At 37.1% G+C, this 144,179-nt stretch overlaps 1 protein-coding gene and 1 long non-coding RNA gene across 2 annotated transcripts; one reads left to right on the top strand and one right to left on the bottom strand.

Moving 5' to 3' along the window:
• Window positions 1-42,900: 42,900 nt before the first annotated feature.
• MRPS9 (mitochondrial ribosomal protein S9) lies at window positions 42,901-126,166 on the bottom strand. The gene is made up of 11 exons (XM_077134918.1): window positions 125,971-126,166; window positions 117,113-117,292; window positions 70,214-70,276; window positions 70,098-70,128; window positions 63,385-63,464; window positions 54,494-54,579; window positions 53,003-53,078; window positions 50,434-50,602; window positions 49,400-49,508; window positions 45,116-45,285; window positions 42,901-43,175 (listed from the first exon to the last, which is right to left on the bottom strand). The coding sequence occupies exons 1-11, from the start codon at window positions 126,103-126,105 to the stop codon at window positions 43,084-43,086; spliced, it is 1,191 nt and encodes a 396-aa protein (XP_076991033.1). The 5' UTR covers window positions 126,106-126,166; the 3' UTR covers window positions 42,901-43,083.
• Window positions 55,511-69,888, top strand: LOC143661368 (uncharacterized). Its single transcript, XR_013164538.1, has 3 exons — window positions 55,511-55,884; window positions 69,076-69,175; window positions 69,571-69,888. It is a non-coding gene; the product is annotated as an uncharacterized LOC143661368 (long non-coding RNA).
• Window positions 126,167-144,179: the final 18,013 nt, after the last annotated feature.

Raw genomic sequence — 144,179 nt, 5'->3', positions numbered from 1 at the left:
AGTCCTGCCTGGATTGGGTTGTTGCAGTTTTCCATTGATTTTAATCACAGGGCATGGTAGTACTAAAAGACACTCTAGGGGATCTCCAATATTCCAAGAAAAGTCTTCTTTACCTTCATTGTGTAGGTGCATTCCTATTTCCCCCTGATTGTCAGGGTCAGTCATTCCAGCCAATAATGTAACCCCCTTATTGGCTTGTTGATCCAGGGGCATGAGTAGCCCAAAGTGACCAGGTGGCAGTCTTAGATTCCAGTTCAATGGAATCATTGTTGTTTCTCCTGGTGGAAGCACTCCCCCTTTTGGAATGAAAACCTGTTGACCAGCAGAGCTCAGGGTCACAGGGACAGGAAGCAAAAATTTTCCTAGTGGATCACTAGGGATAATAGTGAGTGGTACCATTGCCATTTCAATCCTTTGGTTTCTGGACCCATGGATCCTGGCTATGGGAGAAACAGCACCATACAGCAGACACTGATTCAGAGCATATACAGCTTACTGGAGAACATTACCCCAGCCCTTCAAGGTATTGTCACCTAGTTGGCACCGTAATTGAGTTTTCAAAACGCCATTCCACCGTTCTATCAATCCAGCTGCTTCTGGATGATGGGGAACATGGTAAGACCAGATAATTCCATGAGCATATGCCCATTCCTGCACTTCATTTGACTCCATTGATCACCTGGCCTCCATAAGCCCCCACTCTGACTGGTGGACCAGAATGATATTTTGAGCCCCATGGAATTAATGTCACTTATGAACCAGTGTCTAATAATCCCTGATATCTGATCATTTCCTTTTCCCCAATGCACTGTTACCCTGGTAAAAGGCTGTCGGTCTTCTTGGGGAAGGCTTGGAGGAAGATCAACAGTATAAACTTGTGGCAATGTAACAGGGTTCTCCCCCAAAGGGACCTGGTCTCCCTTTCATTCAAGGGGCTCTGGGTCTGTAAACTGTCTCAAGTCTGGAAATTGATTAAGCGGCCAAGACTCTTGTGTTTTTGTAATTCAGGTTAGACTTCTGTTCACTTGACCTAGAACTCTTTTGTTTATATAGCTCAAATAAGAATTTAGCAGACTGCCCTTCTATTGTATTTCTATGTCCCCCATGATTTACTAGTCAATGCCACAAATCTCTGTGAGTCATATAATTTTGACGCCTGCTTTGAATTTGCTGTCTATTGTAATAGCCATGTGTACCCTGTCTTTGGAGATTAAGCGCTGCCACCTGGCTTTTGCCAATCGGGATCCCATCATCCCCACTGTGTTTAAGGATTCCAGCTCAGTGACAGCAGTTCCTACAGTAATATCTGATCTAAAGAGAAATGCAAGTACAGAGCTCTTCAGGGATGATGGTGCTAGTCTCACAAATTTATTTCTCAGTGTTCTGGTAAAAGGTGCATCCTTCAGAAATTCTTGGGGTGTAAGAGCAAGCTTTGCATGATAAATCCACTCTAACATTCCAATTTCTCTAAGCTTCTGGATCTCCTCATCTACATTATACCAGGGCAGTTTTGGCATTTCAATCTCAGGTAATGCTGGCCACCTTTTGATCCATGTTTCAACCAACCATCCAAACAAACTGTTACCTTTTCTAACCCCTTGAGCTACAACATTGAATGCAGAATCTCTGCTTAGAGGGCCCATATCAATAAATTCAGCCTGATCCAGCCTTATATTCCTCCCACCATTATCCCACACCCTTAAAATCCATTGCCACACATATTCCCCTGATTTCTGTCTACATAAATTGGAAAACTCACACAGTTCTTTTGGAGTATAATGTGCCTCCTCATGTGTGATACTTTGTACTTCACCTTTAGGGGCCTGTTGGGACTTTAGTCTAGTTATAGGTCTAGAAGAACTGAGGGGTGGTGGGGGTGGGTCATGAAAAGAATTAGAAATCTTCCAAGCCATTTGCTTCAGGGCCTTCATTTGCAGTTCATCTGGTGAAACAGGATTAATCACTCTTGGGCTAATCCCTTCAGGAGGAGACTGGGTGGCCAACTCCTCAAGGCAGGCTGGAGGTGGGGCAGCTATGTCCTCAGGGCAGACTATTACAGGGTTATCTAGAGAAGACTCAGCATGACCTAGGGTTTCAGCCTCACCCTGACATCATTATCAATCCATATGTCAGCATCCCATTTTTCAGGATCCCATTCCTTTCAAATCAATGCCCTCACTTTAACGGGAGACACCATGCAACATTGAGATTTCAATTTACGTTGTAAAGTTGCTACTCTAACAATAAGATTCTGAGTCTGATTTTCAGAAATCTCAAGTCTACAGCTACAAGAAATAAGATTTTCCTTCAAGATACTCATAGAAACTTCTACATCTGTCAGATGATGCTTAAGCTTCTAGTTTGTAGACTTAAGCCTATCCCTTTCATTCCTTAACGTATCCAGTGTATCTAACGACAACCAGCCAACATCTCTATACCTCTTATTTCCACAAAACTCTATAAAGATGTCAAAAATATTATCCCTCAGAGCCTGGCTTTGTACAAATGAAGCATTAGGAGAATCGAATGGTGATATTTTGACTATCTCTTTTCCCAACTTACTCCATGGATTGGGAGTGTCATTCTGATTATGGAAATCAGAGTCCTTAGTGCCTTTGAGTCCAGTCAGAATAGAAAATCATTCATAAAAACCCATTTTTAAGATTCTGTTTCTTAAGAACCTCTCCTGGTACCAAGTTGTACTAGTTAGGGTTCTCTAGAAAAACAGAATCAACAGGAAACACTCGCAGATATAAAATTTATAAAAGTGTCTTATGTAACCCTGGGAACACAGAGTCCAAAATCTGCAGGGCAGGTTGTGAAGCTGACGATTTCGATGGATGGTCTGGACAAACTCCACAGGAGAGTCTTGCTGGCTGAAGCAGGAAGACAGCCTGTCCCTTCTCAATCCTAATCCTCAGTGATTAGATTAAGCATCACTCATTACAGAAGACACTCCCCTTGGCTGATTACAAATGGAATCAGCTGTGGATGCAGCTGATGTGATCATGATTTAATTCTATGAAATGTCCTCATCACAACAGACAGGCCAGCACATGCCCAACCAGACAAACAGGTGCCACCACTTGGCCAAGTTGACACATGAACCTGACCATGACAATAGGCAAAAAACATGAACAGATATTTCACTGAAGAGGATATACAGATGACAAACAAGCACATGAAAAATGTTCAACATCATGAGTCATTAGGGAAATGCAAAATAAAACCCCAATGGCATATCACTACATGACTATCAGAATGGCTAAAACAAAACAAAAACAAAAACTAGCAATAAAACCAAATGCTGCTGAGAATGCAGAGAAAATGGATCTCTCATACATCACTGAAGGGAATGTAAAATTGTACAGCCACACAGGGAAAGTTTTTGAGTTTCTTATAAAACTAAATATATTCTTACCACATGTCCCAGCAATTGCACTCTTGGACATTTATCTCAGAGGAATGAAGATTTATGTTCAAACGGTTCATACATATTTCACACAGCTGCTCATAGCAGTTTTATTCATAATAGCCCCAAACTGGAAACAACCCAACATCTTTCAATGAGTGAATTGTTAAACTGCAATACATCTATACCACGGAGTACTACTCAGCAATAACAAGAAATGAACAATTGAATCAAACAGCTGCTTAAATGTATCTGAAGGGAATTATGCTGAGTGAAAGAATTAAGCTCAAAAGCTAAATAGTGTGTGATTCTCTTTATTTAACATTCTTGAAATGACAAAATGAAGAGAAAGAGAACAGGTTAAAGGTTGCTAAATAGTTAAGGATGGGGGTGGGTGGGGAGGAAGGTGGTTTCCCTATAAAAGGGTGGCAGCAGGGATCCTTGTGGTGATGGGACTGTTCTGTTTATTGACTGTGGTGACTATTACACAAATCTACACAAGCGATAAAACTGTGTTGAACTAAACAACAAATAAGCATGTGTAAAACTGGTGACATCTAAATAAGGTCAATGTGTTGTATCAATGTCAATTTCCTGGTTGTGTTATGGTACCACTGTTTTGCAAGATGTTATCATAGGTGGAAAATTGATAATGTGTATATAAATTCTCTTTGCATAATTTCTTACAATTGCTTATGGATTTCAATGATATCAAAATACAAAATAACTTTTTAAAAAGATGAAACTCATTAAGGTCAGCATTGTTGTCTTTTGGGAAAATCTCCATCATTCCTTTATTCTAGTAACTTTTTTGAACACCAACTTTGTATCAGGAGTGTGTCAAGAATTCAGATCTGATACATTTACATTTTACTTTATTTATTTGGGGGGTATATAGGAAATCAGGATTGAATGATTATTTCTTTCAGTCTGAATAACATAAAATTAAATTCAGTGTCACTCACACTTAAGATGTGGAATGAAAAGGGAGAATGAAGACAGAGGAAAAAAGAAAGGATAAAAGGGGGAAGGAGGCAAGAGAGAAAATTGGAGTAAAATATATGTTAAGTAAGAGAAAAAATAAAATATTAGCTATATTCATCAGTACTTGCAAAAATAACACCCACCCTCTACTTAAAAAAAAAATGACTTTCATGAAATTTTTTCCTGCTTTGGAAATGATGCAAATCACGTTCATCCATAAGGTTGAGCGGAAGTTCTCCATTAGCCTGTGAGCTCCACCAACCCAAGACCTGTGTGTGCCTCTACCTATCAACATCTGGTTTAGTTGTTGGCCCAAGATATGCTTTTCCATGAATGCAGTGATTGCAGAAATGTAACATCAGGAGAACAGATCTGGAAGGCCAGAAATTTGGTCTCTTACCTTGGCTGTACCATCAGTTTGCTGTGTGTTCTCAGGCAAGTCAGTTGAATGAGAGCATTCAACTAGAACAATTTTTTATATTCCACCATTCCATGTTTTGACTTTTCCCAGTGAAACACCATGGGTGAGAAAGAAATAACTTTGGTATTGAGACTGGTATTTGGGACTATTCTTGCCCTACCTAGAAAAAGCATCACTCCTCAATCCTGTAAGTGATGAGTTTTGTATTGGAAAGCTGCAATAGGTACTGCAGACAGACAAGACTACCTGTGCTGTTGACTTTTAGAGTTTAATAAAAGAAAAATAAAAGCTAATATTTGGCTAGAGAGTCCATTCTTCGATGTAGGAGAAAGGCATTGTACAAAGTAGAAGTTACAGGAAAGCTGGAAATATATCTCCAAATTTTTATGAAAGCCCAACAGAAAACATGGGGTTCATTTAATGAAAATTGAATTTGCAGTTATGAGTCCATCATTTATTCTGTAAAACAAAGTATCCTTGCAAAAGTGGTCATCAGCTATTTTGGTTTCAGAAAGTTGGGACAAGACTACAGTGATTCTGGCACAAGCGTCTCAGTTGAGCTCTCAACTACAAATGGCTTTTACCTGAAGTTCATCCAATTTGGCTTTACAATTTCTGGTATAAAAATTTTCCTTTTAATTCTACAAGTGTCATCTCCAAGTGGCTAGAGATGGGGAAGAAAGAAATTAGCCCTCTTTCAGTTAACAGGGGTGGAATGAAGCCCAAATTCCCAGCCTTCATTCTCGGCAGTGGTTCTCCATCCTACCTACCAACCTGACTTGAGGCACACCCGTTTGTCAAAAATATTTTCTCAGTAAAATATTGTAAACAGTTGTTAGGCTCCAGAAGTAAGCTAGGTAGATAAACTAGATGACAATGTATAACCATTAGTGTTGGAATAAAAAACCGGATTTTGTACCACAAAAGAACATGGTGAAACCAGGGAACATAACTGCCCTTAGGTACAGCTCTTGCCCTGAGAAAAGATTCATCCATTCATTTCCTTATTTGCCAAAACAGTATTGATTTCCTACTCAGTATCACAGGCTATGCTGGGGCAGACTCAGAGTCTTAGAAGGGAAACGGGCACAAAAAATACACCCCGTGGAGACCGTGTGTCCAGGCGCTATTGTAATTCCAGTTTTCACTGTAAGGGTTTTGAGCAGGATACTGGTAGGATCAGATTCCTGCTTTAGAAGGAGCTCCCTGGTAGCACAGGATATGATGATGGTGATGATGACAATGACAATTACAGCAACTAACATTTGTTGACCTAAATTCTTGGCATGTATTGACTGTTTAATCCTCACAACCACCTCTGTTGATTTGAAGCTGTTATGTGCCCCCAGAAAAGCCATGTTCTGTTAATACTAATCCAATATTGTGGGGGCAGACCTGTTGCTTGGGTTGGATCTTTTGATTAGGTTGTTTCCATGGAGATGTGACCCACCCATTTGTGGGTGGGACCTTTGGATTAGATTATTTCCATGAAGACTGATTTCATCCAGTCAAGGTGGGCCTTAATTAGTTTACCGGAATCCTTTAAAGAGCTCACAGACAGAGAGAGTGCAGAACCAACACAGAGAGCAAAGAAATGAAACCAAGACTCAGACATTTGGGGATGCTAAGATAAGAGATGAAATCCAGAATTTTTCCTTGAGAAGCTAAGTGAGGGCCCAGAGACGCTTAGAGTGAAAACCACTGGAATTAGAAGCTAAAAGCAATGGAACTAGGAGCAAAGGACCAGAAGATTCCCAGCTGACACAGAAACCCCAGACCTGATTGTCTTTCTTGAGTGAAGGCATCCTCTTGTTGATGGCTTAATTTGGACATTTTTGTGACCTTAGAACTGTAAATTTGTAACTTAATAAATCCCCTTCAGAAAAAGCCAATCCGTTTCTAGTATATTGCATTCCAGCAGCTTTAACAAACCAAAACAATACCTTATCTTCACACCTACTCCTTTGAGGTAGGTGCTATTATTATTTCCATCACATATATGATCAAATGGAAGCATAGAGAAGTTAACTTGCCTGAAGTTGTACACACAGCAAAAGACAAAGCCAGGAACTGAAACCAGAAAGTCTGCCTGCAGAACCTACACACTTAATCACCATACCGCATTGCTTCTCACAATGTCCTGAGGAGAGATGGGTTAAAGAATGGAGCCATTGGCAGGACATTTGAGATAATCCAGGCAAAACCAGCAAGATCATTGTGAACTGAACTCAGGCTGCAGTAAACAGTTGGTGTAAGGGGAGAGATTTGAGAGATCATTAGGAGGCAAGAGGTATGAGCTTCCAAGGAGTGCATAATACATAGACATTAGGAGGGTAAGGGGCCTGGAAAGATAGTAAGCTTTTAAACTTGATCAGATAGATGGAAAGTGGTGCCATCCATTAAGGAAACATGTGAATGGGCAGATAGAGTGACAGGTGTAAATTAATGGTTTTGTTTGGCATCTGATGAATTTGAGATGCCTACATAGATTCATATAGAGATGTCCAATAGGCAATTAGATATGAGTCAAATGCAATAGAAAGATGTTGCAGACACAAATTTGTAAGCCATTGTATAGGGGAAGAGTTAGAATTTTGGGAATGGATGAGTTTGTCCAGGGAGTGTGTGTGTAGAATGAAAAGAAGGAGGGTGAAATCAAAAGCCAGGGAAAGGGGAGTTGCAAAGCCAGGGGTGGAACTGACATGAAATAACACAACAGCATCAAGAGAGGAGTGAGGGCCTATGGCACTGCCCCCATACATTCATCCTCATTGTGCTCCTTCTTGGGGGACATCAGTGGTTAGACACTGAATGAGCAAAGAGGAGACAGCAGACATTTAGAGGGAAGAGTTATTCATAGGAGAATGTGGAAGCCAATACTGGAGAAAGTCTCAGGAAGGAAAGTTTCTATGAGGAGACAGCTCACAGAGATCAAATGAGACTGGATTTTGTGGTTCACATCATTGGTGGGTGTTATGGATTGGACCATATCCCACACAGAGATATGCTCAAGTTCTAACCCCTGGTCCTATGGATGTGAACTCATTTGCAAATAGGATCATCAAAGATCCTACTAGTTAAGATCCTATTCCATCAGATGGAATTTGGGTGGGCCTTAGCCCAAGATTACTCAGGTCCTTATAAGCAGGGATTAGAACACAGGGAGTAGGAGGTGGAGACAGACATCCATGCGATGGAGGGAGAGATTGAGTTACAATTTGCCAGCAAATGACTCCCAGAATGCTACAGGCTCTGCCAGCACCTTGAATTTCGGCTTCTAGCCTCCAAAGCTGTGAGGCAATAAATTCTTGTTATTTTAAGCCAACCAGTTTTGGTATTTGCTATGGCAGTCATGGCAAATTTGTAAAGAACCATTCTGGTTGAAGAGGTGGAAACAGGAGCCAAACTGCAGTGGAATGAGGCATGAAGCACAGGGTGTATGGGGTACAAAAGTCTGGAGAAGTGTACCTGGGAAGAAAAGGTAAAAGGCAGCATCTTATGGGGCCCCTGGCCTGATGTAGGGCTGGTGGAGAATCTTGAGCATTTTCACAGACTGGGGGAAAGGAACAGTTAGAGCAGGATAACCAGTGCAGATATATATACAAAAAAGCAATAAATTTTAGTTATATTTTAACTAGTAGTTACAGAACAGATTTCAAAGTTTGGTATGGGTTACGGTTCCACAATTTAATTTTTTTCCTTCTAGCTGCTCTAAGACACTGGAAACTAAAAAGAAAATATCAGTATAATGATTCAGTAGTCAGACTCATTTGTTAAAACCTAACTTCTTTATTATAACTCCTCCATCTCATGTGATCCTTCTCCCAATCTTTAGGGATATTTGGGCTATACCCATTCTAACTTTTTCATGTTTGTATTAGTTAGGGTTCTCTAGAGAAACAGAATCAACAGGGAACACTTGCAAATATAAAATTTATGAAAGTGTCTCACGTGACCGAAGGAATGCAGAGTCCAAAATCCACAGGGCAGGCTGCGAAGCCGACGACTCCAATGGATGGCCTGGATGAACTCCACAGGAGAGGCTCACCAGCCAAAGCAGGAATGCAACCTGTCTCCTCTGAGTCCTCCTTAAAAGGCTTCCCATGATTGGATTTAGCATCACTAATTGCAGAAGACACTCCCCTTTGGCTGATTACAAATGGAATCAGCTGTGGATGTAGCTGACGTGATCATGACCTAATCCTATGAAATGTCCTCATTGCAACAGACAGGCCAGCACTTGCCCAATCAGATGAACAGGTACCACAACTTGGCCAAGTTGACACCTGTCCCTAACCATGACAATGTTGTAGAGGGTGTTGATGATATGGGATGGGGGATGGAACTTGCTGATATTCTTGGAGAGACTGGCACCTCTGTGTTTCAGGACTCATCTGGCCTAGGAACCATATGAAGACTTTAAGTTTCTGAGAAATAAACTTATTCTGTGAAAGTTTTCTTGAGTCTCAGATGGAGACCTGAGTTTTTTAGGGTTAACAGGAATGATGTTAACCGTGGCAATCAGCAATATCTACCTGAAGCTTACATAAGTGTAGCCTTCAGAATAGCCTCTTGACTACATTTGAACTCTTGTAGCCACTGATAACTTATTTTGTTACATTTCTTTCCCTCCTTTTTGTCTGGAGGGCATTGTTGATCCCACAGTGCCAGGGCCAGTTTCATCCCTGGGAGTCATGTACCACATTGTCAGGGAACATTTTACCCCTGAATGTCATGTCCCATGTAGTGGGGAGAGCTATGATTTTCCTTGCACAGTTGGGCTTAGAGAGAGAGGCCACATTTGAGCAACAAAAGAGGTTTCCTGCAAGTAACTTTTAAACATAATTATAAGTATTCTTACCTTCTCTGCTGTAAAAATAAGTTTTGTAAGAACAAGTCTCAAAATCAAGGGCTTGGCTTATTTTCTTGGCGGAGTACCTAATGTTTGAGAGAATACCAGGGTTTTCCCAGGTAGGAAGGTTAGTAGTTCCATATTTTTTCTCCAGTCCCTCAAGGGACTCTACGAATACTTTTTAATCATCAGCCCACCATAGTCTGGGATATATCTGGGAATTACATTAATCTATACAGGATTACAAGGCCCTGTTCCCGTTTGGGCTGCATGTGCTTGGGTTGTTTAAATGAGCTATCCAGGCAGGTTGATTTAGATTGTGTGTCACATTAAATTAAGTTCTGGACACAATAAACTTCTCTGCCTTTAGTGTGATATAATAGGTGAAACTCTAGAATACATACAATATCATCCTTTGCCTTGTATTCTGATTTACCATAGTGTCAGCCAGATTGGCTTCATTTTTATCTTTAATTGAAGCCTGATCTCTTTTTTTTGGTTACTTTAACAAATGCTGTACACAGTGATGCTGACCTTCAGAGCTGCAGAGTTCCAGCTTTGAGTCTTAGGTGTCACAGAGAGACCCAAAGTTCCAGGGAAATACCAGCTTATTCATGCATAGCACAGTATCTCAGAATCTAGAAATACACCTACAACTCCCGACTAAGTGTGACTCTTATAAGAGCTTACAATCTAGGCTCCAATTTTCTTAGAAGTATTTCTAAAAGAGACCATACCATATTTGCTCTTTTGTTTCTGGCTTATTTTGCACAACACAGTGCCCTCAAGGTTCATTCACTTCACTGTATGTTTCATGACTTCACTCCTTTTTGCAGTCACACAATGTTCCATCAGGTACACACATCACAGTCTGCCATTCTGCTTCTCAGTCATTGTACATCTCGGCCCCCTCCATCTATTGGGTATCAAGGATACTGTCCAAAATAAACAATCCATGTGTCACAGTGTCTTCATTCAGTTGTACAATCATCAGCACTCTCAATTTTAGACAATTTTCATTGGTTCAAAGTGACAAAGAACTGATAAACACATCCTCACCAAATATCAAATCTAAACCTCCCCTAATCTCTTGTCCCCTGCCCCCTCCCCTCCACTTACTTACCCCTGATATTGCTGTGGTACTGTTGCTGTCTTCCTGCTAACTATAGGCCATAGCATGCAATATTAGTTTTCTTCTTATAGCCTTCTATTATTTACTCTTTGTACAAGATCTAACCTTTAAAGTAGCTCATGCAAGAACGTATTTATAACTGCAGAGTTAATAAGTAGTATACATGACTTTATACAATCCATTTCAATTGTATTCATCTTTAATATGGCAGGATTATTTATAACCTCAATGATGAACTACCTTCACTTTCACCATTCCCGTACCTTTGAATGCAACTTCACTGGGTAACTGTTCAGTCATCTCTAGCTTCTGTGTACCTCTAGGTCTGCTATATTGTACAGGGTAAGCCCTGAGTATAACTTTACCAGAATCATAGCAGTGAAATCATACAGTATCTGTCCTTTTGTGTCTGACTTACTTCACTTAGCATTATGTCCTCAGGATTCATCCATACTGTCATATGCTGTGGGACTTCATCTTGTCTCACTGCTGCCTGACACTCCATTTTATGTATATTCCACATTTTGTTTATCCACTGGTCTGCTGATGGGCACATGGATTGTTTCCATCTTCTGGCAATTGTAAATAGTGTCACTATGAACATTAGTGTCCAAATGTCTGTTTGTGTCACTGCTTTCAGCTCTTCTGGGTATATACCAAGTATTGGTATCGCCAGGTTGTAGGGCAACTTGATATATATATATCAAATTATATATATATCTCTAATACATAAAAATATATATTTTTCTAAATATATATGCATATTTTTTCTAATACATATAATATATATATATATATTCTTCCCCCCTAAGGAACCACCAAACATTCTTCCACAGCTTCTGTACCATTCCCACCAGCAATGAATAAATGTTCCAGTTTCTCCACATTCTCTCCAACCTTCGTAATTTTCTGTTGGTTTAATAGCAGCCATTCTTATAGGTATGCGGTGATATCGCATTGCAGTCTTGATTTGCATTTCCCTTATAGCTAATGAACATGAGCATTTTTTCATGTGTTGTTGAGCCATCTGTATTTGCTCTTTGGAAAAATGTTTACTCATTAATTTTGTCCATTTTATAATTGGGCTGTTTGTTCGTTTGTTGTTAAGTTGTATAATTTCTTTCTGTACACAGGATATCAAATGTAGTCTCAATGTATTTGAAATATCAAATTGTCCAATATGTGGTCTTGAAACATTTTCTCCCATTGAGTTAGCTGCCTCTTCTCCTTTTTACAAAGTCCTTTGAGGCACAGAAGCTTTTCTTTTGAGGCGTTCCCATTTACCAATTTTTTTTCCATGCAATTTTTCCCCTTTTGATTTGTCAATGTGCTGTATTATGTTGATTGATTTTCTTGTGTCGAACCACCCTTGCATTCCTAGTATAAACCCACTTGGTTGTGGTGTATAATTCTTTTAATGTGTCATTAGATTTACTTTCCTAGTACTTTGTTGAGAATTTCATATCTGTACTTATTAGGGAGATTGGCCTATAGTTTTCTTTTCTTTTAGCATCTTTATCCAGTTTTGGTATTAGAAAGATGTTGGCTTCATAAAATATTTTAGGTAGCATTTCCTTTTCCTCAATTTTTTGTAAGACTTTGAGGAGGATTCATATTAGTTTTTTTTTTTGGAATGTTTGATAAAATTCCCCTGTGAAGCCATCTGGCCCTAGGCTTTCTATGTATGAAGATTTTTGGTGACTGATTCAGTCTCTTTACTTGTAATTGGTTTGTTGAGATCTTCTATTACTTCTCGAGTCAGGGCAGTTCATTTGTGTGTGTCTAGGAATTTGTCCATTTCATCTAGGTTGTTTAGTTTATTGACATGTATTTGCTTATAGTATCCTCATGATTTTTTAAAATTTCTTCAGAATCCATGGTAATGACCTCCCTCTCATTTCTGATTTTGTTCATCTGTGTCCCCTCCCTTTTTCTTTGTCAGCCTAGCAAGGGGTCCATCAATTTCACTAATTTTCTTTTGATTTTGTTAATTCTTTCTATTGCTCTTTTGTTCACCAGTTCACTTATTTCTGCTTTAATCTTTGTTATTTCTCTTCTATTTGCTTTAGGGTTAGTTGGCTGCTCTTTCTTTAGTTCCCCCAGGTGAACAGTTCAGTCTTTGATTTTTGTTCTTTTTTTTTTTAATATAGGCATTTAGCAAATTAAATTTCCCTTTCAGCACTGCCTTTGCTGCATCCCGTAAATTCTGATATGTTGTATTCTCATTTTCATTCATCTTCCAATATTTACCTATTTCTCTAGAAGTTTTTTCTTTGACTCAATGATCGTTTAAAATTGTGTTATTTAATCACCATGTATTTGTGAAAGTTTTGACTCTTTGGTGGGTATTAATTTCTAGCTTCATTCTGTTGTGGTCAAAGAAAGTGCTTTGAATAATTTCAATCTTATTAAATTTATAAAATCCTGTTTCGTTTCCCAGCTTATGATCTATCTGGAAAATATCCCATAAGCACTAGAGAAAAATGTACATCCCAGTGTATTAGTGTGTAGCAATCTACATATGTCTGTCAGGTCCAAGTCATTTATTATGTTGTTTAGGGTGTTCATTTCCTTGTGGATCCTCTGTCTGGTTGTTCCTACTATATAGGAGCTTGGTGTATTGAAGTCTCCCACTATTATTGTTGAACTATCTATTGCTCCTTTCATTTTTGTCAATATTTGCCTCATGTAATTCGGAGCTCCCTTGATCAAGAGTATAAACATTCTGATTATTATTTCTTCTTGGTGAATTGTTTCTTTTAATGATATGTAGTGTTCTTCCTTGTTTCTTATGATATTTTACATTTAAAGTCTATTTTATTTGATATTAGAATAGCTACTCCTGCTTCCTTTTGGTTGCAGCTTGCATAAAAGATCTTTTACCATTCTTTTGCTTTCATTCTGTTTGTATCCTTGAGTCTAAGATAAATCTCTTACAAGCAGCATATAGATGGATCATATTTTATAGTCCATTCTGCCAATCTGTATCTTTTAATTGGTTAGTTTAGCCCATTAACATGCAAAGCTATTACTATAAGAGACGTTCTTAAGTCTACCATCTTATCCTTAGTTTCTATTTGTCAGATCTCTATGTTCTTTTCCTTCTCTCTTTTTTTATTCTTAAAGTTACCCTTACTGATACTCTTCAATTCTGTGCTCTCTTCCAGACCTCCTTCTTTTGTCTTATTTTTTCAGTTAACAAAACTTCCTCAGGTATTTCCTGTAGGGCAGGCCTCTTGTGGATAAATTCTCATATTTTTGTTTGTCTGAAAAGATTTTATCTCCCTCAATTTTGATGAAGAACTTGGCAGGATAAAGAATTCTTGGATGATAGTTTTTCTCATTCAAGATCTTAAATATATCATACCTTCTCCCTTTCACGGTGCCTATTGAATAGCCCAAGCTCAGTCTTATGTGGTTTCCTTTGCATGTAGTGAATCATTTTCTCTTGCTTCAGGAGTTTTTATTTCTTTTCAACATTTGACAATCTGACTCGTATGTGTCCTGGAGTAGGCCTATTTGGAGTTATTCTATTTGGGGCCAGTAGGCTTCTTTTATTTGCATATTTATGTCTTTTATAATAGTTTGCAAGTTTTCCCCCATTATCTCCACAAGTAACCTTCCTAGCAAAGAAAAATTAGATAAATGATACTTCATCAATATGAAAAACTTTTGTGCATTCAGAGGACTTTATCATAAAAGTAATATACAATCCTCACAATGGGAGAAAATATTTGATACCACATATCTGATAACGGTTTACTATCCAGAGTATATAAAGAATTCCTACAACTCAACAACAGAAAGAAAAACACTCAATTTAAAAATCATCAAAGCACTCGAACAGATATTTCTTCAAAGAAGATGTCCAAATGGCCAAAAAGCACGTAAAAGATGTTCAGCCTCACTAGCAGCTTGTGAAATGAAAATCAAAACCACAATGAGATACCATTTGAATGGCTACTACATGAAATAGAAAATTACAAACATTGGAGAGGATATGGAGAAATAGGAACATTTATTCATTGCTGCTGAGAATGTAAAATGATGCAGCCACTGAGGAAGATAGTTTAGCGGTTCCTCAGAAAGTTAAATATAGAACTATTTTCTATATATGGGATCGGCAATCCCATTTCTAGGCATATACCCAAAATAATTGAAAACATGGACTTGAACATATATATGCAGACTTATATTCATAGCAGCATTATTTACAATTGCCAAAAGGTAGAAGCAACCCAAGCATCTATCAGTTGATGAATGCATAAACAAAATGTGGTATATATACATTCCAATAAACATAATAGAATAATGTTCCAATCACATACTGGAATATTATTCAGTTTTGAAAATGAATTAAGTTCTGATACATGCAATGTCATGTGTGAACCTTGAAGCTATCATGTTGAATGAAATAAGTCAGGTACAAAAGGAAAAATATTGCATGATCCCATTGATACATAAATAATTATAATGGGCAAATTCATAGAGTCAGAAACTAGAATATAGCTTACTAGGTATATTAGTCAGGGTTCTCTAGAGTAACAGAACCAGCAAGAGAGATCTGTAAATATGAGATTTATAAAGGTGTCTCTTACAACCATGGGAATGGAAGAGTCCAAAATCCATAGGGCAGACTGTGAAGCTGGTGGCTCTCATGAAGGGTCTGGACAAACTCCACAGGAGAAACTCGCTGGCTGCAGAAGGAGTGAAAGAGTCTCTTTTCTTCCTTAAAAGACTTCAACTGATTGTATTATCTCATTGTGGGAGACATGCCTTAGTTGATTACAGATGTAATTAACCATCAGTGCAATCACCTGAATGATGATTTAATATACCAGCCACAAAATATCCTTGATCAGACCAGTGCTTGCCTGATCAGACAACTAGGCATCATCACTTGGCCAAGTTGACACCAGAACTTAACCATCACAGCTCACCCGTTGTCAACCTGGCAGCTATACACATCATGTTGAAACATCCTTAATTTTCAGTAGAACACAGTAACAGATATATGTTTTGCCTAACAATGCTCAACTATCCTATATACAACCTTTTTCTTGACTCTACCCTCTCTATATATCAGGGCAGCACCTGGGATCTCTGCTGTCTCCAGGACACACGCTCAATCCCTCCAGAACAATGGAGTGGCAGCCAGGCCACCCCCTCCCCCCCCACTCCAGTCCCTAGCTTATGTGCTCCACCCTCTCCAAAGTCTGGGGCACAACTCTTCCTGAGCAATGAAGCAAAAGGCTAACCCTCTGCTTCCAGAGCAGACTCACCCTCTCCACATGTATGGGTCAGTCTGCTCTCCTGACCTGAGGTTTCCTGGCTCCAGACCCTGGATTCCATGGTTCTGCCTCTGAAGCCATTTTTCCTTCAATGTGTCCCTTTTCTATCCCTGTTAGTCCAGACTGGCAGTGGTTCTATTTATACAGATCCCGCAACACTCTTGTTGGTTTTCTATGCAATATGCAGGGGTCATAACCATGAGACAATAGAACTTTCTGGATAACTTAATCTCCAATCCAGGCTTTTTCTGAAATGGCTGACTACTTCCATGCCTGCATATATCCTCACCTGGGGCCCTATTCACTGGAGTCTCACTTTCTGGGGTCCTAGAATTTTCCAGAACACCAATTTTTGTTTCTTTATACCCAAGAGTTCAGTCCTCAGCTTATCTCTTTCCTCTCACATTTTACTATAAGCTGCAAGGAGAAGCCAGAGTCTATTTTCCATATTCTGATTGGAAATTTCTTCTGCCAAATACCCAAGCTGATTACTCTCACATTCTGCCTTCCATCCACAAAGAATGCCTTCCTCTCTGTTTTCTGTGACACGTTCATCATTTCTGTCTAAAGCCTCATCAGAAGTATCTTTAGAGTCCACATTTCTATGAGCAGTCTCTCCAAAGCATTGCAGGCCATCTTTTCCAAGCTCCTCACAACTCTTCCCCTTATCCATTTAAAAAGCTGTTCCAACATGTGTAGTATTTGCAAACTGCAGCAGACCCACTTCTTGAGTAACAATATCTGTATTAGTTTGTAAGCTGCTGGAATGCAATAGTGCAGAAATGGAGCAGCTTTTAAAAAGGGGAATTTAATAAGTTGCAAATTTACAGTTCTAAGTCTATAAAAATGTCCAAACTAAGGTGCTCAGAGAAAGATAGCCTTAATTCAAGGAAGGCCAATGGGTCAGGAACACCTTGGTCTGTTGGATAGTCACGTGGCTGGCATCTGCTGGTCCTTGCTCCTGGGCTCTGTTACTTTCAGTCTCTGTTTCGGTTGGGGGTTCCTCACTTTGCTTCTGCAAGGATGGCATTCATCTCTTGGCTTCCCTTGGTTCTTTCCAGGTTCTGGTTTGCTTAACATCTCACGGCAACATCTGCTGGGCTCCAAGCATCTCCAAACATCTGTGTCTCTGTTCTCCAAGTGTCAGCATCTGTGTCAGCTCTGCTCTGAAGTTTCTTTTAGCTCTCTTTCTGTCAGCTCTATCATTTTTGCTCTTCCCAAAATGTTTCCTCTTTTAAAGGACTCCAGTAAATTAATCAAGACCCACCTGGCACGGGTGGAGCCACATCTCCATCTAATCGAAGGTAACACCTGCAATTGGGCGCGTCACATCTCTGTGAAGATAATCTAATCAAAAGATTCCAGCCTACACTATTGAATCAGGATGCAAAGAAACAGTTCCTTCCACAAGATTGGATCAGGATTAAAACGTGGCTTTTCTGGGGTACATAATACTTTCAATCCAGCATGCCAGAAGTGAGGGTAAGTGTAAGAAATGGGAAGTTAATGCTTAATGATAGCGTTTCTATTCGAGATGATGGAAACATTTTGGTAGATGAATGTGATGATGGTACATTGTGAACATAATTAACATTACTGAGATATATATTTGAATGGGGTTAAAAGTGGAAATTATAGGTTGTATATATGTTACTAGAATAAAGATTTTTTAAAAATCCATACCGTATAACACAAACAGTAAACCCTAAAAGGAACCATGGATGGTAGTTAATAGTACAACTAAAAAAATGTTCTTTCATCAACTGCAACAAATGCACTTCACTAATGCAAAATGTTAATAATAGGGTGGCATATGGGAACTCTATTTTATGCATGATTTTTCTATAAGTGTAAAATTCCCTAATTAAAAAATCTGTTTAAAATTGTATATTTGGACTTCCGGAGAAGATGGCGGCTTCGTAAGAAGCGCAGATCTTAGTTTCTCCTCCAGGACAGCTACTACGGGAGTAGAAACGATACAGAACAGCTCCTAAAGCCATGACAGAGATAAAAAAGACAGCATGCCCCATCCTGGAACGGCTGGCTGGCTGAGAAAAGCCGCTCGGGTGAGATCGCCGAGGCGCGCGGGCTTCACCAGGTGGGGCGGCAAGCGGCCGGAGTCACTCCCTTCCCCCTCCCCGGGCCGGCTGGTAGACTTGGACAGGCGGTCCCCTCAAACCGCGGCGGCTGCCACCCACACCACACGCGGCCCCCCGGACCAACTGAGAGAATTGGACCGGAAATCCCCAGGCTGCGGGAGAATGGCGACGGGGGGGGGGGTGCCCTTCCAAACCCGTGACTCCCCGGGAACGTGCACTCTCCCGGGCGGGGGCGCCCTCCCGCCAAGCTTGGCGCCCCGGGCAGACTAGGAAATTCGGACAGGCGCTTTCCCGGGCTGTGGCGGCCAGTGACCCTCCCCGCGTTCAGACCCCGGGCCGGCTGGCACTCTTCCAAGCTGCTTCGGCTAGCGAACCTCCCGGACGGCGAGAGTTTTCCAAAGTTAAAGGACCCACAGCACCTTTTACTGGTGGGACCTGCAGACAAACGTGTGCCACGAGCGCCACCTACTGGGCATGATAAGAAAAACAGAACCCAGAGATTTCACAGAAAAATCTTACAACCTTGTTGGGTCCGACACCCAGGGAAATCTGACTAAATGCCCAGACGCCAGCAGCAGAAGATAACTGTACATGCTCAGAAGATTGAGAATATGGCCCAGTCAAAGGAACAAACCAATAGTTCAAATGAGATACAAGAGCTGAGACAACTAATGCTGAATATACGAACAGAAATGGAAAACCTCTTCAAAAATGAAATCGATAAATTGAGGGAGGACATGAAGAGGACATGGGCTGAACATAAAGAAGAAATAGAAAAACTGAAAAAACAAATCACAGAACTTATGGAAGCGAAGGATAAAGTAGAAAAGATGGAAAAAACAATGGATACCTACAATGATAGATTTAAAGAGACAGAAGATAGAATTAGTGATTTGGAGGATGGAACATCTGAATTCCAAAAAGAAACAGAAAATATCGGGAAAAGAATGGAAAAATTTGAACAGGGTATCAGGGAACTCAAGGACAATATGAACCGCACAAATATATGTGTTGTGGGTGTCCCAGAAGGAGAAGAGAAGGGAAAAGGAGGAGAAAAACTAATGGAAGAAATTATCACTGAAAATTTCCCAACTCTTATGAAAGACCTAAAATTACAGATCCAAGAAGTGCAGCACACCCCAAAGAGATTAGACCCAAATAGGCGTTCTCCAAGACACTTACTAGTTAGAATGTCAGAGGTCAAAGAGAAAGAGAGGATCTTGAAAGCAGCAAGAGAAAAACAATCCATCACATACAAGGGAAACCCAATAAGACTATGCGTAGATTTCTCAGCAGAAACCATGGAAGCTAGAAGACAGTGGGATGATATATTTAAATTACTAAAAGAGAAAAACTGCCAACCAAGACTCCTATATCCAGCAAAATTATCCTTCAAAAATGAGGGAGAAATTAAAACATTCTCAGACAAAAAGTCACTGAGAGAATTTGCGACCAAGAGACCAGCTCTGCAAGAAATACTAAAGGGAGCACTAGAGTCAGATACAAAAAGACAGAAGAGAGAGGTATGGAGAAGAGTGTAGAAAGAAGGAAAGTCAGATATGATATATATAATACAAAAGGCAAAATGTTAGAGGAAAATATTATCCAAATAGTAATAACACTAAATGTCAATGGACTGAATTCCCCAATCAAAAGACATAGATTGGCAGAATGGATTATAAAACAGGATCCTTCTATATGCTGTCTACAGGAAACACATCTTAGACCCAAAGATAAACATAGGTTGAAAGAGAAAGCTTGGGAAAAGATATTTCATGCAAATAACAACCAGAAAAGAGCAGGAGTGGCTACACTAATATCCAACAAATTAGACTTCAAATGTAAAGCAGTTAAAAGAGACAAAGAAGGACACTATATACTAATAAAAGGAACAATTAAACAAGAAGACATAACAATCATAAATATTTACGCACTGAACCAGAATGCCCCAAAATACGTGAGGAATACACTGCAAACACTGAAAAGGGAAATAGACTCATATACCATAATAGTTGGAGACTTCAATTCACCACTCTCATCAATGGACAGAACATCTAGACAGAGGATCAATAAAGAAATAGAGAATCTGAATACTACTATAAATGAGCTAGACTTAACAGACATTTATAGGACATTACATCCCACAACAGCAGGATACACCTTTTTCTCAAGTGCTCATGGATCTTTCTCAAAGATAGACCATATGCTGGGTCACAAAGCAAGTCTTAACAAATTTAAAAAGATTGAAATCATACACAACACTTTCTCGGATCATAAAGGAATGAAGTTGGAAATCAATAATAGGTGGAGTGCCAGAAAATTCACAAATACGTGGAGGCTCAACAGCACACTCCTAAACAACGATTGGGTCAAAGAAGAAATTGCCAGAGAAATTAGCAAATACCTTGAGGCGAATGAAAATGAAAACACAACATATCAAAACTTATGGGATGCAGCAAAGGCAGTGCTAAGAGGGAAATTTATTGCCCTAAATGCCTATATCAGAAAAGAAGAAAAGGCAAAAATTCAGGAATTAACTATCCATTTGGAAGAACTGGAGAAAGAACAGCAAACTAATCCCAAAGCAAGCAAAAGGAAAGAAATAACAAAGATTAGAGCAGAAATAAATGAAATTGAAAACATGAAAACAATAGAGAAAATCAATAAGGCCAGAAGTTGGTTCTATGAGAAAATCAATAAGATTGATGGGCCCTTAGCAAGATTGACAAAAAGAAGAAGAGAGAGGATGCAAATAAATAAGATCAGAAATGGAAGAGGAGACATAACTACTGACCTCACAGAAATAAAGGAGATAATAACAGGATACTATGAACAACTTTACACTAACAAATACAACAATTTAGAGGAAATGGATGGGTTCCTGGAAAGACATGAACAACCAACTTTGACTCAAGAAGACATAGATGACCTCAACAAACCAATCACAAGTAAAGAAATTGAATCAGTCATTCAAAAGCTTCCTAAAAAGAAAAGTCCAGGACCAGACGGCTTCACATCTGAATTCTATCAAACATTCCAGAAAGAATTAGTACCAACTCTCCTCAAACTCTTCAAAAAAATCGAAGCAGAGGGAAAACTACTTAATTCATTCTATAAAGCCAACATCACCCTCATACCAAAACCAGGCAAAGATATTACAAAAAAAGAAAACTACAGACCAATCTCTCTAATGATATAGATGCAAAAATCCTCAATAAAATTCTAGCAAATCGTATCCAACAACACATTAAAAGAATTATACATCATGACCAAGTAGGATTCATCCCAGGTATGCAAGGATGGTTCAACATAAGAAAATCAATTAATGTAATACACCACATCAACAAATCAAAGCAGAAAAATCACATGATCATCTCAATTGATGCAGAGAAGGCATTTGACAAGATTCAACATCTTTTCCTGTTGAAAACTCTTCAAAGGATAGGAATACAAGGGAACTTCCTTAAAATGATAGAGGGAATATATGAAAAACCCACAGCTAATATCATCCTCAATGGGGAAAAATTGAAAACTTTCCCCCTAAGATCAGGAACAAGACAGGGATGTCCACTATCACCACTATTATTCAACATTGTGTTGGAGGTTCTAGCCACAGCAATTAGACAAGAAAAAGAAATACAAGGCATCAAAATGGGAAAGGAAGAAGTAAAACTATCACTGTTTGCAGATGATATGATACTATACGTCGAAAACCCGGAAGGGTTCACGGCAAGACTACTAGAGCTAATAAATGAGTACAGCAAAGTAGCAGGCTACAAGATCAACATTCAAAAATCTGTAGCATTTCTATACACTAGCAATGAACAAGCTGAGGGGGAAATCAAGAAAAGAATTACATTTACAATTGCAACTAAAAGAATAAAATACTTAGGAATAAATTTAACTAAAGAGACAAAAAACCTATACAAAGAAAACTATAAAAAACTGTTGAAAGAAATCACAGAAGACCTAAATAGATGGAAGGGCATACCGTGTTCATGGATTGGAAGACTAAATATAGTTAAGATGTCAATTCTACCTAAATTGATTTACAGATTCAAAATCCCAACAACTTATTTTTCAGAAATAGAAAAACCAATAAGCAAATTTATCTGGAAGGGCAGGGTGCCCCGAATTGCTAAAAACATCTTGAGGAAAAAAAACGAAGCTGGAGGTCTTGCACTGCCTGACTTTAAGGCATATTATGAAGCCACAGTGGTCAAAACAGCATGGTATTGGCATAAAGATAGATATATTGACCAATGGAATCGAATAGAGTGCTCAGATATAGACCCTCTCATCTATGGACATTTGATCTTTGATAAGGCAGTCAAGCCAACTCACCTGGGACAGAACAGTCTCTTCAACAAATGGTGCCTAGAGAACTGGATATCCATATGCAAAAGAATGAAAGAAGACCCATATCTCACACCCTACACAAAAGTTAACTCAAAATGGATCAAAGATCTAAACATTAGGTCTAAGACCATAGAACAGTTAGAGGAAAATGTAGGGAGATATCTTATGAATCTTACAATTGGAGGCAGTTTTATGGACCTTAAACCTAAAGCAAGAGCACTGAAGAAGGAAATAAATAAATGGGAGCTCCTCAAAATTAAACACTTTTGTGCATCAAAGAACTTCATCAAGAAAGTAGAAAGACAGCCTACACAATGGGAATCAGTATTTGGAAATGACATATCAGATAAAGGTCTAGTATTCAGAATTTATAAAGAGATTGTTCAACTCAACAACAAAAAGACAGCCAACCCAATTACAAAATGGGAAAAAGACTTGAATAGACACCTTTCAGAGGAGGAAATACAAATGGCCAAAAGGCACATGAAGAGATGCTCAATGTCCCTGGCCATTAGAGAAATGCAAATCAAAACCACAATGAGATATCATCTCACACCCACCAGAATGGCCATTATCAACAAAACAGAAAATGACAAGTGCTGGGGAGGATGCGGTGAAAGAGGCACACTTATCCATTGTTGGTGGGAATATCAAATGGTGCAACCACTGTGGAAGGCAGTTTGGCGGTTCCTCAAAAAGCTGAATATAGAATTGCCATACGACCCAGCAATACCATTGCTGGGAATATACTCAAAGGAATTAAGGGCAAAAACTCAAACGGACATTTGCACACCAATGTTTATAGCAGCGCTATTTACAATTGCAAAGAGATGGAAACAGCCAAAATGTCCATCAACAGACGAGTGGCTAAACAAATTGTGGTATATACATACGATGGAATATTATGCAGCTTTAAGGCAGGATAAACTTATGAAGCATGTAATAACATGAGTGGACCTAGAGAATATTATGCTGAGTGAGTCTAGCTAAAAACTAAAAGACAAATACTGTATGGTCCCAATGATGTGAATCGACACTCGAGAATAAACTTGGAATATGTCATTGTAACAGAGTCCAGCAGGAGTTAGAAACAGGGTAAGATAATGGGTAATTGGAGCTGATGGGATACAGACTGTGCAATAGGACTAGATACAAAAACTCAAAAATGGACAGCACAATAATACCTAATTGTAAAGTAATCATGTTAAAACACTGAATGAAGCTGCATCTGAGCTATAGGTTTTTTGTTTTGTTTTGTTTTGTTTTGTTCTTACTATTATTACTTTTATTTTTTTTCTCTATATTAACATTCTATATCTTTTTCGGTTATATTGCTAGTTCTTCTATACCGATGCAAATGTACTAAGAAACGATGATCATGCATCTATGTGATGATGTTAAGAATTACTGATTGCATATGTAGAATGGTATGATTTCTAAAAAAAAAAAATGGACAGCACAATACTACCTAATTGTAATGTAATTATGTTAAAACACTGAATGAAGCTGCATCTGAGCTATAGTTGTTTTTTTCTTATATATTTTTGTATTTTTTATTTTTATTTTTATTTTTTCTCTATATTATCATTTTATTTCTTTTTCTGTTGTCTTGCTATTTCTTTTTCTAAATCGATGCATATGTACTAAGAAATGAAGATCATACATCTATGTGATGATATTAAGAATTACTGATTGCATATGTAGAATGGAATGATTTCTAAATGTTGTGTTAGTTAATTTTTTTAATTAATAAAAAAATTGTATATTTATTCTAATTGCAACTGTGTGCAATAAGCTTTCATACGAAAATACAGTACAAGAGAATTCCTAAAAATGATATCAGCTCTTGGATGGGGATAACGGTATGATTAAAAGCAATTTTTCTTTCCTTCTCTCCTTTTGCAAACTCTTTTTGAATCTTAATGCTATCTTTTTGGTTAGAACAACAACAAAAAGTAGCTGTGTATCTTATTGGTTATTACCCTGTTTAAAATAAAAACTATCTGTATATTTTTCCTATATACTCTGAAAGTACTGAGGTCTCCTAAGATGGGTTTCATGTGGTAATTTTATGTAGTGATTACATTAGAACATCCACCTGCCCAATTTTGAGATTTCGTGTTGATAGTTACAAGTGACTCCTTCCTACCTCTGCAGCTGGGACCATTCCACAGTCAACAACATAACTGGATGCTTTTGGTAGAGAGGACATTGGCTAAACTTTGAACACTCTCAGTCTAAGCATCAAACTGAAATGGGTTGTGGGTAGGAGGGAGGGAAAAAAAGGGGTGTTCTCTCCCATCCTGTATCAAGCCTGGGCTTCCATTTCACCAGGGGTAGGTCCCTGGCAGAGCACACCAGCATCCTCTAATTTGATTCCCTCGTTCTTCCACTGGTGTCACAGGATGCAATACAGTCCCAAGGCTCATTGGTTTTGAGTGTTAGACAAATGCAATAACCACAGAACGAAAACACTGACTCATTGTTTTTTGTTTGTTTGTTCGTTTGCATGGGCAGATACTGGGAAATGATTGCTCACTGGTTTTGAATTCAATATTTTAATATTTGTCTTCCTGTACTTTGAGTTAAATTCTCTCTACTTTTCTCTTGTCTCTCTCTCTCTCTTTTGCAACTTAACATTTGGAGAGCTTATTAATGGCTCAAAACGTTGATGCAAACATACATTTTGAAATGGCAACTGGAAGTAAAATGGAGCCATTCTAGATGGGGGAAGAGGGGTAAGGGCAGCTTGAGGTAGAAGTAAGGAATACAGAACCACTGTGTGCAATAGTAGTCCTTCACTGAAAAAGCTGCTACTAAGTACTACAACTTTAGTTTCTAGTCTTCTATTACAATGCACTTATTTTATTAAAAGGAATCAATTTAATAGGTGAGATAAATTCAAATGTTTGCATACGAAAAAATATAAATCAGAATTTAGAGATTATTCATCTGCTGTAGATGGATTTAAAATAAAATAAATGTGACTGATGTTTTCGAGAGGCATTAAAATGCATGAGTCAACTCAATTAAATTCGGGAACGGGGCAGGAATTCCAACCCCTGCTTCCTTTCTTCCGCTTTTAGTTGCTTATTCAGTTGTAAACTACTCCATCTTGTGGTTACACAAGGGTACTAATAGTGTAGAAATCCGGGTGTTCTTATTTCCACAGTGAAAATTACGGTATTCTCTCCCCTGTTATAAAAGTTATGACTGGGCTTTCAAAAGCCCACAAGACATATAGGAATAAAGAAGAAAATAAAAATTACCCATTACCTCCCTGTCTAGAGATATTCACTGTTAATATTTGGAAGCTGTTCTTTCAGACTCCTCTTCTAGCACAGACACACTTTAAAAGTCAAATGTAGAACACAAGCCATGCATACTCCTTTATATAAGAGAAATAGTTATCTATTTGCCTTTTATTTTCACTTCAACTGAATTACCACCGAGCCTCTTGACATGTTTAGCAGGTTGGAATGAAACTATTTTCATCTCACTGGCATAACCACGACTCCCCTGGCCCTGACTTCCCGTTGCGGGGGCGGGTGAGGTGGGCTCAGAGCTGCCCCCCGCATGGGGCCCCAGGCTTCCCAGACTCGGTGCTGCCTGTTTTCTCTGGCTGGTCCTTGCACACGGGCGTGAGGCCTGGGGAAGCCCTGGGTTTTCAACAGTAGGGTTAAGTGACCTCTAAGGTCCTGGCCACTCAAGATACCTTGCTATTTTTTTCTTACCCCAAGAACTTTTAATAAACCGGAGCAGTGGTTTTCGAAGTGTAGTTCCGGGACCAGCAGCATCAACTGAGAACTTATTAGAAACACAGATGCTCAGCTCGGGTCCAGGACCTCCTGACTGGAGACTCTGGTCTGAGTCACAGCAAGTCCTGCAGGAGGATTCGGGGAGCCTGAGGTTGAGAACCACTGATTCTGAACACCCACTAAAGTAGCTCATCCTCTCTTATTCATTTATCTTGCATCTTCTCATTATCATTTTTCAAAATTAAGCTGGTATAGTGCCATTAAATCACATTATTATATGAATTAAATTGCCATTTATTGGCACTCTTGATAAAGTAACATGATGATTTAAAGGAAGCTTTAGATAAGTCAAGAAGGACTTCCATTTGATTTTGGACTTGGCTTTCAAATAAATCCAGTATTTAAAATCCAAAGTCTGACCCTCCTCTTTACCCCTACAGCTGGCAGCCTGGTCTGAGCCGTCACCTGAATTCATACAGGAGCCTCCACCCTGGCCTCTTGCCTTCATCTGGAGCTCCTTCAGTCCCTTCTCAAGGGCTGCCAACCCCTGCTCAGAACCCTCCACCGACTTACAGAAAACGAGTGTCCTTAAATAACTTCAAGGCCCTATAGGTCTACCCCTCTCATCTCTCTGTCCTCATCTCCTACTATTCTTCTTTTTCTCTGCTCCAGCCACGTCTGCATCTTCCCTTTGCAGTTGTTGACCCCTTTTCATGTCCCAGATATAAACATTGCTCTCTCCCTCACTGCTGTCAGGTCTCTGCTCACACGCCACCTCGCCATCGGGGCCTTCCCCAATCTCTAGATTTAAATTTCAACCTCTCCTCCCCCAACGCTCCTTCTCTTCCTCCTCTATTTTTCTTCATAGAACTTCCACTACGTGAAACACTTCACTTTCTTTATTGTTTGTTTCCCCTCCTGCACTGTGAGCTCCCCAAGGGCTGGAGCTTTGTTTTTGCTCCCTGGAACATCCTTAGCATCAACTACAGTGCTGGCATATAATAAGCACTCAAGAAATATTTGCTAGATAAATGAAGGAAAAAGACCATTGTGAGGGGAGCATGTACTCTGAGAAGTGAGGAGAGCTCTGGCTAATAGGAATCCTCTTCCTACACTTTGGGTATCAGCCTCATTTTTATCACCTATAAATGGTAAGACTGCACTAGATTGAGGATAGCAAATGCTACCATAGCCCCTGGACTGCCTTGGGTGGTCACCCCTAGTCCAGCAAGACTCTTTTCTGAGAAACTGAACTTAGATCCTGAATCCTTCCCGGGCAGAGCTTCAGGCAGCTACAAGCAGTAGCCAGAGAAAGCCAGAGAGAGGCTCATAAAAGTGGGATGTGGGATCAACACTTCCATCCTGACCAAAAGGGGGAAAAATGTAATTAATCAAATATCAGTGGCAGAGAGAGTTCAAACAGAGTCACGAAGCTACTCTGGAGGTTGCTGTTATGCAAGCTTCAGTTAGACCTTTCTACCCATCATAATCTGCCAACCCCCAACCAGGACCATTCCATCCAATCCTGAAGAACACCTAGGGCAATATATAAGATTCCTCAAGTATTCCATGCACTAGAATAACTTTCCAGAAACCTACGACCTTCAGATGGGTCCCTGGTCCAGATAAGTCCTGAAACGTAGAGGGCCCAGCCCCTACAGAACATCAGATAGTTCCATCTCCCTACCCCATGTTAGTGACAGACCTTTCCAATATGAAAAATTTAGAAGGGCCATAGCCCAAACACCCCCGAAGAGAGGGATGGAAAGATCAAAGGTGATGGTGGAGTTATACAATGAAGATAAGATTTAACAAGTGAATATGAATGTTGAATCATTAAATTGATATCTTTTTTAGTTTCTGGTATCTTAGAACAGCTAGAAGTAAAATCCTAAAATTGTGTAATTGTGACCCATGTCAAGCTCTGAAATATGTTCTACAATTAATTGTGGTGCTGTGCTTTGAAATTTATTGCTTTTTGTATATATGTTATTTTTCACAAAAAAAGAAGGAAAAAATGTCAATTGTGATGATAAAAAAATTATTTAAGCCCTCTAGCCTCCTGTATTCTGGAGCACCTAGGAGGAAAAATCTGAGAGGATCGTATGGTAGCCCATGACAGACTCTGGGATCTGTCCTGTAACTACTTGTTGAAGAGGGCTTTGAAAACTATTTCTTTTCATTTGCTTTATATATATGCTATACTATACAATAAAAAAAGTTAAAAAAAAATTTTTTAATTGGGATGTGTGGGAAAAGAAACCATCTCATTTCTTTATTTCAGTTTTGCCCATCAAGGAATCTTAGTCTTGAAAATAAGTCTTTATGTAAGAGTCATCTGTGGTTGTAAAATTAACCAGACAAATTCTTCATTCAAGTCACCTAGTCACAGAAATATCCTAAGAGAAGGCTGTCTCACTGCATGTCACCTGCCAATTCAACGCATGGATCTTTTCTAGAAAGTCCTCACAGCTGTCTGACTCAGTGGTGTCTTTGTAATATCTACCCAGGCACCACTACTAGGCACCTCGAGGTTTCTGTGCCAGCTGGATCTCATTTTTTTGGAGACCTCAGCTGAAGCATGACTGCATTTTCTCTGGCACAAAAGTCACAATAATAAATGCTCTTTCAACAACTCTATTCACTTTCTCTGGCTGCTGTAAATGTAGCGGCCTCACACAACACACATTTACGATCTTACAGTTGTGTAGGTTAACAGTTCACCATGGGCCTCACTGAGCTAAAAGAAGTGTGAACAGCTGCATGCTTTCCTGCAGGCTCGCGCTGAAAGGAAAGTGAAGGAGTGTAGAGGAGGAGAATGCTTGAAAAGAAGGAACGGACAGACCTCAACGGGTCAAGGCAAGCTTTATTAGAGAGCTTGAGAGGGACAGCCCAAGAAACAGTCAAGCCTGGAAGATGGACTGAACCAAAAACCGCGCTAAATTATAGAGCAGGGCTTGTTGAAATTGAGAAAAAGGGAAAACAAAAGAACAGTGTCTTAGTGGTTACGCGTCTATGGTTAGGCGTTTGGTATACTTCAGAAATTGTTTGGAATAGGTAGACGGGGCTCTCCAGTGGGTCAGAGTAGGTAAAGTTCAACCAGCCACGAAAGATTAGGTCAGTTTCGACAGGTCAGGTCAGTTTCCTGTTTTCTCTTAGTTCCGTCACCCGCCACTTTAATATTAAGGCTAGGGATTCACTTTGCTAGTTAGGTTGAAAGTATAGAACATAAATTTTGCTCATGTTTAAAAACTTTTATTTTCACATTTGAAAAGATATAGATTTACTGAGCTGCAAGCAAGTTACTATTACTTTGCTTGGTGACTGCAGAAGTTAATCAAATAGTTTTAAGCATAGTCTTAAAGATTTTAGTACTAGAATGAGTGCAGTAATAGCCAGATACTGTCAGGGATGAAAAATTTACCCATCCATGTACTCACAAGCCACTCTTGTCTTGCCCCCCTCAAACCTCACAAGCACACATCAGGCTCCCTGTGCCATATAACACCCCATTTCTGTTCTTGTGTTTTCCATGAGTGGTTTACATTCTGTGTGTGGGGGTAGAGGTGGGGGTCAGGGGCAGATTTGTAACTTAAAAGATTTGCTTTTAATTTTACTTACTATAGCTCTCCAAACTCTCTCTCCAAATCCTCTTCCTGAGAAGATTCCTAGCCGTAAGCAAGGCTGTCTCAGGGAAGGAAGCAGAGTGCCTGGGAAAGACGCTGCTGGAAAGCTGTTCCTTCCCCCAAGGCACATGCCGTCTACCATTCAGATCATACATGCAGGAGGTGGCTGGTTTGAGATTTATGTTTGGAGGGAGATGGAAAGTGAAGGGGTGTAAAATAATCACTTTTGGACAGGGCAAGGCTGAGGTGGTTGTGGGATCCTCAGCTGAAGAAGCCTCATGGACACAGAAATACCTATCACATACAACTGATTAGATGCTCTGGGATTATATTTAGGAAAACCATGTTTGAAAATAAAATTAATCCACGATGCTTTCTAAAGTATTTTAAAGTTAGAGGCAAGAAAATCAGAAAGTAAATAAATTGTGATAAACCTTGGCCATGAGAGTTCTGAATGTCCCACCAGAGTGGCGAATAGAGTCTCAACTGGAGGTACATAAAACCCCCAGTGCACGGATGGACTTTAGGGATATTGTGGAACACACAACATTTATTGTGCAGCATTGCTTGTATGTGCTGTTGGTTCTGTTTCTCTAGAGAACCCTAATACAGTTTCCCAGGGTGAGAAATCTTTGGTTTCATTTGATTCCATTACTCCCCACAAGGATTAATGGACGTTTTACTTAGTTTATAAATTCATACCATCCTAAAGGAAAAAAAGTGCTGACATTGTGCATGATGGTCTTTAGTTTGTAGTAGATTTGTTGGCAAATGCGTCTCTGGAGAAAGCCTCCACGACCTGTGTGTTAGAGCACAGCTGATTAACCTCCTTGACGTGTTCTGAGGTCTGTCAAGGTGAAGAGAGACTTGATCCAGGAGGATACCAAATGGAGAGAACACCAATATGAATTTTAAACAAGCCAATTAAAACGAAACCAACCCACAGATGAAATAATCATGGCTTAACTCAGATGTGATGGTTTGAAAGGATTCATGTACCCTAGAAAAGCCATGTTTTAATTCTAATCAATCTTGTGGGAGCAACAGTTTCTTCTAATCCCTATTCAGTACTATAGGTTGGAAACTTGATTAGGTTATCTCCATGCAGATGTGACTCAATTGTGGGTATTAAACTTGATTAGATGGAGACATGTCTCCACCCATTCGATGTGTGTCTTCATCAGTTTACTGGAATCCTATAAAAGAGACATGTTGGAGAGAGTCCCCTTTGAGAACAAGGAGAGAACCTCAGAGCCATGACAGAATGACAAAGGCCGTGAGGAGAACCCACACAGCTAGAGACCTTTGGAGATGAAGAAGGAAAACACCCCAGGGGGTGCCTTATAAAACAAGATGAAGAAAAGGCTAGCAGACTTCGCCATGTGCCCTTCCAGCTGAGAGAGAAAGCCTAAACATCATCAGCCTTCTTGAACCAAGATATCTTTTCCTGGATACCTTAGACTAGACATTTCTATAATTGGCCTTAGAACTGTAAACTTGCAACTTATTAAATTGCCCTTTTTCTGGCATATTGCATTCTGGCAGCTAGCAAACTAGATCAGGGATCCAGTAAAATATCATATTAGAATTGCTTTCCAATCAAGTATTTTCTCAGGCAAAAAAAAAAAAAAGACCTGGGTAGAACAGAAGGGCTGATAACTGCCAGGCATATTAACGTCATTTGCCTGTCTAAATGCTGCCTTCTGGTCAGAGCTTTCTCCTTGAAACAATTTTGACTTTTACAGTCAACACTGGTGTGCCAGCTTGAAGGGATTATGTGCCCTAGAAAAGCCATGTTTTAATCCTGATCTATTTTATGGAGGCAGCCCTTTCTTTTAATCCCTATTCAGTCCTGTGGGTTGAAAGCTTGATTAATTTATCTCCATGGAGATGTGGCTCACCCAATTGCAGGTATTAACTTTTGATTAAAGTTAAACATTTGATTAAATGTTTCCTCTTTTAAAGGATTCCAGTAATTGAGACCCACCTGGAATGGGTGGAGTCACATGTGACCCATTTTTTGGAGAGAGCCTGAGAGTCACGAGAACCACAGAGCCCTCACAGCCAGAGACTTTTGGAGATGAAGAAGGAAAATGCCCCCAGGAGAGCTTCATGAAACAAGAAGCCTGGAGAGAAAGATGGCAGATGTTGCCATGTTAAGCATGTGCCTTTCCAAGTGAGGGAGAAACCCTGAATGTCATCGTCCTTCTTGAACCAAGTTATCATTTCCTGATCCCTTAGATTGGACATTTTTATAACCTTGCTTTAATTTGGACATTTTCACAGCCTTAGGCATGTATACTTGCAACTTAATAAATTCCACTTTTTAAAAGTTGTTTCAGTTTTGGTATATTGCATTCTGGCAGCTTGCAAAGCAGAATAACTGGTAATAGCTGTCAATGCCAAGGACCTGTCATGTGTCAGAAACTCTGCTACATATTTCATGTAAATTCTCTGGTCGGTGAAAAGTTGGGATGTTGTCTCCATTAGCAAGACAGGAAAGCTGAGGCTCAGCAAAGCCACTGAGAGAAGTTGCTTCCTGATCATCTATTATGCACCAGGTTGACACCAGGCATTAGAAATGCCAAGTCACAGAACTCTAGGGCCTAAGGAAAGGGAGGCCCTGAGAGATTAAGTAAAGAGCAGAAATGTGAACCGGGTGGGGCCGCCAGAATTTACACCAGGTCACGCCCTCCCCCGCCCCCCAGGAAGAGTGGCACTTAACTGGAGTGCAGAGTCAACACTTCACAGCTGAGTACTTAATTGCCTTCTAATTGTTTTCTCTGTTTGTTGTGTTTCTCTAATTAGACTCTAAGCTCTGAGGAAAAACCTCTGACTTTACTATTTTTTGTAACCTTCTTATAACTGGACCCAAAGGAGTTACCAGAAAAATATGTATTGACAGACAGAGCAATCCAGAAAGCACAGACAGGCAGGCAGGCGTCTAGGTGGTCACCTGTTACATTATCTGTACATTCTTAGGAAGACTCAGTTCTCTAACTCTTTGCTAGTATTTCCTCTATATCCATCTATGGTTCCTTTTCACATGTCCTTGTCGCTCGGTTTTGGTGAATGTGTTACAGCCTTTCTATTAAAGGCACCTGACTCCACTTTGCAAAATATATTGAACCTTCCTTATAAAAATCGGTAAGTTCCTCACAGAGAGCTACTAATATACTTCTGATGGCTTTTGAAGTGGCTGAACACAATGTCTGTGGGGTTTCCTAAATCAAGCCTGGCCTAGGTATTTTAATAGGAATACAAAAACAATGGAAACACCTAGTCTACAATATCAAATCACTCCACATTTGAATCATGTTTTTGTTTATTTCTAAGTAGTTGTCAATGAACTTAGTGCTAAAAAGGAAAAAAATGTACAAAATAACTGTCATACATTTTCGGTGAGACTGCTTGCTTATACCACTACCTCTAATTCCTTCATTCCAAACTCTCACACTGCTGTGCTCTTTTAGCTGAATGACAGTGTCACAAGACTCGTACTTACAGAGCACTTTCTGTGTGCTAAGCGCCTTACGCAGGTTTAACTTAACCCTCACAATCCCTGAAGAGGTCCTACAGTTCTCCTTATTTTGCAGATGAGCAGCCCGAGGTTTAAGGAGGTCAGCTTATCTAAGGTTGCACGTAAGCCCCAGAGCCGGTGTTATGAACCTCTCACATACTGCTTCAGGGTGGCCTTTTATAGACATTGATTATGACAGGTGCCACATAAAAAGAAAGCGGCATCACATTTGGAAGGTATAATGAAATAAGCACCCATGGACCCACCTCCCAGCCTAGAATAAAGAGATTATGACCAATAGCTGTGAAGCCCTGGTGTGTACCTCCAGCGCCTAGTCCCAGCAGTGCAGGGCCTTGTAACCAGAGCCCACCTGGCCTCCTGCTCACCAACATCTCCACCTCACCCACCGCATTTAGAGCTACACACAAAGGCCAGGCTCATTTTCTTTGGGAACAAAAAAGTGGGGGGCATGGGGCCCTCATGACAGTGGTTCTCAATATCATGGGGCTGGACCCCTATGGGAATCTTATAAGAGCAATGGACCTATCTAATCTATCCCTAGAAAAAACGCACACATACCTGAAAGTTGGGAATGCGTTTCAAGGTTTCACAGACCCCCTAAAGCTAGAGTGACCATATAATTTATCATTCAAGCCAGGGCACTTTGGAGAGTAAGGGTGGGCACTCACCACTTAATAGTTACACTGAGACTACAGTAATAAACTCGGGTATAGTCATCTTACTTTGACTCCATCCCTAGACTCTAATAGGAGTTTCCCACTACCTCACCTTGACTTTCCTCTTTGACCACTTGTCCTCATAATGACCTTTGCTCATTCCTGTCTCAACGAAGCGGTTTATGACATCACTTCCTTGAATGTAGCAAGGGCTCATTTAGTTGTAGACCACAGTGCAAATGCTCATAATCATTTACCCATACATTAGGGTTTGGTTGAAATTCTCCTTCCTCCCTAGAATTTTGACTCTACCAAACTAAATGCTCTCTCCTTATGCGGACTGTTTTACTACATACTGTTTGCACTACTTGCTTGCTGCTATCACATCTTTGCCTGTTATTATTATGTCAGTAATGGTTAAAAATTAATAATGGTTAAGAGTATAGACTATGGAGCCAGGATTCCAGGTTTAAACCAGGCTTTGCCTCTCACCTAGCTATGTGATTTTGGGCAAGTTACTTAACCTCCCTGGACACAGATTTTCTCAGTACATACCTTATAGGGTTGTGGTGAGGATTATATGAGTTCTTATTTGTAAAGTGTTTAGAACATGGTAGAAGCTATAAAAGCATTAACTCTTACTGTTATCTTGAGGCAAAAATTTTGTCTTATGCCTCTTTTAAAAAACAACTCCTATAGCTCTTTCCAACACTATGTACACAGTAGGTGTTCAGAAATTATTTCCCAATAGTAATGAGGCTGGTAAACGCTTCCTTCTGCAGTAACAACTTGTTTACAAAAAGAACCTTTGTCTACAGTCTGAACAAAGGAACAAGGAAGAGATTGAACATGATTATTTCCTCTTCTTTGGCTGCCTCATATTAATATTTCCTACAATCCAGTTCCTAACTTAAAGCTGGAATAGGGTAGATTATCAAGCGCTTTTGTATTTTATTTTTTTTAATTTAATTTATTTTGTATTATCAAACCAAAATAGAATACAAACATGAACATTCTTATCATACAAGCATTCCATGTATAGTGTACAATCAGTGGCTTACAGTATCATCACATAGTAGTATATTCATCACCATGATCATTTTTTAGAACATTTGCATCACTCCAGAAAAAGAAATAAAAAGAAAAAAGAAAAACTCACACATATCATATTCCTTATCCCTCCCTCTCATTGACTACTAGTATTTCCATCTACTCAATAGATTTTAACCTTTGTTCCCCCTATTTTTTCCCAATACCCCTTACCACTCTCCTTCCTTGTTCACTGGTATTTCAATCTACTCAATTTATTTTAACATTTGTTCCCCCTATTATTTATTTTTAATCCATATTTTTTACTCATCTGTCAATATTATAGATAAAAGGAGTATCAGACACAAGGTTTTCACAATCACATAGTCACACTGAGAAAGGTATATCATTATACATTCATCTTCAAGAAACATGGCTACTGGAAAACAGCTCTACAGTTTCAAGCACTTCCCTCTAGCCTCTCTAATACACCTTAAACCAAAAAAAGGGGATATCAATAAAATGTGTAAGAATAACCTCCAGTATAACCTCTCAACTCTGCTTAGTATCTCTCAGCCACTTGACACTTTTTCTCATCTCTCTTCCCCCTTTCTGTCGAGATTTTCTCATCCCTTGATGCTGAGTTTCAGCTCATTCTAGGATTTCTGTCCCATGTTACCAGGGAGGTTTACACCCCTGGGAGTCATGTCCCACATAGAGAAGGGGAGGGCAGTGAATTTGCTTGCTGTGTTGACTGAGAGATAGGCCACATCTGAGCAACAAAAGAGGTTCTCTGGGGGGTGATTCTTAGGCCTAATTTTAAGTAGGCTTAGACATTTGCACGTTATTTGATCTTCACAGAAAGGGAGATAGGGTTGTAGGGCAGACATGACTACCCCAATCTGACATGAGGAAACCGAGACTCAGAAGACTAAGTAAGGTAACCTAGGAAGTTTACAAAGCCAGCATTTCCTCCAAACCTGGTACTTTTTCCAAACACCATAGGAAAAGATGCATGCAACTTCTTTCTTTCCCAGTGGCCTCTTGACTGACATCTGACTTGACCACTTTTGCCTGGTTTTCCTTCTTCCTCTTATTGTCACTTCTCTTTTTGCTGGCTTTCCTTCCTTCTTCAGACTTTAGAATACAGGGTGTTTTTCTCAACTCCTGAGTCTACTTGCTGTAAATCTGTCCTTGTGGCCCATACTTCATTTAGTTGAGTATATTAACTGACAAGACTTTGGCAAGTACTCAATAAATGCCAAATGGTCCTCCCTATGTGGGACATGACATCCAGGGACGAGTCTCTCTGGCAGCATGGGAGATGACCCCAGGAATGAGCCTGGCTATGTTACTGTGGGATCAACAATGCCATCCTGACCAAAAGGGGGAAAAGAAGTGTAATAAATAAGGTATCAGTGGCTGAGAGAGTTCAAATAGAATCGAGAGGCTACACTGGAGGTTACTCTACACATTATGACGTTACCTACTATCATAACTTGCAAACCTCCAACTAAAGCCATTCCTGCCAGTCCTAAAGAATACCAAGGGCATTATATAAGATTCTACAAAGGTTCCATGCACTAGGGTAATGCTCCAAAACCTACAACCTTCAGATGGGTCCCTGAACCAAATAAGACCTGAAATGCAGAGGGGCCAACCTTTCCGGGACATCAGATATTTCCATCCCCTTATCCCATATTATCAACAGCCCCTTCCAACATGAAAAAGTTAGAATGGGAATAGCCCAAATTCCCCTAAAGAGTGGGAGAAAGATCAAAGGTGATGGTGGAGTTATATAGATGTCAGGTTTGACAAATGAGTATGAGTGATGAATAATTATACTGATACTTCTTTTAGTCTCCAGTATCTTAGAGCAGCTAGAAATAAAAACATAAAATTGTAGAATTATACCCATACCAAACTCTTGAAATCTGTTCTACAACTAAATGTTGCAATGTACTTCGAAATTTATTGCTTTTATGTATATGATATTTAAAGAGAAGGATAAATACAACAGAGAAGATAGAATTTAACAAATAAGTAAGACTGCTGAATCTTTATATTGATATTTCTGTTGGCCTTCAGAGTTTTGGAGCAGCTAGAAGGAAAAAACAAAAAAGCACTGAACTGTAATCCATACCAAACTTTAAAATCTATTCTACAACTGTTCGTTAATACTTGGAAATTTATTGTTTTTTTGTATTTATGCTATATTTCACAATAAAGAAAAGATACAAAAAACAAAAACTAATGAATTTAGTTCATCCTCCAGGGCAGCTAGTAAATAGCCTGGAACTGAATGGAACAGCTGTTGGGGGGCCATCAGTGACCAGATATACATTCTACACCGGTATAGGATGGGTGAAATGGCTGAGATCCCACACAGAACTGTAAATCTCCCAAGCAGTGGAGGCCACTGCCCCTCCCCACCATGGGCACAGCAGGCTTGTTCCTGAGGGAAAAAGAAACAGACTCTTCTAGGAGCAAGGAAGATAGCTCAACCAAGGTCCAATTGTGGAATTAACAACTTTGGACTGCTGGAAATAGGCTCTGAGCACAGATAAACCTGGAGTAAGCACTAAAGGAGCCCAGAGTTTTCCCCCTGGCAGAAAGGGGAAAGGGGCTGATTGGAAAAAAAAAAAAAAGCAAAAACCCCAAAACAGAGGCTTTTTGAGTTGGACAGCATAAAATACTGGAAAGGGGCTGAGCTCCAAGAAAAGGGGTCACATAGAGCCTGGGAACACACAGAGCTGTATACCAACTTGAGTGCTTGGTTGGCAAACCCGGAGAACTGAGGTCTGGCTCTGAAAAGGCTTTCTCTTGTTCTCTCTCTTTTTTTTTTAACTTCCTAATAGCTCATTAGACAGAACTGCCAGTGCTCTCAGGTTTCAGCACTGCCCCAGTCAAGGGCAGAATTAAGGCATGTCTGAGACAAAATAACTAGCCAGGTGAATGGGGTCCATTCCCTAAGGGGTGCATCTTCCCCAAGAAAAGGCGAGTGGGGCCCAGTTTAAGTGGCTGTTCTCCCTCAGGGAATTCAGGCCCCAATGGCTGGAAAAAAGATGCAACCTAAGCCCACCTTTAACCTCAGCTTCTGTCTCAACTACACTACTGGCAGGGAGAGGCTGCAGAGAATTAAAGGCACCTCATCACTTTATGATGGTGGGAAACTACAGGCTGACAAGCTGGGCAGGATAGGAAAAGCATTGATTTAGCGGCTTCATAGGAAAACATAACAATCTGCTGGGTCTCACCCTCAGGGAAACTTGACACTGAGATGTGGGCCTATTCCATCTGGGAAAATCTGACTGGGGTTGACCATACCTGAAAAAAAAGGTCCCATATAGGGAGGGCAAGAGCCAGATAAACAAGAGCTGAAAAATTCTGATTAAACAGAAGCTATGCTAGAGGTCTAGAATAAGTTGAACTGAATGCCAAAGAACAGAGAGAGAACAAAGCCAAATGACATGAAAACCCTAAAGAGTAAAAAAGACCTCCAGAATAAATCAATCAGGGAAATCAAATGTCTAGATGACAGCAAAAAATAAGTCACACTAGGAAAATTGAAGATATGGCTCAAATGAACAAACCAGTATTTCAAATGAGATAAAGGAATTGAAACAACTAATTCAGGATGTTCAAACAGACATTCAAAATCACATGAAAAATCAAACCGATGAGTTGAGGGCAAATACGGCCAAAGAGATGGAAGATATAAAGAAGATATCTGAAAAAAAAACAAATGGTAGAACTTATGGGAATGAAAGGCAGAATAGAAGAGATGAAAAAACAATAGAGACCTACAACATAAGGTTTGATTAGGATTAGTGAACTAGAGGAGGGGATATCTGAAATCTTACATACAAAAGTACTGATAGGGAAAATAATGGAAAAATATGAGCAGGGTTTCAGGGAATTAAATGACAACATGAAGTGCATGAATATAAGTGTTATGGGTCACCCAGAAGGAGAAGAGGAGGGAAAAGGGGCAAAAAGATTATTGGAGGGAATAATCACTGAAAATTTCCCATCTCTTATGACAGACATAAAAGTACACATCCAAGAAGTGGAGCAGACCCCAAAGAGAATAGATTCGAACGGACTTACTCCAAGACACTTACTAATCAGATTATCAAATGTCAAAGACAAAGAGAGAACAATGAAAGGAGCAAAAGAAAAGCAATCATCACATACAAGGAAGCTGGATAAGACTATGTGAGAATGTCTCAGCAGAAATCATGGAGGCAAGAAGGCAGTGGTATGATTTATCTGAGATTCTGAGAGAGAAAAACTGCCAAGAATTCTATACCCAGTAAAAATATCCTTCAAAAAAGGGGGATGGGGGTGGGGTTGGTGGGCAGGCCATGGTGGCTCAGCAGGCAAAGCTCCCGCCTGCCATACCAGAGACCCAGGTTCAATTCCCAGTGCCTGCTCAAGCAAAAAAAAGAGAAAATGAGGGGGAATTTAAAACATTTCAGACAGTCACTAGGAGAGTATGTGACTAAGAGACTAGCTCTGTAAGAAATACTAAAGGGAGTACAACAGGCAGACAGGAAAAGACAGGAGAAAGTGGTATGGAGAAGAGTGTAGAAATGAAGACTATAAGTAAAAAGAGAGAGAGAAAAAATATATGGCATACAAAATCCAAAAGACAAAATGGTAGAAGAAAGTACTGCTTGTACAGTAGTAACATTAAATGTTAATTAACTCCTCCATCAAAAGAAAGGATCCATCTATTTGCTGTCTACAAGAGACTCACTTTAGACCCAATGACAAAAACGGTTTGAAAGTCAAAGGCTGGAAAAGATATTTCATATGAACAACCAGAAAAAGCAGGGGTAGCTATACTAATACACAAAAATTAGACTTCAAATGTAAAACAATTAAGAGACAAAGAAGGACATTAATAAAAGGACAATTAATCAAGAAGATGTAACAATCATAAATATTTATGCACTGAGTCAGAGGGTCCCCAAATACATGAGGCACACAATGATAACACTAAAGGGAGACATAGATACCTCTACAATAATAGTTGGAGACTTCAATTCACCACTCTCATCAAAAGACAGAACATTTAGACAGGAGGATCAATAAGGAAAAAGATATTTTGAATAATATAGGTGAATTAGACTTAACAGACATTTACAGAACATTACATCCCACAACAGCAGGATACACGTTTCTCAAGTGCTCATGGATCACTCTCAAGGATAGACCATATACTGGGTAACAAAGCAAATCTTAAAAAACGTAAAAAGATTGAAATTATACAAAACACTTTCTCAGATCATCATGGAAGGAAGCTGGAAATGAATAACAAGCAGAGGGCCATAAAATTCACAAATATACAGAGGCTAAACAATATGCTCTTAAATAATCAGTAGGTCAAGGAAGAAATTTCAAGAGAAATCAGTAACTATCTCAGGGCAAATTAAAATGAAAACACAACATATCAAAACTTATGGGATGCAGCAAAGGCATTGCTAAGAGGGAAATTTATTGCCCTAAATGCCTATATTAAAAAAAAAGAATAAGCAAAAATTGAGGATTTAACTGCTCACCTGGGAGAACTAGAGAAAGAACAACAAACTAATTCCAAAGCAGAAATAAATGAAATCGAGAATATGAAAACAGAGAAAATCAACAAAACCAGAAGTTGGTTCTTTGAGAAAATCAATAAAAACAATGGATCCTTAGCTAGGCTGTCAAAAAAAAAAAAAGAGAGAGAGAGAGAGAAAGAGGCTGTAAATAAATAAAATCAGAAATGGGAAAGGAGACATAACCACTGACCCCAAAGAAAAAAAAGGAGGTAATGAGAGGATATCATGAGTACTATATGCTGAGAAACTAGACAATATAGATGAAATGGGCAACCGTCTAGAAAAGCATGACTAGCCAACATTGATTAGAAGAAATAAATGACCTCAACAAACCATCAAAATTAAAAACATCTGAACCAGTCATCAAGAAACTACCCAAAAAGAAAAGTCCAGGACCAGATGGCTTCACATGTGAATTCTACCAAGCATTCATGAAATAATTAGTACCACTCCTGCTCAAATTCTTCAAAAAAACTGAAGACAAGGGAATGCTACCTAACTCATTCTATGAAGCCAACATCACCTTAATACCAAAGCCAGACTATAAAGAAAAATACTACAAGATACTACAAGAAAATTACAAACCAATCTCTTTAATGATTGTAGATGCAAAAATCCTCAACAAAATACTTGCAATCAGATCTACCAGCACATTAAAAGAATTATACACCATGACCAAGTGGAATTTATTTCAGGTATGCAAGGCTGGTTCAACACAAGACAATCCACTAATGTAATACATCACATCAATAAATCAAAACAGAAATACCACATGATCATCTCGATGGATTTGCTAAAAGTCATCATCCTTTCCTGGTGAAATAAATGCATCATCTACGACATTTCAAGATATCCACAATACTAGAAGGAATCACTTTTCACTTTTTTCTTGTCCAAGTGGTAAAAAGTATTCTCCAACAGACAGAAACTAAATAAATGTTACTGACCAAACTCTGCCAGATTAATTTGACTAGGAAATGACTGCTACATAGAAAGAGCCATAGAAAATATTTTCTAATATTTCATCTAATGAGATGAAAAGGGCACTGAATGCTATAGGGTAGTATTTACACTGTCATTTTTTTTTTAATCTTATTATTGACTGTATGAGGGTGTGTGCATGTTTGAAACTGTTGTGTACTCCAGAAAAGCCATGTTCATTAATCCTCATTCAATATTGCTGGATGGGATCTTTTTTATTGTTTCCATGGAAATGTGACCCACCCAGTTGTGGGTGGTTCCTTTTGATTTGGCGGTTTCCATGCAGATGTGTCTCTATCCATTCAAGGTAGGGTTACTTACTGGAGCCCTTTAAAAGGGAATGATTTTGGAAAAAGCTGGAAATGAAGAAAGAAAACACTCTCAGGGAAGATGTTTGAAATAAGAAGCCAGAGACCCCAGCAGATGCCAACCATGTGCATCCTCAGCTGACAGAGGTGTTCTAGACCCACTGGTCTTTCTTGACCAAGGTATCTTTTACTGAACGCTTTAGCTTGGACATTTTTATAGAACTGTAAGAACAGGAAACTTGTAACTTAATAAATTCCCTTTTAAAAGCTGTTCTGTTTCTGGTATATTGCATTCTGGCAGCTTAACAAACTAAAACAGGATGCATACATACACATTTCAGAACTTAATCAAGATTTATTAAAAACATACTTATGAAGAAATCATTAGTGTCTGACTCAAGGTAAAGGGAAATTGAGAATTGGGACATTTTTACTTCATTAAAACAACTGCATTGAAGTTAAAATGCAAAAGTTTCTCAGTTTAAGGAATCTTAGGAATCCTCCAGAAAACTTCTCAATTTAACCCTTAGTGACACTCAATCTCATTTCATTCTGCTGAACAAGCAAATGCACATCTCAATTTTGAAAAATAGGCTGTAACAATTGGTATAAGGGTGAAGAAACAGCATCAGGAGAAGTGAGTTCTAGTCTAGTTCTGCAATTAAATTCACAACATGACTCTGGTAAGTCGCTAATCTTGGGGGTTGAGTCTTTTGGTCTGCAAAAAAGAGGTAACTTACCTAGATTATGTTCAATATTCCTTTCAGGTCTAATATAAAAGATTCTTTGTATACTGCTTCTCAAAACTATTTTATGTAAAAGCTTAAAAAAATAAAGCAGCAGAATACAACTAACAATATTTTTTTAAATTTTTTAAGGTAACCTTTATAAAGTAGCATTTACAAATAAATCATCTCAAAACTCAAAAGAAATTCTGATAGTATTCCTCTTGCATTGGCCAGAAAATATTTATTACATGTCTGTCACATGCCAGGTACTTATATATAGCTTTTCCTGTGGAAAAACACTCAGCGCTTCTTCCAGGTAAACTTTCTGCGGGCTCCCTCTTGGCCTGGCTTCTTCCGTTCTCTGACACGGGGATCAGCAGTAAGTAGTCCAGCTGAAGCACAACAAGAGAAACATTTATGAACCATGGAAAATGCACAATGCCTAGCAGGAAAGAAGGTGAACCACATGAATTTATAGGTACTCTTGACAGAGATACTCTGGTTGAGGAAAGTAACCAGACATACAATAATTTACCAGCCTGGTATGAATTTTATGGCAGCAGATTATTTTTACTCTTTAAGATATTTTTCCAATTTCTGAGGCAAACCCTAGCTGCATTATTTAAAAGTCTGCTTTTCTTATTCTTCGAAAACTATTACTCCTTTTTGGTTTTTAAACTTGGTCAACTCACTGCAATAGAACAAATCCTGCATACCAGCTACAGAGGCGAATTTTAATAGAGACAAAAGGTAGAGCAAGAAAACTTAACAATGTATGATGAAATATGAGGACGTTTATAAATGCCACATATTAATAGGATACATGGCTATACTACACACACGTAAAATAATATGATCACTTGTCAAACATATTTGAGAAAAGAAAGTTTATTGCTCTACTTCATGTGATAATATTCTTTGACATCTTGTTTAAGAATCTGTAAAATGAAGTTCAGAGTTGTATTCTCAGCAAAAGCAGTTCATCCTAGAAGAAAAAGGTCAGTTTAAACTGGAAACTTCCATTCTCTGAGTCATCAGGAACAATTAGGATTTCTAAGCAACTGATGAGCTATTCTTAGCACATGACCCAAATGAAAGAGCCTCAGCACTGGTTAGAGTCATAGTATATCAGTAAAGACCACAGATTCCAAGGAATATCAATGAGGAGAAAACCCTTAAATGTTTGTTATAAGTACGTAACTAGACCATAGTTTTTCATTATCCTTTTTACTCTTCTGATACTAGCAGTTATTCTCATTGTATAAAAACTTAGGTATTTTATTATAGAGCTTTAGATGGACATACCAAAGGAAAGCTTGAAATGATTATATAACCTTAGGCTCACTGCACTTGTACTCATAGAGCATGGAACCGAATAACAACACTTTGGACAAAATGCAGACAAGAGCTGTCTAAATTCTGGTTAAAGTATATAAGAAATAATGCTTTCTTACATATACACAGTAACTCAAACTAGCAAAACTGTTAAATCCTATCAATTTACTTTAATGACTAATCTGAATCATATATAATGACAAACTGTTTATATGCAAATGGATTTTTAAGAGGTTTAACTAGGTTAAACAATAGGCAGCACTTATTTACACCACAGTATTAGAACCCCAGAGGTTAGAGCTGGGAGGGACTACAAGGGTCATATAATCCATGCCCCTTATTTAAGAGGAAATGCAGACCCAGAGGTGCTAAGTGGTTAACAGCATCTCAAGTAATTTTTTCCCTTCATAAACAGTGCAAGCTAGGACCTCCTCCTTGACTTATAAATTTTAAGTCATTACACAAAATAGATTGCATATTCTTTTTCACACTGTGCAGGGAGTCTTATATTCACAACCAGGTAATAAGATCACAGGTGACAGAGTGGAGTAAAATAAAATAAAATTCAAAGTCATATCATAAAAATGGAAAAAATGAAAACCTCCAATAATTTTGGAAAGAAATACCTTAAAAGGCTTTAACATTAAATCAAATAAATATTACAAATTTCTAGGTAAAAACAATTTATCTGTTAAACACAATTTGAGCTAACACTTGTTAAACTGGACAAAACCAACTTAAGGCAAAATCAACTTTCCCAAACTATGGCGCTGAACATTTTAGCAGGGCCCTCTCTACTCCCCTTTCTTTTTTTTTCTAATTCAAGATCACTCTACAGAAATCAAAACTGAAAATTAGTGTTATTGTTCTCTGAAAAGAAAAGCCAGCAAACTGAAATATGAACTATGAAGTATTTTCTCACTAATTTCAGGTAACTTGTACAAGAATTAGATAAACCCTGGCAGACAATAAGGGATAGTCAGGCTTAGACTCATACCTTGTCTCATCCACTCAACCTCTTCCTCAGTGACAAAACCGCATAAGGCTTTTGCGGTCGCCAAGCGTATGGCTCCAGCCTGTGCTGATCTCCCGCCCCCGGAGACTGAGCAATTCACATCATGTTTTCCGAGCCGGTCAAGGAAGTGAAAAGGGAACATCAACTGTTCTCTAAAGCACATCACAAGTAAATATAGTTCAGTTTACCGTAAAGATACATGACTTTATAAACTTCATAAAATTTGGAATACTTACAAAAACCAAATTATGGAGGTCAGTGTTATTTTCACGTCTTGATCAATCCACTACACAAAATATAGAAACACTGTAATTTCTGATATTTAGAATGCTTCGCTGAGAGTCTTCAGGTTTATTCCTCCTTTTCTTGGGTAGAGCAATTCACACTTACTGTTTGTGATCCCATTTGCTTCATGAAAATAACCTTGAAAATAACCCTACTGTAGGGAAGTCTTACATTTTGGGAGCTCTGTTAATAAATGGAATCTCATCTTCTTGGTTCCAGTGATCAGATAAATAATATCAAGCCTCCACAAGCAGTTAGCAAATGCCACTTGAATTCACTAAATCAAGTATACTATAACATATTTGCACAGTTTATAATGCTCATCTCAATGTGGTAACTTTTTTTTTGTATGCTGTATGGGGGGGGTCACATTTCACTCTTATTCCGTGTGAATAGCCTATTATTGTAGCAGATATGGTTACTTTATTTATTTCTTTGGCATGGGCAGGCTCTGGGAATCGAACCCGGGTCTCCGGCATGGCAGGTGAGAATTCTGCCACTGAGCCACTGTTGCCTGCCCAAAATGGTCACTTTTTAAAGTCACTAAAATTACATCCAACTTTTTCCCCACTGAAATACATACTGCTTTTTACACATCTCTAAGTTTCAGGGTTCTCTTACATTTCTAATGCCAAGTGACACACCCCACAACCCAAGTCAAGCTTGCTTCACTGAATGGTGGGTGAGAGCCTGCATGGTTCTGGTAAGCACGACAAGGTTAGATAAGGAAACAGGTAAAACATGGCCCTGGGCCTTCTCTAGCTTATTGAGCACTTATGTGCCAGGTACAAAGCTCAGAGTCACCTTTGTCATGTACTTTGCACTGCTATTTTGCCTTAATATCTCTGTTGAATTTTTATTTACAAGTCAATTTTTATTGCATTGCTTGCTTTATCTGACACTGCAGCTTTCTAGGCCCCCAACTAAAGCTTATTTAACACAGTTAAGCTGGAAGACAGATAAGGACAGGGCATTCAAGCATTGCTCTTTGTGCTATACAGCAAAATAATCACACGCATATCGGACAGAAGACCTTCAAAGGGTGCAGCAAATTGGAATTTGTAATAATGCTATATAGGGATAAAACAACTCCCATGTAACAACAAGCAGTGGTATGAAATGGCATAAATTATACTGTTCTTCTGAACAAATGCTTCAAAGTAACGAAGTACAAAACAGCAATAGTTATTTTAAAAGCTACTATTATAAGTAGTAGCCATATTATCATAATAACTAAAGGAAATTTAGAAACTTAGAATCTAATTGCATTGTTTCATTTTTCCAGCAAGGAAGTAGAGTCAACAAGGACTCCTTCCGATTGTCACCTGGACACATCATCACAAGGGATCTATGCACTGTCCAATACACAGTTCAGTAGGTTAGTCGCACAATTGAAGTTACTAAACAGCCATTTGTTCAGGAGCTTAAAAACTTATCTTTCTTAATTTCTAAAACTTTAAGATTCTCTAACAAGTGTTTATATAAATAAACTTGGGCTAAAAAAAAAAAAAAGAATTTTACAATTTAGTCACTAAATATGTATCAAAATAATGGAGCCAGTGTGGCCAAGGTAAGAACCATGGAGAAGAGCCCAGACAGTTGGGAAACTGGTGAAGCCTTGTGGTATAATACTAAATTTATAAATGGATGAAAATATTTCCAAAGGTTAACAAAAACAGACACTGAACAGCTATCAATTTTAATTAACCTGGAAAGCAAGCTAGTTGACACAAGAAATTACTACATGGCATGAAAATATTTCACAATTCATTTTTTCTACTCCCAGGAATTCAACATGAAATCCTGGGTTAAAAGCACCAAATTAATTTTCCTCCTTGTTATATGAATCAAAATTAATTTTGAAAAAATAAAATAAAATAAACAAATGGCTTCCTAATTTATATCTTCTCTGAATTCTACTCCTACAGCATGCAATTAAATATATAATTACATACCCTCTTTTATTCTTCCCTAATTGCTTAAAATGCTTATGTCTCCTCCATTACATAGCGCTGTGCAAGGAATCTATTTTTTTTTTGTACAGATGATCAATTAACAGTTGGTCTACTGGTTGACAGACAGAGCGAAGGCCTTTCTAAATCAGAAAGGTTATAAAATCCTGTACCCCATGGGACCAGACAGATAGCAAGCAATGTTTAGTGAATATCAGTGAAAGAATAAAAAATTTCCATTGACTCTGGGAAGTAACATAGTTAGCATTCCCAAGATTTGTTTGCTGTTTGTGTAAAAGCAGCTTAAGAAAGGACTCCACGAAGATAAGTAAGCTGTTCAACTGACTGAGACAACCTAGAGAGCTAGTTCAATTCCTTTCTACCAATTACGGAAATGACTTTTAAACAACTTGCCTAAGGTCACACAGTTAAGAAACAACTAGAAGCAAGATCACTTGGTCAATGGTAACCAGTCAATGCTAACTCCACTGTTGAATTTGTAAGCTCCTGAGCTGCTCCTACAAGGGCAAAGGCCAATCCATAGCTAGCACGGCTACCTCAAAACCCTACAGCTACTTAAATTTGATGAAATCGTTTGGGTGCCTATTCCCACCAAGACCAGCCTTAGATTTCTCAACCCGATAAGAATCACATATTAAATAGCTGTGATATCTTCACAAGGCCCAGAACAAAGTCAGGCACATAGAAGGTCTTTAGTAAATATTTGGAGAATTCAAATAAAACTAAGGATATAATTTAATTGGGAGATTTTGTCATAACTGAGACTCACTATTAAATCATCAGGAGTTATATCTGAAAAATAAACTAGCAGACAAGTAATTGGTCAAGTACCATTCCTCAATGCAGTTCCCAACGCTGAATTTATGAGGCCCCATGGCAAAGGCAACAGGAAACATTTTTAAAAATCTGCAAAGCCACAAAAGAAATAAGAGCTTCCTCAATCACTTCCTGTAAGGATAACAGAATTACTTTAACTTATATTAAACGGAGTTAGTTGGCTACTTCTTGACACATTTTCTACAACTTTATTCTTCAGTTCTGCTCAGAAGCTTATGCTACATTAGAAGGGTCCTCTTTTCCTTACATAAACATTGAGATCAGAAGAGTTTTAGTCTCTTTACTTTAAATACCACAACATTTTAGGAAATTAGAGAAGGATTTGTAAAGAAAGAACTAATCAGACAGAGAATCTCTGCTATTTGTAGATAATGATAGTAACTACTGAAAAAAATATTAACTGTTTCAGGAAGAAGCCTTTATGCAGCAACTCACAAAGAGATCTAAGATGATTATATTTAGAGGATTAGGAGAACTGTAATATCGATTCATGATTAACATCTATTTCCTCACAAGATACAAAGTTTAAAAATAAGTTAGCATTAATCAACTAAGCAAAGTCTGATGATTTATTATTTTAACCCAGAAATGGCAGAGTTCTTTCCTTGCTCTCTCTCTCTCTATATATATGTATAAGGAATTTCCTCTGAAAAGGGAAAACTCCAAAGTGATAAAGCAGACTTTTTTTAGTATTTATGATCAACAATAACACCAAGCAAACAAAAACCTCAAGAAATCTACTTGTACTTTCTTTACTTAGTGACTGAAATAAATGGTAAGTGCCGAGGTTGGCTCTGTTTGTTGCTGTTACCCTGCCAAACTAAGGTATAAGAAGGTGGAAATCTACTTTGTGCTTACATTTTGGCACTCTGCATTTCAACATAAGATATGTCTAAGAATACTCAGGTTCCAGTAGGAGTTGATGAAAAGGGAAAGAAAAGGCAATTAATGAGAATTTCTAGAATTCTTTCTTAAAAATCTGGAAAACTGTATAAAAAATAGTGTCACCTTCCCTCAAGCTAGTTTGATAAACTGCATTGGTAAAGAGAAATAAACATTCTGACAAATATAATGAGAAAATCACAAGAATTCTTAATTGGCAATAATATATTATTAAGTATACTTTCTTTAAAAATAAAAACAAAAAGCAAAATCCAAAACAAGAACTAACCTGTCCTGTGTCACTGGGAAGTAAAGCAAATAATCAATTCCATTTACTTTTATTTTCCCACTTCCATGTTCATAAACAATTGCTTCTGCTTTTGCACTTTTTCTTCTACCTTTAAAAAAACAAAATTCCTAGTTAATAAAAATGTTAAAGATTGATCTTTGAGACAGGCTAATTTTTTTTTCCAGAATAAGACCCAAACAATAAGGTTCTGTAACTGTTACAAGTCAAACAAAAACAAAACAAGTAAACTACACCATAATAGATGTAATAAAGCCTATTATGGTGCAATTTTATTCTTCAGTTCCATTTTAAAGACATATAAAGGGTGATTTTAAGCTAGTTTTAACAACCAACAAAGCAATTTATACTTATTTACATTGTTTTTTAAAAAATTCACATAGAATCCTTCTTCTGTAATCTAATAATATAATTTAAAAATATGAAGAGTACAATAACATAATTGTAGAAATGAAAGGAATCCTCAGGAAAGGTCGCATTTCTGCGAAAACATTAGGTATGAATGACAAAGAAACGATGTTACATTTTCTAAGGGTTGCAGCTATATCATTAAATAGGTCAATTCTTAAAAGTTATACCATATCAAATGTCTTTGTATTTGTGTAAGGAGAATATGAGTTGATGACCTGAAAAGTTTACACATTATAGTTTTAGCATCTGACATACAGATTCATGGATTTTCATGCTATAGAAGAAATCTTTATTAAAATATTTTATTAGTCTATCAGCTGAAAACATGAAAACAAAGAGACCTAATATATATGTGTGAAACTGTGAAAATAAAATGTGTTAATATGATTATATAGGCACATATCCACACTTTTTCCTGGGACATTATAAGGTTCAGTTTAAAAACTCTTGAATAAAATCTTAAATATTAGGAAATCCAAGGTAGCCGCAGCAAAAATAAATGTAAACAAACAATCAAATGAATACCAGAGAGAAACAGCAAATAAAAATAATTGTAGTTTCTCAATCTTCACGAAATTTATTTTCTCTCCATGGAATGTCATTACCTTCACTTGTGCTGAAGGCCATTCCTTGCTCGTCATACTGCAAAGGTTCAATCAGATGTTTTTTTGATTGAATAGTTACACTTCTGCGAAACCTCTGCACAAATTCTTCTTCAGCAATACCACACTGCAATGTCAATAACCTTTCTAGCAGCTGAATGAACTTCGTATACTGCAGACAATAAAAATTCATTAGAAGATGCAAGTGTAATTGCATTTGCTAAATTTTTTCTATTTTTATATACTTGATCTTTCCAATGTTGCTTTCCTTGATGAATTTTGACAGGATGACACTTCTGCATCTTCATGCTGCTTTTAAACAGCATGCAGATGCAACACTTTCCCTGTGTATTTTTAATACTAAACCTTTTCTTTTGAGAAACAAAGGAGCTTACCATTCAGAGAAATACCAATTTCTTCGCATTATGATTATATGAAATTGAGATTTAAGTTCATTCTTGAAAAATATTTAGATGATCTTAAAGTATAATTCCCACTCTTTTATTTGAACTGTATCAAGAGAATTTTTAGAAGTAATTTCCAGTAAGTTATGTATATAAAATAGTTTGATTTTGAGAAAATGAACTCTTAAATTATATTTCATAATACATTTGGCAAATATATCTTTGGCTGTTCAAGCTGTGTTACTTTAATGTTTATGATTTCCTTTAAAACCGAACAATCAAGCTATTTAAAAATTCAAGAGATACTTGACTTAAAGGGCAACCTCTTGAAATAAATTATCCTTGCTACTCTGAACATTTTTTTTAATAGTTCTTGAACATGTGATTAGAAAGTAAACAACTTGGTATTAACCCCTTAAAATTAGAAGCCAGAATAATCATTTTAAAGTGTTTATGCAAAAGGAAACAACCAATACTTGAGATCCCTCGTTAATATGAATTGTGAAACTCAGTTTTTTATAATGTTATTTATATTTTTGCCAACCCTAAAAATCAGACTTCTTTGTCACCTCTGCCTTTGTAGTGAAAAAGCTGACATTAATTTGAAATATATGAAAATCTGATGAGTGAGATTAAAAGAATTGCTTCAAATACAATTCCTTTTGATGTTACAATGAAAGAAAAGACAATTTTCCAAGGGTGAGAAAGCTACCTATGGTACCTGGCCTGTTACAGCTCCATTCTTCCTTGCCAGCTGCAGGCTTGTCTCCTTTATCTTAGCTCCTCTCTCAATTCCATCTCCTGCTCTTGGCTACCCCTTGGGCCTACAAAGGATTAATTTAGGTATCACCCAGCCTTGCTTAAGAACTTGGCGTAAGGGTTCAGAAGTCATCCACCACTCCTATTCCCCATTTTGTTACCAGTTATAAGCCTCAATATTTTTTTCTGATCATATATTCATATGATATTTTTTCATATATTTTTGTTTTATTTTCATAATCGTACACCTGTATTGAGGTCCTTGGGATTCTTCCAAAGTTAAAAAAACAAAAAAATCCCTGTATCAAAAAAAATCAAAGCAACTAAAAAACAGGAGAAAGAATGAAATTAAATTATACTTTTATTGAAGAAGCAAACTCAGAAACTAACTTTAGTTAGTTCTAAGTGCAGCTACACTGACTTGGGAGTTAGCATGTTAGAAATTAACTCTGGATCTACCATTAACCAAATGTCTGATACCTTGACTAAGTAAACTGCGACTTTTCCAAATCATTAATTTCTTCAGTATGTTAAATAAGAAAAAAAGAAACCTAAGTACAAAACTTAAAGTCTACATTGTGGCAAGGTAAAACAATGTTAGCTAACAGGCATGGAAAAAAAAAGCTTTCTTGGAACAATTATGAAATTGTATCTATAGTCAAATCATCTAGAAGGTAATCTAAATTTAGTATATAAAAATATCTAAAACATCATATTTCCTCTGATAATGTTAGGATGGATATATTACAACATTTTACAGAGTAAGAATCCAATAAAGAATCCAATAAAGACTTAAAGCACAAACTTTTATTTAGAGGGTATAAAATTCACCTGAGGAACTTATGAAAATATAGATTTTTGGGTGTCAGAGATTCTGAGTTAGGTCTTGGTGAGGCTTAGAAACTGCATTTTGTAACCAACAACTCAAGTGATCCAGATACAGGTGGTGTGCAGATCCCAAGAGAAAAAAGAGTGACCTTCCAGATACTGCACACAAGGGAGGCCAGGAAGCAGCAAACTGCATGACGGTAACCCATGTGTTTCATCCCTTTTCTACTTAACCTTTAATAGCTCCTTACAACTATCATTAGCTTGTAAAAATAACTGAACGCTTTACTGAAGGCAATGAAAAAAGACATCTGCCACACACCCCTAAAACAACTGGCAGAAGACCCAAGGGCATTTATAAAAAGAGTATCTAGAGAATACTAGGCATGTCATTTTCCTGACCTCAGATAAGGTCCTCCCATGGCAGAAAGCACTGATAAATGTGTTAAAAAAGGAAAAAAATTTAAGGTATTCTAAGGAACACCTGCCTCTGAGGAATATTACTATTAGGATCCTAAATACACCAATTGTCTGTATTCTTATGGCATGAGTCCCTTAAATTAAAAAGATTAATTACTCACATCTTGATCTGACAGTTTTTCCACTAACATTTCTTCTAGTTCCTCCTTAATCAGCCATCTGCTGCCAATCAGGTCTCTGTTAAAATATCACATATATTCTCTTTTTAATTAACTATGCAATTATAGTGTTATCACAAAAGATCCCACATGACTCAGAAACACATTTTTATATCATATATATAAGTAGTACCATTTCATCCAAGTAACCCATTTTTGAGAAATAGTATTCCATTTCCTTAATCTACTTTAGAAAAGATAACCAGTCTAGCAAATGTTTTGTCTGAAGAGTTAAACAGGACATTGTAAAACTCCTTTGATATTAGAATTCACCAGGTTTCTTAAAAATTAAAAATGTGCCTTTTTTTTCATAATTTACTTTAAAGAAGATGGTATGAATACAAAGTTAACTTGTCAGTGAGCTAAAGTAGTAATAAAACTCCAAACAAAGGGCTAGGAGCAGTATTTACAATTTAAATGAGGTATGCTCAAAGATTTGTGTCTTTCGCACAAGAAGAAATACATGAATTACAAGGTTGAAATTTAAAACTGTATGCTCAGGATGATAAGCGTAATCTATCACTGTTTGCCAAATAGAAGCTCAAACCATAAAACACTCCCAAAAAATTAAAGCATGCAAATGTTAAGCAAATGTGCAGCCATATAGACAAAAATTCCGAGGAAATCACATTCAAATATAGTAATTAAATACCATTTAATGTATTAATCTGGAACGAAGTAATGCAAAAATAATAACTTCAGTATTTGCTTCCTCCCACACAAAAACTACCTATTTTTATTAATTAAAAAAAATTTTTTTAAAAAATACCAACAAGGGCGGGCCGCGGTGGCTCAGCGGGCAAGAGTGCTTGCCTGCCGTGCCGGAGGACCCCGGTTCGATTCCCGGCCCCAGCCCATGTAAAAAAAAACAAGCAAACAAACAAAATATAATAAAACAAGAAAATGTTTCCCTTTCTTCCTCCCTTCCTTCCTTCTCTGTCTTTCCTTCCTTTCCTCCCTCTCTCTTTAAAAAAAAAAAAAAAAAAAAATACCAAAAAACACCAAACAAACAGAAACATTCTTAATTTTTGATCATTCCGTTCTACATATATAATCAGTAATTCACAATATCATCACCTAGTTGCACATTCATCATGATCATTTCTTGGAACATTTGCATCTATTCATAAAAAGAAATAAAAAGAAAACAGAAAAAAATTCATACATACTATACCCCTTACCTCTCCCTTTCATTGATCACTAGCATTTCAATCTAAATTTATTTTAACATTTGTCCCCACTATTATTTATTTTTATTCCATATGTTTTACTCATCTGTTGATAAGACTACCTATTATTTTGAACCCTAAATTTAATTAATGCTGAAATATGAAACAAATTTAAGGCTTCAGGTGTGCTTAAAAAATACCAATGACAAATAACAGGCTTTTAGTTCTAATTTTACATATATTTTAATACAAGAAAATAACTTACTTGGTTTCAGCTTTTTTCAAAAATAGTCCTTTGGCTTGCAATTGATTTTGATGTTTTTCTACATCTAGTAGCTTTCCATATGCTTCCTATGGCAAATAAAATGTATATGCTAAAATAAGAGAGACTGTACATTATTACTTATAATATACTTCATATTTTCCTTGTGGGTATCCCTCATCCCTCAAGTCACCTACTCAAATCATCTAAGCTGCAGATCATCTAAGCTTCAATGAGGTTAGTAAAAAACAAAAACAAAAAAACCCACAAAATACTAGTTTTCCTGAGTGTTCCACAACAGGCCTGAAAATTTTCCTTAATTTAAGCAATACACACTTTGTACCCAGAGATTTAGCTAGTAAAAGCATGTATGGTGTTTACAGCTTACCCATTTACCTAATATTTAATATTGGCATATATTTAAGTTATTACCATATAATTTGCATCTTAAAAATAGTTTTCTATTATATTTTTCATTATTCCATTTCTTTTTATTAATTTACTTTCTAACATTCTTCGAATGTATGTTACCTGTTATGCATTTGCAATGCAAGTAGGGGAAAGTCTAAAGTATTGTTAGAATGTATAAAAGCAATAAACCAGTAACAAGGATTATCAATGAAATATATTTTCTAAGAACTGAGTTACCACAAGGTGAATAATGCAATGATCTCCCAATTTTTTTTATTGAGCAAATTTTTTTGAGCATTCACATAAAAATATTTGTTCATTTAGAATTTACACATACCATACAAATACCAAATGAACTTTATAAAATATTCCTCAAATAAAAATTTTTAAAAGGATTAACTAAAGATGATATAAATGGTATTTTTTCTAGCCAATCATGATAGCTTCCAATATATCATTAGCTAATGTCTGAAGATACAACCTATTACCGACAGAGATGTCAATACATATTCCAAATAGTTTTATTAATAATTTCAAGTCGGGGGGGGGGCAACTTCTTATTGGCTCTGCTTAGACTGCCATATTACATCATAATGTTGTTGATAGAGTTTGTTCTAGGAGAAGAAGTGTCCCTCTGCCACAGTCTTTGAATTTACTAGTGCCTGTATTATCTTTAAACTATCATCTTTTTTCAAGAATCCATCCCCTCATGGGGAAAAAAGAATTTCTGGATGTAAAGACTGAGTCTTTGAGTCTCAGCAACATAAATAAACGGAGATTATCCTCAATGGGCTAGGACTTCTCAGTGAGATAAGTATTTAAAAGTTCATTCCTTTTGGCTGGTGAGACTCATAAAGGAGCTTTTTTATTTTTTAACCCTAAGGATAGTAGAACTGATAGCTTCAGAAGAGACAAAGAAAAGAAGGAGAGAGAAAAAGAAGAGTAACAGCACTTAGTGAATATTAGAATCTGCAAAACTGGGGGTAAGCTACAGACTCATTACTATCTCAAGCTGAAAGAATCAATCACTTTAGTTCAGAAATTTTAAAGGTACAGTCCCTAGATCAGAAGCATCAGTACCCAAATCTAGACTTTTGTAAGACAAACTTTCGGGGATGGGACCCAGCATCTATTTTAACCATACTCCCAAGTGAAGTTCTCACTAAGTTTGAGAACTACTGAGAGTACAGTTCAATATAATAGCAAAGGAACTAGATAAGTAATTCAATCTTAGTGTCTTTATTAGTATAACTATCCCTACAAATACATCCAAAGTACAGTACATCCAAGTGTAGCAGCAGTGGAATGCATCTTACAGTTAAAAAAAAAAAAGTCCACCCTAAAGAAAGCAAAAACTAATGTGAAACATCCATCATATAATTAATTTTTTAAGCCTAAGATACTGGCTTAATACTCTATCTGGATAGTATACCAGAAAAATTTGTTTCTGAAAAGCAATTCGTTAATGTTCTGCACAGGTCAAATAAAAGAACAAAACCCCACAAGATAAATCCTCCTTCACATGTATGAAGTGGACACAGTACAAACATCTCACTGTCCACTTGGCACTGGTTTGTCAGCAGGCCAGGTCTCAGCCAGACTGCCACCCAGACTGGGTGATTTGTAAAAGGATGGGATTAGACTCTCAGTAGGCTTGGTCCAGAGAACTGAGACTCTGAGAGTGCAAAATGCACAAGGTGTTATATCTCTTTCAATTTAGCTAAGAACATATGAACCCAAGCACCCAAGAGAACACCACCACCACCACCAAGATGCCTCCCCTGCTAAAAAGGATTTGTTAATTCTTTGGAATAGCTGAGGTAACTACAATAATTCACCTGTCTCATAGGTAAATTTTGAAGTCAAAGTTTGGGGTACTAAATTCACCATCATTTTCCAATGACTGAGCAATTTTTATTTTAACTCCACATTTAAAAAAACATTATTTCACTATGCCATTACCTTCTACTGTTATATTCAGATCCATAATAATTGCAAAATGGTGCAAGTAAATCAATAATTAGGGAACAAATGTGGAATAGGAAAAAAACAATCCATAAAAGTACCTGTCAAATATCAAACATGGTAAATTCTATCCATTTAAGGAAAATGTTTAAAATTTGATGGTTGTAATCCATCAAATTTTATGATACTTATTAAGCCACCTTGTATACTTCTTTAAATAGGAATACAAAAGTAAAGTACTTAGCACAGTGCCTGACATATAGTAATGGCTGAGAAATGATAGCAGGGACAAGGTACAGAATTCAAGAGTGAGATAATCTAAACAATTTTATTGGTGCACCATTTCTATTTATTCTTTCTCTTCTACATAATAAAACTACTCCTGAGATTCTAACTTGGTTAGTTATAAACAACAGTTCTCTAGGAAGTAGATTCTATAGCTTCAGTGCTCTGAAGAGAAGTACACTCATTTACATAAAAAAATCCTTGAGGGTATAAAATATGCCAGGAACTGTCAACATCACATATTATCATGGGTAGCTTCTCATATATTGTTAAGTTTCCACTTAATTTTTAAGGGACGCTGGAGAATTAGTATGACCCCACCTACACTGTTTATATACTGTATTTAATAGCATAATTTTCAAATATGACAGGAATAACCCAGATGTGAAATGCTGAATCATTAATCACAGCTATGATTAATATTTCATAAAATCAAAGCAAGCCTATCCACCCCTTGTGTCATCAGATTTCCATAATGTATGAGTCAAATTTAGAAGGTGCCTAATTTGAAAATACCAGATGCTCAGGTTGCAGAAAAGAAATGCTTAAACGAAACCTTTTCAACAGCATGAGCGATATGATTTTTAGTATCTTTCTAAAATATTTTGGTTGTATTAATCATGAGGAAATTCCAATTTTAGGAAGGGTAAACAAATAACATTTCATGGGGGGTAGGATATAAGAAAAGTCAAATGTATTTTGATAAACAAAATAAATAATAACAAACTAATAATAATTATCTCTGATACTGTACATTAAAGAAATCACAGAAACTCAACTTCAAAGAGTTACCATGAAAAACAATGTTCTCTATTTTCTGGCTACTGGCATAGGCAGAACCAAATGAAACAAAAATAAATATAATTCATTTTTCATTAACTAAGAGGTTTCTTAATATATACAAAATTCCGAGAGACATTTTTCTATTGTAGACCTCTACTATTACTTTGGGAATAAATATGCTATATAATTTACATATTGTGAAATCCTTTTCAACATAAAAAAGGAAAATTGCTTTATATAGAGAGAATGTGAAAAAGTACTCCAGAGAAGTATATACCTAGGAGGAATTACACTAAAATGCTTGCTTGTAATTCAAGTACTGTGTAATTTTTACTACTCAAATTAAAGCCCCATCATATATTAAAATAACATTTATGCCACTACAAAAGAAGTAATCTGATTAAGATCAAAACAGAGGTAATTCTAATAGGTTGGCTCATTTTTTTAAAAATTAATTTTCCTAATTATTATAGTTGGAACATACAAGATACACAATGGTAATTATTCATATGTGAGGAAAATGTACATTAAAAAAACTGTTCTAGAACAGTAATTTCTGTTGCTGAATTAATTACTGAATTAACTCCTGCTGTCAAGAAAAGTCTTAAAACAGCATGCAGATATATTTCAACACTAGTCCACAGCTTTTTAAAAATAAGCACTTTATACAGTTGTAGTTATTTCATAATACTTCACTTTGAGCAGGTTCACTATTTTAATTCCATTTTTAAAGATAAGAGCTTTATGCCCAAGAGTTAAATATTCACTACTTGGTCACAAAGAGGATCTCAAAACATCTAAACTACATAAAAAATGCTTTAATACTCAATTCCCAGGACTTTTACTTATTGATTCTGGAATCTTCATGTAATGAAGAAAAACTCTTTCCCTGGGACTGGTGTTCTCTTACTTTATGAACATGAAGGCTACTTAAGTCATTTAAAATAAACTGGAAAATTTCTAAGCAGGCCACAAACTTTGTTCAAAAGGAAAATGAATACTGTTTATGCAAAAATTCTAAAGATTAGAATTACTTGGCTTTCTTTTATGTTTAAAATTTTTTTTTTCAATTTAGCAGAATAGCTTAAGTATCTAACAATTTCCCAAGTCCTTCATTTTATACATTTTGGGGGGTATAAATTTCATCTGTGGCCATGTAATTCTTCAATTTAAAGAAATACTTTGAAAATATTCCATTCATACTATAAAACTAGTCCTAAAATAAGTTTCTATAAGATGCAAATTCTCACTAGTTTTTAGAGATGCATACATTTTATATTTTAAAATTCTCACTTACTTTAAAAACTGGGGAGGAGGGAGCTTATGTAAAATTTCAACAAACGCTTAAGATTTTTTGGCTGATATCAATAGTAAAAATGAGGTAACTTTTAACCCCTCTTTTGAGAAAAAGTGTTTACTTGAGATGAATAATGCTTAGAACTACAACTTGCAGAGTATTTTTAATAGTCTTTACTGTCTTTCGTAAGTACTAGTTTCATGGGATATGGAAAGCTGTTCTGTGTAGAAAGAGTTCCATGATCCAAAAAGCTTTAAAAGCAGTAAGTTAAAGCAACAGGTTTCTTAACTGAAGAATTTCACACAGCTTTTATCATACTAAGTATCTCTCTATCAGAATTTCCCAGTACACATCTGTAGTATTCCCAAACTAACTTCAGAGTCCCTTTCCTTATAACCTGTGTTCCTCAGAAAGCGTTTTGGGAAAAACTGCTTTATAGAAATGCCTTGATTTAACGGATCATATTTTACAAAAGTATTCATACTTTAGAGTCAAATAATAATTTCTCAATGAATTTAAAATTATTTTCAACTCACTTTGAGTGAATTTAAAATTTTTCAGAAATATATTGATTGGTAATATGAGGAAACCTGTATTAACATTTTCTTAAAATTAAAGGACATGCATGAACTGATGTGACACTCCCAGGGTTACAAATGTCTTGCTCATGAATACAAGCCATTCTTCCCCTCAGCACCAGCTTGGATGTCCTAGGTAGGATCACGTGCTGCAGGCAACAGTGCCATCTGGTAAGCCACTCTTGTGGCCTGTCCCTGTCTTTTCCTCCGCAGTAGTGCACACAGTGGTTTCTCTTGGACATACATCCTCTTTAAAAACTCTTCTCTTTCCTTTACACTTTTACTCAGTTGTTTCAGGAAACTTCATTTAGTCCTTCTCTAGTCTTCATTCTGCTTCTGAAACCCTAAATCATGTCTAAAAAGTCTACAAGTTCTACAAGTTACATAGCTATTAAGGAAATGGAAACCATCCATCCACTTTAATATGAAAAAAGACATGAGCCAAAGCCATTAAGCATGGAGTACTCAAAGATTCTTTGAAAAACCTCGTAAGTCTCTCATTTCTTCTTCCTAAAATTACATTTTATTGTTATGAAGTTACATTTGCACTATTTTGTACTTTATCATTATATATATATACACTGTATTAGCTATATTGTAAAATAGATGGGTTTTACTGGCTTCTCTAGGAACCTAAAGCTATGTTTATCATTGTATCCACAGAGAAACTGGAGTTCCAGCTAACCTAGTAACAGACCCATAGAATGTACCGCATTTACTAAGTGTGAGGACTCCATGAATTGGCACATTGCCCTTTCCCTTATACTTCTCTATCACACTACATTTCTGGCCTGGAAGAACGCATGCTTCTTCTCATTCTCATCTGTCCACAAAAACCTCCCCACTTTCCCACAAAAATTGGATGGACTAAATATAGGTAAGGTAGAATAGTACTTACTAGAGCACTACATGTCATCTTTAGCTTTAGCTGTAAGCTACACATCAGGACATTTTATTAATTGCTATAATATAATAGGTAAGCTTAAAATATGTACACACCAAATGCTAATGAAAAAAATTGGCATCAATAGAGACGATAAGAAAGGCTAATCAATACCAGGAAGAATCTCCTTGCAGAACTGTACATATGCTCTAGATGTGCTGTCAAAATGCCTGGCCAATGACAGCCACGCCTCACACAATTACTTTTGGTCAACGAAATGGGAAAAACAGTTTGGCTTTTGTGTCTTTTACCGTCGTGTAGGGAAAAAAACTACATCCACTATAAGAAATGGCAAAACCAATTCATTTCCAAGTATTTAAGTCATTTCCAAGTATTGAAAGTCTGTCACAGTCTTCAGGGGGCTAATTCTCTCGCTGAGCGGTGGGCTGGAGGAATGGTGATCACACTCACACACAAAACACAAACCCCAGCACCTCCAGCAGCACCACCAAGACAAGGCCAGATGAGGGAGAGCACACACACACGATGCAGTTTCCTGTTTTACAGCATTACTTTACAGGCAATACCTGATAACTAAAAAAAACAATTTTGCAAGTTGAACAGTAAATACTGAGTTGCTATAATTAACAAAATTTGTCATACATACTGCAGAAGAGATTGACATGTATTTAGGAAAACATTTATCCTTTTTCTCCATATATATAATTCCTTTAAAGTTCTATATGAAAGCATTTTTGTAAAGACAAGGTTTTACTAATTATCTGCATTAAAAAATTAAAATCAAGTTAAACTAAGGTATCAATTATTAAACCTTAGTCAAACTAAGGTATGTCAATTATTTAAGCAGATGCTAAACCCATACTGTCTGGGGAATCAAAACCCCTAACAAAATAGTTTTAACTAAAACATAAATGCCTGGGGAAATCTTCTGTAAGTAACAAAATCTATATTATACAAAAAGAATATTTATTAATTGCATATAAATGGATATTTTAGTCAAAGGGTATGGTTGTATTTTATTCTTGGAGGAACTGATCGGTTTCTTGAGGAATACCTTTTAAAACACATAAGCAAACTAAATATAAAGTTAGGCCTCTTCTAGGATGTGTAATTTCTTCATTATGATGGAATGCAACAAAATACCTTGCCCTTGGGTTGCTCAGTTTCAGACAAAACAAATGCAAATGGCTTGTCAGATGACAGCTGTTTGATAAGGCTCCTCTACAAGACCTGCATGCTTTACTTTTCTCCGTGAAACTTGGGATGAAAGGCAGAAGGCAGGAAGAGAATTAATGTAGCATACAGTCTAAAGGCAATGCTACAACCGTGATTAAGTAGAAAAGTTAAAAGGCACAGATTTTCCACAGCTTCGCTGCGTGCAACCCATCCGTGTAACAAGTTGACAGGCCTAGCGCGTCAGCTCCATCATCCTCTTCGACAGCTAAAACGCAGCATTGCATCCCTTTTCAGAGAAAATTTGTGTCTGCACCATGAAGCGTTGTACATTATTTCTTAGCACTGCAGGGGGCTCAAGTCCATATGGAACCTTCACAAATATTACCACAGATCAAACCAGCGGCATTTGGAGGCAGATTTGACATACCTATTTAAACGAACAGCAGGGGTCCTCGGGCAGCCTCAGGCTGTGCAGGAGAAAACCTCAGTGGAAAGCCTGAGCCGCAGCTCCATTACTCAGCAAAGACACACTCTACATTTATCATTCATTTCATTTCTGCCAGGGCAAGAAGCTCATTTGCCCAAGGTCAACAGAAAGCGAAAAAAAGGTTTTCTTTTTTTTTATCCCAAGAAATAAATGTACCTGACAAGTGGGGATTTTGTCCTTTGGGTCTGTGGAGTACAAACAAACACCAGATAATTCTAAAAAGCCCAGTACATATGTGTACAGAATTTAAAATCTGACTGAAGATGGAGGGAGCCCAATAAAATTTTTGTAACTTTTAAAAATCATGTAATGAATGAAATAGAACCTGCGACCATGTTCTACAAATAAAACGATTTCTGCTGTTAATAATTAGATATCAACATCCAGCCTCTTACTTTTTTTTTATTATCCCACAGGGACCTCTCCCAAATTTTCATACTGTCAAACACAGCTCTGAAAACAAAACAAAAAAGCTGCTCGTAGCACACACAGTTGGGAGTCAAAGCACAATAAAATAATTTTTTTGATCATTTGGGGGGCCCAAATTTCATACACTAACCTACAAAAAGCAAAAATTGTATATAAACAAGAAAACAAAGTACAGTAACTATTTGACTCTCAAAAGAAATGCCTTATAATACCCAATAGCATTAGATACTTTGATCCCTCTTTTGCATTATACACTTTGATTCCTCTTTCCTTTATCATTTCTTACCTTAAAAGCACATACATGCACTATTATTGAGTTGAACATCTATCTAACATGACTCAATATGTAAGTAAAAGCATTTTATGGACAACCATTCTGACATAAATTCTATAAAGTTTATCTTTAGCAAAAATAAGTATGAATTAATAAAATATGGAGATTTTCAACATACTGTCTCATCTTTACAAGTTACCTCCATCTGAAAGTATTAGGTAAATTCTGAAGCTTCTGAGAAAAACCTCTGGTATAACTATTTAGCTTATAGTTTATATTATTTATCATGAATGCAATATACTTACATGCATTAATGAATAATATGATTGTTTGCCCGTATAAAAGAGAAAATGAAATGGACGGCCATCTTCTCCCCACTGGATTGCTAATGAAAAGTCAGATTAAAAAAAGTTATACAAATAGAGAGCTTTATTATACTGCAATTATAAATCACATTTAAAATTCTGAGAAACATTTATAACAACAAAAATGAAATACAAATATTTAGTTTAGCATATTTAATATGTAAATATTTAGAATTTTAAATATTTTGTGCCCATCAACATAAACTATATTTAATATAATATTCCTAAATATTTCAACATGAGAAGTCCTGTAATTTATTTTAAATAAAAACATGTAATAGCCAAAATCAACTTAGGACAAAAGATTTTAGGCATATTCTTAAATAGGAGAACTGATAAAGTCAATAACATCACATTCAGAGAATTAGAAATAGGCATAATATGATAAAGAAAAAATTAAAATTGTGAATTTCTATGTCACATTATTTATTTCAACCACCTGGAGAAGCGTCAGCTCATCCTATCTTTTAAATGTCTAAGTCAGAAGGACCCCCCCAAAGGTGCGAAATGTAAATACTTCTGAAATACAGATGTTCATTTACCCCAATAGCCACCAAAGAACTTGAGAAATTAAGCTACCATAATAAACTAAACGTTAAGTCCATGACCTGTGCCCATACTTCGAGCTGTTTTTCTGTTAACCATTTATAGGAACTCTTGTATGTTAAAAATAATACTCCCTTGTCCATTAAATAAACTGTAAAATATTTTCTCCAAGTCTATCACTAGTCTTTTAATTTTGCTTATGGTATCTTCAGACATCAAAAAGTTTAAAATATTTATATATCTCAATTTATCACTTTTCCTCTATGGTAGTGCTTTCCAATCGTTTTTGTTTTTTGTCTTTTTTCTTTTTCTCTCCATTACTGTCCCCACTATAGAGTCATTTTAAACTTTTTTGCCCTCACTGCCTGCCTCTCATGGAATTTTAATACCACAGATATACCACATATCTATCTGTTATTGTACTGTGGTTCTTTGGAGGGCCACAGACCATTTTTCACACTCTTGGGGATGATACCTCCTCCACTGAGAATGCATCCTCTAGGTTCTGGGCTTTCTAAAACTATTTCCCTATATTTTCTTCTGGAATTTTTATTTGCTTTCATGTTCAGATGTTTAATCTATCTGGAATTTACGTTTATGAGGCAGATATCCAAGTATTATTTTGTCCAGCAAAGAGTTATTACCATACTACAGTTATTTTGAATAGTACAACCTTTCCCTACTGAAATGCCACCTGCTATCAATGTAGGGTGCATTTCTTCTCTGAGGATAACTGGTATTGGACATAGGCCACTAAAGTGAATACACTTAAAAATCTGAGGAGTGGGATAGGAATCTCCTGAGTTAAACTCACATATATAAACACTCAATTTCATCAAATCTAGGAAGTCACAGATTTAAGACGCCCCATCATGTATTTTATATACCAAAAAGCAAGCAAAAAAAAAAAAGCTGTCGAACTATGGCAGTCATCATAGTTCATATTAATTGCGAGATGCATCCTCTTGTGAGAGATGGTAAAATTTGAAAAAATGCTTGTCTTATAATTCATTCAAACATACACCAATGAGTACTCTATTTTATTTCACTGGTCTATCTGTGTATTTTGCACCACTACCAATATTTTAATTACCAGGGCTCTGTGCTGCATTTTGGTAAGTGGAAGGGTAAGTAACCTCCATTATTCCTTACTCTTTTTAAAATTTTCTCAGTTTCTTCACATTTAATCCTTCAAATACACTTGACAAGTCCCTCCCCTTCCAAATCCCACCAGAACTTTGAAATTCTACTAAATTTACTAATAATTATGAAAATAGCAATTTTGTAATACTGAGTCTTCCCTTACAAGAACATGGAATCTTTTCTCAACTATTCACAATTTTGCCCAAGATTTTATAATTTTTTATATAAATCCTAGATATTTTTTCCAAGTTATATTTGTGTATTTAGTTTTTGTTGCTCTGGATACTAGGCCCCTCCACTTCCCACTCAGGTATCTGTGCTTTTAATAAAAATCTGTCATAATACATCTAGATCTAACTCACTCTTTTTTCCTTTGATATTATTTCATAATATGACACACAGGTTGTTTCTAATTTTTTGCTGATATTGAATATTTATAATTGCCAATCTGATGGGTGATAATGGTCCATTATTTCTCATCTGATATCTGTATGTTTACTGCTACTTTCATTTTCTTCATTTATGACTTCCCTATTTTTCTTTGTCCATTTCTCTAATAAGCCATTTTCTTGTTTATCATATGAGTAATTTAATCTAAATATTAGGCCTCCATTTGTCATGCTTCAAATTTTCTCCTGCTTATTGCTTGTCTTTTAAATTTGTAGTGTTTCTACATCAAAGGGAAGTTTTACATTTTAAAATAGACAATTTCTCAATCTGCATCCTTTGTTTATTATGACTTAAGGACATTCATACTATCTATTATATAAAAAATGATAGTGTATGTTTATCCTTCAGCTGGCCATTTCTTATTTACTTCTGTTTTAGAGCCTGAATTTCTTAATTCCAAAAACATATAATGATTTTTAAAGTTTTGACTCAACTCTGCCATCTTCTGTATACAGCCTATTTTTTTTTAATTCCATTTAATAGATTGTTTGTGTATATATGTATACATTTCTACAGTTGGAATTCAATGTTTTAAAATTGTTCTTGCCTGCCAAAATATGTAAAGGCAGAGAAAGATCAAATTCATTTGTTACCAATGAGACCATCATGTTAGTACACCCATTTCACGCTGTTTTTATTGTGTGACTGTGGCTATACTTGATGTCATTAACTGGAAGGATGCTCACATCATCTCCACATATTGACATGTAATATTTCATCCTTGAGCTATACTGTGGGTGTCTGTATAAAAGGGTATCATTAAAAAAATTCTTCTAAGACAATTCATAATTTGAATACTTCTAGTATTCAGATTCAAATAATGATATTCTATTGAAATTTTAAGAAAGACTGTATTTTATAAGCAGGTGATCATAACAAAACTGTGAATATTTATTTCTAATTTCTTTGTCTTATTTTTAACCACACTTTTAAATCATACTCAAGACTTCCAAAAAACAAAATTGAATAACAATCACTGACATACTGTTTTATATACAAGAAGTATGTGAAGAAATCTGATCTTTTTTTTTTTGAAAGGAAGTATCAAACTGTATTTATTTGCAGATGGCATTGACTGTATTGAATCTATAAAAAGACAACTAGAATTAACAAATAAGTTTAACAGGTAACAGGATACGAGATCAAGACACTAAAATCTGATATATTTCTATATTGCAGCAATGAAAACAAATGATGTCTTTTTAAATTGGATGTTTTTATTTCATATGATGGCCTTTCTCAAATAAAGGGAGTTTCTATTTTATTAAATGTTGTCAAAAAATGAGGAATTTTATTAAATCACCTTTTTTTCTGCATCTATGAAAATAAAATTATGTATTTGTTCTCAGCTCAACCCAGAGAATTACTTTAATAAATTTCTTAATGTTAAACCATTCTTATATTCCTGGGGGGAAAAGGTCCCCTGGTATATAGTATAATGTTTTATTTGGCTTGCTGGCATTTTATTTAGTGTTCTGGCTTGGCTGCTTTATAGTCACACATCCTTGTGTTTAATTCCCATATATATACAATGGGGAAAATAATAGCACCTACTTAATAAAATTGTTTTAATAAACACTAGCTATTGTATTATCTAGGAGATTTTTCAAATTAATGGAATTAAGTTACCATAACAACTTACACTTATAAAATATCCCCTGGATATTATTATTTAAAATTCTTAATAGCGTTCTGATGATTTCTCCCTTTTTTCCCTTGATCAGATTTGCCAGAAGTTGACCGATTTCATTGGCTTTTTCAAATAACTACTTGTTGGTTTTATTTATCATATCCTTTTTGAAATTTTTCACTTTTTAAATTAATTTAGTCTTTTCTGGCTTCTTGGATTGAATTCTGAGTTGAATTACTTTCAATATTTCTTAATTTATAATAAATATATATTTGCCTCTGCATGACACATTGTCCATATCCTGTAGATTCTGATATCCAGTGTTCTCTCTTGTCACATGCTTCTAAATATCTGTAATCTCAACTCTGACTTCCTCTTTAACCCATAGTTATACGGTTTTACTGATTTAAGTTAGAACATCTAATTTCTATGGTTTCTACTTTTTGGAATTTATGAGGTTTTCTTTGGGACCTAATACATCATTTTCTATTATTATTCCATAGATACCTGAAAAGAAAATGTTTTCTATATATATGTGTCTGTACCCTTAGTTGACAGCTTTTATTCTCAAGATTTCAATGCTAAATGGTTGGTGTAAAAGGGTTCATGATCATCAAATCCACTTATGAGCATTAGGTTTTATTCATATAAATTAACATTCTTGGTCTCACTGTATCTTCTCCCCGTACCCCTTGAATTTCATTTTGTCCAATATTAGGTGCTACTCCTGGCTTCTATCATCAAGCCGGTATAGATCTTTGTTTTTGTGAGTATTTTCCTCACTTTTCTTTCAACAGCATGGAGTAGGATTTTTATGTTAATCCAATCTAGAAGACTTCATTTTTTAATAAGGGAAGTGGTAGTACATTATAGTTGCCTTAATCTATCCAAAATTGAATTCACTGATTTTTTTTACTTAAAAATCAGTTTGTTTTTTATTTACAAAGTACAACAAAACTGAGAGGTAGATAAAACACACACACATTATGCTAATTCTAAAGCATTTAAATATGATATATTGTAAGATGATCTACCAACACTGATATATTTCCAAAATAAGACATGAGCATTTTACAGAGACTGAGAAAATTCACTTGCTATATTTCAGCTGATAGTAATAATAAATTTGTTACTTAGAAGCCAATATAATTTGAAAGAAAGAACCAGTCTCAGAGGAGGCAGATGTAAAAGAAATGTAATTAGTAGAGGCACACAGAACAAAGAGAGGGAGAGACCTAGATGGTTAGACTGAGAGGTTCGAAACTAGAAGAGCCAGGAAAAAAGAAGGACAAACAAAAAAACAAAAACCATAGCCATAACAAACATTTATAGAAAAGCTACACTAGTTACTGTGACTTGTGCATATACTCTTACTTGTATAAAACTGAGTTTCATCTTTAAAACTGATACACTAAAATTTCTAATGTGGTCTTCATTATTTCCTCAAGTCTACTATTAAATTGATGGTATACTTGAAAATCAACCATGTTTAAGAACTGTGGAAATATGAAATAACATAGTCATAAAAAGATTCAAAATATTTATTATTCTAACTAAAAAGTCACTTTATAGAATATAGTGGGGCAGTAAAAGGATAGAATGCCTGGTTTTGAACACAAGCAGGACTAGTAGAAGCATCAATAAAAAAGAAATAACTTTTTCAATGTAAATTTTAAATATCTGCTCTCTTACCAGACTTAATCATCTCTCTAAAACCTAATGTTATCAGCATCCTGAGCACTTACGGTTTCAGACTAGTCAATATACTCACACATTTTTGCTACTGAGTTAAATGCTTATTAAGAATCAATTGTGTTTACTCCCAAACCACTTATTACAGTTCTACTTATTTGTAATTACAGGAATTAAGTATTTCATAAACAGATGAACTATGAGTGCAAACAGAGATGACAGTTGCTGCTTCTACGAAAACTAAGCTTAATGCCTTGGAAAAACTCAAAGGTAAGTTGCAAAAAAGTTGCATTAACTTCAGTGTGGATGAGGGGGAAATTTCATAGAAATCTAGAAATATTCTGCACTCAAATTTCTTAGGAAGTTTCCTTAAGTTCTTTGCTTCACTGTAAGGAAATTAAAACTGAAAAACTCAATGTTGCATTAAGGGACACGATTTATACAAAAGAAATGAGGAGGAATAAACATAGTAAAGAGGAAAATCTATAAGGTATATCAAAAGATTGATTAATAAGTATAAGTTAAAAAAATTATTTCTGGCTTTGACAGAAATTTTCAATTAACTGACAACTACCACTACCTACACTAGATAGGGGCTCTAGTTTTTAGGAAATACATTATTCAATTTCCTGGCAACCTTGAATTGTATCGTGTTTTTACTTCAGGATTTTTAAAATTTACACATCTAAAAGACAAATAGAAAATCTTAGAAGAAGCCAGAGATACAGGCGACACATAAGAATGATGGCTAATTGCTCATCAGAAACAATGCAAGGCAAGTGACAATGGAATGACATCATTTAAATGCTGAAAGACTAAAAATGAAAGAAGAATTATATTCAGAGAAAACATCCTTCAAAAATGTAAGAAAAACAAAAAATTTTCATATAAACAAACACTGAATTTATTAACAGCTAACCTGTATCAAACTCTCTCAAAAATGCTTTTTAGAATGCAAATAAATTAAGGTGACATTAGTATAAGCATGAACTATAACCCAACCTCATTCTAATTTTATTTAATTGAAAAGAAAGTCTCTAAACTGTCATTTAGTAGTAGTTACAGAATATTTTTTATTTACATCATGACTGTCATGACATATGAGTGACTCTAACAATACGAGGGGACTGCTGATTTATAATATAACACTGTTGAAAAGAAAAACAATGTTTTCATTTTCGAATAAACCTACCTCTTTGTTTTGGAAAAACGTGTTCAGGATGCTGTAAAATAAATTAAAAGTGCATTATATAATTACTATAAAATATAAAACCAAACAAAAATTTTTTAAAAATATAAAATAACTACCTTCATTAGTGGCCTGGCTCGCTTCTCAAACAAACCACTTGGAAATAGGTAAGCAATAGCTCTCTGAAAATATATTCAAAGGTTAATTAGGAATTGTTATAAAAGCATGTTAATGTTCTAACTACTGTTCATTGGCTGCATACTATGTGCCAGACTCTGAACTAAGATTTTCATATGCATTACCTCATTTTATAATTTTTATTACTTTTTTAAATTGGAGAATTTGCAGCTTTACAGAAAAATCATGAGGAAAATACAGAGTTCCTATATACTACCCTATGATCAATACCTTGTATTAGTATGGTACATTTATTACAATTCATGAAGAATATAATTTTAATAGTACTAATAATTAGAGTCCATGGTTTACATTAGGGTTCACTGTTCGTATTGTACAGACTTATTTTTTTTAAATTTTTATTCTAGTAACATATATACAACCTAAAACATCCCCTTTTAAGGACATTTCAAGTATATACTTCAGTGCTGTTAATTGCATTCACAGTGTTGCACTGTTAATTATGTTCACAATGTTGTGCTACCATCACCACCATCCATTACCAAAATTTTCCCATCATTCCAAACAGAAACTCTGTACAATTTAAGCATTAATTTCTCCCTTCCCTACCCTCACCTCAGCCTCTGGTAACCTATATTCTAGTTTCTGACTCTATGAATTTGCTTATTCTAATTATTTCATATCATCGAGATCATACGATATTCGTCCTTTTGTGCCTGGCTTATTTCACTCAACATAATGTCTTCAAGGTCCATCTCTGTTACTGAATGTATTAGAATTTCATTCCTTTTCACAACAGAATAATATTCCACTGTATGCATAAACCACATTTTGCTTATCCAGTCGCCTGCTGATGAACACTTGGGTTGCTTCCATTTTGGGGTCATTATGAATAATACTGCTATGAACACTGGTGTGCAAACACCTGCTCATTTCGTGATTTTTTAAATGGCAAAATAAAACTACTACCCCTACCTTTCCAAAAGAAAAAAATTTATAACTATTAAATTGTTTTCTGACCATTTTCAAATGTTGGTTTAAAACATGTCAATCCTTGAATGTGATACCCTAAATTTCTTCTCTTTTTTTAATGGAAAACTAGAGATGCCTCTATTCAACTTATCTGACAATATGCTCAAAGGCAATTCTAACTTACATAAGATGTTGCAAGTGACACAGATAGAAGAGTGAGAAGAACAGGCTCTTAAGTCTCATCCTCCATGACCCCTCTCAGATTTTTATAGCCTCTGAGCTTTTCCCAGAACTTGTGAGAGACTTTTTAAACTACATTCTTTCTAAACAGGTTCCCTCAAGTGTGTGTTTCTCAAGAGGGATGCTATTTGCATTTTGGGTATGGCAACTCTGTTACAGTAACTTTCTCCTATACTGCAAATCATTTAAGATTCCTGGCCATCTTCCAATATACGGCAACAATATTCCTAATCCGAGACAAATTCCATCCCCATATATTTCCAAATGTCTCCCATCTCCCAGGGAGTAGTACTGCTTCCCATCTGAACACAACTGCTTATACCATTTCAGTACCTTTTCCAATTATCCTCCTTGCCATTAAAAAAAAGTACATTTTCATGTATTAAAGGAGCGTCAAGTGAAAAGTCTGTGGTCTTGGATCTTAGGACCCTATCTGAACTCTAAATAAACTGGTAGACCATTAAATCACATACTTTTAGTATGCCTATTCTCAAGACAGCCTTTTCTGCCCATCCATATGGTAAATGTGCTAGACCAGTTTCTGTCCCTGATAGAAGGGGCCTATAGTTCTGGGGTATAAAATGCAAGTACATGAGGGAACTCAGTTGTGGCTTTGGGTCAAGTTGCATTCTCTCACTCAGCCATTTGGCAATAAATAAAACTAAAAAAAAAAAAAAAATTAGACCAAACATCAGAGTGCTAGTTTAAATAAACCAGAGACCTCTCTTCCTTCCCTCCCTTCAGGAGAAAAGATTGATGAGATAACTGCATTACCATTTAGAAATTGGACCAAACCTGACACCAATACACAACAATAAACTCCAAAATAATCAGAGATCAAAATGTTGAAAATGAAACCAAACAAGTATTAGAACACAACATGAGTGAATTTCTTTATAACCCAGGAATGGGGAAAATTTTTCTGACTCAAAACTCAGAAGCAAAAAGAGAAAAGACTGGCAGGCCAAAGCGGTTCAGCAGGTAGAGTTCTTGCCTGCCATGCCAGAGACCTGTGTTGGCTTCCCGGTGCCTGCCCATGCAAAAAATAAAATAAAATAAAATAAAAGACTGACCAATTAAAGTACATAAAAAACAAAAACAGGGCAGGCCGCAGTGACTCAGCAGCAGAATTCTCACCTTCCATGCAGAAGACCTGGGTTCGATTCCTGGACCATGCATTCAAAAAAATGAAAAAAACAGAGGGAGGGGCGGGTAATGGTGGCTCAGTGGCAGAGTTCTCGCCTGCTATGTCAGAGACCCAGGTTCAATTCCCAGAGCCTGCCCGTGCCAAAACAGAAATAAAACAACAGAGGGAGAACTCTATGTGGGGCATGACATTCAGGGGTAAAAGTCTTCCTAGTGGCATGGAGTTGACTCCCAGGAATGAGCCTGGCCCTGGCACCATGGGATCAATAATGCTATCCTGACCAAAAGGGGGAAAAGAAGTGTAACAAACAAGGTATCAGTGGCTGAGAGAGTTCAAATAAAGTTGAGGGGCTACTCTGGAGGTCACTCTTATACAAGCTTCAGTTAGACATTGACAGCTATCATAACATGCCAAACCCCAATCAAGACCATTCCTGCCAATCCTAAAGAATATCCAGGATAACTTCTAAGATTCTACAAAGGTTCCATGCACTAGGGTAATTTTCCAGAAACCTATAACCTCTAGATGGGTCCCTGGACCAGATAAGCCCTGAAATGCAAAGAGACCAGCCATTTCAAAACATCAACTGCTGCCATCCCCCTATTTCATATTATCGACAGCCCCTTCCAATATGAAAAAGTTAGAATGGGCAATGCTCAAATATCCGTAAAGAGTGGGAGAAAGATCAGTGATGACAGTGGAGTTATATAGAGAAGGGACGATTTAACAAATGAGTTTGACTGTGGAATCATTACTTTGATATTTCATGTAACTGTAACCCATACCAAACTTTAAAATCTGTTCTATAACTGCTTGTTAAAATATACTTAGAAATCTACTGCTTTTTTGTATATATGTTATATTTCACAATTAAAAAAAGCTAAAAAAAAAACACAACAGATGGAGAGAAGACAGATCAAAACCCAACAGATAAAACGAATAAGACATTAACAGAGTTTATAAAAAAATGATTTATGAATGGCTCTTAAACATCTGAAAATATGGCTCAAAGGTACTTACAATAAGAAAACTGCAATGAAAACTACTGAGATATCATTTTTCATCTAACAGGACTCGCAAAAATTCAAAAGCTTGACAGCCCAGTGTTGGTAAAGCTATATACACTCTTGACACATTGCTGGTGGGAGGCAAAATGGTTTAACTCCAAAGTTGGAAATCTGTCACTATCTAACAAAACTACATATACGTTTACCCAGCAATCACACTTCTATAAAGTTACCCTGAAAAATATACTCTCACAAATAGAGAACAACATAAGCACAAGTTATTCATTGATTTATAAGAGCAAAGTATCAGAAAAAAACAAATGTCCACTCGTAAGTGGTTGACTGAGTAAATGATACAGGAATATAGAAAAGTATATTGGATTCTTTGGGCAAACACAACACGGGACAGATAAAGTGATCTATTAAGGGGTGGGTGGGTATAGGGATCAGAGAGCAAGATTTCTCTGGGTTTTTACCTTTTTATACAGTTGAATTCTGAACCATGTAAATGTTTTATATATCCAAGAAAGTCTAAAGCAAACAGAAACAAACCTAAAGACAACAAATCACCTATACTTGGCAGATTTACTGTTAATAGAAATACTGATATTATAATTCTGAAATATTTTGTGCATATTGCAGGATTAAGCAAATAAGTAAATAAATTAACTGAATAGGTATCAAGATTTTATTATAGCAGAAAAGAGATGCAAATATAAAAGAAGAAAAAGTAATCCATAATCTTAAATTTGAATTATGTACATCAATATAAGCTCATGACTGAAAAATATATATTATTTCCTAACTCTGTCCCCTGAAAGAGCATACAAGCCATGGAAACTCAGGAGCAATGACTGACCCCCTAGCACCCAGATCTTGTTTTCTAAATATCAATATAGGGAACATGGTTCCTTGGAGTAAAGGTTGATTGTAGGGCTAGGGTAGGGAAAGTACGTGATGAGCCTGGGACCCCGGTGCTAGAAAACAAGAAAGCATACAGGAGACAGCTTTTACAGGGCTCCCACTGGCCAAACTTGGGACAATTTGAACATCAAAAACAATGATAATGCCTTATGAGGTGATGTAATGGTCAGGCTCATGTGCCAACTTGGCGAGGTAGTGGTGCCTGGTTGTCTGGTTGGGCAAGCGCTGGCCTGTCTGTTGCTGTGAGGACATTTTATGGACTTAAATCATGACCACACTGGCTCATCCAATGTGTCCTCTGTAATGAGTGACGCTTACTCAGAAGAGACAATCACTTTTCCTGCCTCAGGAAACTCCTGAGACCTTCATTGGAGCTGTCAGCTAGTGGCCTGCCCTACAGATCTTGAACTCTTAAATCCCCATGGTTGAGTGAGACACTTTTTTTTTTTTTTTAACTTTTTAAATTGTATAATATAACACATATACCAAGCAAAGAAAGAAAAAAGCAATAGTTTCAAAGCACTCTTCAACAAGTAGTTACAGGACAGATACCATCATTTCAGATTTTTCCTTCTAGCTGCTGCAGGACATTGGAGGCTAGAAGGAATAAATATTTTTTTTATCATTACAACTGACTTTTTTGTGTGTGTGCATGAAAAAACATATATACAAGAAAGCAATAAATTTCAAAGCACAGCACAACAATTAATTGTAGAACAGATTTCAGAGTTTGGTATGGGTTACAATTCCACCATTTTAGGTTTTTACTTCTAGCTGCTCTAAGGTACTGGAGACTAAAAGAAATATCAATACAATGATTTAGCAATCATACTCGTTTGTTAAACCCTAACTTCTCTGTATAACTCCACCATTACCTTTGATCTTTCTCCCACTCTACGGGTATTTGGGCTATGCCCATTTTATGTAGGAAGAGCTGTTAATAATGAGGAGTAGGGAGATAGAACTAGCTGATATTCTGGAAAGGCTGGCCCCTCTAGGTTTCAGGACTGATCTGGTCCTGAATAAATTTTATATTAACAGATATCTCCTGCTGATTCCGTTTCTCTAAAGAACCCCAGATAATACAGGTGGTTTGGAGTTATATACCCTAGAAAAACATATCCTTAAACTTAATCCATTCCTGTGGGTGTGAACTCTTGTAAATAAGACCTTTTCATGAGGTTATTTCAGTTCAATCAGGATGGGTCTTAATCTTATTCCTGCGGGACTTATAAGGAAGATCAAAGAGAGAGAAAGCCACACAGGGAGCAGCCAGAAGCTGTAGGTCAATGGAACCAAGAAGCCAGGAGAGGCTGCCATGTGCACTGCCATGTGACACAGAAGCCAAGGACCAAGAATTGCCAGCATTATGTCTGATGCTCCTTTTATCTACCTTATTGACAGACGAGTAAAACATATGGATTAAAAATAAATGAATAATAGGGGGAACAAATGTCAAATTTAGTAGATTGAAATGCTAGTGGATCAATGAAAGGGAGTTGGGTAAGGGATATGATATATATGAATTTTTTTGTTTTCTTTTTCTTTTTTTTCTGAATTGATACAAATGTTCTAAGAAATGATCATGATGATGAATTAACAACAACAAAAAAAGAATTGCCAGCAGCCAGCCCCAGAAGTCTACAGTGTTCTGGGAAAAAGCATTCTCTTGAGGATGCCTTGATTTTAAACTTCTTCTAGCCTCAAAACTGGAGCCAATAAATCTCTATTACTTAAGCCAACCCATAGCATGGTATTTGCTTTGGCAGCAAGGAAACTAAAGCACCTTATAAGACACTTAGTGTGTGTATGTGTGTGTGTTTAAGAGTGCATACATACATTCAAGGTGGGAGGGCAAGAAGAGAAGGAAAGCTCTTCTTCATAGAATACTAGTTTATAAAAGTAAAAGGAATGACAGAAAATCATCATTTTACAATTTCCAATGTAATTATCAATTCAGGCAAGGATTCATCAATGGTTGTTAAAGCCACTGGCTGAAAGGCTATTATGGAATAGAGCATTCACATGGACTCAAAGTATCACCCTACACATTTACAACAAAGAGGCCTGGTGGTCAGACATATCATCATCACCAGTGGGACAAACTGAGGTTACCTCCTAGTGTGATGCCGTGAGAAGTAAACAATATCATCAAAGTAGTATTCTTATTATATTTTGAATCTAATCACAAAGAAGCAATCAGAAAGCCAGAATGTAGGATAATTATATAAGAGAAGTGGCCTGGATTTTGCAAAACAATTGGCCAATCATAAAGACATTTTGGGGACAGTTAGGGAAATTTTAATATAGATTATATATTATATGACATTAAAATTATAATAGATGTAATAATGGTACTGTAGGAGATGTTGGTACGAAAGAAATGCACACTGATGTATTTAGATTAAGGTATTACAATGTCTAAAATTTTCAGTGCTTTAGCCAAAGTATATATATATATAGACAGAGCTATAAGAAATATGGCAAAATTTTAACAACTGGCAAATCTATATGAAGGGAGTGTGTACTGTGGATGTCTGCGTGCATTCACTATTAAATTTTTCTGGAAATTCAAAAAATTACAAAATAAAAAGGCAGAGAAAAAATTTTTAAATAATAATAAATAAGATCTTCCCAAACTCAACTTGTCTGAGTAGGGCCACTACTGGCCTGCAGTATCTGGGGGCCTACTAGATTTTAGCCCTCATTCTCACAGTCATAACATGGCAGCTCTGTGTAAAACTTGGGTTAGAAGATTAGACAATGTTCCCGGGAAGACTAAGTTCAACCCTTCAATTTAAGGTGGCCTCATCATAAGTACAAGGGAGAAAATGCAACTATTCAAAGGTCACTGGCATCATTTCAAATATGAAAATTACCAATAAGCTAGATCACCACTGAACACAGTCCTAGAAGGAAATGAAAATGTGAAGAATTTTATTCCAACCTTGGATTTTTCATGAAAACTAAGGTGTAGAAAATTTATGAAGTTAATTGGTAGAACCTGGAATAAACCATCTATATCACTAAGGATGTCTAGGAAGAAAGAAAAGAAGCTAACAAAGAAAGAATTCAACTGAAAGGGTCAGGGAAATGGCTTTTGCCTTAAAGAAAAATCTTGATTAAAGTAAATTTAATGACCATATTGCAAAATTTATAATCCCTCATTATATATGAGGTATTATACCACATAATGTGGAGAAGGTTTATAGAGCAAAAGACATCGTGTCAGATAAAAAGCAATATCACAAATTCAGCAAAAACAATGAAAAAAAAGGATGGAAGGAAAAAAAAATGGGACTAGTAAATGAAATATAGCCACCGCTTTTAACAGAAATATACAAGATAGAAAAGGAATATTTCCAGCTTGCTATCATCTGTTTAGTATGCATAGAATGCTATTTACATGACCCTAACCTATTACTTCTCTCCTATGGGCATTCCACACAGATTTTTTACAAATTCAGAATCAAACAAAAGACTACCTTGAAAAAATGATGAAAATATAATTTTGTTGCTTTTTACGTCTGCTTAACTCCCAGTATACACAGTTGATAAATCAAATAGGTAAATACCCTTTTGAAATAATGAATATTTATAAAAACAAGGGAATTTTGAATGTAATTTTGAATGTTAGTATGAAGTAAAGCAGCCTACAGATATGTTTCAGTCAGATCATTATATATGAAGTAAAATAATTCCTTTTTTCACTCTATTTTGGAAATCAGAAAGGGAGTGGTGAACATGAATATATAGGATGAAAGGGTAAATAATAATTATTTTTGTGTCTTATTCTAACCATAAGATATTTTTCAAGTATCACTACTCTCAGTGATTTTGAATTGTAAGGATACCAACTTTTATCCTGTTGTTGTGAGAATTAAATAAGATATTTGTAAATGCATAATACGCAGCAAGCACTCAATAAATGTTAACCATTCACATAACCACTATGTGAAGCACTATCACATGTTATTTTCAGACTTGTAGAACAGTTCTTGCTTGATTAGCTCTATTTTACAGATGACGAAGCAGTTAAGTAGCCAGTCCAAGATCATACTGAAATAAAAGGCCAAGTTAGAATCTGAATTTATTGAAATTTAATTTCAAAGTGTTCTTCTTTGCCTATCCTTAGTAACCATTCTAGTTTTCTCAGAAAATAAATTTTCCTCTTCACTATTTCAAGGATATCCAGCTATTTAGGGGCAAAATTGGGGGTTGGGGGGAGGGACTAACTTTCCTAAAGGAAAAGAGATCAACTATTCATCCTCATAAATGTTATTCAACAAATATTTATCCTACTGACTTCGTCATGTACTCTGCTAATTCAGAAAAATGAATAAGATACAGCTTCCAGCCTCAGTCAGTTTGTTCTAAGTAGTAGAGACAGATGAATAAATAATCTCAAATATAGGGGCTGTTGTAATAGTATACAGGGAGTAATACTGTATAATAAAATAAAGAAAGGACCTATGAGAGAAATATATATAGAGATTACACTGAAAGTAAAAAGGAGGGTTGGTCTGCTACATTTTTGCCAGTGATACTTTTCATGCAACCTTTCTTAATAGTCATTTTTTCCTTTCTAAACAGTGCCTTTACATATTGGTGTCTCTGCCTGGAATATCATTGTTCGGATTCCTTATTTAACACAATCTCTGTCTTTGAAGACTTAGATCAAATGCAACCTCTCATGTGAAGCCTTCTCTGAATTCCCTGGGCACTTAGCTATTTCTCTTCTCTGTTGATACCTCAATAATAGTACTTTCCCTGCTGTACTACTGCTTTCCCATCTCATTTAAACAAAAGAGAACAATAGTCCTTCAAGGCCCATATACCCACTATTCCAATCTTTCCCCAAGCTTGTCAATGTCTCCAAGTTTCATATTACTCCCCAGCAATCACAAACGGCTGACATTTACTTTGTTTTCCTTTTCATACCAACTGCTGCCATATTTGTGAACAACTTCAAAGTTCATGTGGATGAACCATCTAGTATTAGATCCCTGAGTGTCATCTAGGCCAATAAATAAACCTCAATTTCCCTTTACATTCCTGCCTTTAGAAGCACCCACTCATCTTCTGAAATACCCCATTCTTTCTTCCATTGATTTCAACCTGGCTTCCATCATAATTCTTATCTTGCAATTCATTTTTCAGGGATCACTAAGGCCCCTTTTCAAATCCCAAGATCTATTTTCAGTTCTCTTCCATAAAGGTTACTGTCTTACTTCACTGTCTCAATATTCTTCCTCCTTCCATAAAGCCATGTTCCCCTCTTACTTCACTCAAAGTTTCTCCTTCATCTTTTCTAAATACATCTTTGTTCTTCCCTTAAATGTTGCCTTCCCTCGGAGTTTCATTTTAGATCCTCTTCCTTTCATGCAGATGTATGTATAGAGAAACCAAATCCATTCTTCCAAGTCCCCAAAATTTCCAACATCAACTGCCTTCAAGATTTTTCAATGTAAGTGTCTCAATAGCACACCCAAAACTGTTTATCGAATCACGTATTTTGCTTTCTACCAGTTCTTAGGTCTTGATTTTATTTTGATTGTGCTAGAGATCTATTCTCAAGGGCAAAGCATCTTTTCTTAGACATCGATTTCCCACCCCAAATCTAGAACATAGCACACTCAAAAGATAAAAGTCTTAAAAAAAAAAAAAAAGATAAATGTCTTAACAAAATACATTGCAGGGACAACTGCAGAGTGAACTAACTATAAAAGAGATTTTATAGACAAAAGGGGAAATTTGACTTCTAAGAAGGTATCAGGCAGTAACAGAGAACTCAAATTAATTTTGTTAGATATGTTAATGATATTGTGGTTATAAACACTATCAATTTGTGGAGATGTACACTCAAGTACTTGGGGTGAGAGATCATGTTCGCAATTTACTTTGTATTTTACTTTAAAATAGTTCAGCCAAAAAAATGGAGCAAGTATGGCAAAATGTTAATAGTTGTTTAATCTGGGTAGTGATCATGAGTATGGACTGTACTATCATTTCTTTTCTGTACAACAATATTTACTGCTATTGTTTTAGTCTTGAATGTTTTGATGTTTTTAAATTCTTGTTCCTACCCATTAACATACATTCATACATATATTTACGTCTGTGTGTATTAAGATATGTATTAAATGATTCATATGACTTACACACAAGTCATATGAATCTTTTGCCCTTCCATAATTTGAAAGTGTTTCAATAAATCTTTGTTATTTCATTTGGAGCAACACAACCAATTACTGCATTTCGAAATTTCTATGTATTCTTTTGTAAAATTTTCATACTGTTTTCAAAACCAATTCTTTACACATTTAGAACTGTTTCAATAAAAGACAACATAAAAGTGAAACTGCAGAATGGTATTATTTATAGTCCCAATGTATTCTCTTTTTTAAAATAACGCAAAGTAAAAAATACAATATCTTATTTAGGGGGAAAAGAAGAAGTGATCCTCTAGCCAGCATTATATAATAGAACTTCCTGAGATGAAGAAAACATAATCTGTTCTGTCTGATAAGAAAAGCCAGTAGCCCAGGGACTACTGTGAACTTGATATATGGCTAGTACAACCAAGGAACTGAACTTTTAATTGTATTTAATTTTAATTAAAACAACTATACATAGCTAGTGGCAACTAGACAGTTCGAGCCTGTTGTAACTGAAGCCTTTACGCAGTATAGCCCTATAGTTACTGTGCTGCATTTCAGCAAGGTTTTTAAACTCCATTCAACTTTTATAAAGCTCATAATTTAATTTTATTGGTCTAACTTGACAAATATCCAGTCAGAAGAGAGAATTTTAACAACCAAATAGTCTCTGAATAGAAGATCACTATGATGAAGATTGCTGTGATGGTCATTCCGCATTTTCTCTTCTATAAAGTGAGAGGGTTAGACAATATCACTTGAATACTTGAGATATATGATTTAATTCCTTGGACTTGAATGGTTAATTCAATATTATGAAAACAATATGGAAAGTAGCATTTCTTAAAATGTCTCTTGGCATTAGTGAGGTCTTTTGCCACTAATCAGAATGGCCTTAAATGACTCCGTATAAGGCAAGATAATTTGGCTTAAGTTATGCACCCCATTTCAGTCTGGATTTTTTTGCTGGCGACAGGGGTGGGAACATTTATAAAAATAGGAAGTGGGAGGAAATTTTAAGTGAGTATGTATACACGCACACACATACACACGTTTTGGGGTGAAAATTACAGTAATATAACAAGACTCGATACCTAATTAGTCTTCCTGTAGATTTTGTAAGTTTAAGGATCTTTGTTGGTGCAGCTCTGTTTCTCCCTCTATTGTTCTTCTCTGTAATTAAACTTAACATGTTATTGGAAAGAAAAAGACATATCAAGTTGTTACAAATACTGGACACTCTTTCTGTTTGCTTTTCTATCTCCTTCCTCCTAGCAACAAAGCATTAAGAAAAAAAAAATCCACAAGACATAATAGAAACATGCATTGGTGGTGGGAACTTAGGGGATATGTACTTTCTTCTCATGTCCCAGGAAGGTTCACCTGAAAGAAGAATCTCCTCCTTCCAGAGTCCATGAGGACAGTGCCTTGTTTGCAGTGTGCCCTTTCAGGGAGCATCTCCTCCAGGTGTTCAGTGTAAGTCCTCCTAACCGGCAGTAAGGCTTTCACTCCAGTGCCAGGGGAATGCTTCACCACCTCCATTCTAAAAACAAGAATGGTGGGGGAAGGGAGGGAGTGTTACCATCTTTTTCTCTACAACCTGGTGTTGGCAGTGATGCCATCGGACAATTCTGCATATCTGCAAAGCATTAAAAAATATCTGTTGCAGCCTGCTGTTCTACCACCAGTCAGCAACCTCACCAGCACTGTCTTGCTGTAATTTCTGGACCAGGCTTACATGCTAATTCAATGTCTAGCCAGCAGAAACTAGATCAGTGGCAGGCACATCCTACTGCTAAACTGAACTATTAGGGACACAGTGACTTGATGTTTATTTTAGTAGCAAGAAATTTCTCAAGCCATTCTAAATACAACACTAACTATCCAACTCTACCATGACCAACTCTGACTTGCCCCCTGGATTTTTTAACCCGTTTCTTTTAAGAGCCACAGGCTCAAGAGACTTCCCTAAGGTCTCCTCACAGATAGTAAGACAATTTCATCACATTCCTTTAACTTGGCAGCCTTTACCCACAAGAGGGAAAAAAACTTCACTAAACATCAAAAGCTGAAGTCTCGCATGGGTTGTTCTCCTGAGTCCTTGGGACTTCCCCAAATACACAGCAACTAGAAATAATGGTGCTCCCATTCAACAAAAGGTATTACCCTTTTTCTATGAAATTCACAGTAAGGATTTCTAAATAGGATAATTATAATAAAGTTAACTAACAAAAATGGTTGAGGGTAGAAAGATTTAAAACTTTTAAATTAAGGTAAAGATTTAGTTGGAAAAGGTTTAGAGTCAAAAGCAGAAAGAAAATGAGAAACATGAAGGCAAAGAAAATGTTAAAACATTTCAGTCTTTTTAAAGCAGTATTCCTGTTATGTCATTCAGAAACTGTTAGGCTAAACACCCCACCCATAACTTCCAGGAGGCCCCTTGCAAAACCAAATCTGCCCCTGTTCACCCATGGCAGTCCCATGACTGTCCTTGCAAACACCCTCCAGTAGCTGCATTCCTGCACAGGTCACCTTATCCAACCCTTCCCAGAGTTATAGCCCCAGTGGCTGCAAGCTTGCAATAATTCCCCACTCACCTTGCCAATGTCTTGCTCCCAGGCTAGAAAATGAAAATCCACCAACTCCCTACCCCCACCAACCATTCTATATATAAGCTGTTCCCTATCCCCTGCTCAGGGCTTTCTTAAGGGTCAGCCCGCCTGCACACAGCTGCACAATAAAGTTCCTTTAATGGAGTTTTGGTCTCTTCTCCTCCCTCCAAGTTGAGAAATCTATCAGAAACATCTACATTAGTGTATTAGTTAGGGGTCTCTAGAGAAACAGAATCAACAGGGAACACTCACAAATATAAAATTTATAAAAGTGTCTCATGTGACAGCAGGAACGCTGAGTCCAAAATCCGCAGGGCAGGCTGTGAAGCCGATGATTCCGACAGAGGGTCTGGATGAACTCCACAGGAGAGGCTCACCAGCCGAAACAGGAAGAGCCTGTCTCTTTTGAATCCTCCTTAAAAGGCTTCCAGTGATCAGATTAAGCATTACTCATTGCAGAAGACACTCCCCTTTGGCTGATTATAAATGTAATCAGTTGTGGATGTAGCTGACATGATCATGATTTAATTCTGTGAAATGTCCTCATCGCAACAGACAGGCCAGCACTTGCCCAACCAGAAAAACAGGTACCACCACTTGGCCAAGCTGATACATGAACCTGACCATGACGGTCCACCTGTTGTCAAGCTGGCAGCTATACATAGTACCTTAAACCATACCTAATTTCTAAATAAAAAAAAATAAAACACACATTTTTTCTTTCACCTAACAATACTCAACTGTCCTGCATATAACTGGAAACACATTAAATCTCTCCAGGATAGGGTGCAAATCCTAGGGTACTATTCATTCTTAAACTTGATATCTTACAACTTAAATAGTATAACATGAACAATGAACAAAACAGCATTACAGTCCTCGTTTCTGTAACTGATCACGTGGTCGAAGTCCACATTTATCCTACCTTCTTTCACTACCCATTCCATGTTCCATTTCCCCTCAGCAAGCACTTCAGCTGGCCGTGGTTCTTTGCCTGGTGGGGTGACCCAAACCTTCATTTCTGAAGTTTCAGAGCCATTGGTAGTCCTGCCTGGATTGGGTTGTTGCAGTTTTCCATTGATTTTAATCACAGGGCATGGTAGTACTAAAAGACACCCTAGGGGATCTCCTATATTCCAAGAAAACTCTTCTTTACCCCCATTATGTAGTTGCAGTCCTACTTTCCCCTGATAGGGTCAATCACCCCAGACAATAATATAATCCCCTTCTTGGCTTGTTGATCCAGTGGCATAAGTAGCCCAAAGTGACCAGGTGGCAGTCTAACTTCCAGTTCAATGGAATCATTGTTGTTTCTCCTGGAGGAAGCACTCCCTGTTTTGGAACTAAAACCTGTAGACCAGGAGAGCTCAGGGTCGCAGGGACAGGAAGCAAAAATTTTCCTAGTGGATCACTAGGGGTAACAGTGAGTGGTACCACACCCATTTCCACCCCTTGGTTCCTGGACCCATGGATCCTGGCTATGGGAGAAAAAGCACCATAGAGTGGATGCTGATTCAGAGTATATACAGCTTCCTGGAGAACATTACCCCAGCCTTTCGACGTATTGCCACCTAGTTGGCACTGTAACTGAGTTTTCAAAAGGCCATTCCACTGTTCTATCAATCCAGCTGCTTCTGGATGATGGAGAACATGGTAAGACCAGAGAATTCCATGTGTATGTGCCCATTCCCACACTTCATTTGCTGTGTGGAATACCAGAAGCAATGCTACGTGGAATACCATGATGATGGATAAGGCATTCTGTAAACCCACGGATAGTAGTTTTGGCAGAAACACTGTATGCAGGAAAAGCAAAGCCATATCCAGAGTACGTGTCTATTCCAGTTAGAACAAACCGCTGCCCCTTCCATGATGGAAGTGGTCAAATGTAATTAACCTGCCACCATGTAGCTGGCTGGTCACCTTAGGGAATGGTGCCATATCGGAAGCTGAGTCTGGGTCTCTGCTGCTGGCAGATTGGGCACTCAGCAGTGGTTGTAGCCAAGTCAGCCTTGGTGAGTGGAAGTCCATGTTGCTGAGCCCATGTATAACCTCCATCCCTACCACCATGACCACTTTGTTCATGAGCCCATTGGGCAATGACAGGAGTTGCTGGGGAAAGAGGCTGACTGGTATCCACAGAACGGGTCATCTTATCCACTTGATTATTAAAACCTTTCTCTGCTGAAGTCACCCTCTGGTGCGCATTCACATGGGACACAAATATGTTCATGTTTTTAGCCCACTCAGAAAGGTCTATCCACATACTTCTTTCCCAGACCTCTTTGTCACCAATTTTCCAATTACTATCTTTCCAAATCCCTGACCATCCAGCCAAACCATTAGCAACAGCCCATGAGTCAGTATACAAACGCACCTCTGGCCAGTGCTCCTTCCAAGCAAAATGAACAACCAGCTTCACTGCTCGAAGTTCTGCCCACTGGGATTTTCCCTCACCATTGTCCTTAAAGAACACCCCAGAAAGAGGTAGTAATGCTGCAGCTGTCCACTTTCGGGTGGTACCTACATATAGTGCTGAACCATCTGTAAACCAGGCCCGAGTCTTCTCTTCCTCAGTCAATTCACTGTAAGGAACTTCCCAAGAGGCCATAGCTCTGGTCTGGGAAAGAGAAGGTAATGTGGCAGAAGTGGAGAATATGGGCATTTGGGCCACTTCTTCACGTAATTTACTTGTGCCTTCAGGACCTGCTCTGACCCTACTCGTATATACCACTTTCATTTTACAATAGAGTGCTGCTGAGCATGGCCAACGTTATGGCTTGGTGGGTCAGACAACACCCAGCTCATGAGAGGCAACTCGGGTCTCATGGTAAATTGCTGGCCCATGGTTAGGCGTTCAGTCTCTACTAAGGCCCAGTAGCAAGCCAAAAGCTGTTTCTCAAAAGGAGAGTAGTTATCTGCAGCAGATGGTAAGGCTTTGCTCCAAAATCCTAAGGGTCTGCATTGTGATTCTCCTATAGGGGCCTGCCAAAGGCTCCAGACAGCATCTGTATTTGCCACTGATACTTCCAGCACCATTGGATCTGCTGGATCATACGGCCCAAGTGGCAGAGCAGCTTGTGCAGTAGCCTAGACCTGTCACAGAGCCTCCTCTTGTTCAGGTCCCCACTCAAAATTAGCAGCTTTTCTGGTCACTCGATAAATGGGCTGGAGTACCATACCCAAATGAGGAATATGTTGTCGCCAAAATCCAAAGAGACCAACAAGGCATTGTGCCTCTTTTTTGGTGGTAGGAGGGGCCAGATGCAGCAACTTATCCTTCACCTTAGAAGGGATATCTCGACATTCCCCACACCACTGGACACCTAGAAATTTCACCGAGGTGGAAGGCCCTGTATTTTTGTTGGATTTATTTCCCACCCTCTGACACGCAAATGCCTTACCAGTAAGTCTAGAGCAGTTGTTACTTCTTGCTCATTAGGTCCAATCAACATGATATCATCAATATAATGGACCAGTGTGATGTCTTGTGGGAGAGAGAAACGATCAAGGTCCCTGAGGACAAGATTATGACATAGGGCTGGAGAGTTGATATATCCCTGAGGTAGGACAGTGAAAGTATATTGCTGACCTTGCCAGATGAAAGCAAACTGTTTCTGGTGGTCTTTACTAGTAGCTATTGAGAAAAAAGCATTTGCCAGATCAATAGCTACATACCCAGTACCAGGAGATGTACTGATTTGCTCAAGCAATGATATCACATCTGGAACAGCAGCTGCAATTGGAGTTACCACCTGGTTGATCTTATGATAATCCACTGTCATCCTCCAAGACCCATCTGTTTTCTGCACAGGCCTAATAGGAGAGTTGAATGGGGATGTGGTGGGAAACACCACCCCTGCATCTTTCAAGTCCTTAAGAGTGGCAGTAATCTCTGCAATCCCTCCAGGAATCCGTTATTGCTTCTGATTTACTATTTTGCTCAGCAGGGGCAGTTCTAGTGGCTTCCACTTGGCCTTTCCCACCATAATAGCCCTCACTGCATGAGTGAGAGGGCCAATGTGGGAATTCTGCCAGTTGCTCAACATGTCTATTCCAATTATACATTCTGGAACTGGGGAAATAACTACAGAATGGGTCTGCGGGCCCACTGGACCCACTGTGAGACGGATCTGAGCTAAAACTACATTGATCACCTGGCCTCCATAAGCCCCCACTCTGATTGGTGGACCAGAGTGACGTTTTGGGTCCCCTGGAATTAATGTCACTTCTGAACCAGTGTCTAATAATCCCTGAAATATTTGATCATTTCCTTTTCCCCAATGCACAGTTACCCTGGTAAAAAGTTGTCGGTCTCCTTGGGGAAGGCTTGGAGGAAGATTAACAGTATAAATTTGTAGCAGTGTAACAGGGTTCTCCCCCAAAGGGACCTGGCCTCCCCTTCATTCATCCCCTCCATCAAGGGGCTCTGGGTCTGTAAACTGTCTCAAGTCTGGAAACTGATTAAGTGGCCATGACTCTGTTTTTGTAATTCAGGTTAGACTTCTGTTCACTTGACCTAGAACTCTTTTGTTTATATAGCTCAAATAAGAATTTAGTAGACTGCCCTTCTATTGTATTTCTATGTCCCCCATGATTTACTAGCCAATGCCACAAATCTCTGTGAGTCATATAATTTTGACGCCTGCTTTGAATTTGCTGTCTATTGTAATAGCCATGTGTACCCTGTCTTTGGAGATTAAGTGCTGCCACCTGGCTTTTGCCAATCGGGATCCCATCATCCCCACTGTGTTTAAGGATTCCAGCTCAGTGACAGCAGTTCCTAATTAGAAATATCTTCCAAGCCATTTGCTTCAGGGCTTTCATTTGCAATTTCATCTGGTGAAACAGGATTAATCACTCTAGGGCTAATCCCTTCAGGAGGAGATTGGGTGGCCAACTCCTCAAGGCAGGCTGGAGGTGGGGCGATTATGTCCTCAGGGCAAACTATTACAGGGCTATCTAGAGAAGACTCAGCACGACCTAGGGTTTCAACCTCATCCCCGACATCATTATCAATCCATACGTCACCATCCTATTTTTCAGGGTCCCACTCCTTTCCAATCAATGTCCTCACTTGAACGGCAGACACCATGCTACATTGATATTTCAGTTTACGTTGTAAAATTGCTACTCTAACAATAAGATTCTGAGTCTGATTTTCAGAAATCTCAAGTCTACAGCTACAGGAAATAAGATTTTTCTTCAGGATACTCACAGAAACATCTACACCTGTCAGAAGGCATTTAAGCTTCTTGTTTGAAGCTTTAAGCCCATACCTTTCACTCCTTAATGTAGCTAGTGTATCTAACAACAACCAGCTAACATCTCTATACCTCTTATTTCTACAGAACTCTGTAAAGGTATCAAAAACATTATCCCCCCAGAGCCTGGCTTCGTACAAGTGAAGCATTAGGAGAACTGAATGGTGATATTTTGACTATCTCTTTTGCCAACTCACTCCACGGACTGGGAGCATCATTCTGACTATGGGAATCAGAGTCCTTAGTGCCTGTGAGTCCAGTCAGAGTAGAAAACCATTCATAAAAACCCATTTTTAAGATTCTGTTTCTTAAGAACCACTCCTGGTACCAAGATGTATTAGTTAGGGTTCTCTAGAGAATCAGAATCAATAGGGAACACTCACAAATACAAAACTTATAAAAGTATCTCATGTGACCACGGGAATGCAGAGTCCAAAATCTGCAGGGCAGGCTGTGAAGCTGACGATTCCGATGGAGGGTCTGGACCAACTCCACAGGAGAGGCTAACCAGCAAAAATAGGAAGAGCCTGTCTCTTTTGAATCTTCCTTAAAAGGCTTCCAGTGATCAGATTAAGCATTACTCATTGCAGAAGACACTCCCCTTTGGCTGATTACAATGTAATCAGCTGTGGATGTAGCTGACATGATCATGATTTAATTCTGTGAAATGTCCTCATCACAACAGACAAGCCAGCACTTGCCCAACCACACAAACAGGTACCACCACATGGCCAAGTTGACACATAAACCTAACCATGACAATGAGCATGAGAAATAATGCAAAATTTAGGTAAAATTAAGTCAACTGGAAACCACTGGAAGAGGGTGGTGAGGGAAATACCTATCTGTTAATGTTTATGCATCTGTCAATGGTTAATGTTTTTTGAATCCCATTGTGTGTAAAGCACAAGAGAAAAAGTACCAGCAGCAAAGGGCCTATTTCTGTTATTTCTTCCCTTCAAGAAGCTTAAAAACAATGCAAGAAGTAAAATCATTGCCCTCCACACTACGTAGGACCTGACATCCAGGGGTAGAAGTCTCCCTGGCTCTGGCACCATGGGATCAACAATTCCATCCCGACCCAAAGGGGGAAAAGAAGTGTAACTAATAAAGTTTCAGTGGCAGAGAGAGTTCAAATAAGGTCGTGAGATTACTCGCGAGGTTGCTCTTACGCAAGCTTCAGTAATACATTGCTACCTATAATAACCCAACCAGGACCATTACAGCCAATCCTCAATAGCACCTAGGGCAATATATAAGATTCCACAAGGCTTCCATGCACTAGAGCAACTTACCAGAAACCCACAATCTCCAGGTGGGTTCCTGGACCAGATAAGTCCTGAAAAATGTGAGAGGATGGTATGGTAGCCCATGATAAACTCTGGGATCTGTCCTCTAACTACTTATTGAAGAGTGCTTTGAAAACTATTGCTTTTTTAATTCTTTGCTTTGTATATATGCTATACTATACAATAAAAAGGTTAAAAAAAAATGCAAGTCCAAGATTTATTTGTTTATTTTACATTTAGGGTTTAGATTTAAAGACCTCTTCTCAGTCTAAGTACCAGACTTTAGACATGACCTGTAGTGAACACAACGTTATTCAAACATCATCAACCTCTATGTGCATATACTGAAAGATACAAAATCATTATCTTACTCTATGATTTAAGGTTGTTGATACAGCCATCTCAAGAAATGGTCATGAGAATACTTATTTCTTTTCAGGTAAAGACCAACATTCACAAGTAGGAGGGAGCATGTGTCAGGGCTCATATCTGAACAAGTCACTTGGAGGTTACTCTCTTTTTCCGTGCACCTCTTCCCCTTCCATTACTGGCACTGTCACTTGCTGGGTGGCCTTTGGTCAATATCAGAATCTCTCAAGATGTCCTTTTTCAATTATACAATAAAGGATACAGTCTAGATAAATTTTATAAATCCATCTAACCATAGTTCAAAGACAGAGTCCACAACAAACAAACATGGTTCAGTTTACTTAATTTATTTGTTAAAGAAGGCCTTTTGATTGGCCTTCAGCCACCAGTACATGAATGTTTCTTTGTATGTGCTAAAGTAAAGGGCAGTGGGAGACTTTCTAATAGAAAATGTATTTTAACTGGCTATTAGAATATAGTGAACCAAAAAATAAATGCTGATATTCTTTTATTTTGTGAAAATGAAATGTACAAAACCAAGACAAGTAATAATACTTAAGGTGTTTAAACTTTATGCAAGTTTTCAGACTTATTTTTAAATCCCTACTTTCTAAATAATACTTTTAAGAAATTAGAGTTTTATAAAACGTCAATTTATATATAATCAGATAAAATTAAAGCTTTGACTCAAATATTTATTGGAAAAGGCAGAAGTTACTTATACCATTACTCTATTTCCTGAAGAAGTAAACATGTATCACTCAGCCCTTCAAATGCCCTTGCACAGAAATTTCTAGTTTGAGGTACAAAAGTTTACAGGGAAAAGAGGGGGTATCACATCCTCCTTGGTGAAAAAAACACAAAATCTTAAATCCCTTATCTTTCAGTTTTAAACTCATTCAGAAGAAAATCTGTGCCATGAGAATAGAAAACAAAGGGCATTTTTCTATATAAAGTTCTAGCCTACTATTGCCCACATTAACTTCTAAAATTTGTATGGAATTCAACTTGGCAAAGTTCTTGGGTTTTTCAACTAATGTCATATTTTAATAAATTATTACACATTTGGTTTAGATTCAATGGTTGATTTATCTCAAAAAAACAAAAACAAAAAACCCTGCTTCTCCAAAAATTAAAAAAAAAGTGAAGTAAATATTTAATAAGCATAGAACCCTTTATAAATTTATTAGATCACAGCATGCCACCAATGCTTGACTGAATCCAAAACAAGAGAGGTGATTTAAAAAAAAAAAAAAAAGCAAAGCAAAGCAAAGAAAAAGAAAAAGAAAGAAACAAGATAGTACATTTTAAAAAATTAACCCAAATAAGCCACGGAGTAAACTGAATGCTTACATTTTTAGGTTTTTACTAGAACACTGGTAATTCGACAGTTCTCTAAGATTAAGGCAATGTATTTAACTGTACGTTAGGCTTAAATCAAAGTATAAAAGGACTGCAGATTCAATCCATGAAAAGCACTGGGTCAGGAATGCAATCTCTATTAATTAGATATCCCAGCTGGGCAGTGGGTTTGCAGCTGTTAACTTGATCAATGACTTACCTAAATGTCATCTCTACTGATTCGCTTATAAATTACCAGCAAGTGAGACTAATGTACAGGTGCTAATTTATTTAAACTGTTCTCTACAGTTCTACATAGCTTTATAAACTGCATCTGGCACCTAATGTTAGCTGTCAGTTGTACTTAGACATGCCTGTCCTAACGACTCTGTTCATTAGAAGTGAGCACAAATTATGAAATATTGTGAAAAATGATACTTCAAATGGAATGGGCACAGCAAATCAATTAGAGAAACTTCATACAGCATATTCACACTTAGGAGAATAAAACATTCTGGTTTCAGAATGAAGTCTATAACACAATTAAAAAGTAATTGGGTGACTTTAGCAATTATATATCAATTTGCCAGCTTTTCCCCTGAAATTCCATAGTAATGTAGAACTTTTAATTCCCAAATACAGACATCAGTAAATGCAAGTATAATTCTGTGCTCATAATATTTAATACTACTGAAATGTCTTTAGCTTAAAATTTGTAACTGATAATACATGCTTAATACAAAAAGGTAAATGTAAATATGGAGGGTATAAAGCAGTGGTCCTCAACATTTTTTTTCTGTATATAGCATGGTTTTGAATAAAAGAATTTTTGATGGCATGTGTGAAAGGGTTAAAAGACTCAACAATAATAAACAGATTAGCAAATAATGTAACCCAATGTCTATTCAAGCCTACCAGTGGGTTACAGTATCTATACAATTTCTAATTTGCCCTAATCACCTGGTCATCCCACCATATTGCTAAAACAAGCAGGGGAAAACTGCTTCTGTCCTGCCTCTGTTATACACACATGGGGCTCAGTTCCTAACAGTTTCTATACACATAACATCTTCTATGGATGGCACTGTAACTTCTTTATATTGAAAAATACAACCCACTCATCTCGATGCTCCATCCTAGAGACCCTTCATAATAGTAAAGTATACTGTGAGAGCAAAAAAACTGTCTACATATTGATCAGCATTCTGTAGTCACCTATGAAAGGTTTATGTAACTGCAGTTGAGAACCACAGCATTGAAGTCTATTTTCAAAAAATTTATAAAATTATTAAACAGAAAAGACATAAAATACGTAAAGTTTGATAATTTTGCTACCAGATCTAAAATGTTTATCTTTACAATAAAAATTAAAGGCACAATTAATGATTAGCATGTGTTCAAAGTATTTCCTGCATGACACTCTATATTACAGAGTGTTTGAAAAAGCTACCTGCTTTTTCTATGAAATCTTTAAAGGATTATGAATAGTAGCATAGTGGTTCAGTGGGTAAGTGCATTAGGTACTTTATTTTCAATATAATTTAACAAATTAGGGAAAAATAATTTAAACTATTTCGAAATGTGGAAATTCTATACCTATCCATGACTAATTTCTTTTTAGTTAATTTCTTATCTCACCAACTAATAATCATTTATAAATTTAATAAAAGAGCATTAAATATAATGAAGCAATTGTGCAAAACAATTCTAATTTCTATCAGATATACAAGTCTATAGCTTCAGCAACAAAAATCTTATAAATGGTGTAATTTTAATAAATATGAACAATGACAAGTAGAATTTTTTAATTTATAAAATTTTATGGCATATTTATTTTACCAGCCCACTTCTGTCCTCTTTTAAAAACTCTTTTTGAATTAAGGAAACACTAGTCTATAACATAAGTTATGTGCAACTTGCACAGATAAATTACATATGCTGTACTCAGTGAGGCCAGATTCCTAATTGAGCTCAACCCTTTGGAATAAAGTTGTAAACTTAGAAATCAACAAAAAAAGATCCATGAAGAGCTAAAGTGGATGACATAAATTCATGGGTTATTTACTTAGTAGGAAGGGCATATAAGTCCTCATTTAGTGTCCAATGGCTCTCAGATTTAATTCACATGCCTAACAAGTTTAGTTATGCCAGAAGACTGGAAGGCAGGTGAGAGCAGCAAGAAGCATACACATAGACATAAGGCATCTTGACAGGAAAGGAGGTGATAAGAATCAGTTATACGGCATAGCCAGCACATTTAGTACAGGTCAAATACGCATTACAAGTCACAAAGTCAGGGGGGATAGCACAATTTAACAACCACACTAAAATGAAAATCTTAAGGCATTATAAGGTAAATTATATTCACAGTACTCTATAAATAGGATGGGAAGACACTCCACTATATAAGATTGGAGGACTTCAATTTATTTTAGAAAGTGTTACCAAATAAACTTTGGAAGTGTGGAAAGAACAGACTTAGGTTACAAAAACAACCTGTACAGTCTTGGTTTCCTTCAACAATAAAATAAAGATACTACCTAGGGTGCACGGGTGGTTGAGTGGGAGACCTGGGTTTGATTCTCAGACCACATACCCAAAAAAAAGAACTAAAAATTTGCTCATGGGTGGGCAACAGTGGCTCAGTGACAGAGTTCTCACCTGCCATGCCAGAGACCCGGGTCTGAGTCCAGGTAACTGTCCATGTAATTAAATAAATAAATAAATAAATAAAGACAATACCTACACTTCATAAGGTTTTCATAAAGAGTAAATGTGGTAAATTATATCAGGCTCCTAATCAGCATCTTACACAAACAGAAAATTTTCAGTAAGTGGTGGAAGGGTAGCTTTCATTACAAATAATAGTTTAAAATAAGACACGTCAACTATACTGTCTCTCTTCTAGTACACACTTAGCCAGACCTCTTTGAAAAAACAGCAGTTTCTTTGAAAACAGATAGAGGTGACAGCAGCACATTATCATGAGTGTAATTAATAGCGCTGAACTATGTGTGTGATTATGGTTGAAAGGGGAAGTTTAGGGTGATATACATCTCTAGAAGGAAAAGCCAGAGGATGAAACATACTTTAAAATACAGTGAACCCTGTTGGGAACAATGAATGTAGTTAATAGTACAGATACAAGAATGCTCTTGCATGAACTAGAACAAATGCACATCACTATTAAAAGGTATTAATAATAGGGTGCTATATGGGAAGAAATGCTTACTATGGACTATAGTTAACAGTAATATTTTAATATTCTTTCATCAGTTGTAACAAAAGTAATGCACCAATGCTAAGTGTCAATATTAGGGGGGTATGGGATTTTTCTTTTGGGAGCAATGAAAATATTATAAAATTGACCGTGGTGATGAATGCACAACTCTGATTATACTGTGAGCCACTGACTGTACACTGTGGATGGACTGTATGGTGTCTGAATAAAACAGCTTTAAAAAAATAAGTAACAGTTTCAAAAATATAAATGAAAGTAAACAATAATGGGTACATAATTTTAATATTGTGGTAACAGTTGTCATTGCTCTCTTTTGCTTTTACCTACTCAGATGCAAAGAGGGTTTAATAAATAAACTGCCAAAAGAGTTAAGTGATATGAAATATAAGATTCAGTGAAGCAGATCAACTGCAGCAAAGTGTAGCACAGCAAAATTATGCCACTAGTATAAAGAAAAATGGCTAACCGTCACTTCCACTAGGCTTTTACACAGTGAAATAGGTGAGACAAAGTATCAACCTAGAAGATATGATACAATCTCTGGTTTAAATCAGTCAATGCACGCAATCAGCATCTCAGATTATCCTCCCCAACCTGCAGTCTCAGGTAGCATGGATTTTTTTAACAAGGGCACCTAGAGAACAACTGAATGATTCAAGTTATGGTAGATTTTATTTATTAATATTAATGATAACAAGAACAACAGCACATTGCAATAAACTCACGTTCCTTGATTATAGTCTCAGGTAGGCAAGCAGGTTTTCTTTTCTCTCTTTCTTTCTTTTTTACTTTAGAGATGAGAAAATCAAATGATAGAACAATACAACTTTTACGTATCAATACATTGCTAGTTAGTGGCACTTCAAGGAATTTCCTAATTCTAGGTCATGCACCTATCTACATCACGTAAGTAATAACAAATTTACCAAAAAAGAAAAATCAATTTAATAACAAAATTCTACATGTTCTTCATCTATTTTTCTCATAACACCAATAATTCTGCTTCATTTTAGATTTTAAATATTTTCATTACTTTATCACCTAAATCTAGGAAATATCTTTTTTATGTTCTATTAGCACAGTTTACACAAAATGACATCAACTTACTTTCACCAATACATACATACAGTTATAAAAGCACAGAAAGGCAGTCAACCCTCACATCCACAAAATGTTGTTAAACATCTCTTCTTTGGAAAACAATTCTGTATTATAAGAACCAAACTAAACATACTGCTATAAATTTGTTTCTACCTCACTGAATGATAATGTACTCACTACACTATAGGATCCTGTTAAGGATACACTAGCATCAACAATGTGTGTGTATGTAAACATCTGAACAAAAATTTAAGGTGTTTGAAAAATGCTTTAAATCTTAAACATTTTTGCTTAAGTAGATTTCATAGATGGTTTCAGCTATCACTTTTTCAGGAATTGAATAAGTAGGGGATCGGTAAGTGAGGAAAAACTGGCTTCTGAAATACCTAAAAAAAGCAATGGCTTAATGTGAATACAGTAACACTATATACATGCCTATGTGAAAATTCTCTAGTAAGCCCAGACTTTTAACTTGGTAAAAGAATCAAATTACAAGCCATAACTACTCTGTATAAATTATATGGAAGCATTCTAAACTAATATTCTGATTAAACATTCAAGCAATGAATTAGCCGCTACAAACAATATAATTCATTTTTAATATACTTTTACTGTGAACATCTTTATCATCATCAGATAGAATTACAAAACTGTTGAATGATTCTGTCTCTCTCACTAAGGTAAGTATATGCCATGTATACCCAAAGAAGTAATTCATTACTGGTTTAAACACCCCAGCGGTGGAACGCAGCTGGATGGGGGGCTCTCCTGCTAAGAACAGTAACTCAGGGGCACCAGGCCATTACAGGACAGGGAAGAATCATGTTAAAAAACAGAGAGTAACAAAAACAACCGACTGTATAGATACCGACCAACATGGTAGAGTGAGCAGCTCCACGGCTCTGTTACCCCCACAGAATCTTCGAAAAACCAGCAAGAACTGGCAGAAACATCTTTCTCAAAGCTCTGGAAATCAGTTAGAAAGGACTGCAGTAACAGGGCGAGCAGAGTAAGAAAAAGGCTACTTAAAACTAGTAGGATCTCATGGTGCCTCGCATGGCCCCTCATCCATCCACACACCGGCTTAGTGTGGAGTCAGCCTGCACACTCAGTGTGGATCCCTGGTCCCAGTTCCAGAGGGAACACAGGAACTCTCATGCACATACTGGGAGCATGTATGACCGGCCCAATCTGTTTGGTAGTGGCATGAGGGACTTAGTCACTGTCCTAGAACTTGCTATGCCAAATATGTAGAAGGTAGCACAAAGGGCTTTCCTACAGAACACTGTGGAAAAGCAGTCAAGTGATGGCCTGGATAGGACTAAGGTAAATAAGAATACATGGTAAAGGATAATATGGCTCATATTTTAAAACTTCAACTTCTGTGTAAACCTAAGGGAGAGATGTTTATTTGGCGCAAAATTTGTTTTGGGTAGCACATTATCTAATTTAACTTGTATGGTCAGTTTATTTGAATACCATAATTACATGGAATCTTGAACAGGGTATGAGATCTTGTACAGGTTACAGTGATGCTCAGATATATCCCAGAATAACTGGGACATAGAATAAAAAAGCATTTGCAAAGTTCCCTCAGGGGACTGGGGAAAAGGGAAGAAATATTAAATTTCCCCATTTGGGGACATTTGGAAATAACTGAAATATAGACTGTAAGCTTTATATCAATGTTAAATTTCCTGAACTTGGTAACTGTATTTTAGTTGGTCCCACAGTGATTATCATTTTTTGTTCTCACTCTTCTGAAAAGTACATGGAAGTATTAAGTGTTCAAGAAATATGGTGTAAGGCGGGGCCAAGATGGCGGCTTAGTAAGGTATGCGCGTCTTAGTTCCTCCTTCAGAGCAACTACTAGGTGAACAGAAACAGTGCAGAACAGCTCCCGGGGCCACGGCAGGGAATGGACACACAGCGTACCCCAGTCTGGACGGGCTAGACTGACTGCGAGACTCTGCTAAGGTGAGATCCCCGAGCGGCACGCGCTTCCCCGAGCTGCGGCAGCTGGCGGCCAGAGCTCCTCCCTCCCTCCTTCCCGGGCCGGCTGAGAGTCTCGGAGAGGCAAGTTTCCCAAGACGCAGCGGCCGGTGCCCCTCTTTTGCGGGCGGCTTCCTGGACCGGCTACGAGTCTCGGATCAGAGGGCTACCCAAGCCGTGGTGGCCGGCAACCGGCGCCCCTCCCCCGCGGGCAGCTTCCTGGTCCGGTGGCGAGTTCCCCAGGCTGCGGCAGCCAGCGACCGGTGCCCCTCCCCCACAGGCAGCTTCCTGGTCCGGCAGCAAGTTCCCCGGGCTGTGGCGGCCGGTGACCGGCACCCCTCCAGGGAGAGGAGGGAATTTCCGACAGTGGCAGGGACTGGGTCCAACCAAACACCAATAGGGGCATTAATAAAGGAGCCACAGGGTCCCCTCAAGCCGCAGCGGCCCCCCAGACCAACTGAGAGAATTGGATTGGAAATCCCCAGGCCACGGAGAACGGTGACTGGGGGGATCCCTTCCAAACACGTGAGACAAACGTGTGCCATGAGCGCCACCTACTGGGCAGGATAAGAAAAACAGAACCCAGAGATTTCACAGAAAAATCTTTCAACCTGTTGGGTCCAATACCCAGGGAAATCTGACTAAATGCCCAGACGCCAGCAGAAGATAATGGACCACGCTCAGAAGATCGAAAATATGGCCCAGTCAAAGGAACAAACCAATAGTTCAAATGAGATACAGGAGCTGAAACAACTAATGCTGAATAAAAGAACAGAAATGGAAAACCTCTTCAAAAACGAAACTGATAAATTGAGGGAGGACATGAAGAAGACATGGGCTGAACAAAAAGAAGAAACAGAAAAACAGAAAAAACAAATCACAGAACTTATGGAAGTGAAGGATAAAGTAGAAAAGATGGAAAAAACAATGGATACCTACAATGATAGATTTAAAGAGACAGAAGATAGAATTAGTGATTTGGAGGATGGAACATCTGAATTCCAAAAAGAAACAGAAACTATCCGGAAAAGAATGGAAAAATTTGAACAGGGTATCAGGGAACTCAAGGACAATATGAACCGCACAAATATACGTGTTGTGGGTGTCCCAGAAGGAGAAGAGAAGGGAAAAGGAGGAGAAAAACTAATGGAAGAAATTATCACTGAAAATTTCCCAACTCTTATGAAAGACCTAAAATTACAGATCCAAGAAGTGCAGAGCATCCCAAAGAGATTAGACCCAAATAGGCGTTCCCCAAGACACTTACTAGTTAGAATGTCAGAGGTCAAAGAGAAAGAGAGGATCTTGAAAGCAGCAAGAGAAAAGCAATCCATCACGTACAAGGGAAACCCAATACGACTATGTGTAGATTTCTCAGCAGAAACCATGGAAGCTAGAAGACAGTGGGATGATATATTTAAATTACTAAAAGAAATATGGTGTATGCAACCTACTCTCAAATATCTAGAAAACATAAATAGATAAATGGATAGGCAGACAGGCAGATAGATGGAAGGAGGGATGGATGGATGAATAAATGGATAAACAGACAAGTAAATAGGTAGAGAGAATGAATAATACGGCAAAATTGGTAGATCTGGGTATCTGGGGGAGGGGTACACTGAAATTCTCTGTATGGGTTTTGTATTACTTTTTGCAACTCTCTTGTAAGCTTGAAGTTACATTCAAATAAAATCAGGCAAAGACATTACAAGAAAACAAAACTACAGGTTAGTATCAATTATGAATATAGGTATAAAAATCCTCAAAATACTAGCAAACCAAACACAGAGACATACAGAAAAAGGATATACATCAGAGAATGTGGGATTTATTCCAGGGATGCAAGGTTAGTTTAACATCCCCAAATCAACTGATATAATAACTGTATCAATAGAAAAAAAGGACAAAAGCTTTATGACCATCTCAAAAGGTGCAGAAAACACATTTGACAAAACTCCAACACCCTAACACCATAAAAAAATTCAACAAATTAGGAATCGAAAGGAACTGTCAATCTGACAACAGAATATATACATTTCCATGTCTGAAAGTTTACCACAAAGAAACAGTAGACAATACATGTAACATTATCTTATGTATTAATGGAATAAAATTGAGGGTCCAGAAATAAACCCTCACACTTACAGTCAATGGATTTTTGACAAGGGAGCCAAACCAATTCAAGGGGGAAACAACAGTCTTTTCAACAAATGATGCTGAAACAACTGTTCATTCACATTCAAGAGAATTAAGTTGGAACCCTACCTCATACCATATACAAAAGTTAACTCAAATTGGATCAAAGACCTAAATGTAAAGTTTAAAATTATAAAATAAGAAATCCTAGAGATAAATTTTGATGACCTTGGATTAGACAATAATTTCTCAGATATGACTAAAATAATACAAGCAGCAAAAGGAAAAATAGGTATATTGGACCTCATCAAAATTAAAAGCGTCTGTAATTCAATGGACACACCATCAAAAAAGTGAAAAGTCAACTTCCAGAACTCCAATACCGGAAAACATTTTTGCGAATCATATATCTGATAAAGGACCTGCATTTAAAATATATAAACAGCTCTCATAACTCAATAATAAAAAGACTCCCAATTTGAAAATGGGCAAAGATTGTTTGTCTGAAAATATTTTAAACTCTCCCTTATTTTTGAAGGACAATTTTGCCAGGCATAGAATTCTTGGTTGAGTATTCTCTTTCAAAATCATAAACGCATTGCACCACCGCCTTCTCAATTCCATGGTTTCTGCTGAGAAATCCACACATAGTCTTTTCAAGCTTCCCTGGTATGTGATGGATCGTTTTTCTCTTACTGCTTTCAGAATTCAATCTCTGACATCTGACAATCTGATTAGCAAGTGTCTTGGAGCAGGTCTATGTGGATATATTATATTTGGGGTATGTAGCACTTCTGGGATCTATAATTTTATGTTTTTCATAAATCTTTTTTTATTTATTTTTTTTTTTATTAATTAAAAAAAGAATTAACAAAACAATTAGAAATCATTCCAATCTACATGTACAATCAGTAATTCTTAATAACATCACATAGTTGCATATTCATCATTTCTTAGTACATTTGCATCGATTTAGAAAAAGAAATAAAAAGACAACAGAATAAGAATTAAAACAATAATAGAAAGAAACAAAAACAAAAAACCTATACCTCACATGCAGCTTCATTCAGTGTTTTAACATAATTGCATTACAATTGGGTAGTATTGTGCTGTCCATTTCTGAGTTTTTATATCCAGTCCCGTTGTACAGTCTGTATCCCTTCAGCTCCAATTATCCCTTCTCTTTTTTTTTTTTTTTTTAATTAACGGAAAAAAAGAAATTAACCCAACATTTAGAGATCATACCATTCTACACATGCAATCATTAATTCTTAACATCATCACATAGATGCATGATCATCATTTCTTAGTACATTTGCATTGGTTTAGAAGAACTAGCAACATAACCGAAAAAGATATAGAATGTTAATATAGAGAAAAAAATAAAAGTAATAATAGTAAAATCAAAACAAAACAAAACAAAACAAAACAAAAACCTATAGCTCAGATGCAGCTTCATTCCGTGTTTTAACATGATTACTTTACAATTAGGTATTATTGTGCTGTCCATTTTTGAGTTTTTGTATCTAGTCCTGTTGCACAGTCTGTATCCCTTCAGCTTCAATTACCCATTGTCTTACCCTGTTTCTAACTCCTGCTGAACTCTGTTACCAATGACATATTTCAAGTTTATTCTCGAATGTCCGTTCACATCAGTGGGACCATACAGTATTTGTCCTTTAGTTTTTGGCTGGATTCACTCAGCATAATATTCTCTAGGTCCATCCATGTTATTACATGGTTCATAAGTTTATCTTGTCTTAAAGCTGCATAATATTCCATCGTATGTATATACCACAGTTTGTTTAGCCACTCTTCTGTTGATGGAGATTTTGGCTGTTTCCATCTCTTTGCAATTGTAAATAATGCTGCTATAAACATTGGTGTGCAAATGTCCGTTTGTGTCTTTGCCCTTAAGTCCTTTGAGTAGATACCTAGCAATGGTATTGCTGGGTCGTATGGCAATTCTATATTCAGCTTTTTGAGGAACCGCCAAACTGCCTTCCACAGTGGTTGCACCCTTTGACATTCCCACCAACAGTGGATAAGTGTGCCTCTTTCTCCGCATCCTCTCCAGCACTTGTCATTTTCTGTTTTGTTGATAATGGCCATTCTGGTGGGTGTGAGATGATATCTCATTGTGGTTTTGATTTGCATTTCTCTAATGGCCAGGGACATTGAGCATCTCTTCATGTGCCTCTTGGCCATCCGTATTTCCTCTTCTGAGAGGTGTCTGTTCAAGTCTTTTTCCCATTTTGTAATTGGGTTGGCTGTCTTCTTGTTGTTGAGATGAACAATCTCTTTATAAATTCTGGATACTAGACCTTTATCTGATATATCATTTCCAAATATTGTCTCCCATTGTGAAGGCTGTCTTTCTACTTTTTGATGAAGTTCTTTGATGCACAAAAGTGTTTAATTTTGAGGAGTTCCCATTTATTTATTTCCTTCTTCAGTGCTCTTGCTTTAGGTTTAAGGTCCATAAAACCGCCTCCAGTTGTAAGATCCATAAGATATCTCCCAACATTTTCCTCTAACTGTTTTATGGTCTTAGACCTAACATTTAGATCTTTGATCCATTTTGAGTTAACTTTTGTATAGGGTGTGAGATATGGGTCTTCTTTCATTCTTTTGCATATGGATATCCAGTTCTCTAGGCACCATTTATTGAAGAGACTGCTCTGTCCCAGGTGAGTTGGCTTGACTGCCTTATCAAAGATCAAATGTCCATAGATGAGAGGGTCTATATCTGAGCACTCTATTCGATTCCATTGGTCGATATATCTATCTTTATGCCAATACCATGCTGTTTTGACCACTGTGGCTTCATAATATGCCTTTAAGTCAGGCAGCACGAGACCTCCAGCTTCGTTTTTTTTCCTCAACATGTTTTTAGCAATTCGGGGCACCCTGCCCTTCCAGATAAATTTGCTTATTGGTTTTTCTATTTCTGAAAAATAAGTTGTTGGGATTTTGATTGGTATTGCATTGAATCTGTAAATCAATTTAGGTAGGATTGACATCTTAACTATATTTAGTCTTCCAATCCATGAACACGGTATGCCCTTCCATCTATTTAGGTCTTCTGTGATTTCTTTTAGCAGTTTTTTGTAGTTTTCTTTATATAGGTTTTTTGTCTCTTTGGTTAAATTTATTCCTAGGTATTTTATTCTTTTAGTTGCAATTGTAAATGGGATTCGTTTCTTGATTTCCCCCTCAGCTTGTTCATTACTAGTGTATAGAAAAGCTACAGATTTTTGAATGTTGATCTTGTAGCCTGCTACTTTGCTGTACTCATTTATTAGCTCTAGTAGTTTTGTTGTGGATTTTTCCAGGTTTTCAACATATAGTATCATATCGTCTGCAAACAGTGATAGTTTTACTTCTTCCTTTCCAATTTTGATGCCTTGTATTTCTTTTTCTTGTCTAATTGCTCTGGCTAGAACCTCCAACACAATGTTGAATAATAGTGGTGATAGTGGACATCCTTGTCTTGTTCCTGATCTTAGGGGGAAAGTTTTCAATTTTTCCCCATTGAGGATGATATTAGCTGTGGGTTTTTCATATATTCCCTCTATCATTTTAAGGAAGTTCCCTTGTATTCCTATCTTTTGAAGTGTTTTCAACAGGAAAGGATGTTGAATCTTGTCGAATGCCTTCTCTGCATCAATTGAGATGATCATGTGATTTTTCTGCTTTGATTTGTTGATATGGTGTATTACATTAATTGATTTTCTTATGTTGAACCATCCTTGCATACCTGGGATGAATCCTACTTGGTCATGATGTATAATTCTTTTAATGTGTTGTTGGATACGATTTGCTAGAATTTTATTGAGGATTTTTGCATCTGTATTCATTAGAGAGATTGGTCTGTAGTTTTCTTTTTTTGTAATATCTTTCCCTGGTTTTGGTATGAGGGTGATGTTGGCTTCATAGAATGAATTAGGTAGTTTTCCCTCCACTTCGATTTTTTTGAAGAGTTTGAAGAGAATTGGTACTAATTCTTTCTGGAACGTTTGGTAGAATTCACATGTGAAGCCATCTGGTCCTGGAATTTTTTTTTTAGGAAGCTTTTGAATGACTAATTCAATCTCTTTACTTGTGATTGGTTTGTTGAGGTCATCTATGTCTTCTTGAGTCAAAGTTGGTTGTTCATGTCTTTCCAGGAACCCGTCCATTTCCTCTAAATTGTTGTATTTATTAGCGTAAAGTTGTTCATAGTATCCTGTTATTACCTCCTTTATTTCTGTGAGGTCAGTAGTTATGTCTCCTCTTCCATTTCTGATCTTATTTATTTGCATCCTCTCTCTTCTTCTTTTTGTCAATCTTGCTAAGGGCCCATCAATCTTATTGATTTTCTCATAGAACCAACTTCTGGCCTTATTGATTTTCTCTATTGTTTTCATGTTTTCAATTTCATTTATTTGTGCTCTAATCTTTGTTATTTCTTTCCTTTTGCTTGCTTTGGGGTTAGCTTGCTGTTCTTTCTCCAGTTCTTCCAAATGGATAGTTAATTCCTGAATTTTTGCCTTTTCTTCTTTTCTGATATAGGCGTTTAGAGCAATAAATTTCCCTCTTAGCACTGCCTTTGCTGCGTCCCATAAGTTTTGATATGTTGTGTTTTCATTTTCATTCGCCTCGAGGTATTTGCTAATTTCTCTTGCAATTTCTTCTTTGACCCAGTCGTTGTTTAGGAGTGTGTTGTTGAGCCTCCACGTATTTGTGAATTTTCTGGCACTCTGCCTATTATTGATTTCCAACATCATTCCTTTATGGTCCGAGAAAGTGTTGTGTAAGATTTCAATCTTTTTAAATTTGTTGAGACTTGCTTTGTGACCCAGCATATGGTCTATCTTTGAGAATGATCCATGAGCACTTGAGAAAAAGGTGTATCCTGCTGTTGTGGGATGTAATGTCCTATAAATGTCTATTAAGTCTAGTTCATTTATAGTAATATTCAGATTCTCTATTTCTTTGTTGATCCTCTGTCTAGATGTTCTGTCCCTTGATGAGAGTGGTGAGTTGAAGTCTCCAACTATTATGGTATATGAGTCTATTTCCCTTTTCAGTGTTTGCAGTATATTCCTCACGTATTTTGGGGCATTCTGATTCGGTGCGTAAATATTAATGATTGTTATGTCTTCTTGTTTAATTGTTCCTTTTATTAGTATATAGTGTCCTTCTTTGTCTCTTTTAACTGTTTTACATTTGAAGTCTAATTTGTTGGATATTAGTATAGCCACTCCTGCTCTTTTCTGGTTGTTATTTGCATGAAATATCTTTTCCCAACCTTTCACTTTCAACCTATGTTTATCTTTGGGTCTAAGATGTGTTTCCTGTAGACAGCATATAGAAGGATCCTGTTTTTTAATCCATTCTGCCAATCTATGTCTTTTGATTGGGGAATTCAGTCCATTGACATTTAGTGTTATTACTGTTTGGATAATATTTTCCTCTACCATTTTGCCTTTTGTATTATATATATCATATCTGATTTTCCTTCTTTCTACACTCTTTTCCATATCTCTCTCTTCTGTCTTTTTGTATCTGACTCTAGTGCTCCCTTTAGTATTTCTTGCAGAGCTGGTCTCTTGGTCACAAATTCTCTCAGTGACTTTTTGTCTGAGAATGTTTTAATTTCTCCCTTATTTTTGAAGGATAATTTTGCTGGATATAGGAGTCTTGGTTGGCAGTTTTTCTCTTTTAGTATTTTAAATATGTCATCCCACTGTCTTCTAGCTTCCATGGTTTCTGCTGAGAAATCTACACAAAGTCTTATTGGGTTTCCCTTGTATGTAATGGATTGTTTTTCTCTTGCTGCTTTCAAGATCTTCTCTTTCTCTTTGACCTCTGACATTCTAACTAGTAAGTGTCTTGGAGAACGCCTATTTGGGTCTAATCTCTTTGGGGTGCGCTGCACTTCTTGGATCTGTAATTTTAGGTCTTTCCTAAGAGTTGGGAAATTTTCAGTGATAATTTCTTCCATTAGTTTTTCTCCTCCTTTTCCCTTCTCTTCTCCTTCTGGGACACCCACAACACGTATATTTGTGCGGTTCATATTGTCCTTGAGTTCCCTGATACCCTGTTCAAATTTTTCCATTCTTTTCCCTATAGTTTCTGTTTCTTTTTGGAATTCAGATGTTCCATCCTCCAAATCACTAATTCTATCTTCTGTCTCTTTAAATCTATCATTGTAGCTATCCATTATTTTTTCTATGTTTGCTACTTTATCCTTCACTTCCATAAGTTCTGCGATTTGTTTTTTCAGTTTTTCTATTTCTTCTTTATGTTCAGTCCATGTCCTCTTCATGTCCTCCCTCAATTTATCGATTTCATTTTTGAAGAGGTTTTCCATTTCTGTTCGTATATTCAGCATTAGTTGTCTCAGCTCTTGTGTCTCATTTGAGCTATTGGTTTGTTCCTTTGACTGAGCCATATTCTCAATCTTTTGAGCGTGGACAGTTATCTTCTGCTGCTGGCGTCTGGGCATTTATTCAGATTTCTCTTGGTGTTGGACCCAGCAAGGTTGTAATATTTTTCTGTGAAATCTCTGGGTTCTGTTTTTCTTATCCTGCCCAGTAGGTGGCGCTCGTGGCACACGTTTGTCTGCGGGTCCCACCAGTAAAAGGTGCTGTGGGACCTTAAACTTTGGAAAACTCTCGCCATCCTGGGGGTTCGCTAGCCGAAGCGGCTTGAGCCGGCCCGGGGTCCGAACGCAGGGAGGGTGTCCGAACGCAGGGAGGGTTGCTGGTCGCCGCAGCCAGGGAAAGAGCCCGTCTGAATTTCCTAGTCGGCCCTGGGCAACAAGCGTGGCGGGAGGGCGCCAGCGCCAGCGGCCCGCCCGAGAGAGTGCACGTTCCCCGGGAGTCACGGGGTCACCGTTCTCCGCGGCCTGGGGGTTTCCGATCCAATTCTCTCAGTTGGTCCGGGGGCTGCGCGTGGTGTGGGCGCCAGTCGCCTTGGTTTCAGGGGACCACCTCTCCAATTCTCCCAGCCGGCCCGGGAAGGGGGAAGGGAGTAACTCCGGCCGCTTGCCACCCCGCCCGGTAAGGCCCGCGCGCCTCGGCGATCTCACCCGAGCTGCTTCTCTCAGACAGCCAGCCGTTCCAGGATGGGGTACGCTGTCTTTTTTATCTCTGTTGTGGCTTTGGGCGCTTTCTGTATCGTTTCTACTCCCCTAGTAGGTGTCCTGGAGAAGAAACTAAGATCCGCGCATCTTACTAAGCCGCCATCTTCCAGGAAGTCACCTGTTTTTCATAAATCTTTTATGATAAAAGAATTTTCAGTGATTATTTCCTCCATTATTCTTTCGCCCTTTCCCTTTCTCTTACCCTTCTGGGATACCCATAACTTGTACATTCATGCATTTCATGTTGTCATTTAATCCCATGAGACCCTGCTCATACTTTTCCATTCTTTTCCCTATCTGTTCTTCTCTGTATAAGATTTCAAATGTCCTGCCTCCTAGTTCACTAATCCTTGCTTCTGCCTCCTCAAATTTGCATTGTGTTCTTAATCTCTTTTATTGTACCTTTCATTCCCATAAGTTTTGCCATTTGTTTTTTCAAGCTTTTGAGTTCTTTACATTTGCCCAATGTCTTCTTTATATCCTTCGTCTCTTTGCCATATAGTCCCTCAATTGCCAATTTATATTTTACTTGATTTAGCATGTTTGAGCAAACATTAATTTGTTGTTTCAACTTCTGTATCTCATTTGAAGTATTAATTTGTTCCTTCAATTGGGCCATATCTTTGTTTTTCCTGGTATGACTCGTAATTTCTTGTTGGCATCTCAACATCTAATTTCCTTGATTAGTTTATTCCGGATGTCATTTTCACTCTTTTACCTAGTGTTTTCTTGTTGGTTGGCTTTGTCCTCTATCTTTTTTTGGCATTCAGTTCAACATATTCTAGACTTCTAATACAGATTCAGTTTTTCAGTTGTTTTTCTGGTCTTGCCTTGCCTAAATGGAACTTTCTCTTGTTTTTTTAGGATATTTTCCCCAGATATCATTGACCCCCAGTCATGTTTTCCCAGACAAGACAGGCCCAGGTTTCAAGTGGAGGGTGTAATCAGTATCAAGTTTCCTTAGGGATGAGTTCCAGCAGGTTGTCAGAAATTCCTATGAAGCCTCTAGACTCTGTGCTTTCCCTATTCTGCTCAGCAAGTGGTGCTTGTCAGTCTGCAGCTCCCTACTGGCATAAAGTGGTACAGTGTGTTTAATTCTAAGCAGACCTTGTAGCTGCCAGGGGCATGGTAGAGACAGAGGCTGATGTAGAAGACAGGCTTAGGGCTTAGCCCCTAGGATCTGACTTCTCTGGCTGAAGGCCACAACTTCAGCTGGGTCCCACCCCCACTTTCTCCTGGGAAGGATAAGCCTTTGAGAGAATTAACTCCTTCACTTGACCTGTTTGTCTCTCAGATCTAACTTAATTCCACCCTTGCCTGCATCAGGGCTGACAACTGAAAATATCTGAGGCTTTTTCTAATGAGCTACTGAGAACAGCCTAAAAAAAATCCTTTTTCAGAGTTAGTCTGCAGATACTAAGGTTCACGTGTCAAGAGCTGAAGTTGGTATCTGGCTCTATGTGCCTTGGTATAGCCCTTCCCAAGTATCACGAGCTCGGCCGAATCCAAAATTCTCAGGATATTTGTTTTTTCATCAGCCCCGCCTCCTATCTGCCTGGAGAAACCACCTTTCCTGCTTGCTTGTATGCAGCAGTCCAAATTTGTTGATTAAAACCACAAATGGAGTTTGGTTGGGCAGCCCCACCCATCCTGCTCCCAGCAGAGACTTGTTCTTTTACCCATGGGGAAGTGTTTCTAACCAAGTCTGCCATGCCAGTGAGGGATGGGTACCAGCCTCTGGATTTTGGGGACTTTCTCACAATTCCGTGCTATGATTTTGGCCCTTCCACCCACTCCAGTCTCGTCAGGGATGTCCTCCAAACAGGTGTTCCAGACAGTTCCTGGCTATTTACTAGGTGCTCTAGAGGACAAACTAAATTCCACACCTTCCTATGCTGCCATCTTGCCTCACCTTCTGTTATAGGTTTCTTTTTGGGGTCATGAAAATATTCTAAGTTTGGCTGTGATGATGGTTGCACAACTGTGAATAGAAAAAAAAACAGTAAATGGCACATTTTAAATAGGCACACTGCTGTATACAAATTAGATCTCAATGAAGGTGTAACCAAAAAAAGAGGGAAAAAACACAAACAGCAAATGAAGGTACCTCAGGAGGGAAGACTTATAAGAACAGACACCATATTCTTCTTTGGAAAAGGATAAACTGTACTACTGCTACTTGTGCCAAGAAGCTCCCATTTCCCCATCTCTTCTAAAGGGTACACATTATAGAATGGGGAGAAGGGTTCTTAACTGGTTTTCATCATCTTCTTCATTTCTTCTAGAAAAATTATAATTTTGGAATATGCAGACATTATTACTGTAAATCTAGCTAAAAATTATTGAATACATTCTGGATACTGTCAGACATATATTATCTATAAAGTGAGGCAGACATGAAGTAAGAATACTAGGTTCAAAGCTTTAAGTCTTAGAACTTTACCCTTTTCCATATGTATATATTTAAACATAGTTTCTGTACCTCAGTCCTTCTGTACCTCCATTTTTAAAAACGGAGCAGAACCATTTACACTAGTCATGATAAAATTAAATGGTATTGAGAAAATACAATTTTCTTAATATCCCCAAATACTTTCCAAATTATCAGAAGATTCAAAAAGAGGATTATTATATAATAATAATCAATATTATTATTTTGAATAATATCCTTATTATTCAAAAAGGATAATAAGAAATCCTATAGTTAAATAAAAAATGTTGGCCTGGGGCCTTGAAGAAATACTTCAGTACCATTTACAAGTAGAAAAGCCATTCAAAAAGATGGGATTAAACTAAAATTTAGCAAGTCATAATTACTCTTTCTCCGCCGGCCCGCCGCGCGGCGCCCACGCCCCGCAGCAGCCGATCCGCCCGCCCTCCTTCTCCCCTCTCTTTCTCCGCCGGCCCGCCGCACGGTGCCCACGCCCCGCAGCAGCCGACCCGCCCACCCTCCTCCACTCTCTTTCTCCGCCGGCCCGCCGCACGGCGCCCACGCCCCGCAGCAGCCGACCCGCCCGCCCACCTTCTCCCCTCTTCCCCCTCCTGCTGCGGTGGCTCTCCAACCACCACGGTGCCCTCTTCCCCCGCCTTCACCGGCTCCTCCACCACCAGCCTCGACAGCCTTCCCGCCCTCACCTTTCCTCCTCCAGAACAGCTACTGGGGGAGTGGAGACAATACAGAGCAGCTCCCGGAGCCACGACGGAGATCAAAGGGACAGCGTACCATATCCTGGAACGGCTGACTGTCTGGGAGAACCAGCTCCGGTGAGAACACCGAGGGACGCGGGCTTTCCTAGGCGGGACAGTAAGCGGCCGGAGTCCCTCCCTTCCTCCTTCCCAGGCCAGCTGGCAGAATTGGGCAGGCGGTCCCCTCAGGCCGTGGCGGCTGGCATCCCCACCACGCGAGGCCCCCCGGACCAACTGAAAGAGTTGGGTCAGAAATCCCCAGACTGCGGAGAACGGTGACCAGGGGGTCCCTTCCAAACACGTGACTCCCCGGTCCGCCTGGGAACAGTGCACTCTCCCGGGCTGCGACGCCCTTCCGCCACGCTTGGCACCCCGGGCCAACTAGGAAATTTGGTCGGGCGCTCTCACGTGCTGCGGCGGCCGGCGACCCTTCCCACGTTCGGACCCCTGGGCCGGCTGGCACTCCTCCAAGACGCTTAGGCTGCCAAACCTCCCCTACGGCTAGAGTTTTCCAGAGTTAAAGGACCCACAGCAACTTTTACTGGTGGATCCCGTACACAAACGTGTGCCACGAGCGCCACCTACTGGGCAGGATAAGAAAAACAGAACCCAGAGATTTCACAGAAAAATCTTACAACCTGTGGGGTCCAACACTCATGGAAATCTGCCTAAATGCCCAGATGCCAGCAGAAGATAACGGATAACGCTCAGAAAATTGAAAATATGGCCCAGTCAAAGGAACAAACCAATAGTTCAAATGAGATACAGGAGCTGAGACAACTAATGCTGAATATACGAACAGAAATGGAAAACCTCTTCAAAAACAAAACTGATAAATTGAGGGAGGACATGAAGAAGACATGGGCTGAACATAAAGAAGAAATAGAAAAAGTGAAAAAACAAATCACAGAACTTATGGAAGTGAAGGATAAAGTAGAAAAGACGGAAAAAACAATGGATACCTACAATGATAGATTTAAAGAGAAAGAAGATAGAATTAGTGATTTGGAGGATACAACATCTGAATTCCAAAAAGAAACAGAAACTATCCGGAAAAGAATGGAAAAATTTGAACAGGGTATCAGGGAACTCAAGGACAATATGAACCGCACAAATATACGTGTTGTGGGTGTCCCAGAAGGAGAAGAGAAGGGAAAAGGAGGAGAAAAACTAATGGAAGAAATTATCACTGAAAATTTCCCAACTCTTATGAAAGACCTAAAATTACAGATCCAAGAAGTGCAGCACACCCCAAAGAGATTAGACCCAAATAGGCGTTCCCCAAGACACTTATTAGTTAGAATGTCAGAGGTCAAAGAGAAAGAGAGGATCTTGAAAGCAGCGAGAGAGAAGCAATCCATCATATACAAGGGAAACCCAATAAGACTATGTGTAGATTTCTCAGCAGAAACCATGGAAGCTAGAAGACAGTGGGATGATATATTTAAGTTACTAAAAGAGAAAAACTGCCAACCAAGACTCCTATATCCAGCAAAATTGTCCTTCAAAAATGAAGGAGAAATTAAAACATTCTCAGACAAAAAGCCACTGAGAGAATTTGTGACCAAGAGACCAGCTCTGCAAGAAATACTAAAGGGAGCACTAGAGTCAGATACAAAAAGACAGAAGAGAGAGATATGGAGAAGAGTGTAGAAAGAAGGAAAGTCAGATATGATATATATAATACAAAAGACAAAATGGTAGAGGAAAATATTATCCAAACAGTAATAACTCTAAACGTTAATGGACTGAATTCCCCAATCAAAAGACATAGACTGGCAGAATGGATTAAAAAACAGGATCCTTCTATATGCTGTCTACAGGAAACACATCTTAGACCCAAAGATAAATATAGGTTGAAAGTGAGAGGTTGGGGAAAGATATTTCATGCAAATAACAACCAGAAAACAGCAGGAGTGGCTATACTAATATCCAACAAATTAGACTTCAAATGTAAAACAGTTAAAAGAGACAAAGAAGGACACTATATACTAATAAAAGGAACAATTAAACAAGAAGACATAACAATCATAAATATTTACACACTGAACCAGAATGCCCCAAAATACGTGAGGAATACACTGCAAACGCTGAAAAGGGAAATAGACACATATACCATAATAGTTGGAGACTTCAATTCACCACTCTCATCAATGGACAGAACATCTAGACAGAGGATCAATAAAGAAATAGAGAATCTGAATATTACTATAAATGAGCTAGACTTAACAGACATTTATAGGACATTACATCCCACAACAGCAGGATACACCTTTTTTTCAAGTGCTCATGGATCATTCTCAAAGATAGACCATATGCTGGGTCACAAAGCAAGTCTTAACAAATTTAAAAAGATTGAAATCATACACAACACTTTCTTGGAACATAAAGGAATGAAGTTGGAAATCAATAATAGGCGGAGTGCCAGAAAATTCACAAATACATGGAGGCTCAACAACATACTCTTAAACAACAAGTGGGTCAAAGAAGAAATTGCAAGAGAAATTAGTAAATACCTAGAGGCAAATGAAAATGAAAACACAACATATCAAAACTTATGGGACGCAGCAAAGGCAGTGCTAAGAGGGAAATTTATTGCCCTAAATGCCTTTATCAGAAAAGAAGAAAAGGCAAAAATGCAGGAATTAACTGTCCACTTGGAAGAACTGGAGAAAGAACAGCAAACTAATCCCAAAGCAAGCAAAAGGAAAGAAATAACAAGGATTAGAGCAGAAATAAATGAAATTGAAAACATGAAAACAATAGAGAAAATCAATAAGACCAGAAGTTGGTTCTATGAGAAAATCAATAAGACTGATGGGCCCTTAGCAAGACTGACAAAAAGAAGAAGAGAGAGGATGCAAATAAATAAGATCAGAAATGGAAGAGGAGACATAACTACTGACCTCACAGAAATAAAGGAGGTAATAACAGGATACTATGAACAACTTTACGCTAATAAATACAACAATTTAGATGAAATGGACGGGTTCCTGGAAAGACATGAACAACCAACTTTGACTCAAGAAGACATAGATGATCTCAACAAACCAATCACAAGTAAAGAGATTGAATTAGTCATTCAAAAGCTCCCTAAAAAGAAAATTCCAGGACCAGATGGCTTCACATGTGAATTCTATCAAACATTCCAGAAGGAATTAGTACCAACTCTCCTCAAACTCTTCAAAATAATCGAAGTGGAGGGAAAACTACCTAATTCATTCTATGAAGCCAACATCACCCTCATACCAAAACCAGGGAAAGATATTACAAAAAAAGAAAACTACAGACCAATCTCTCTAATGAATATAGATGCAAAAATCCTCAATAAAATTCTAGCAAATCATATCCAACAACACATTAAAAGAATTATACACCATGACCAAGTAGGATTCATCCCAGGTATGCAAGGATGGTTCAACATAAGAAAATCAATTAATGTAATACACCACGTCAACAAATCAAAGCAGAAAAATCACATGATCATCTCAATTGATGCAGAGAAGGCATTTGACAAGATTCAACACCCTTTCCTGTTGAAAACACTTCAAAAGATAGGAATACAAGGGAACTTCCTTAAAATGATAGAGGGAATATATGAAAAACCCACAGCTAATATCATCCTCAATGGGGAAAAATTGAAAACTTTCCCCCTAAGATCAGGAACAAGACAAGGATGTCCACTATCACCACTATTATTCAACATTCTGTTGGAAGTTCTAGCCAGAGCAATTAGGCAAGAAAAAGAAATACAAGGCATCAAAATTGGAAAGGAAGAAGTAAAACTATCACTGTTTGCAGACGATATGATACTATACGTCGAAAACCAGGAAAAATCCACAACAAAACTACTAGAGCTAATAAATGAGTACAGCAAAGTAGCAGGCTACAAGATCAACATTCAAAAATCTGTAGCTTTTCTATACACTAGTAATGAACAAGCTGAGGGGGAAATCAAGAAACGAATCCCATTTACAATTGCAACTAAAAGAATAAAATACCTAGGAATAAATTTAACCAAAGAGACAAAAAACCTATATAAAGAAAACTACAAAAAACTGCTAAAAGAAATCACAGAAGACCTAAATAGATGGAAGGGCATACGGTGTTCATGGATTGGAAGACTAAATATAGTTAAGATGTCAATCCTACCTAAACTGATCTACAGATTCAATGCAATACCAATCAAAATCCCAACAACTTGTTTTTCAGAATTAGAAAAACCAATAAGCAAATTTATCTGGAAGGGCAGGGTGCCCCGAATTGCTAAAAACATCTTGAGGAAAAAAAACGAAGCTGGAGGTCTCGCGATGCCGGACTTAAAGGCATATTATGAAGCCACAGTGGTCAAAACAGCATGGTATTGGCATAAAGATAGATATATCGACCAACGGAATCGAATAGAGTGCTCAGATATAGACCCTCTCATCTATGGACATTTGATCTTTGATAAGGCAGTCAAGCCAACTCACCTGGGACAGAGCAGTCTCTTCAATAAATGGTGCCTAGAGAACTGGATATCCATATGTAAAAGAATGAAAGAATACCCGCATCTCACACCTTATACAAAAGTTAACTCAAAATGGATCAAAGATCTAAACGTTAGGTCTAAGACCATAAAACAGTTAGAGGAAAATGTAGGGAGATATCTTATGAATCTTACAACTGGAGGTGGTTTTATGGACCTTAAACCTAAAGCAAGAGCACTGAAGAAAGAAATAAATAAATGGGAGCCCTCAAAATTAAACACTTTTGTGCATCAAAGAACTTCATCAAGAAAGTAGAAAGACAGCCTACACAATGGGAGATAATATTTGGAAATGACATATCAGATAAAGGTCTAGTATCCAGAATATATAAAGAGATGTTCAACTCAACAACAAAAAGACAGCCAACCCAATTACAAAATGGGAAAAAGACTTGAACAGACACCTACCAGAAGAGGAAATACGGATGGCCAAGAGGCACATGAAGAAATGCTCAATGTCCCTGGCCATTAGAAAAATGCAAATCAAAACCACAATGAGATATCATCTCACACCCACCAGAATGGCCATTATCAACAAAACAGAAAATGACAAGTGCTGGAGAGGATGCGGAGAAAGAGGCACACTTATCCACTGTTGGTGGGAATGTCAAATGGTGCAACCACTGTGGAAGGCAGTTTGGCGGTTCCTCAAAAAGCTGAATATAGAATTGCCATACGACCCAGCAATACCATTGCTGGGAATCTACTCAAAGGAATTAAGGGCAAAAACTCAAACGGACATTTGCACACCAATGTTTATAGCAGCGTTATTTACAATTGCAAAGAGATGGAAACAGCCAAAATGTCCATCAACAGAAGAATGGTTAAATAAACTGTGGTATATACGTACGATGGAATATTATGCAGCTTTAAGAGAAGATAAACTTATGAGGCATGTAATAACATGGATGGACCTAGAGAATATTATGCTGAGTGAGTCCAGCCAAAAACTAAAGGACAAATACTGTATGGTCCCACTGATGTGAACGGACATTCGAGAATAAACTTGAAATATGTCATTGGTAACAGAGTCCAGCAGGAGTTAGAAACAGGGTAAGATAATGGGTAATTGGAGCGGAAGGGATACAGACTGTGCAACAGGACTAGATACAAAAACTCAAAAATGGACAGCACAATAATACCTAATTGTAAAGTAATCATGTTAAAACACTGAATGAAGCTGCATCTGAGCTATAGGGTTTTTTTGTTGATGTTTTTTACTATCATTACTACTTTTATTTCTTTTCTCTATATTAACATTTTATATCTTTTTCTGTTGTGTTGCTAGTTCCTCTAAACCGATGCAAATGTACTAAGAAACGATGATCATGCATCTATGTGATGATGTTAAGAATTACTGAGTGCATATGTAGAACGGTATGATTTCTAAATGTTGTGTTAATTTCTTTTTTTATTTTTATTTTTTTTCTTTTTTTCTTTCTTTCCGTTAATAAAAAAATAAAAAAGAAAAAAGAAATAAAAGAGGCAGCATCACACAGAAGGATGAAATTAGAAAAAAATTTTTAAAAATCTATATAATTAAAATCTTACAAAAATGTTAAATCTATATGAAGGTGTTACTCTTCAGCTAAATACATAACATCATAGGATATGTTAATTTTTTTTTAAATGAGAACAAGCTTCAAAGTTTATTGGTAAATTTAATCTCCTCACTAGTTGTCCCGAGAAATCTAACAAAAGTTATTACTGAGTACTACTACTTTTCTCAGGAATAAAATAATTCAAGCGTGTAAGAGAAATAGAGTTCTAACCTTAGTCTCAAATACTCAAAATATGTCCGTACTATGAAAATTCAAATATATACTTCAGTTGATAAAAACACTAGGCCAAGGTTTACTGAAGGGTTTTCCTATAAACTTGACTGTATTTCCATTGCTCTCTATCTTAACATTTTGTAAGAAAGCTGAGTCTAAGATTACACAACTGGATAAATGTTTACAAATAGATTATAAGCATTCATATGACCTTGAATCAAGCAGAGTAACCATTTCTAGTTAAAATCTAAAATTCACTAAATTTTATAATCCTTCAAATAACAGAGTAGCATCTCTTTTCAAAACCAGCATTCCAATTTGCAATGTATAATGACTTTTTTCTATTCTGACAGTTTGATTAAAATTTACAAAGAGCTAAGAAGCTCATGCTGAAGAAAAAAAAGTACTATCAATATCTAAAACTCTATAGTAATTACATTTCCAAGAGAGTAACTGTACTTACATCAATATCCTCTTGGGTAAAAGTTTCTGGATCTTCTCCCATCATGTTGGCTAAATGTCTCTTTCCTATGTTGAACTCTTCAATCTGTTTTTTAATAAAATCCACTGTGTAAGTTTCACGTCTGAAGGCTGCAGCAATTTTCTTTGTTGTCACAACTGCGGTGTGTCTTAGCCTTAATATCTAACACAAAATATAAACAGAAAGAAAAGATTTTAAATTAAACAGCTAGCTTATAGGCCATCATCTCTAAATAAAACAGGATATTCAAGCAATTGTCCGTTTTTATCATGGTACTCAGTCGACAGGAGTCTGGAAACCAGGTAAAAGATCTGTTTAACAAAGTTAGAAATTGTCCCCTGCTGAAAACTTGCTTAAAAGCCTGTGCTTACAAAATATTTTAAACTATTAGCATTTCAACACATTAAAAACAAAGTAAGTGATAGGATACACCCTCATCCAATTAAAAATCCATGTTTGATACTGACTGGTGAAAATAAAGTGAGCTGTGGTATTTGATATACATGGAAATAAGAGTAAAATGCCACTATCTTAAAAAAGAGGGAAATGCACATGCACACACCAACAAGCAGAAGGAATGACAGAACAAACAGGCCAATGCATGGGAACAGTACCCTTAAACTGTGGGTTCTCACCTTGCTTTTTTTTAGGGCCATAATCGTACCCTTAAAAAAAATGACTAATAATTTCTCACTACAATTACAACAGAAAATAGAAAGAAAAAAGATACAGGATTAATATTCAATATTCAGTTAATGGTAATAAACTGTGTTCTTAAACTCTTCAACACCAGTTCTTCCTACTCTTTGATGGATAAGAAAGGGCAATTTTAAATTTCAGGAAACTTTACAGTTGAAAGACTAAAGTATAGCCTCTCTTTTCCACAGGAGAGCACAGAGGAATTTCTCTCTTTAAAAAATATTATCTATAAGAAACAATTATATATATTTTACAATGTCTTGTAAAGATACGGTGTTACTATCATCAATGAATAAAGACATGTTGAAAACTTACTCATGCACAGTTAGGCTGCCCTTTTATAGGAAAGAGCCTGACATATTTTAGTGCTTCACCATCCCCACTGCCATGCTCCACCTGCACCAACTCCCTACCCCATTAGTGTTAACATCTTATGTTTTTTTTTTCATGATTCCAAATCTTTCGTGAGCAATGGAGAATATTACTCCCCATATTTAAAGGAAGAGAAGATGCTTTTCTGCCTCAAAAAACTATGGTCAAGGCATGAATTTGGAGGCTAAAAGTAGCAATCACATATTAGAGGCAATTCTCCCAAATGTTACATTTCCAAGAGTATGATTACACTACTGGTTTTGTAAATGACATGACAAAATTTTTTCGTCCACAGGTTAAACAATCCATTTATAATAAAGGTAAAATCACAATTGAAACAAAATCCAGTGATATTATTTTAGGTTACTACCACCACACTTTCCACCAATCACCAACTGCAACCATCAAGAAGAGGCTACATGAGTCTCCTAGTGAGAATTCAATCACTAAAACAATGACCTCTATAGAAAGAGCAAATTTAGGGAGGAAAACAAGGAGCTCAATTTTGGACATGATGAATTTGAGATATCTGATGGACATCCTAGGAAAGGTAGATGTCCAGGGGGCAGACAGCTATGTGAACAGGGATGTCTGAACTAGAGACACAAGTTTAATAATAATCAGCACAAGACACCCTTAGAGTAGGCGGAATGGCAGGGATTAGAGTTAGAATAAGAAACGTCTCTTCTACTGTGTAAAAATACAAAAAAAGTTTGTAAGTGAGGGAGAGAAGGCAGAAAAGTAAATTTAGTTATGCCTTACAGCCACTAACTAGGAGATGAGATAGTCTGCTGAAAGGAGTGGGAGGTTTGAAGAACTGAATACTTTATATTCAAAGAACAAAGATATGGTGATTGTAAAATGATAACAAATAGAGAAACTAAGGGGAAATATTGGAAAAATTTCTAAGTATTCACCCACACTGGATGCGAGGCTGGAGGTAACAGAAACCTATATCCACATAATACCCATCAGTATATTTGTCAATCGTCCTTTCATTTCCTATAGATTTCTTTTATATGTTCAGTGGAACAGCCAATGCATGATCTATATAACTTTCAGGAAAGTTATATCTTATCACAGATTGTATCCTTCAGCAAGCTAAAATGTTCCACTCCCATTTAATTCTTTTACCTGGAATTTAACTGTCAGAGCATAAAATCATAACATTCTATCTCTTTTATGCATTTCTGTGGTATATCACTGCCCATCCTTTTCATTTAAATTTTGAGTTATCTTTAGGTTTGGGCTCAATCTAAGTTTTCTTTCAATAGATGAGTATATTCCATTTAAAGGTTGTTTTAACAGACATTTCATCTTATTTTATCTTTACATTCTTATTTTCTTTCATTTGCTATTTGGCCTGTAAAATTTTTGTTTGTTTCTTTTTGATCTATCAATTTGTATACTCATAGCCTGCTCTTATTTTACTAGTGATTATCTATACATATCACTGAGTAAAATGTTTAAATGTGTTTTTCCTATGAAATCAGAAATTTTAAAAAATTGTCCACTGAAATCTCCCCTACATATTCTGCTCTCTCCTTCAGATACACAGTGTTCTGCTTTTCTGTTTTCCCTATATCAGCTTCTCTTCATCTTATTTCTTTCTCCCTTTTTTCTGCATTCTGTATGATATTTAAACCTTAATTCCTTGCTTTTTCCCTCTTTTCTGTAGGGAAATTCTGCTTGTGGTAGTTAGATTCAGTTGTCAATCTGGTCAGGTGAAGGCACCTAGTTCTGCTGCTGTGGACATGAGCCAATGGTATGTGAACCTCATCTGTTGCTCATTTATCTGTAGTCAGTTAAGAGGCATGCCTGCTGCAATGAATGATGTTTCATTTAATTGGCTGGTGCTTAAATGAGAAAGCTCAACGTAGTACAGAGCAAGCAGCTCAGCATATCTCATCTCAGCACTTGCAGCTCAATCCAGGCCTTTGGAGATGCAGAAAGAAATCGCCCTGGGGAAAGCTGTTGGAACCCAGAGGCCTGGAGAGAAGGCCAGCAGAGATCACCCTGTGCCTTCCCACGTAAGAAAGAACCTCAGTTGAAAGTTAGCTGCCTTTCCTCTGGAGAACTAACAAAATAAATCCCCTTTTATTAAAAGCCAATCTGTCTCTGGTGTGTCGCATTCTGGCAGCTAGCAAACTAGAACACTGCTTATACAGCCACTCTGAATTAATTCTTATTTATATCACTGGTCTATCTTCAAAATTCTTTCCACAATTATTTTATTTTAATTATATCTTCTTGTCTTCCCCCATTTTATATAGTTCTTTCCCACCTAATTATATCTCTTTTTAAAATGTCCTTGACAGTATGAAGTAGTTGTAGTAAAATAATTCTTCCATTTCCTTGAGTAAATATTTATTTGTATTTTTTCATCTATCGTTTGCACATTGTTCCTTGTCTTTTGTTCCTACATTTCAACACAATCACAAGCAAACAAGTTGATTACTGTTTCAAAGATTCATTTCTTCACTTGATTGAAAATTATTCTGTGCCTGTTTTCTTTGAAGTTTGTGACATGAGGTAGTAGCTTTCCTAGTTTTAACATAAATGTTATTTTAAAAAGTTTGTAAAATTTTTTACTGTTTCATTTAGAATGAACTTTTTTAAAAAGGAAAAGAAAAAGAATGTCCCTAATTTGCTATTTTTTCCGAAAATAAAATCTCTTTAGCACTTTAGGATCTTTTCAAAGACCTCTGTGCGTAATGCTTGACATCTGGACATTTTGGAAATTGTACCAAGCCATTGCAGCATCAGTACGAGGTCGCTGACTATATTTTTTAAATGTTCCAAATTAGTTCATCAATAAAGATTTACACACAAAAAAAATCATTATTCATTTGTACAATCTAATAAGTAGGGTAAGGTTGAGTGTGAAATGACCAAATCTTCAGCTAAAACCATTAATAATTCCTGAGAGAATTTGCTGTCACCGTTAAGTTCAGTTCTCAACAAAATTTTCTACAAGTTCTATTTTCAAATGAAAAGCTATGTAAGAGAGAATTTTCCTCAGACTTTGCTTTTATGGAATAGCATAGATGCAACTTGACAGGTCTGTTTCTTTTTACAAAGATAATCAGTGGATTAGACAACTATAATTTCAATCAAACAGTCTGCCAAAACAGACATGTCATGACAGAGCAGTTGGTGTCCCAAATTTGGTCACATATGAATGTTACATACAACTTTAAAAGTATGACAGCAATATCAAGGAGGTGTCCTTTTAGTTTAATTGGATAAAAACGGAACAAAGAAGAATCTGCTGCTAATTTGAATGGAAAAGGCAAAAATAATTTTTTTCAAGATTAGAAGGAGAAGGTACAGACTGATTAAAGAAAATATACACAGAAAGAAAAATGTAAGGACTCCAAGAGAGTGGTTACAGTTACATTTTTTAAATAGGTTTATATTCAGATCAATTAGAGGCCTCCATCCAAGTAGAAGAAGCTGACTTTGGTTTACTTAAGCAAAAGAGAAATTTCTAAGTAGGCTATTAGGGGTCCACAAAACTGCATTTGAAAGCAGAAAGAGGCAACCCTGACAGCTAAAACACAGAAACTCCAACTATGATCCACAGCAGGATCAATCTGGCCAGAATGTGGCCATAAGATAAAATAGCATTACAATCGTTCTTGCCCCTAAACTCAAGATGAGACTCCAAAGAGCCACTACCAAAGGGCTCTTTTTAACTGCTAATAATCTGAACTTAAAAAAAAAATTCCAAAATTATCTGGAGGGAAAATATAACTAATTGACAGAGTTGTGAAAAGCATCTGACAAAAATGCAAGTTAATTTTAAAAATCTGTCTTTCAAAGTCGTTTTTAGCCATCTATTGATAAAGTTTTAAGACCCTGCTGCAGAACTAATGGGTACTATGATAAATATAGGATATCATATCTTCCAGGAGTTCATAAAAGAAAAAAAAGAACAGATACTTAAGACACAGACAAGAATGTGTTTACAATGAAACTAACGAAAAACTCAAGGGCTAAGCCACCAAATGTCACAGATGAGTCTTCTGTGGCAGTACAGTCCAATTAAACAAGGGCATATTTGCTCTGTTGTTGAAAGCTGAGAGCTTAAGCACTACGAAAGTGCTTAGTAGAAATTATTTTATAGAAAATGAAAATTAAGATATCAGTAAGATATTTTACAGTATTTTTTCCCAAATAGAAACTGTTTTACTCTTTTTCTTGATTATAAAAATAAAAAACATTAGGGAAACTAAATTAGCCACCCCTACATTAAGTTATGTTTATTGAGGATTCAAGAATTCATGGGTAATCACTGTCAACTGTCTGCTTACAATAATAATAGTCCCATTTTCATTTTAGACAAACAAAAAAAGAAGATTAAGTGTCTTAGCACAGCAAAACAGACCATAAAATAGTCAAATTCTCCAACCTATCTATCACCATTCTCTCACCAAAGCTCTATGCTACAACCAATCATTTCTTGTTCCCAGAACCCTTTATTACTCTGTCTATGCCTGTACCTTCATCCACCTATTACATCTCCCTAGAACAGAATATCTCTCTTTTTTCATATAATTCATAATTGTCTCTAAAGATTCCACTTTATTGCTATCTCCTGGAAGCTGCCCCAAACCACCACTCTACCCTCTATAATGTGAATTAAGCACTGCACTTCACTTTCAGTCCTGGATAAAATATCCAGACAGAAGATCAACGAGGAAACAGAGGACCTGAACAATATTATAAACAAACTAGACAGATCTAACAGACATATCTAGAATATGTCACCCAACAGCAGCCTATACATTTTTTCCAAGTACACCTGGATCATTCTCCAAGACAGACCGTATATTAGGGCACAAAAGAAGTCTCAATAAATTTAAAATATTGAAATCACACAAAGTAACTTCTCTGACCACAATGGAATGAAACTAGAAATCAATAACAAAGGAAAACTAGAAAATGTATAAATATGTGGAAATTAAACAGGACACCCTTAATCACCGGGTTAAAGATAAAATTACAAGGGAAATTAGAAAATACTCAGAGAAGAATGGGACAACAAACCAAAGTTTGTGGGATGCAGTGATGGTAGTGCTCAAGAAAGAAATTTATAGCTGTGAGGGTCTATATTAAAAAGAAAGACCTCAAATTTGCAACCTGACTTCACATCTTGAGGAACCAGAAAAAAGAACAAAGCAAACCAAGTTACCAAAAGGAAAGAAATAATTAAGATTACAGCAGAGATAAATGAAATAGAGAACACAAAAACAATTCAGAGAATAAACAAAAATAAAAAGTTGGTTCTTTGAAAAACACCAATAAAATTGACAAATCTCTAGTTAGACTGACAAACAAAAGAGAAAAGATACAAATAGCCAAAAATGAGAAATGAAAACGGTGAAATCACCACTGCCCTTACAGAAATAAAAATGATTATAAGATAATTCCATGACCAATTGTATGCCAATAAATTAGGTAATCTAGATGAAATGGAAAAATTCCTAGAAATACACAAATTACCTGAACTGACTAAAAAAGAAATAGAAAACCTCAACAAAATTATATCAAGTACAGAGATTGATTCAATCAAAAAACCTTCCACCCAAGAAAAATTCAGGACCAGAGGGTTTCACTGGTGAATTCTAACAAACAGTTAAAGAAGAATAAAACTAATCCTTGCCCAAGTCTCCCAAAGAATGCAAGAGGAGGGAACATTTTCTCATTCATTTTATGAGGCTGGCATTCCTGATATCAAAATCTGGTAAAGACATTAGAAAAAAAATTACAGATCAATTTCCCTTATGAATATATACGCAAAATTATTTTCAAAATACTAGCAAACCAAATCCAACAGCATATTAAAAAGATTATGTACCATAACCAAGTGGAATTTATCCCAGGAAGGCAAAGGCGGTTCAACACCCTTAAAAATCCATGTAATACAACACATAAATACAACAAAAGAAAAAAAAACATGCTTATCTCAATAAACACTGAAAGGACATTTGATAAAATCCAGCACCCTTTCCTGATGCTACAAGCTACAGCCTTCTGGGGAAGTTATATGGCAATATCCATTCAAATTTAGGATCTATACATCTTTCTGCAGCAATAATCTCACAACTGGAAATCTCCCACAGAAAAATAGCATCAGTACCTAAGAATTATAAAAGGATGCTTACTGCATTTTATTAGTGATAAGAAACTGGATAAAACAGCAAATGCCCTTGAATTGTTAATTTTGATACATTCATTCAGCAGAACATTATGCAGCACTAAAAAATGTTCATATACATACTAGATGACTTGAAGGGATTTCTACTACACACTGTAAGAAAACCAAAAAGTAGTATAGGAATCAATTTGGTACCACTTTTTTTAAAGTATGCATATGCACATATCTTTGTATATAAGAAAACAGACAATGGTATGGAAAGATACATACGCATACATACATGGGGGTGTGGGAAGGGGGGTTGAGGTGGAAGAGAAAGCTAACCCCAAAACCTCATACACATCCACACATATTACATGTCAACAATAAAAACATCCTGTATAGTACAGTTCCTTTTATAGGTCTAAGTATGTGTATATGGTGGACAAATACGCAAAAATGATGCATACAAAAATAAACAGACTTCTAGGACATCTTCCGACTAAAATAATACCAAAAATAAATGATGGATAAATAACTGGGTGGATTAGCTGAATTGTGTTAAATTGTAAAAGAGAAAAGATGGTTATTATTTTCAATATAATGTTTACAGCATAGTTACTTGACTTCTCCGCATTATTTAATATGGTTTATCATTCTCCCTCCTTAAAATATTACTTGTTTTCCATAAAACTACATTGCTTGCTTTTTTTCCCTATTTCTCTAGCAGCTACTTCTCACTTCTGCGGCTCTTTTTCCTCGACCTTTTTGTCCTTCAGGGCCCTGTCCCTCTGCCTACACCTTGCTGTCTTCCTGAGCTGCAGACCTATCTATGGGCCTATGGAAATTGCCACTTGGCTATCCCACTGGCGCCTAAAAACACAATTATATCCCAAAATGAACTCATTTTCTTCCGTTTCCAATCTTGTTCCTTTTTCTGAATTCCCACATCAGTGAATGTCACCATCATCCAACCAAATGGGGTTAGAATCTTAGTTTCCCTCTGTCCTCCGGATTAAGTGAAATGTAACGTTCTGGCCTCCATTTCTCCAGAAACAAAGTTCTGGGAAAATCAAGAAAATAAACACTGGACAAATGCAATGCACTTTAAAAGTCACTCTCTCTCTCTTTCGCCACTGTGACTTGTTCTATCAATTCTTCCAGCCTATTCAAAGCCCCCAGTGCTCACCCACCTGCCCAAGGGCGGCACCCCCGCAGACGCCCAGCAGCACCTCCTTCTCCCTCTTTAAGCCTGCGGGTGGGGTGGGGGGGCAGGAGGTTAGGACTGGAGCCAAAAGCACACCTGGGCCCCGAATCCCCTGGGCCGGGCGGCCAAGTCAAAGCAAGGGTCGCTCGAGATCCGCCTACAGGTAACTTCGCCCCTCGATACCCTCCGCGAAAACCAGAAACGACCTCGGAGAAGCCGCCGCCTGCCAATCCCCACTCACCCTGAACCTAGACCTCTACCAAGTACCTGGGACTCTCAGGTCCCAGCCCAAGGACTCGCCAGACCCGGGGTAAGGTGGTCGGCACGCCGGGCCGCAGTCTCTCGTCTGCTCTACCACTGTCCCCGCTCCACATCCTCCCGCTTCAAGGACCACCGCTCCCAGTTATCCCGCATCTTAACCTGGAATCCGGGAGCTCTCTGCAGCTCAGCAGCCACCGCTTTCCAAATGCCTTGTCTCCGGGCAAGACTAACCCTGCCCGGGAGAAAGAGCCGGTAGGAAAAGACCGAACCGCAGGACACACAGGGCGCCGCCATGTTGGCTGTGAGAGGCTAGGAGGAGGGGAGGACAAGAGCGGAGTCTACAGACTGCGCAGGCGCACGACTCCCCCAGGTTCCTGAGGCTGCCGGGAGAATAAGCGCCAGAGAAGTTTTGAAGTAGAGGGCGGGTCTAACAGGCCTGAAGGCTCCTTGCTGATTGGCTGCGGGGCGCGCTCGCTCTCGGCTGGGATCAGGCTGGAGCTGAATCACGGCGCCTTCCGGAGAAGGTGGAGTGATGGTCATTTCGGTGGCCCCTTTCCTCTTCTACTCCTCTTCCCTCTTCGGCCACTGTCCGTCGCTGCCCCCAGAACAGGCGCCCCTTGAGCCCTGGCGGGTGGCCGGCCCGCGGCCCTGTCCAGCCTCACTGTCCAGCACTCCAGCGGACGCTCCCTGCGGCCAGGTCCGCGCTCCTGCTCGAGCGGCCTCCAGGCCTTGGTTCCTGTCTGTCCGCCTTGCTGGCATTGGTTTACCCGCCACTCTACGTTTCCTTCCGCGTCCAGTCAAGACTCTCCTTCAGCAATTGCCAAACCACTTCTGCTTCCATTTAAAAGGCACCCGACTGCACTTATTTTCGTCAAGACCCTCACTTTTACGTTCCTAACTATATGGTGCATAAGCTAAGCCATAAACTGATGAGGACAAACACTGTTTCACCCATCTTTGGCATGTCTCTCCTGGTAATGTCAGTACTAAGCCTTAACTGAACCCAGGTCCACCTGCTTTCTGAGACTTGAACGCTTCTGACGGTAACTTCCAGGATGCTTTCTATGAAATGCATATTAAATGATGAATAATGATGCATTAAACCACTCTTAAAAATGTATCCAAACATTTAAATTTGATGGGGTACTTAAATTAAGACACGCACACGGAAAACCTGAGGTCAAAAAAGGATGTCAAGCAGATAAATACCATCTACTCTTACCATCGTTTCATAAGACAGGGAACATTTTAACATCAAAAAGTGAAAGAACATTTTAACATCAAAAAGTGAAAAGGACAACCTCAGAATAAAGAATAGTCCTTTAGATGGAATGCATTTAGTTATATGAAAAGCTCACTCTGTTCTTTTTGTCATTTCCTTGTAGATTAGTGAAACATACATCAGGAACTGGCAGAAGAACTAGCATTTGGGAACCAAGTTTTTTGTTTTTGTTTTTAGCTCCTTTCCCACCTCTAGTGGCAGCACTCAGAATATTGCATTAATTTCTTGTGGAGCCTCTGGGTTTGGGAACAAATACACAGCTACAGCTTGCTGTTGGGTGCATAATTTAGAGATAGAAGAACCTGAAATTCTGATAAACATTTAAAATATGCAAAAAATATGCAATTTTACAAACAGTTAAAACTTAGATTCGTTTCATTTTTTGCTCATTTATTGAGACAAAAAATGACCAATTATGACCAGTTATGTCATGAGGATCAGGCATCTTCGGTACCAGGATCATAATGTCTCAAAAGTCCAGTCTGATGGAGTCACATCTAATTGAGGGTTTGGCATAAAATCAGCTTGAAAGTTAAAAATCAGAAGAGACAAAATGCGGGATTAACACTACCAAGTGTTGCTGAGATGTGGGGTGGCAGGAGCTGTTAGATGCTGTTTGTGGGAGCGTAAATTGGTAAAACCCTTGTGAAATCAACCATCTAGTTGATTACTAACAGACAATCTAGTAAAATTAAGATGAACAGCCCCCACAATCCATCAGTTTCATTTTTAGATATATACCCTGCCAAAATGCTTACACATTGCATCAGGAGACATCTACAAGAATGCTCATAGCAGCATTTTTTTGCAGCAACAGAAATATTGTCCACAGATAGGAAGATGGAAGGATAAGAGTACCATGCAGCCATAGCAATAAATGAATCATAACTACACATATGAAGAAGGATGAGTCTCATGAAGTTGAGTGAAAACTAGGGAGTTACACATGTATGTATACAGGATGATTCCAAAACAGGCAAAATGTAGGCAAGATATTGTAGAAAACGATAAAGAAAAGCAGGAGAATGATAACACGAAATTCCTGAGTGGAATGGTGGGGTGCCCTGAGCAGGGCACACAGGAGGTCAATGGCATGGCCATCGTCCTGTATCTTTAGATGAGTAAAGTGTACACAGGTGTTTACTTCTGTGTTTTTTTTGCAACTCCATATGTGTTATATATACAAGTAGCAGGAAGAGTTGATTTTCATCTCCCATCTCACCCTGACTCATATTGAAAGACCTGGCAGGCTTATGGCTTGGGTTCCTCAGATTATTTCTTTATTATTTCTTCTCCATTCATCATTTCCTTCTTCATCTCTCAGTCACCTCCTCTTTGTCCCCTACTCTCTCCCTCTTCCAGCCCAGTGTGTATAACTTGAATACTGAGTAATATAGCCCTCAGAAAATTGACACCACTGCCCCCACCTGGATAGGATTCCTAGAAAGCGTCCGCGAAACTGCAGAGCTCTGTGGATCAATATGAAAATCCCTAACCTAGAAAAAACACAAAGGCTTTTTGGGTTCCTCAGATAACCGAGATCTTCGAAGAACTGTTGCTCAAGTATGACCAAACACAATATGGTTCAGTGGAGATGCATGAAAAGTGCATCACCTTACCCCTACCACAAATCCATAGACTGTGACACTTGCTGATTCATGTAGCTTAGGAAACCATAAGTTTCTCATCCGTATAAGTTGGAGTTCATTTAGATCAGTGGTTCTCAAAAAGTATGATTCCCAGGAGCATCAGCATTTAAATCTTTCAAAATGTCCATTACGTTTTTTTTTTTTTTTTATTCTCTTCCCTTCAAGAAGTAGAGCTTCATTCCCCTGCCCTTACTGTGATCTGTACTTGACTTGCCTCTGAGGAATAGAGTGACATGGAAGTCATTGTGTGCAGCTTCTGATACTGGGTCACAGAAGGTGCTGAGGCTTCCTGTGTACATCCTGTCTCATGGAATACCCTCTCTGGGGGAACTCGGGTGCCATGTTACGAGACAGCCCTATGGGATGATCTGCCTGGGGAGGAACTGAAGCCTCTTGCTAACAACCATGTGCCCAGATCATTTTGGAAGTGGATCCTCTAGCAAGTCTTCATATGCCTGCAGCCCCTCCAGCATCCTGACTGCCACCTCATAAGAGATCCCAAGGCAGAACGACTGATCTCAGGTCCCTGACCCACAGAGATGGTGGGATAGTAAGTATATTTAGTAGCTTTAGTTGTAAGCCATTAAAATGTTGGGTAATTTGTTACACAGCAATGGATAACTAACCTGGGAATTTGTTAGAAATGCAAATTACTGAGTCCCAATCCAGACCTACTGTATTGGGGGTGAGGGCTGGCAAAAAGCGCTTCTGATAATTCAGAATTCTTGATTTTTTTTTACCTTAATCCACATGGGCAGGTGCATACAAAAGATAACGTACAATTTGAAAAGTCTCTACTTATCTAAACCACACCAAGCTAAATAAATAGCATACATGGGGTAAGGAAATGAGTAATGTAAATCTCACTGAAAATTCTAAATACTATATGAGGTAATTTTAGCATAGTATTCCTATATAGAAAGTGAGTAATGTAGATTTCACTGAAAATTCTAACTACTTTATAAGAGGTAATTTTAGCATAATATTACTATGTAGCAAACTTACATAACAGTTTAAGAGCTGAATTTGTCCTCAAATTCAGTCTACAAATATGTCCTCCTAAGATGCATACATTTTGCTGTATTATTTGAATTTTAATAAATAACGAGTGGAACAAATGTCATCTTTGAATTTTTTTCACTGTGCTCTTTACCTACGGGCTGTCAATTACGTTTCCTATAAAAAGACAGCAGTTAGCGAGCTGTCAATCAAGGCTGTTGTGATGCTTCAAGCATCATTTCTCCAGGGTTTGCTATCAAAAATAAAAACAATTTACATGGAACATAAAGGTGGATCGATCATACCATTTGCTGTGCATTGAAAACGACTTCTAACATACACAAGTTCAGAAGAAATGTGCTTAGGGCCAATCTTCTTATCCATGGGTGTAATTACTTTGCATAGATTATGTCATTTTTTTAATTTAATTTTTACATTTTTAATTGTAAGAAAAACAATGAAAGTAATTATTCTGATGGATTGGTGGTTCTATTTGAAATACTAGAAAATGTTCTATGGGGTTATGAGTATTTTTTTCACCCATGCTCTGAGTACAGGTTTGGGCTAATACAGGATTCCCTGGGGATAAATGCTGAGTGGAGGTAAAGAAGATCTAGAAAAAGGCAATTAAATGAGCAGTATAGACTGGATATATTCGAAAGACTTAAGATTTTCATAGTGAAAAAATGAATGTGAAGAAGGCATATCATTGAAATCAATAAAATCAGGAAAGACATGGTAAAATTATATTTAGACTTATTCAGACTCCAGAAAACTAAAACCAAAGTGAAACTCTTAGTCATAAAAGTAACTATTTAGGACAAATAGAGGAAATATTATTTTACACCGCAGGAAGGCATCTTTTAAAGTGCATTGCTCCCAAAAAGTGGTGCAGTCTGAAAATATGAATAAGTTGAAGAAGGTCATGATCCAGATCTGAAAAGTGAGAATGTTCTAAAGTGCAATTTTCATTCTTAATCCTCTGAGGTAACAGCAGCACATCTCTGGTGTCTCTGTCAGAGAAAGTCTATGGATTAGCAGCAACATGAAAGGCAATTCTAAGACCTGGAAAAGAGAATTATATAAAATTGGAATAAACATGCACACATACACATACGTTTATATCAAACATTGAAATATTTAAGAGCAGTATGTAACATATGATGTTAATTGAGGCTGGTATGTACCTCAAAAGTGTAATCTCATTTAGTCATAACAACACCCCTATGATGAAAGTACTATTAGCCTCATATTGGACATAAGGAAGCTCAGGCACAGCAATGTTAAATAACTTACATCAGGTCCTACGACTAGGAAATGATGGAGCCAGGCAATGAGACACCAGAGTGCACACACTTAACTCTCTATTATGCCTAGTCTGGACAGAATCATGAATTAGCACAGTGTGCCTTCAAGGCACACATTTGTGTGCTCACAATTTCTGTGACCTCCCGCTCACATTTCTGTGACCTTCTCCATGGCATCTTCTCATTCTATACCATTCTATTCAGGGACACAGTTCATTTGTCCTCTTGCTTCAGTCCCCAAACCCTAAATTCTGTCCACTGGTCTCACAGTTATCACCCATTCCATCTCCTGGGTAAGGACATGAGATTATATTTGTCAGAGTGATTTTCAAAGGTTAAATGCTGGTGGCCCCTCACAGATGCTTTCTTTTGGCCTGCACAGTGATGTGTGTGTGCGTGTGCGTATATGTGTGTGTGTGTGCGCGCATGTGTGTGTGTGTATAAGTTTAAATACAGACGCCTTCAGGTTTGTCACATATCCCATTCACAAAGGTCCCCCATTTTTGTGCTCCTACATGAGGCTCAATTCCCACATTCATGTTACACCCCTAATTTATGTGGTGCCTAATGTGAGTGCTACACATTGGCGCTTGATAAATGCTTCCTGATATAAATGTGAACCCCAGAACTATTCAGATTTTGGCTACTCAACGAAGGCTGGGAAAGCTGGGCTCCAGGATTCAAAGGATCCTTCCAGATAAGTCAACCAGAGAACTAGAGATTCCATGATTAGGAGACATGGACAGTCCTGCACGACGATTTTGCTGACTCTATTCTTCACTGCCCAGCTACAGTTTTTTGGTACTTCAGGAGTTAATGTAAGAATTTAATCTATACAAAGACCATTTTATCAACCATTGTTTATTATTAAGTCCCTGTGATAGGAACCATCTGGGTATGAAGATGCTATCTTTCAGGAGCTTATAAACTTGTAGGGGAGAAAAAATATTTACACGACTATAATTCTCAAAGGCCTGTGATAGTCATGAAAGAATTATAAAGTGATTTGGGAGTTTGAGAAGGAAACTATTACTTCCTCCCAAATAGATCAATATGGCTTTATTTCCTAAACATTTTATAGAAATGCAAATCAAAATAAGGGAATCATCTAATTCATTTCTTTACTCTCATGCAGAACAATTTCTAAACTATCTCTGAAAGCAAGTAACCTACCCCCTTGTATAATATCTGCAAAGTAGAACGTTCGATCTCAACTTAACAAATCATGCCATTGAAGACCGTTCTTTAATATCCTTAGACGATTCTTAAGAATTTTCATGTCACCTTTTCTATTTCCACTAAAGGAAACTTCTTCGCCCATTTTTCAAGTGCTTTCCAAAAACAAGTTTCATATCTGATACGTGAAATTGTGTCCAATTTCAGCTCTGCTTGGTGTCATTAACCAGCATATCACAGCCTAGTGTGTGATTAAACTGTCGCTCCTCTTTGTGGAGAGAGTTTAACTATGATTAGACTGTAAACCCCTGAATGATGTTACTTTGACTCCAGACTGAAAGGAACCTCTTATCCTGGAAAACACAGATTCCCAAAATAAGCTATTAGTTTTCAAACCCAGCTACTGTACTTACATTCTTATTGAACTTTGAGGCTTAGAAATATTTATATTTTATATGGGAAATCCGTAACTTCTTGTCATCTCAATTATATTTCCAGCAAGCTTTAGAAATAGGTTGCTGACCTCTGTGAGTACACTTGTTAACTATTCATAGTCTTTGTTACTTCTTAATTAATCAGAGCAATGTGTTTTTTATATTTTCAGAATTAAGAATTCAATTTAGGAATTCAATAATAAACTCATTAGTTTATTACAGGAATGATAAAATTGATAGTAGCAGCATGACTTTCAGATTTTTTTTAACATGGCCTACTGTTGAAAAGAGAGAACATGAGAAAGCAATGGACTTTTAGTTTTCATCCTCCATTATCTGTTTGTGTGTACGTAGATATTGTAGGTTCACACCTTCTCAGCAGGGATTCCTGGTCAACCATAGGCACAGGCATTGAATTAATGACATTGCATCAGCTTATATTCAATTGCAGATAACAAAACCACTCTGATTGGTTTCAATAGAAAGGGACTTCCTACCTATATTAACTAACTCACAAAATCACTGAAAGAACAGGTGGGTCAAGCTATAACTAAACTTCCGAAAACAACTGTCAGCCCCTAGAACTACACTGCCTCTGCCCTGAAAAAGAAAACTGCTGCAGGAAGCTGACAACCAGAATGAGGTGCTGCCAGTCTCTTCCCGCTTGATTCAGTTGCAGATGCTAGTCTCATGGGTGTCTCTGATTGGGAGAAATGAAACCACATGTGGAATTGTAGCAGCAAGGAAACCTGGGAGAGATTTTTGACTTTCCAGCTTCAGCATCATAGGAGGGAAGTAGTTCTAGCTGATTTATTCCTAGCAATTATTTAAAGATACTCAGAACCTAGAACCTGGAAAGTAAATGTTTGTTGAAGAAAAGAAGTTGTAGTGGAATGTTGAGCAATCTAATCCACAGTTTTTGCAATAACTTTTTAATAGGAATATTTCAAGGAGACTTAAGCCTCTAGTAGATGGTTAGATGAAATGAATTTGAGGTGCTTTTCAAACATCTTTAGTACAGGAGCCATGTGTGTGTTGCTGGTATTGCATCCCCAGCTCAAAACTATGCCTGGCATGTACAGGGCAATCAATCTATACTTGTTGGTTGAATTAATGATTATGTAAATTACCTTTTTTTCACTACCTCCACTGTCCTGCAGTGGTCAAGATCTATATGCTAATAATTCTCCAATTTTTGTTTTGTATTTGCTACTTTGGTCATTTGATTTTCTTTTCCTAAATTGAGGATATACGTGTGTGGGTACATTTGTCTGTACCTTCTATTTATTTTGACAGCTAAATTTGTTTTAATGCTTAATTAACTCAGTGTAGGACTGTCCATTACAATAAGAATGTGGTGTTGTCTCCTGGGTCTGTAGATATTTTTATTGTGCAGAAAAGAATCATTTAAGGTTTTTACCCCCACAGAAGATGACTTCTTTCTAATCTTAGAAAATGGCATGTTAGCTCATGAAGCAAGGCAAATGTGACGTGATTAATCAGATAATAATGATTATCATGATTGTTTTCCAAACAGCATATCCTTGATGTGCCTTTCCTTCTGTGCTTTGAAATGAGATGTTACAATTTTCATAATAGGTGGTTTTCAACCTATTTCTTTTTCCATTCCTAATAAGAAAATTTTTTCTTTCCTAAAAATTCATTGGTATTTCATATTCTTGCGCGATATTTGTAGAAAACTCCATTTCATTATTTGTGCAGACCCAGCATCTGTATATTTCTATAAATGAATTATTTTAATGATAATTTAATTGGAATACCTAAACTTTAGCACCTTTAGGAATTAAAGTGAATTTATTGAACATGTTACACAACATTGTTTTACAAATCTCCACTACTTAAGACATTTTTTCAAAATTAGATTTATAGCCATACCCAGAACAAAATTCATACCTTATATTTATTCAATAGTTTGTTTTTCAAAGCATTTTTACATATTATACTTCATTTGAGTCTCACCACAACCTAATTAGATTGTAAGTTTACTGGAAACTGTGTCAAGTTTGGACAAACTAGCCTGCACATTTTAAGTGCTAAAAACACATGTTAATAATGTGATTTTTAATATCAAAAAAGTAAAAAAATACATCATTAATCCCATGAGCATAAAATACTTTAAAGGAACAATAAAATATTACCTAGATAGATTGGTTGTGAAAACAAAATTACTTCTTAAATTCCATAGATGTTCTTATTTTCTTTTTATACACACACATACACGCACACACACGCACACACACACACATGCATGGCAAATCCAAATTACCCTGAAAACATACTTTAATGGATTTTGAAATAATTTCAGCACCAAAAACCCTCATTTGCACTAAATATTGATCTCCAGTTTTCACAAAATGCTCCCTGGGCCAAGGGGATCAAGCTTATTCTTCAAATTCACAGTAAATTTGAGTAAATAAAGATTCAGGAAAACAATTGGCTGAGATATTCCTTCCACATTTCCTTGCCATTTTCCTTGATTGACTTATTCTCTTGGTATAAACCTTTTCTCTCCTAGCTTGATAGTGATGTCTCTTTATTTTTATAGGATAAAGGGGACCTTTCCTATTACTTTTTGAAATGGTTCTCTTTATTTTGTGTTTTAAAAGAATAGAATATTTCCTCTGTAGATTTCATCAAAATCTTAGTAGCTTGTCCCTACACCAGTAAAGTTTTACATAAATACAAAATAATATATTAATGGGGAAAAAAGTTGGACGTTTTTGCCAAAAGCAAGATTTTTTTCCCATTAATATATTATGACACTGAGGAGCTGAGCGTTTTATTAAAGATTGTGAACTAAAACCAATATAGGAAAGGTAACTATATTCCTTTACAAGTGCCATCAGTCTTGTCATAAGGCTTTATGCCAAAGCCTCTTAACATTGGTTAAGTGCTGGAATCATTTGGGAAGCTTTAAAAAAAACACTGATGCTCACCAATTCTGATTTAATGGTCCGTGTTGTGACCTGGGCATTGGGAGTTTCAAAGGCCGCCCAGGTGATACTAACATTCTTCTAAGATTAAGAATCTCTGGGGCTGAGTACAGATTCAGCAGGAACTTTTATTCCTGCACACCCGCCTGAGCTTTGTTGCTTTCAGTTTCTTACTTCTGTAGCTTTCTCTCTCTTCTACTGAATTTCATTCTTTTAATCCTCAAGTAAGGATACAACCCTGATTGAGGTAGGTCACATCTTAAGATCCTACTCACCAAAAATCCTATTTCCAAGGGGTCCAAACCAACAGGAGTGGATTAATTTTAAGAACATGTTTTTCAGGAATATAAACAGCTTCAAGCCATCACACCCTGCCTGGGGTGGCTAAATTTTCCCTCTACAGACTTTGCCTGAGATCACACTCTTGCTTCACTTCTTTCTCTTCTCTGTCCTGCTCCCCTTCTCCGTTACTGATTTCTCCTGGAGTATTTTCTAACCAAATCATTTGCATACAAATCCTCTTGTCGGGATCGGCTTCTGGGGAGCTACCTGGACCACGGCTCCATGGTGGTCCCTCAGAAATAGGCCGGTTAAAGGAGAAAACAGAAATAAATGAGTGAAGCATTCATTTGAAAAAGAATTTAAAACTTAGCGAGCAATTTTTAAAAACTCTAAAATGCAACAAAGAGGACTTTTATTTTTAATCTTTATTTAAAACTTAAAAATTTATTTGTGGGGGTGCAAGGGTAGTTCAGTGGTAGAATTCCCATCTGCTATGTAGGAGACCCAGGTTCGATTCTCAGCCCACGCCCTTCCTAAAAAACAAACAAACAAAAATTCAATAAATGGTGCTGCAACAACGGGATACTCACATGGAAAGAGAATGAAATGTGAATGAAAGAGAATGAAATGTGACCCCTGCCATACAGCATACCAAAAAAAAAAATTATTTGAGTGTTTTTGAAAATTGCCCACGGGTATCATGCAATGATTACTGGCATTTCCATCTATTGGAGAACAGTAACAACAGGAAAATGTTTTCATATAGTTGCTCATCAGAAACACAGCATCAGATTTACAGAGATGAATACATGTGTTCTGCCAGCATGACTTAACCAGGCAGACCTTTCCAAACACTCACACCCTAATTAAATTGCATCCTTCGGTTACTGGCATGTTACAAATTACAGCTGTCCATGCAGGGACAGGGTTACATGAGAAGTTAGAGCAGACTGGGTTTTCTTCCATTCTTGCAAGGAAGATAATGGGTTACTTTTAAGCAAGTCATGGTAGTTCAAGAACCATTTGGGAACCATTTACAGGTAGAAAGACATAATGGGTTCAATCTAGTTTCTGACACGGGAGGATCTAGGAAAACTGCTATAACTACTGCTTGTTTTTACATTTAAGGCTGCAATCTTAGTCAAGAAACAAATGCTAAATCAAGGTCGAAATGATTTTAAGCCTTCACTTAAGAAACAGTCTCTCTAATGCAGAATGGAGACCAATAGCAGCATGAAGGCAGTTCTTTTTTGAGCACACTGATTCTGAGACTGAGTAAAAGTCTTTTTCCAGAGCTGTCAGTCTGATGCCTTTCCTGAGAATTAGATTTACTAAAGAATTTTATAGAGAAAAACAAGAGAGAAATTAAGCAAAATGTCCAGATGTCATCTGTTAAAATATGTTTTATTGAGACAATAAACAAATAGCATCAATAAGTACTAAAATTTTAATTAAAATATGATTTACAATGCCACTATACACCATTAAAAGCGTTCTTATTGATGGGAAATAAGATTGCCACTGCTTGTATCCTTAGGACACTCAAACACTCCATTTGACTTTGTGGTTTTCCGACCCAAGCGGTGCTTTCATATAATGTCTTTTCCATGCCCATGAGCATGAAAATATTCTCCAGTACTCTAAAGCACAATGGCGACATCAATCCTTCCCTTTCATTGCTGGCTACATCACTAAATAGATGTATATTATGTTCTTTTGCCTTCTGCTCAGAAAATCTAAGTATTGCATTTCTGTCAATTCATTGATTGAAGAGCTTCCCACTCAGAATGTTGACAGCTGTTTCAGACTTTCATGAAATAACTTGGATAACAGCTGCACACGGATTGGCTAAAGAAGATTTGGAACCATGCAATTAGTATTCATCAATTGCACACATTTCCATTGAAAAACCTCTTCAACCCAAAAGCTGACTTTCAGGAAGCTAATGATACTTGTTCAATCTCAGAGCAGGACTTGCTAATGCTTAAGTCTCTCTCCATTAGCTGATCCAAAATAGAGCATATTAATATATTTATGATTAAATTAATGTCTAATGCTATCTGTAACTAATACTGCTTTAATTTTTGTTCTTTATCCATCTAGACAAGTGTCCATGTGAGAGTGATAAACGATCTCTTAATGATTTAATGTGCTAACATATCCCTTGTACATGAGCAAATGTAATTCCCCATTCCACTTAAATTTTTCAGGGTTCATTTTGAATATCACTTCTTCTATGAGGTCTTCCGAAATTCCAAGGCAAGGTGTGAACTTTCCCCTTTGAACCAACCTACTTTCTTTGAACTTCTCTGATATGCTGACTTGTATTCTTGCTTCACCCCCCCTAATAGACCGTAAGGTCCCTTCTCACAGATTCCTTTTCCACGAGGATGAGACATTCCCACAGGTGGAATTGGTCTCCTCCATTACCTACCACCATGAGCTCTAATAGTTTCCTTTCTTATAAAATGCACGAATTTATTTGAATTTTACCTGATATTAATGAGTAAAATTTATTTTCATTTTTACATGATATTAATTACTATAGTTCTCTTTTTACAGCCTTATTAAAGTATAATTGACATATATAACTATAAATTTTGACAAATATATACATCTGTGAAACCATCATGACAATCAAGAAATGAACATATTCACTATTCTCAAAAGTTTCTCCAGGTCTCTTTGCCATCACTCCATCTACTCTCAGCTCACCCCCTGATTTGTGTTCTGTTACTATGGATTAGTTTGCATTTTCTAGAATTTTCTGTAAGTGGAATTATAGAGTATGTATTATTTTTAATGTGTGATTACTTTAACTCAGCACAATTATTTTTACAAATAATCCATATAAAGGTTTATTTCCTTCTATGGATTTACAACAATTGGCTAATCCATTCACCGGTTAATGGGCATTTGACTTGTTCCCATGTATTGGTTATTTTAGCAAATAAAGCTACTATGAACATTTGTATGCAAGTCCCCATGCAGATATGTTTTCATTTCTTTTAAATAAATATCTAGAAGCGAAACAGAACAGCTGAGTCACATGGTAGGTGAATGTTAAATGTTTTAAGAAACTGTCAAATTCTATTCCAAAGTAGTTGTGACATTTTACATTCCCACCAGCAGTGATGAAAGTCCCAGTTGTTCTGTAGTCTTGCCAACTCTTGGTATGGTTAGTCTTTTTCCTTTTAGTCATTCTAATGGATATATAGGGCTGTCTCATGGATGGAATTTTCAATTTCCTAATAACCAATGCTGTTGAGGATCTTTTATGTGCTTATTTGCCATCTGTACTCTCTTTTGGCTATGGGTTTGTCAGATCTTTTGCCCATTTTAAATACTGTTTTGCTTAATTTCCTATTTTTGAGTTAAATAAGTTTCTTCTAGTAGCTTATCTTTTCATCTTCCTAACAATGTCTTTCAGAGAGCAAGAGTTCCGAATTTTGATGAAGTCCAATTGTTTAAACTTTTATATTTCATACTCATTGTGATAGATTTAGGAACTCTTTGCCAAATCCAAGGTCACTAAGTTTTTCTCCTACATTTTATTCTGGAAGTCTTTTAGATTTAACTCTTACATTTAGGTCTATTGCAAGTTAATTTTTTATATAGTGTCAAGGAAAGGTAGAATTTCTCTTTCTTTTCTTTTTTTTTGCATGTGACTATTTATTTTAGCACAATTTGCTAAAAAGATTATCTGCTTCTACTGAATTGCTTTGGCACCTCATTAAAAAATAAAAAAGAATTTACCATTTATCTTGGAGTCTTTTTCTGGAATCTCTATTCCATTGATCTATTTTTTTGATTTTATACCAATAACCACAATCTCTTGATTACTGCAGGTTTATTGTAGGGTTTAAAGGCAAGTAGTCGAAGTTCTCCATCTTTGTTTGTCTTTTTCAATATAATTTTGGTTATTCTAGGTCTTGTGCATTTCCATATAAATTTTCAAATGAAATATTTCCATTTCTACAAAGAAAGCTGTGGACTTTTGACTGAAGTTTCATTGAGTCTATAGGTCTATTTGGAGAATATTTACATCTTAATAAAATAGACTCTTTTGATCCGTGAGCAAGAGCTATGCTTTTCCATTTATCTAGGTCCTTAATTTCTCTCAGCAACGCTTGGTAGTTTTAAGTGCACATATCTGGAACATTTTTTGTGAAATTATTCCTCAAACATTTTATATTTTTGACACGATTATAAATGACATTTTTTACAGTCCCTTTTGTGATTGGTCATTGCCATTATATAGAAATACAATCGATTTTTGTTTATTTATCTTCTACCCTGCAGCTTTGCTAAACTCATCTCTTAGTTCTAGAAGCTATAGCTATTTGGTAGATTCCATAGGATTATCCACATATATGATCATGTCATCTGAGAATAAAGATAGCTTTTTTTCCTTTGCAATCAAGATACCTTTATTTCTTCTTTTTGAATTACTATATTCCTTAGAACCTCTCCTATGATGTTAAATAGAAAAGGTGAGCGTAGACAGTCTTGCCGTGTTTCTGATATTGGGAGGAAAGCATTCAGTCTTTCACAAGTGAGCTGTAGACTTTTTCTTCCTTTTTTTTTGCACGGGCCTGCACCCAGAAACGAACCCAGAAACAAACCCGGGTCCCCTGTATGGCAGACGAGAATTCTGCCACTGAATCACCGCCACACCGCCCAAGCTGTAGACTTTTTAATTAAATTTTTTATTAAAGACATTGTAGGTTTACAGAAAAATCATGCATAAAATGTGGAGTTCCCATATACCACCCTATTATTGTCTACCATTAGTGTGGTACATTTGTTATAATTGATGAAAGGACATTATTATAATCGTACTATTAACTATAGTCCATGAGGTACTTTAGGGTTCCCTGTTTGTGTACGTATATGCACATTTTGTTTATCCACTCATCTGTTGATGTGCACTTGGATTCTTTCCATCTTTTCGCAATTGTAAATAGTGGCACTATAAACATTGGTATGCAAATATCTGTTCATATGACTGTTTTCAGCTCTTCTGGGTATATGCTGAATATTGCAATGGCCAGGTCAACTTGATATTTCGCTTTCTGAGGAATAATCAAAGTGCCTTCCATAGGGGTTATCCCAGTAGCAGTGAAGGAGTGTTCCAAGTCTTGATTTGCATTTCCCTTATAGCTAATGAAGATGAGCATCCCTATGGGGACTTTTAGGCATTTGTATTTGCTCTTTGGAGAAATGTCTGTTCATATCCTCTTCCCATTTTATAGTACGACTGTTTGTTCTTTTGTTGTTGAGTTGTATAATTTCTTTAAGTACACAGGATATCAAACCTTTGCCCAATATGTGGTTTCCAAATATTTTCTCCCATTGCGTTGGCTGCCTTTTCACGTTTTTGAAGAATTCCTTTGAGGTACAGAAGCTTTTGCTTTGAGGAAGTTCCCATTTATCTATTTTTTTCTTTTGTTGCTTATGCTTTAGGTGTAAAGTTTAAGAAGCTACCTCCTGTTACTAGATCTTGAGATGTTTCCCTATATTTTCTTCTAGGAGTTTCATTGTACTGGCCCTTATATTTAGGTCTTTGATCCATTTTGAATTAATTTTTGTGTAGGATCTAAGGTAGGAGTCCTCTTTCATTCTTTTGCCTATTGATATCTAGTTCTCTCACGCCCATTTTTGAGAAAAGACTATTCTGTTTTAGTTCAGTGGACTTGGGGGCCTTGTCAAAGATCAGTTAACCATAGATTTGGTGGTCTATCTTTGCACTCTCAATTCTATTCCACTGATCAATACTATCTTTCTGCTAATACCATGCTGTTTTAACTACTGTGGCTTTTTAATAAGTTTTGAAGTCAGGAAGTGTTCATTTTTCCACTTTCTCTTCTTTTTTAGGTTATCTTTAACTATTCAAGGTCTCTGTCCCCTCCAAATAAATTTGATAACAAACTTTTCCAAGTCTTCAAAGTAGGTTGTTTGAATTTTTATTGATATTGCATTGAATCTATGGATCAATTTGAACAGCATTGACATCTTGACAATATTCAACCTTCTTATTCATGAGCACAGAATGTCTTTCCATCTATTTAGATCTTCTTTGGTTTCTTTTAGCAATGTTTTGTAGTTTTCTGTATACAGGTCACTAATATCTCTGGTTAAGTTTATGCCTAGATAATTGATCATTTGAGTTGCTATTTTGAATGGAATTACTTTTCTTAATTGTCTCCTCAGTTAAGCCATAATATGTGTATAGAAACATCACTGATTTTTGCACATTAATTTTGTATCCCGCCACTTTGCTAAATTTGCTTATTAGCTCAAGTAGCTTTACCATAAATTTCTCAGGATTTTCCAAGTATAGGGTCATGTCATCTGCAAATAATGAAAGTTTTACTTCTTTTCCTATTTAGATGCCTTTTAATCCTTTCTCCTGATCATTCTAGCTAAAACTTCTAGTGCAATGTTAAATAATTGTGGTGACAATGGGCATCCCAATTGTCTCATTCCCAGTCTTAGGAGGAATGCTTTCAATCTTAATGTTGAGTATGATACTAACTATGGATTTTCATACATGCCCTTTATGATATTGAGGAAATTTCCTTCAATTCCTACCTTTTCAAGTGTTTTTATCAGAAAAGGCTAATCTTTAAATGCTTTTCCACATCAACTGATATGATCGTGTGATTTTTTTCCCCTTTTGATTTGTTGATGTGCTGTATTACACTGATTGATTTTCTTACGTTGAATCACTTTTGAATTCCTGGTATAAACTCGTATGTCATGATGAATACTTCTTTCAGTGTATTGTTGGATTTTATTTGCTAGTATTTTGTTGAGAATTTTTGCATCTGTTTTCTAAGGGAGATTAGTCTGTAGTTTTCCTTTCTTGTAGCATCTTTATTCAGCTTGTTGTTAGAGTGATGTTAGTGTTATAAAATGAGTTAGATTACATTCCTTTTTTCTCAATTGAGTTTGAGCAGGATTGGTATTAGTTCTTCTTGGGATGTTTGATAAAATTCCCCTGCGAAGCCGGATGGCCCCTGCTTTTATTTGTAGGAAAAAAAATTGATAACTGATTGAATCTCTTTACTTGTAATTGGTTTGATGAGATCTTCTATTTCCTCTCGAGTCAGTGTAGGTTGTTCATGTGTTTCTAGGAATTTGTCCATTTCATCTAAGTTGTCTAGTTTATTGGTGTATAGTTATTCATAGTGTCCTCATGATTTTTAAAATTTCTTCAGAATCCATGGTAACAAACACATTCTCATTTCTTATTTTGTTCATCTGCATCCTTTCTCTTTTTTTACTTTGTTTTCCTAACTAGGGGTCCATCAATTTTATTGATTTTCTCAAACAACCAACTTCTTGTTTTGTTATACTTTCTATTCTTTCTTGTTTTCTGATTTGTTTATTTCTGCTTTAGTCTTTATTTCCCTTCTTCTATTCACTTTGGGGTTAGTTTGCAGTTTTTTCTCTTTTTCCCCCAGTTAAGCAGTTAAGTCCTCAATTTTTGCTCATTCTTTTTTTTTTTTTCTTTCTCAGTATAGGCATTTAGGACAATAAAATTGCACTTGCACTGTGCGTTTGCTGCATCCCCAAAGTTCTGATAGATTATATTCTCATCTTCATACATCTCTTGATATTTATCTAGTTCTCTAGCAATTTTTCTTTGACCCACTGATTATTTAAGAGTATGTTGCTTAATCTCCATATTTGTGAAAGTTCTGGTTCTTTGGTAGTTATTAATTTCCAGCTTCATTCTGTTGTGGTCAGAGAAAGTGCTTTGAATAATTTCAGTCTTATTAGATTTATATAGACCTGTTTTGTGCCCCAGCATATGATCTATCCTGGAGAACATTCCATGAGCACTAGAGATGAATATATATCCTGGTGTTTTGGAGTGTAGTAACCTATATATGTCTGTTAGGTCTAATTTGTTTATTACATTGTTCAGGTTCTCTATTTCATTATTGAGCCTTTGTCTGTTTGTTTTATCTATAGTGGAGAGTGGTGCATTGAAGTCTCCCACTATTATTGTTGCACCATCTATTGCTCCCTGAAATTTTGCCAGTGTTTGCCTCATGTACTTTGTAGCTTCTTGACTGGGAACATGATTATGACATATTTCTATTTAAAGCCTATTTTATCTGATATTAGTATAGCTACTCCTGCTTTCTCTGGTTACAAACTTGCATAGGCGGTCTTTTCTATCCTTTTATTTTCAATCTATTTATATTCTTGTTTCTAAGATGAGTCTCTTGTAAGCAGCATGTAGATGGATCATATTTTTAAATCCATTCCGC

This window comes from Tamandua tetradactyla, chromosome 17 (assembly GCF_023851605.1).
Source record: "Tamandua tetradactyla isolate mTamTet1 chromosome 17, mTamTet1.pri, whole genome shotgun sequence".
In the NCBI taxonomy this organism is placed as follows: Eukaryota; Metazoa; Chordata; class Mammalia; order Pilosa; family Myrmecophagidae; genus Tamandua; species Tamandua tetradactyla.
This window is presented reverse-complemented; position numbering and strand designations above follow the sequence as displayed.

Excerpts from the sequence above, each read along its gene's own strand:
- MRPS9 (XM_077134918.1), bottom strand. The coding sequence starts at position 126,105 with ATGGCGGCGCCCTGTGTGTCCTGCGGTTCGGTCTTTTCCTACCGGCTC. Across the intron at positions 70,129-70,213 it reads GAGCCAGGCCACTAATGAAG|CATCCTGAACACGTTTTTCC; the intron begins GTAGTTATTTTA and ends TTTATTTTACAG. Across the intron at positions 53,079-54,493 it reads TTGAAAAAAGCTGAAACCAA|AGACCTGATTGGCAGCAGAT; the intron begins GTAAGTTATTTT and ends ATATTTTAACAG.